Below are 144,179 nucleotides of genomic sequence, written 5' to 3'. Positions count from 1 at the left end.
ACGTGCCCCACAAAAACTCTGAAAGGCAGGTGCTTTTATCCCCTATTTATATATGAGACTAAGAGAAGCTAAGGAACTTACTCAAGGTCAACATCTAGTAAACAGGACCAGGATTTGAACCAAGAGCTAGTCTAACCCCAAAGCTTCTTTAGCAAGAATTAAGGCTTCAATATATTCCACATTTATCTAAGTCTGTGGCACTTTTAAAGAAACCACCCATCAGAGAGATGCAATGACCTCTACTGATCTGACTTACAGAAAACTGGTCACTAAATCAAAGCAGTCCAGAGTACCAGAAATGCAGTCTTGGGAACACTCAAGGAAGGATCTCAAAAGTTACTTTAATTTTCAGAATTAAAAAATAACCATTAAAGTCAACACGGGGAGGTTGGGGGATTTTGGCACGTGAGGAAGGAGTAGGATATGAGGGATAGGCAGGGTACCAAATCTCTCAGAAGTTTCCTCCCCTTCCTGCAGAGTTCTAACCACCAGGGCCAGATGTCCTCAAGATGAGGTTGTCTGCAAGTTCTCAGTGGGGCATTAGTTAAAAGCAGCTCCTTTTTACATTCATTTCTGACTTGAATCACCTTTGCACAGTGCCCACAATGGGCCAGGCCCCCTTCTAATCAACTGGGTCAAGCACCTTTTTCACTAGTCTTGAAAGCAACCCAGGCAAGTAAAGCAACGCGCCTGTGGTCACTCCATTAGTACAGACATCTCCCAGTTGTATTGCTAGCTCCAAAGGGCAATTTAGAGAGGGGGAGGGAAGACTATCAGATTCTTGGATAAGACTTGGAGGTGAGTGAGTTTATTCAGGAGTCTTATAACTGACAGGAGTTTTAGGGCATTCCAGGCTGGAGACATTTGTTAGATCCTTTTGTCTTGAAACAAACCCACTCACTCATTATGTACAAGTATGATTTTAGGGGACACCAAGACCAGCAAGGGAAGAGGAAAGGAGGAAATGGAGTGAGGTTACATGTTTCTGACTTATGATGATGGTGGTGGTGGTGGTGGTGGGTCGGGGAGATGGACCAGGACCTGGCACACAGGGAGTGTTAGGTAATTATTTGCTCTCTTACCTTTGAAGGTCTACTCTGTAGGATTCATCTGGAATTCCATACTTTCTCCAGAAATAAATCTCTGACAAGGGACTCACAAGAGGAGGCCACCTCTTTGGGGCAAAGCTGCTCTGCAGCATCATATATGCCCAGGTATTGGGGCTACACAGAGCCCTGGCCACTGGCACAGACCACCCAGGAGTCTCTCAGAGGGCCACAGCTGCCCCTCAGGAGGCCTGCCCCTCCGAGGGGACTCCCTCACCTTCAATAATGCCTCCCAATCAAATGTAGTTAAGGACATCCCTGAGAACTAGGTTATCAGATAGTGAAGATGACTTATTATGCTCAGAATTGACATCGATCCATCCTTTCATTCCATCCATCCATCCATCCATCCACCTATCCATTCATTCATTCAACAAGCAGGTACTCTGTGCCAACTATCACACAAATTGCAAGGGCCATATTAAGGGTTAGACAGTTTCCTTGAGGAACTCATGGTCTATCCACAAAGAAAAACATATGCAATGTGTCTTAATTCTCTACTCATGTTTCCAGGTCTGAGTTGAAAGAAAACATTTATTGCATATCTAGGCTTGGCCACAAAATCACACTCACCCAAACTAAACACTCCATGAAGGGAAAGACTATGCTTGACCTTTTTTTCTCTCAGGCTCTTCCTAGAAAGGTGATAATGGAAGATTTGGTCCCAACAGGGCCACAGAAAAGGGATTTGCATTTTAAAGTTTGACATATATTTATGGGCCTTTTGATCTCCTTTCTCCCCTCTACCCAGCCCCCCAGCCTTGCCTGGCTCCTCCTACACCGCCCCTTAATTCTCTACATTGTACCAGGTACAAACTTGAGAAATGATGGCTCCAGGTCCAGAGGTTTCTAGGATATGTGCCCTGGTGGGCTACTCTCAGTCTTATAGCTCCTATTTATTGAATACCATCTATATATCAAGTACTTTTCTGAATTCCCAACTCCCACAATCTCCCTGTGAGTTTCATTATTTACCCTTTTTTTGTTATGAGAGGAGGAAAATGAGGTCAGAGAGGTTAAATAACCTGCCCCAAATCACTGATAAGAAGTAATGGAGACAGAATCAAAACCCAGGTCTGCATGGGTTTTAATCCAAACTTAGGGCTCTTTCATTAAGCCAGACTGCTTCCAGTCGACAAGCATGCTTATTGTAGGCTACTTAGCTAAGATCCTTCTTGGAAAAGATTATCCTGCATTCCAGTTTTCTTGCTGGTGTTATTCTGGAAATAGCCCAATAAATGTCACAATTTGATTTACTCAGGACAAACTTGCAGCTGTCTCTTCCTTTGCAGCTCTTCTTGGGCTCTGAGTCTTTCTTTTCCTTCTCCTCTTCTTTCACACAGACCACCACGGCCCAACAGCTGCATGCCTGGCTTTGGAACTGTCATCTGCAGCCCCATAGGGTTTGCCGAACACAGCTTCTCTTCGACCTGAAGAAAGAAAGCTTCTCTACAACCCAAAGATAGCTATTCCCTGAGCTTAGAAACAAGACCATAACATGCTTGCAGCTGGAGGGGGTCCTAAAAACCATCTAGGAAACAGAGATTCAGAGAATGAGTTGTGCAAAGTAGCTGGCATCAGATTTATTAGAGTCCTCTATTTGCTATGTTAAAAGGGAAAGATGAAGGAAGCAAATCACACTAACACCTCCATGTGCAAGGTGCTTTGTTTTACTTAATCTTCATTATGCCCTAGTGAGATACATTCATTATTTTCCTCCTGTTACAGATGAGCCCTGGGTCAGAGGAATAATGGACTCAACGCTCCACAGTAGGTAACCAGTGGGGAGCAGCTTCTGAACTCACGCGACTGTAGATACCACAGACCCTTCCTTTCCCACAGCATGCAGTGGGGGGTGATGAAAAGCATGAACACTATCCTGACTGAGGTGACTGGCCTGTGAAATTTGTGCCTGTGCTGAAGAGCAAAGAGCCAACAGGAGGAAGAGATGAATGTGATCATTTTGTGGATTTATTGAGGTCAAATCTGCAATCTAAAATCATCTGGCGTTCACCAAAAGCCTGAGTAGTATTTTGACGAATAGGTCAAAAAAAATCTGACCTTCCCCGAAAAATGAGGACTACTGCCTATCTGTAGCCTCTCCTCAAACTTTCGGAGACTGTCTGTTACAAGTCAGAAGATTCTGAAAGTTCCCTTCCTCCTTGGCAAATCCATCCCCCACCCTCAGAGGGAGCCTTAGAAGTGCCAAATTGAGAGCCATAAGAAAGTCGTTGCTGGTGCTGCATCTTCCTGTTGAGGCTGAGAGATCAGGTTCAAAGCTCAAGCCGCAGCTTCCCCACCACCACTCCCCATCCCGTCTTCAGTCCAGAGAGGGAGTGCTGCTTCCCTCCCCCGCTATAGTTCCTTGTAAAAGCCTCTGATTGTGCTGAGCTGGGGATCAGATTGGGAGTTCGAGGCATCTTTTCTGCTCTCTCCTGGTAGACCCCAACCACACGGCAGAGGCTCTTGGGAAGGTTCCTCTCCAGGATGAATGGCTATGGAAGCAGAAATCTCCCCTCCTGAGCACCCAGGGTAGATTTTGGTGTGGATTGGGATGCTCCTAAGAAAGCTCTTTTCTGCATGATTCCCTCTCAACTATGCAGCTGTGTGTCCCCTGTTCAGAACAACAGGGGTGGGAGATGCTGCTGCTTCAATGACTTCAAATATTACCCAGAAAGCCCTGGCTCACCCCCAATTTTGCTTAAGGTACAAATCACAATGTGTTTCTACCAAGAGGTTTTTCTTGACCATCCATCCATACTAACCTCATTCTCCTCAGAAATACCCACATATAACTATTAGGAGAATAGACTGTTATTGGTGGCATTTGAGTTGAGCCTTGAGGGACACCTTTGATCTCGATACCTAAGCAAACTTTTCTGCATCTTGATATCACCCATCCTGGAGCAAATAGTTGATCTGCTAATGACAGTGTTATTAAATATCCTGACTTGGCACCATTTTGCTAGCTTGCCAGTGATGACATTTTCTCTTCTTAGAAAGCATTCATCATTGTTATCTATCCTTCCAGTAGCTCTTAGCCCTTCCTGAGTTATGCAAAACCTTTAAAATTTATGAAATTTGTAGGTCTCCTTATAGTAAAATATACAGGATTATTGTTGCATGCTGTACTTGACACCCCAAAACCCATTTTTGACCTTTATCACACTGTGGACCTCTGTTCTAGAGAATGAGCACCCTGGTACAGGGACCTCATCTGTTCCCTGTATGTCTCCAGAATGTAGTGGGGTTTCTGGTCCCAATAGATACAGTACTTGGGAAATGTGTTTTGCAAGTTAAATGAATTAACCAATCTGGAAGCGAGTTTGTGAGAACAAAACTGGCTTGGTGATATACCATGAAAGAGGTAGCTGCTCTTCTGGCCCAGTAAGAATGACATTGAGTGACACTGTACACAGCTCAAAGGGAGCCCCCAAAGCTGCACTCAGGCAGAAATGAGAAAGGTTAGGACAAATGAGGCTGACTAGCATTGACAAGGGAAACGCTTTAAGATGGCATGTACCAGATCAGGTGCCATGTAAGTAATCCTGGGGATGGCAAACTTCTAGACCCATCATTCTCAAATTCAGCCTTCTTAGGACTCATCTGAAGGATCTGTTATAAAAACAAGTTGTCGGACCCCACCCCTATAGATTCTGAGTTAGGTGGTCTTTGGGTCACACTTACACAAACACTGCTGGAGATCAAAGAGGGATCGGGGGGCTGGAGAAAGAAAAGAAGGAAAATGATGGCATTTTGGGGTGTACAGATCCATTTACTATAACCGTCAGAAAAACAAATCTCTCTCCCCTACCCACCTGTCTCCCTTATTCTTTCATTCTGTCTTCCTCCTTCTAAGCCACTGTGGCTATGAAGAACTTTTGAAAGTATAAAGAGCTTTTGTTCGCTGTCCGGAGTGATCAAATATTAGCCTGCAAAGATTGTTTTTTTCTTTTCTGGAATCACTACTCTGGTAGAGGTTGAGGCAGACAAGAGCTGCTGAACAAGTACCTTGGTACCTGAGATGAGGACTAGCTCACGGAGCCCTCCTGTTCTGCTCCCGCAGAGAGGAAACCGGCAGACCAGCCCAGGATGTGAGTTCTGTATTTCAGGTGCTTCTCCCCAAAGGACATGTAACAAGAACAGAAGATGCCTAGTCTGTCTCTAGCCGTGGATTATGGGAAGCCCTCTAAGGCTGGCCTCTCAGAGACACAAAGATGACCGTTTGCACTTGGCATTTCCAAAGGCTGTTTCCTGGACTGGGATCCATGAGCTGTGGGCAGACGGCCCATGCAGTTTTGTGAAACATGGATGTCTGGCCTCGCACACATGAATTCTGTCTTGGAAGGTTTGGGGTGAGCCCAGGAACCTACACTCTTTCAAAACCAGCAGGTAATTCTGATGGGCAATCAGATTTGGAAATCATAGGAAGCCTCTAGCACCTTAAAATCTGTAGTCCTCTAAGTGGCTGAATCAAAAATTCCCACCCTAGACCTGGGTGTGGATGCCTCCGGGCCTTTTCCCTGCAATCCTATTTCAAGACTCAGTTCTGATGTCACTTGTTTCATATCTTCCTGGGTTGTCCAACTGAAATTTATTTCTCCCTTCTCTCCTCCCGTGGTACGTTTTCAGTGTCTTTATAACATTTTATAGCACGATCCCTCTCCTCATATGACATTTATCCACCAGCACGGTGCAATGGAAATATAATACCAGTCAAATATATAATCTTTAATTTTCTAATAGTCACATTTTTTTAAATAATGGAAATAAACAGATTAAAATTAATTTTAATAATATATTTGATTTAACTCAATATATCCAAAATGTTCTCATTTTAACATGTAATCAATGTAAAAATCATCAGTGAGATATTTTACATTTTTAAATCAAACTAAGTGTTTGAAATCTGGTATGTATTTTACACTTACAGCACATCACAGCTTTGACTGGCTACATTTCAAGTGCTCGATAGCCACATGTGGCCAGTGGAGGCCATAATAGGTAGACAGTTCTGGTTCTTTGAGGGCAAGTCTGTGACTTTTGCCTTTGGAACTTCAGGCAGAGCCACTCCCTGGGCCCAGTATAAGTGCTTAGAAGGTATTTGAGTTAATTCAAATGCAAATTCCTCCCTGAGACTATCCTTTGGCATTTTTTTTTTTTTTTTTGCTGTATATTTTAAGGCAAATCTCCCTATCTGTTTAATCTGTGCATTAAACATATCACATAAGAAACTTGGTTAGGGACTGGCCCTACGGCCGAGTGGTTAAGTTCGTGAGCTCTGCTTCGGTGGGCTGGGTTTCAGTGGTTTGGATCCTGGGCACGGACATGGCATTGCTCATCAGGCCATGCTGAGGCAGCGTCACACATAGCAGAGCCAGAAGGACCTACAACTAGAATATACAACTATGTGCTGGGGGGCTTTGGGGAGAACAAGGAAAAAAAGAAACTGGGCTAGACTCAGATGAAGGAGGAGTGAATACGGGTGGGAGAAATATCAATCTAAGACATTCAGGTGACACCATCTTACTGGCAGAAAGCAGCAATGACATGAAATGACTTCAGACGAAAGTGAAAGAAGAAAGTGCCAAAGCAGGAAGAAAAATTCATGACTACAGAAGAACTACACAACTTTAACTAGACAATGAAGACAATGAAATTGTTAAAGATTTTGTTTGTCTTGGTCAGTTATCAATTTAAACAGAGACCACAGCCAGAAGACTGAGATTTGGCAGCAATGAAAGAATTAGGAAAGATCATCAAGTGTGAGGAAGTATCATTAGAGACCAAGGCCAAGATTATTCACACCCTTTTATTCCCAATTACTACGTACTGGTGTGAAAGCTGGAAAGGAAGAAGGCTGACGGGAAAGAAATTAATTCATTTGAAATATAGAGTTGGAGGAGAGCTCTATGGATGCCCTGGAATGCCAGAAAGACGAACAAGTGGGGCCCAGAGCAAATTAGGCCTGAACTATCGCTGGAGGCACAAATGATAACACTAAGGCTGTCCTAATTCGGGCACATCATGGGAAGTCAGGATTCTTTAGAAAAGAAGTAATGCTGGGAAAAGTAAAGGCAGCAGGAAAAGAGGAAGCCCAAATCTGAGATGGATTGGCTCCATAAAGGAAGCCATAGGCATGAGTCCACAGGAGCAGAGTAGGGCTGCTGAGGACAGGACGTTGTGGACATCACTCATTCATAGGGTCACCAGGAGTTGAAGTCGATTTGATGGCACGTAACACACATTTTAAGGCACGGTATCTTTGGAGATAAGAGTGGATAATGGGTACATCAGTTCTTTTAAAGAAGGGGGAAGCAATCCAGAACAGGTTTCATTTGAAAGAGGTTGAGGTTGGAAGAAACCCAGAGACACAGGGCATTCATTAAAGGGAGGAGAAAAGGCAGTGGAGCCCAAGGGGCGGATCCTAGAGAAACTTCTCCATCCTTCACTGTGGAATCGGACATAGTAGACACTAGGGAATGGTGGCTCTGAACTGTGCATTCAGCCTCCTTTGTGCAGCTACTTTGAACTGCCCAAAGAATGCAGCCTGACAAAGGATGTTATGGGGGAGGGGGGTAATGTGATCAGTTAAATCTCTAAAAAAGTGTGGCAGCAAGAATGTTCCCAGCAAAGATTTCTTCTGAAAACAGGTTGTTAGTTCACACCCTGGCCACAGGCTTCCCAAAAGAGTCCATTGGCTTACCTCATAATTTACCCATAGTTGGTTCAGTTAAGAAAAAGTTCTCACTCCTGTCAAAAAAGAATTGCCTCCAAGGCAGTGCCCACAGACATCTGATCATAGCTTTCCAGGAAATAGATATCTCCTGAGGAAATCAGAGATCAAGCCCTTTTCCCTAGGTCCTCTGAGGTCAAATAATCACAGTGTAGAGGTACAGGAACTGAAGTTTGGAATTCCCCAAGCTGGTTGTCACTAGCAGTGTGATAAGTTTCACCTAGGCACCTAAGAGGGACCAAACCCTAGGGTGGACCATATTGTCCCCAGATGAGGCTCAGGATATAGTGGCAAGCGCCCAGCCTTTGGAGAGGAATACTCCATTCTCCAAATGCCAGCCTACCCATTTATTTGGAACATTCATTATAGTAGAACTTCTAATCTGTACCCTTCCTAAAAGGGATTTTGGGTGGCTTATGCAAAGCATTGTAACAAATGGTTAAGACCTTGGACCACTAGCGTGTGACCTCGAGCAAGTTACTTTACCTCTTTTAGCCACAGGTTCTTCACTGTGAAATATGGGTAGTAATAGTCCCTACCTCCTAGGGTTGTATGAGATAAAGTACTAACCAAAAAGCACGGAAAGTGCTCCATAAAAGTTTATAATGATTTGAAAATTAAGTCCAACATAAAACAGGAAAGTAGAAAAATCAGTTTAAAAGAGTAGAGAAATAGATATTTTCGAACAAATGGGTGCTGAATATATATCATTGCACAGTAAGTGATGGGCAGCTAGGGGTAACTAGAGGAAAGGAAGTGTCTGCTCTTAGTCCCTAGCCTATAGCCTAGGTGAGTGGACTATACCAGCGGAGGAAAACCTTGTGTTAGACTGTGCGGCAGCACCCACTATAAGCGCCGTAGAGGCCACGAAGGGGCTGACTGGTAGTCAAGGTAGACCAGAAAGAACAATTAGGATTTGCATAGGCAGTGGGATGGTACCACTCACCCTGTGCAGAAAGCCTACACTAGGAAAGGCATAGCAATGGGATAAATGGCTTGTCTTCCAAGGAGAGTAAGAAGAGAAAGTCCAGACGGGAGGAAAGGGAAAGGTGGGGAAGGAATAAGAAACTTTAGTGACAAGTAAGATGGGTACTAAGAATATCCAAAGAGAAAACAGACCAAGGGCTCATGAGCAGGCACAGTGCCTACAGCATCAGAAAAAGATGCTAAGATCCATAAGACGGCAACAGCTTATATTTGGGGAGGGGAGGGGAAGGGTTAGCTCCAATCCCATTGTCTCTTCCTTAGCACAGACACTCCTAGGGCTCCCCAGCTCTGCCAAGAACACTCTTCTGCCATGCCTATCACAAATGCTGATGACTGAAAAAGTTGTGAAGCCCTCAAAGACTCTGCTTAAGAATGTCCCGGAAAAGCTGGTTTAAGACACTTACCTTATCTCTGCCTGGCTTTCTCTCTTGTACTTGCCAAACCTGGTCTTCCTATAAGGAATAAGGAGATTACCTCTTTAGAACGTTTTGAGCTACGAGAAGGGAGAGCATTGGGCACATACATACAGGCACAGTTATTTTCACAGGATTCCATTTCATCTGTTCTCTTTGAATTCATCTCCTGGTAACAGCTGTCTGGCTCCCTAAAGCCAGCAACAGCTGCAATAATGAGCCCACCATTTGAGCCTGTGAATGACACAGGCTCAGCCCCAAGATGCAGCTGTTCTTTAAAGCCTGATGTCTCGGCCCTCCCCCAGGTCTGGACAACAAAGAGAGCCACTCATTAAGCCGCTACATTTCAAGGTTTCATGTGGGGTTCCCCTATTCCTTTTACCGTGGTGCAGTCTTTTAATTCTGCCACTTATTGGTAGTTTCACCATAGGGAAGCATGGAAAGTCTCTCTAAGCTTTAGTTTCCTCAACTTCCCAAGGGAGATGATAACATTTCCCACCTCATAACATTGTGAAGCCCCAAAGATATAACAGATAGGAAAATCTTTCACAGACTATAAGGCAATATTCCTGTAGTAGTCATTATTAAGGTCCTTTTTCCTGAGTGTAACAAGTTAAAAAAAACCCAGAACGATCCAGGTCAGTACAATAAACTTCTGCATTGGGCTGTCCATATGAATGTTCACTGAAGAGAGGGGGAGGCACAGGGGGGTTTCTGGAGAAGACACTTGGCTGGGGCTTAGAAGGACTGGTAGGATCTGAGAGCTTCAGAGAAAAGGAGGGATGTTTGGGGGAGGGACACAGCCAGGCAAAAGCTGAGAAAAGAAATGCGGTCTAGGGACGGTGTAGAGCTACCCTGCAATGGGGCAGAGAATGTGCCTGAGGACCAGGGGGACATAAAGTTGGAAGGGTCAGGATGCGCCAGAACACAGATAGCCTTAAATGACAGGCAGAGAAATTATCAGGAGAGGTTTCAATAGCATGAAAAAAATCAAGGAGTTATAAAGGTCTATAAGTCATCCAGTCCTCCTCCCTGCGTGTTGTGGTTTATCTCTATTTAACATTCTAGAAAAGGGGCCAGCACTGGGTGTGCTCTTGGCTTCCTTGTGCCAGGCTCAGCAGCTCTTGGACCCCTGGAGGTTTTCTATGGTCCAAGTCAGCGGTTCCCAACTTCCCTGGGTATTAAAAAAAAGAGATTACCCAGCCCCAGCCTAGACTTACGAAATCAGAAGTTGCAAGACACGGGCCTATGATTCTTCCTTTTGAAAATAAGACTTCCTCTGGCCCCAGATGATTCCTATCATCGTGGAAGTGTGGGAATGTGTGCATGTGAACTACATGCCATGCATGCTAAATGCGGAGCTCCAACAAGACTCAGCAACCCTTGTCCACATATTTGTCAGTGTCCTATTATCTTTATAGGAGTGCTTCCCCCAATCCCCTTCCTTCCCTATCTCCTTCCTTTCTTCCTTCCCTCTCTCTGTCTATTCTTTCTTTATTTTTAAATAAATGTATTACTCACATGCTTTTATTCAACCTGAGGGCAACTATGATTCCTGAGTCTTTTTCCTTTATACGTGGACCCACTCAGGCCATCCTTGCCTAGTCACTGCTTTGAAAATTCGAACTTTAAAATTAATACCTTTTTAAAATTTATTAAATAGTGACAACTATAAAGAACAATAGCAGCTTCCAATGATTGCTTGCTTACCATGTCCAAGGCCAGGTTTCAGGAAATTTCTTTACATGTGTTAATTTTCACAACAATCCTGTGAAGTGGGTACTGTTGCTATCCCCATATTATAAATAGAGAAACTGAGACACAGAGAGATGAAGTTAGCTGCTTATGATCACATAGTTACCAAAGTAGAGGGGTCAATATTTGAACCTAGGAACACAGGCTGCAGAGTCTATGCTTCTAACCACGACACCAGACTACCCCTCAAGAAGAAAGTAAGACGAACAAAGAAAACTTACCCTCAATTCCTATTACCGGAAATAGCCACTCTTAAACCCTTAGTCATTTTTCTATGAAAAAAAATGTAATTGTATCAGAGTATGAATTTTATATATCCTGCTTAAAATTCTAATATTAGACTATCTTTCCTATATTATACGTTCTTCATAAATATGATCTTTATCCACTATATACTATTCCATCAGGTGCAGAGGACATAATTTGTATAATCACTCCTTTGTTGTTAGATATTGAGGTTGTTTCTAATTTTTTGTATCATAATACTGTGATAAATATTCTTGTTCATAAATATTTGACTGCAAATTTGTTTACTACTATCGAATAAAGTTTATGTGTCAAAGGCATTTTAAATCAGTGCATGTATCAAGTTTTAAATCTAAAATGCATTCTAGAGACGTTAATTCTTTAATCTGGCTGGTTTACCCTCCCACAAGCAGTGTGAGAGGCGCCCTTTCCTCACTCTCTTGCCAACTTTGCCAATTTGGGAGGTGAAAACTGGCCTCTCCTTGTCATTTCCATTTACATGCCTTTGATTACTAGTGAGGTGAACATTTTCTCCTCTGTGTATCAGCCACTTGTATTTCTTCTTTTGTGAGTTGTTTATTCATGCCCTTGTTCCCTTCCCCGATGGCAAGCTGGTGTTTTTCTTATTTGTATGAGTGCTTATAGCAATAACCTTTTGACTCTCATATTTGTGAGAAATATTTTCCCAAGTTTGTTCTTTGCCTCATATCTGCCTTGTAGGTGTCAATTAACTTGCAAATATGGACATCTGAATTAAAAATGGTCCAAAGTAGAGGCTAGAGTTTCTGAAAATAAGCAGGCTTATTATGCAGATATCCTACTAACAACATTTTTATTATACATTTTAATATCAGGAGTATTCACATCTTAATTACCGGCATTGGAGAGGAATAAAGAAGTAACTTCACACTTTTCTGAGCTTCAGGCTGGTAAAAACAGAGGAAAATCCTTAGGGAAGAGCCTCAGCGCAAATTGCTTTCAACTTTTTTGACATGGGTATTAAAATGCCACCCCAAATACCAGTGGTAATAAAGAATCCCACTTAAAAGGGGGAGTAGGTGTAAATGTGACACATGAGATTTTTTTGCATCTTGCCAGCCAGTTGCTGAAGAATCAGTCGTGAAGCAAATACAAGCTGCCTCTCCGCCCCAGTCTGTGGCGGGAACTGCGCTCTCTGGGCTAAATGTTGACATGAGAGTTTTGAAGCAAGACGAACTGCCCAGGCTCCCTTGCAGTCAGAATAATCAACACATCCTGCCCAGCTGCTCTCCAGGGAGAATTACAGTCCACTTCCTCTGTTTATTACCCTCCTCCCTGCTCTGATGTTTCTCCACCCCTCAGGCTGCTGCATTCCCCTCCCCGAGGCCCTCCACCTAATGGCCCTTTTTGTGCTGACATGATGACTGGATTTTTTATTCCCAAATGAGCATAGTCAGTCATATTCCCAAAAGAGGAGGAGGCTTATGTTCTGGTCAGAAACCATAGGGACCCCGCAAGGGTATGGCTGCTTGGGAATGGATTCTTCCTGGAGAAATTTGCACTACCTTGGCTCCCATCTACATTCATGCCGCAAAGATTGACATTCCCCTGGCTGTGGAGTGGGTTAATGAGTCAGGATCTTGAGCTCAGGTCGTCAAAGTGCTTGAGGAGGAAGGAAGCTGCGGGATGTTTGGGAGGGAGGATGCTGCTGCTCCTCCTCGTGACCTCGCTTAGCGAAGGGGATGGAGATAAGCATAATTTCAGGGCAGGGAACCCGCCCCAGGAATGGCTTGAGAAGTCCACAATGGTTTTCTCTTTCTGTTCTTAAGGATTTCTACAGTTTAGCATGTTTATCTTCTGTCTCTCGTCTCTCTTATGAAGTAAGCCAAATTACTTCGTTCCTATTTTTTTTCAGCTATTTTGTCCTGGCTAAATCCTCAGCCTGGGAAAATAATCTATCTGCATCTTGAACAATGCTTTACAATTTATTTTTAAGAGGATTAAAACTGAAATATTACTCTTTGGCTTTACAATGAGCCTCAAACTCCAATCAGGAGAGCTAGAAACTTTTATTATTTACTTAGTTTATAGTGGGAGCCAAGGCAGTGACGTGAAAGTCATGCTCAGAAGAACCACACACTGGCTTCGCTAAAACTCTCACAGGCTTAACAACACAGGAGCGCTATGTCAGCAAGCAAGTAGGACGATCCTACTTTTATTCCTCTCCCAGCTCAAGGACACCGGAAGATAGCACATCGCACTTAGGTATTTTATTTTAACACACACACACACACCATACTCCTTTTGCCCCACAATAATTATCCTTTTTTTTTTTGTTGAGTGTTAGTTGGGTACCAAGATTGTGTGATGACGTGAAATGGTCCAGGTTTTTAACTTAATCCCAACTATGTTCAAACACTGGCTCTATCCTTTGCCTAGCAGGAAGGCCAGGGTCTGGTCAGGTCAGGGACTAGGTTGGCCCTTGGGGTTCTGTGTGGCTGTGGCTGGGAAAAGGGACTGTGGAGTATTCAAAGGTCAGGGGAGTGTGTAGTCCCCAAAGGCCATAGGTAGCAAATGAAACCAGGGTACACTGAGTGACTGCATGAGAAGCACAGAACTGGAGGCAGTGAGGCCAAGAAGTGGCTGCATTACCGCAGCTGGCTCTGCATGTGTCCACCACAGAGGCATTGGGTGACGCTGTGGCCTTGCGAGGAGAAGCTGTGTGTGTTGACCTTGGGTGAGGTCCTTACTATCTGAGGTTTGCTTCCTGTCTTGCAAAATGAAGAAGATGCCTACTTGACTGGATTGTATTGAGGATTACATGAGATGATATATGCAAGGCTCTCATTTTTACCACCTAGCAAAGAGTCAGTGCTGTCAGTACTCAAAAAAAAGGAAAGTGTTATTACTGTTGTTATTGCTATTAATACATAAAAGTGTTTTATTTGGGAAAGAATAAGATATTCTTTCTGAAATTTTCAATTGTAGGAAAATATGCCTAAATATCAACCCTACTTGCTGTTTGATAAAGATAACTGTGTGGCCTAAGGGCAGGGAAAGTCCTAGAAAGTGGTAGGGAGAGACAGATGCCTTCCATTCTGGAACTGCAAACCCAAAGTCGTAAAACAGCTACCAACCTTACAACATGCAACCAGGGGCCCTTCCAAAACCCTCTCTCACCTCTTTTTTCCCCTCAAGATATAAAATCACCCCCTGGAGCCCGGTGCTCTGGAGTCCGACTGCCTGGGTTTAGATCGTGCCTCCTCCATTTTTTAATCTCGTGATTTTGGGCAACTTTTTCAACTTCTCTAAGCCTCAGTTCTTTCTTCTGTAAAGCGGGAACAAAAATAATACTTTCTTTAAAGGATTTTTGTAAGATTTAAATGGAACAGATCATACAAAGCATTTAGTGCTCAATAAGTTTATCATCATTGTTGTTATCATCACTGGAATAACTGTGGGTATGGCCAAGAAAGGAGGTGTCTTTTCTGGTCACACACAGACACACACACATGGTACTCCCTTTGGACTATACGAATTATGCCTGTCCACTAACTGGGGCAGAAAAGAGTTGCGTGGGTACTTATCTAGTCTAACCCTCTAATTTAGGAGTGAGGACAGAAAGTCTAAACCTACTACATCTTTTCAGTCCCTACAGTGCCTAGTACACTGGGCCAATCTCAGGGGCTCCATATACACTGACTACATGATTGAATAGTACCAATCAGTCAGTCTACCTTTATTTACTGAGTTGCAGTTCAAGCTTGAGCTCTGGCTTCAAGAACCTCCAGAGCCCATCACACTGATGCCTCCCACCGTTCTCAGTTGTTTTAGCCAGAAGTTAAAAGCCTGGACCCAAGGCAGCCTGCCTAGGTTGGAACCCTGGGGCTCCTAGTCATTAGGTGTGGGGTCTTGGGCAAGTTACTTCACCTCCATTTCTTATTGGTAGAACAGGATTGGTGATGATAATAGCGCCTGTTTTCTGGGGTTGTTGCGAGGATTAATGTGAGATAATCTATGTTAAGCACTAGAATAATATCTGATGCAGCCTTGGCCTCTAGGCCTGTTCCATCCAAACACATTCTCCACAAGCAGCTGGAGTGATGGCTCCAGTGCTCTGCTGGCAAATCCTGCCTCTGCTGAAACCTCATCATGATGACTAGAAGCTCCCTGTCATCTATAAGATAAAGCCCAAGTGCTTATCCTTATGGATAAGGCTCTCCTCTCCAGCTTCAGCCTCCTGTTGACCCCCTGGGAACATGGACCTGCTAGTAGTTTCTTGCACAATTCATGCTATATCTAACCTTCAAGTAATGCCTAGAAGGCTTGCCTCCAACCTTGTACTTTGTTAAAAAGCTCCACTTTTAAAGGAACATCCTTTTAAGAATGCATAGGAGTGTTACTTAAAAATCAAGGCTGCAGAAGTCATGTCTTTCAGAAAGCCCTCCAGATTCTTTATGTGCCCCTCATCTGTGTGTAAGTATTTATACGATTTGACCCGGGTTTAGTCTGCCTCGAATGGCTCTCCTCTTGATGCTAATATCACTTTCTATGCATCCACCAGTGTTTGGACAGCCACTGAAGTACCTAAAGTGCTAAGACTGCAATGGGGACACATTACAGAGGGCTCCCAGGGCTGTCACACACGGTGGTGCAGGTGTGCCCTATGGTTAAATTTATAATAGCACTTATACACTGTTTTGTAAGTATTTTTATTTCTCTATCTCTGCCCTCAATACTCTAAGCAACATGAAGACAAAAGCTTTTTAGTTTAACTTTCTGTCCTCAGCACCTAGCACAGTGCTTGGCACACAGCATGTACCAAATAAAAACCCATAACATAATCGATAATCAACTTCTTAGCTCCTTGTGCTGTGTAAAGCCCTAGCAAAATAATCACCCATACCTTCAAGGAACTTGAAACATAATTGGGGAAGTTAAGTCAGACTTACATGATTAGATAACTGGAATATCAGGCAGTAAATACTAGTGTCAAATGAATGAGGTCAAAGCTGTGGACTGCCAATCAGAGAAGGGAGAAATTCTGAGGGCTAAGGTAGTCAGGGAAAGCTTCTGGGAGGAGGTGGGATTTGAACCAAGCCTTGCATTCTGGAGATGTTCCCAGTGATTTCATCACACGGGTGACACTGCTTCCGGGAGGCAGTGTGTGTAGTGGAAGGAGCCTGGGACTTGGCATTCATGCAGACTTAGGCTGCATCCTGCTTTTGCTATCCTCTTCCTGTGTTTTCCGGGTCCTTTCTGAACACAGGTTTTCTCATCTTTAGAGTATGGATTATAACCTCTACCATATAGAGTTGCTATGAAAATTAAGATGAACTAATGAATCTAAAAGAGACAAGTTTGATTCTCTGCACATGGCAGGAATTCCACAGAGCAGCTCTCATTTTAATTAAACTCCAGGATTAGATTTTTCAGTTCACTGACCAGATTCTTATCTATCGAAGCCTTTTCTGCAGCATCATGAGAAGTTGAAATCCACTTGAGTCCTCCCTCTGCCTTGAGCAAACTGCCCACAGGAACTGCCTCATGTCGTACAGGGATCCAGGAGGTCACAAGAGAAATAGACTTTCCACTTGATGCTTCTCGAAGGTCTGGTGGTAGTGCTATTTCTCACGAGACAGGTTTTAAAAGAGCTATCTTCCATGCTGATTTACTTGGTGCTATGTAGCACGGCCATATTGCTAAGTTTGGAGTGAATGATTTCATCGGTGAAAGTAGTTATTTTTGTTAATCTTGGAAATATCATAACATGTTCCCACAGCCCTTTACACCTCTCAAAATCAAGGTTCAGTTTTAGATCTTTTTGGCTTCCCAGCAATGTGGTATGTAGGATGGTTCTAACTTTCACACAAGGAAACCAAGGTTGAATGACTCACTCAGTGTCCCATAGTATAGTAGGGTCAGAACTGGGACTAGGATTTGAGTGTTCTGGGTCACAGCTCCAAACTTCTGGGCTAAGTTTAAAGTTCTCTTTGGCAGTGGTTACCAAGGATGCGGTAGTGGTCTGGGTGGTCCACCCCAGTGAGGAGTAGTCATTTTATCATTGTCATTGTTGAGAATTGGCACTACATAGCGATAGTAAAACACAGACTAAGTTTTCATCAGCATTATCACTGTTTTTTTTTTTAAAGATTTTATTTTTTTCCTTTTTCTCCCCAAGCCCCCCAGTACATAGTTGTATGTTCTTCGTTGTGGGTCCTTCTAGTTGTGGCATGTGGGATGCTGCCTCAGCGTGGTTTGATGAGCAGTGCCATGTCCGCGCCCAGGATTCGAACCAACGAAACACTGGGCCGCCTGCAGCAGAGTGCATGAACTTAACCACTCAGTCACGGAGCCAGCCCCGTGTTATCACTATTTTTAAATTATCTATAGCAATGCATCCCTTTAGTGACTGCACTGGAGGCTGATGGCTCCCACCACCTGCCCTGGATTATCTACTCTTTGGTAAAGAACTCTATCTAAACTGGTTTCACTAAAAAAAACGTTTCATTTGAAGAAGGGAATTTTGATTTCTAAGCAGAGGTGACTTGAGGCCAAAGAAAATGAGAGGGATGTATTTGTGGCTACAGGTATTGCCACTCTAACTTTTCTTGACTCAAGGAATCAAGAATTTACTGTGTATGGTAGATACTTACAGCAACATTAGTTACCATACTTAAAGTTCACAATGTGTAGACCTTGTAAAAGTGTGTTCTCTATGAGCTGAGTATTAGTATTTGAATTGTACAGGCAAAGCTGAAGCTGAGAGAGAGTCATTAATACGTCCGAGATCACAATTACTCAGTAGCCAGTGTAAGATTCTTCTGATTCCAGTGGCTGCATTCTTGTCACTATCTGCCCATCAATGTCTGAACAGCCACTAAAGCACTAAAATTGCTAATATTGCAAAGGAGACACATCACAGAGGGCTCCCATGCCACCAGTTGTGGAGCTTGAGCCCTGTATAAATGTGCCTGGCCAAGGAGGTCAGTAGGAGCTGAAAGAAGCCCAAGCGAGGCTTTTTCTAATTTGCACAGAGGTGCCTTGTGGGCAGGCAGTGACATGGGACCACTGGTGGTTCCAGATTCTGGCGTTCAAGCAGCCTGTTTCCTGTTGATTCTCTGAGCACTACTTGTCAATTTCTTGAAAGTGGCTCTGCCTGAAGAAAGTTTCCTGGCCCTTAGGTCCATTGTTTACGATCACCTCTGGCTAGTGTGAAATGCCCAGCTGTCCATGCCTCTGTCATGACTCTTATCTGGGACGTGATAGGCATTCCCTCAGAAGCTCATCATTGTGAAAATTAGATACTGAATCACTCATTAATCTATGTGGCAAATCCTGGGTCCTCCTCAATGGGTACAGCTACAATGAAAAGATTACTATGAAGGCCTTGGGTTTGAGCCAAGACAATCTGTCCTTCTGTTACTCTTTGGAAAATAGGACCAGGAAATTTTGCGAAGCCGCTTGGGAGTATGCCAGGGTTGGGGACTTCCTTTCAATTTGTATCAATCATAGTCACAATATCTTATAAATGTCTGTTGAGTGAATGACGTTTAAACGTTTCAGGTTAAATGTAATGACGTTTATTAAAGTATTTATCCCAATAACTCAGTACCAAGGGAATTATGTAGCTTTACTAGTATGAAAGCTTATCTATTACTTAATCTCTGTTAGTTTCAAGAGAAGAAAAATGACAGATCTGGGAGCAGGCAACCTCGGCTTCTATATTCCCCTCTCTGCCAAGCCTATTGGTGGGACATTGAGCAAGTCATTGCCACCTCAAGAATGCAGATAAAAGGGATGGACTCAGTGGTCTCTAAGTCCCTGTATGCTGGGGTGGTGGCTGCTCGTTTGACCAAGCAAATTCACACAGAAACACATTTCATCACATTTTAGAGCTGGAAGGGGGTTTAATTATCCTTCAGATCATACTCCTTATTTTACTATACTCTTCATAAAGAAGATAGGATAGATATTATTATCCTCATTTTACAAATTAAGATACTAAGACCCTGAGGGGGTGAATTACTTGCTCTAAACTGCACTGCACACTGAACTAGGTTATTAGGTCCAGTCTAGCCTTATCCGGTTTTCGGCTGCGTTGTTCTCAATGGAGACAGAAGAATATTTAGCTAGTGTGTGCTCAACTACAGGCCTTCAAAATGCTAATGGTGGTATACCGTCCTGTCCTTCCATTTTCCACAGATTGAGCACAGAACACTTCATGGAGACAAGCAGGGTAAAGGCAAGTCTGGTTCTTAGTAGAGAGAAAGAGTGTGCATTGACAAACATGGAAACCAGGCAGTTCTGCTTGTTCTAAGAACAAGTTTTTGGAGCCATCCCTGATGGCCTAGTGGTTAAAGTTTGGTACACTCTGCTTTGGTGGCCCAGGTTCTGTTCCTGGGCACAGAACCATGCCACTTGTCTGTCAGTTGCCTTGCTGTGGCAGTGGCTCACCTAGAAGAACCAGAAGGACTTACAGCTGGAATATACAACTACGCATTGGGGATTTGGGGAGAAACAAAAAAAAGAGAGGAAGATTGTCAATAGATGTTAGCTCAGGGCAAATCTTTTCACAGAAAAAAAAAAGAACAGGTTTCTGGGAGCCAGGAGTGCTGAGTGCCTGGGGTCAGGGTAGTGGAGTCAGAGCACAGTAAGTCATACTGATACTGCTGAGTTTGACCACAAACAGACAGTAACAAGAAGAACAAAATGTACATTTATTAAGTGTCTACAATGCACCAAGGATTGGATAGATATTGTTTCACTTAGGAAATGAAATTTCTGAAAATATAAGCTTAATAAATTAGTAATTTCAGAAAGAAGCTATAGAAAGGAAAAAAAAGAGTTATGGAGTCCGAGAGTAGAAGTAATGTCACATGGAAAACTGTGAAGTTCAGATGATAAGGACTGAAAGCCTGCTATGACAGGGGCCACCACAGCCACCTTGGGGCTACTGAGAGTCTCCTCTTTGAGTCACATTCAGGTCACCTGACTCTACCACAACCAACTGAAATAGAGAAATAGTTTTTCTTTTTAATTAAAAGGTGGACTTTAGGGTCTTACAAGGGATCTTGGCTCAACCATTTCCAAGTGGCTCTGCCACTTCCTACCAGGGAAATCTTCACTGAGTCTCTTAACCTCTTAGAGGCTCAGTGTTTTCATTGTAAAATGAGTTTTTTAAAAAATAAAGGTTAGTTATAATACATGTAAATTTCCTTGAATCATAGCAGCAGATTCTAGGCTTCTCAACAAGAGCTGAAGGAAGAGAAAGAGAAGAGCGGAAAGGAGGAGAAATCATTTCTTATATTTATTATGTTTCATTAATGTTATTATTCTTCAAGATATGGCTTAGGGTCCTTTTGTAAATGGCAAAATTAAAAAGCATTCTTCCACAGATTAACTGCTTGAGCTTCTCATTCCCTGAGCCTAGCTAATTAAAAAACACCATAATGTTCTAATTAGACCATTGACATTTCTTTGCAATAATGGCAAAGGGACTCAATAACCATGTTAAAGGACGCTTTACTATTACTCTGAAACGTAACTCCCTGTGGTTCAGATGTTAACACTAATTTGTAGAATTAGTTACATGGAGAACATGTTACATTTATGGGACAAATGGGGAATCTGAGATCCCTTTTCCAAATCACAGGGTCTGTCTCTCTCCGAGCATGTGGGAAGTGAAGCAAAGTGGCAGGACCATCCGACTTAACACATTCGGGGCATTTGGAACAACTGTGGGGAAAACAGGCTCCCTGGTCAATTTCACACTTCCGCTATACATTTCAAAAAACGAGGTGTGACTCTGCCACTGGATTTTGAGAAGACCTCGAGAGGGCTAAATGCCAGGTATTCTGTGAACTCCCTGCCTTAAAGGAGCTTTCTGTTTCCTGATATGTTTGCTGTGGGGAATCCCAATCTGCTCAGTTAAAGCAAGGGCTTTAAACTTCTTGAAGGATATTCCCTGCTGACTAAGGCTCTGGGTTTACCGGAGCTGCTGGCCTTTGTCATTCTGAGGGTAGGCATACTGGAGGGGCTCTGCACTCTAGAAAACCCAGGGAAATTTGCTAGAGAAGAAGGAAACTGACATCCACTGGGCGCCTGTTGTGTGCCCTCCTTTGGAGAGCCCTATGAAGTAAGAGCCATCATTGTCTGCCTTTGACAGACAAGGGAATCCAAGCTCAGAGGGGTTACCTGGTCCCTAGGCCTTGCTGCTTCTCCAACAGTACACCCCATCTGCTCTGAAATATCTTGGAAGTCTTGGCAGGGGGGAGGAAGGCCCTCTGGGTCCCCTGCTACTCCCCGCAGGCCCCTCGGCCGCCACCTCCTTGCTCCAGATTCCCCAGGTTTGTTTTCTCTGGCTCTCTCATTAATGAGTTCCACAGGACAATGCTAAGTCTAGTTATGCAGCCTTAATTGGTTTAGTTACAACAAGATAATTCCTTTTTTCTTCTCTTGGAGGCCTTTCTGTTTAAAGACATTTTAGCTGGAAGATGCTAATTATCAATGAGGAGAAAGTGACACCTGAAGAGTTCATTTTCCATCTTGGTCCTTGGTTTCTCCTTTGAACTCCCTCTCCCCAGCCCTCTTTCCCACTTCATCACTTCTCCCCCACCATCATAAAAGAGAGCTCTGTCCTGGCTGGGCGGCAGAACTTTCTTTCTCACTTGCCAGGGAGTCATTCTCTCTGCAGCTGTCTCGCAGGCATGGACAACCTGCGTGAGACCTTCCTCAGCCTTGAAGATGGCTTGGGCTCCTCTGATAGTCCTGGGCTGCTCTCCTCATGGAACTGGAAAGACAGGGCAGGGCCCTTTGAGTTGAACCAGGCCTCTCCCACTCAGAGCCTCTCTCCGGCTCCCTCCCTGGAGTCCTATTCTTCTTCTCCCTGTCCAGCCGTGGTCAGACTGCCCTGTGGGCATGGAGATGCCAACAATGGGGGCAGTGATGTCTGCAGCAGCCTTGGCACTGGTGGCCTGGTGGAGGTGGACTACAATATGTTAGCTTTCCAGCCTGCCTATCTGCAGGGCTCTGGTGGCCCTAAGGCCCAGAAGGGCACCAAAGTCAGGATGTCTGTCCAGCGGAGGCGGAAAGCCAGCGAGAGGGAGAAGCTCCGGATGCGGACCTTGGCAGATGCCCTGCACACCCTCCGGAATTACCTCCCACCTGTCTACAGTCAGAGGGGCCAGCCGCTCACCAAGATCCAGACGCTGAAGTACACCATCAAGTACATCGGAGAACTCACAGACCTCCTCAACAGTGGGAGGGAGCCTCGCTCCCAGAGTGCTTAAGCTCTGCCCCAGGAACTTGACTGGGGCAGCCCTCCGGGTGGGGGCAAAGGAGCTTCAAAGACCTGGACTAGCCTATGGAACAACAGCACGTAGTGGTTTTTATACAGCAAGTGTGCTTACCTTGTTGTCTGAAAAGTTCTAAGGGAATTCCCATTGGACTTGTTGGAACTACCAGAACACTTAACTGCCAGGCAAGCAGGTACTTTTGCTTCCAGTTTTCCCAACATTTCTCAGGAGACTTGCCCTTTGCAAAGAGACAGATTACTCTACCTTTCTCTGTCTGTTCAAGGTACTTAAAAGGGCTAATGGTTTTAAATGCAGTTTTTCAATAATGTAAAATTGTTGTAATTAATCTTCTGTTGTCATTTTGGCATTGGGAGTTTTTTGTTGCTAACTAAACCTGTATTTTGTACAGGATCCAGTGTGACACCTGGATTCTTGTTTAGAAAGATTTTTGTCCAGGAAAGGGCTATAGAGCTCTTGTTTTATTTTGTCGGTATGCTTCGGGGTGTGTACATGTGTGTGTGACTGAAATCATGCCTTTACTTGTGCAGGGACAAAAATCACTTAAATGCAGAAAGAATGAGTGTCATGGTAAATAGAAAGTCGCAGACAGACAGGCTACATTAAGACACATTGAAGAGTCTAAAGGCCAGCGCCTCCTCTCTTAAGTCAACAAAAAGAAAGCTCTATCCACTAAGTGTAGGGAATAAGGGGATGGAAGGAGGAGGAAGAAGGGAGGCCCCAGCACCACGGGATGTGGCTGAGCAGGGCTGGGAAGGCAGGAGCTCCCTGTGCCCTGGCTGGTCTGAATATGGCCTCACTGGATTCCTTCACTTACTCATTTCTCAAGTGAAGAGATTGGTTCAAAAAGAATAGGAGACTATTTTAATTCTATAGACAAGTGAAAAGGGTCAGAATTAGAACTCAGGTCTATTTAACCCCTCCACATGTGTTTATTTCTTCACCCACAACATCTTCCCCTCCTACCACCCCCAAATCACCCTACATGCACCCATACACACACCCCCCTCCTCTTCACTGTGCCTCATCTTAGGGTGGGTGACTGACTGTAGCACCCTCAGCTTGGCTAATTTGATGGCACATGGCACCAAACAGGGGGCTTTGAATTAAGGAGGTTCTCAAAAGCTAGCAGGCTTTTTTTAAGGCTGAGTCTTTCTCCCTCTGATTATTAACCATTGGTGTTTGTTTTTCAATGAATTGTCTGCTCATGACTGCATCACTTTTTTTTTCTATTGGTGGTTTTTCTTCTTTTTGGGACAAATTATAAAGGCAGTAGATGTGTTCACAGTTTAATGTATAACTTCTCCACTTTTTTCCCTTGCTGATACCAACATATACAAATAAACATAAGCAAATATACATTTTTTAAGAATATCTTTAATTCTACAAATCGCTTGTTTTTTCTACTTAGCAATATATACTAAAAGTCCTTCCAAGGTAGCACAAATAAATCTGTGATGTAAGTACCATTAGTACTTGATTATATTGATGAGGAAATTGAAGCACAGACTTGCCCTGAGTCACACATGTGAAAATCGTAGTGGAAAGTGGAGGCTCAAACAGTGTTCCATAGCACAGGGTGCATAGTTTGTTTAATGAATCACCTTTTGAATGATATTTAGGTTGTTTTCAGTTTTTCATTCCAAAAAATACTATAATAAACATCACGGACAACTAGCTTTTTATCCACTGATATTGCCATTAGCCTGAAAATTTCCCCAAAATGGGATTCCTGGTTCAGAGTGTACTCACATTTTAAATTTAAATAAATATTGTTAGATGACTTTTATAAAAGTTTGTAGTTATTTGCACTCGCCCTAACATCCTGTGGCAGAACCAGCGGCCCCACATTGCCAGTGGATATTATCAATCTTATGAAATTTTTAATGGATAAAAAATGGTTATGTCACTGTTGTGTTAATTTTAATTTCCCTCTGTACCATTGGAGCTGGCGCAACTTTTTTATTTTACGTGACTACTATTCATGTTGGTTCTTCTTCTATAACTTGTCAGTTTATACTCTTCGCCATTCTTCTTTAGGTTATTTATTTTCCTGTTAATAATTTGGGAGAGTTCTTTGCACATTATGTGTGTTGAAAATATTTCCTCCCAATCTACCATTTTGTTATTATGTTTGTTTATAGTGCATTATATTTATGATTTTGATGATGGTATCTTTCGCTCTTTGAAGCTTCTCACTTTTATATGATCAAATCTCTCCTTTTTTATTTTATAGCTTATGTGTTTCTTCCCTTAATTTTCCCCAGTTTCATGGCTATCTGAATGTTCTGATTTTTTTCAAATATGTCTATAATTACTGATATATGAATCTTCAATGTACCTGCAATTTATTTTTGTCCATAGGGCATAGAAGGAATCTAACTTTATTTATGATTAGTGTTTTTATAACTGACAAAGAAGTATATCTTGTCATCAGGGGGTGGTAGGTGATGGTGGGGCACAGTTGCTAAAGTGTCATCCTATGTAGGCAAACCTTCATCAACTCCTCATATATTTGTTGGTGGTGTTTCAGAGAAGAAACTAGAAAATGTTGGACAATATCAAGATTTTCTCCAAGGGACTCTACCCTGTGCATGTATACGTGTTCTTATGAGAGTGTATGTGTATGCACATGTATATGTTTCTGTTCCTCTGTGTGTGTGTGTGTGTGTTGTGTTTCATGCATTGGAGAAGGATTAGAGAGGAAGGTATTGTGGGGAGGGAGCTGTATAGGCTTTGATCAGCTTTTAGATCAACTGTTATTTTCCTTGCCATTTTTAAAAGATTGGGACCCAAATGCTCTTAGCTTTTGATTTTTTGAACTCAAACATTAAGAAATATTTGGTAAATAGCTTGGGTAATTTTGGTTGCCCTGGGGACCAAATACTGTGGATGGGTCTTGTTCTCACTTTCAAAAAACCCTGGAAAGCTACAGACTCACCTCCTAGCTGGGCTTGCACTCAGGGCTCCTAAGGTTCCCATTGGAAGGGAGGCATCTGGAAAACCAGGAGAAGATGACAGCTTCCTGGGAGGAGGCCTCTGGCCCAAGGCCTTGTCTCACAGACACCGCAGAGCTCAGCACCGCTCAGTCCTCCCCAGATTGCTGTGGGCAGCCCCGGGCCCTGACCAGGAGAGGCGGCTGTACATCAACACTTAACTCCCACTGCAGTCCCCGATGAGGTTGCTTCCTCTAAAGACGCATTTCAAAGCAATTGCTTTGGCAAAGCTCAAGAATAGGAATAATTTTTTTCCGGCGCTTATATAAGAAACCACAATTTGTGTGTGTCTAGTGTGTTGGGATCAGAATCTTATTTTTTATTTCACATAATCCCTTAACGACGCCAGGCTGTGGGCATTATCCATCCCATTTTCAGGATAAGGAAACAAAGATTTAGGACAGCTAAGCACTGCCAAGCCATGTGATAGCTAGTGGCACATGGCTGACCAGTTAGCTAGTGAGTTCAGCTCTAACTGCAAAGCTCAGGTCCCTTCTTGACATCTCTTCCAGGTCCTCTGAAGACACTGCTTGCACTGGGCTGGGCTTTCCCTCACTCCTGGGCCTTCTAGACCTTTTCTCTGCTTCCCCATTTCTGGGACCCTGATTTCTTTGACCATCTGAAGCATTTCAGAAGAGGGCATTCATCTCGTCCTCTAAATTATTTCCCTTTGAACTTCTGCCTCCACCCCAAACGTTTCTAAAATTCCTTTCACTTCCTTGCTGGCGCCTAGACACAGAGGAAAGCTGATTTCTGCTCATTTGTGTTCAATAAAGTGTTCCACAATTCACACCGGGCTGAGGTTTCTTTGTTCTTTTTGTGGTTTCTGCCACATTAGCTAATTGGGAAAGAGGCCAGCGCAGGGGTGGAGACATCCTCTGCCAACTGACAAGGCGACAGAATTACCCTTACGTTAAGGTATTTTTAAAAACAACAGCAAAAGAAGGTGCATACGTAAATGAGTTTGGTGGTGTTACTTTTGAGGTCCTATTACAGTGGCTTAGTATGTTCTGTGCTTGCACTGAGGTGTCATCTGATGCCCAGATGGTTTCTGTACACGCTCCAGGCTGCGGGAAGCCTGGCAACTTGAGCTTGGCACGCTCCTCTCATCCTCCCCTTGGGAACCTGCGAGGGCCTTACTCCTGCAAGTGAAATATTAAAGCTGAAGCTGTGCCTTTTAGAGCACCCAGAAGGACTTGATCTTGACATGTTGGTTCCAGAAAGTCCCTTGAACTCTGAGGAGGAAGAAAACAAAAAACTCCCCAGTTGCCTGGGGGGAAAAGTCAATTATTTGTTTCTTGGGTTTGGAAACTAATGACCCTCCCTCTGTTAGCAGAGTCTCCCAGTAAGATCTTCATATGAACTGTATTGACTCCGTTTCTCTTCATTAAGTGGAGGATGGGGCAGGGCTGCAGGTCAGGGGACCTGTAGGAGACAGGAAAATTTAGAAAGCACAGCCAGGGGCTGCTCCCAGCCCAGTCAGCAACAGTTGGGATTCATCTCAGGTGTCAGGCTCAGGGCCACAGGCTCTGTATACTTTTTCTCCTTTAATCTTTTTTTCTAAATTTTTAATTAATTTTTATTGAGTTCATAATAGTTTACATCATTGTGAAATTTCAGTTGTACGTTATTTCTTGTCTGTTACCACATAAGTGCTCCCCTTCAACCCCTGTGCCCACCCTCCACTGCCTTCTCTCCTTCAATCTTGACGGCTAACAGGAGATAGCAATTATTAGCCCATTTTGCAAATAAAGAAACAGGCCCTGAGAGGCCAGGTAACCTTGCCCAAGGTCACATAATTGGCACAGAGCCCAGGATGCCACCCAGGTCTGCTTGACTCAAGCCTTTGACAACACTAAGCTCTACGTGCCAGCAATGTAGCGGCAAACAAAAGGAACAACAGAAAAGTGCCTTCACCCAAGCCTTGCCCGGGAGTCTGTGCTCCCAGTTGAGGAAGCTCTGCAATTGTGATTTCATTGTCCAAACAACTTATTAGGATTTATATAGATCAGGGCATAAGTGATACCCTTTCTACGCTCATCCCACGTGGTATGAAGCATGATCATTCTCTCTCATAGAATGGAGTTCGAGAAATGTGTGGGAGCTTTGTGACAACTCTGGGACATTTGTATGCCTCCAAAGCTTATCATAAACTGGATTTCAGAAATATTGGTTCTTGGGGACTGCAGCTTGCATTTCCTTGCCTTCAGTTTCTTTTAGGCACAAAATGACAAAGCTAAAAATGGCAATAATAAAAAAATAGAAACAACAGCAACTAATATTTATTGTGTGCTTACTCTGGGCAAGGTACTGTGCTAAGTGTTTTACATGAAATAACTGTTTTAGCCTCTACGTAGTAAGAAATATCTACATTAACAACCCTGTGAAGTAAGTAGTAAAGTTGTCCCCATTTCATAGAGGAGACAACTGAGGTAGAGAAAGGTGAAAACTTGTCCATGATTGTGCAGGCTGGCAGCAGCAGACCCAGGATTCAAACCCCAGCAGCTGTGGGCACACCGGGCTCTTCCTGTTACACCAGGGGTGTCTGTAGAGCGTTTTAGCTATTAGGAAGCTATTAGGATACATTATCCTAGTTACTTCTTACCTATCCCTCACTGTAAATGAGGCTGAACAGGGCCTGTTACGTCCATTTTACAGATAAGGAGATTAAGGCTCATAATGACAAAATATTATAACTTTTAATAAATGACAGAGCTGGCGCCAGAATCTAAATTTTTAAACTCTTAATCGGGTATTTTCTGGCTAAACTATGCTGCCTCCTGAGAAAATCCAGTCGTACCCTAAGCCCTGCCCCCAAAGTCATTCTCATAAAGACAGAACCACAAAATGTGCTCTCTGGTACGTTTCTTCAAGGTGGGTTTTGCGTGGAACTGTAACTCACTCGATGGGCTCATCTCTTGGTGAGTATGGAGCCAAAAAGCACAACTGAGGCAGAAGTAGGTGAAAAAAAGGTTTATCACTTGCACAAGCGATGGGGAACACCTGGGATATTTCCTGAAAGCAGTGTCTCTCTGAGCTCAGTGCTTGTGGGGCCTTCATACACCAGAGAACAGAGGATAACAGGTTTATTTGTCACAACTGTGCTTAATCAGGGTGCATGTGTAGCAGGCAAACATGCTATTACATAATGAGTTTAAGGTAACTTTTGGACACTTGGAGCTGGAGCACTTTGCAGGGGTCTTGCTGCAAGTGTGTAAGTTTTGCTGCAAGATGGCAGCATCTGCAAAACCGGGACATCAACTTCCGAAAAACAGAACATATAGTTTTTTCTGGTCTGGAAAACATTTGACAGACCATGTTAGTTATTAATCAGATCCTCAGTAACCCTTTCTTTGTCTGGTTCCCTGGTCACAGAACCTGTCTAATTTTAATCTCATCAATGTGCACACACAAAACAACATCCATGTATAGGTAGGGTGATGAAAACCTAAACCCTTGAACAGAATTTTATTCCCCTTTGTAATTCAAGAATTCATACCCAAGACACCCCTATCATTATTTTCACTGCATGTCTGATTACTTCTTAGAAGCAAAAGCAGATGACATCTTAGTAATTTAAGTTCCAGGATATGAACAAACACCAAAACCCTGATATATTCTGGGGCAGCTGAGTCAGGCACTGGGCTGAGGACTCCGCCACTCGAACAGAGAGGAGAGAGATGCAGTGATGGCTGGAGCTGCCAGACCGGCAAAGAAGGACAGCGAAGGAGATGGGAGTCAGATTTCAGCCTGGCCCTTCCACTGTGCTGGAGAAAGGGGATGCGGAGATGAGATGCACGCACTCTGGTGAGAGAGAAAGACAAGTAAAGAGATGAAACGAGCCAGCGCTCCTTGCAGGATTCAGGGACGGTGTTACACAGGAGGAGCCTCTTGAGGTTGTTCTCTAGGTACTTGAGGGAGGCAAGGACATCCTAAACAGAAGGAACAGCATGTGCAAAAGCATGGAGGTCTGAAAAAGTGTTAGGGTTTGGGGGATCAGAAGTGGGTTGGTTTGGCTGAAGCACAGAGTTTGGAGGAAAAGAGAAAGGAGAATGGAATGGCAAGGAGGAGTGGGAGGCTGAGGGCTTGCACATTCCTCAAGCTGCAGGGAAGCTGCTCGGCCTGAGAGAAGCCCTTCTTGCTCACAGGCTAACTCAGGTGGTTATTTATCAGGGCCCCGATCAAGGCACCTGGCATAGAAAGTAACACATGTGTAATGAGCAATTGACGTTGTGGTCCATGTGGTTCAATTACCAAAACTCAAGTGCTTCTTTTGCTTCTTACACTCTCCTTCTTTACACACCCGTGAAGGACAAATCCAGTCTTAAGCAATAATTCTTAAAATCTTCTTTCTCCTTACATCTGCTTTCTTTGGATCTCACAACTCCTCTCATATCTTTTTTCTTCAATCTTTGCAAAAAATTCCTCCCCGGTGCTATCTGCGTGACTCTTGTCCTCCACCCCTCCCTGTCTCCCCCACCCTTTGGCATTTGCCTCTCCCTCTGTTCTGCACTAGAGCTCTCGCAAGGAGGCTAGAGGGAGAAACCAAGCAGCCAAAGGCAGAATCTTCTTTCACGGCTAGCTACACTCACACAATGTTCATCCTGTGCCCCTGGTGAGCACAGCACTCCACGCTGCATTGGCTGGCACTTAAGGGCTCCTTTTGTTCTTTTAAACATTCATGCACTGCAGATGATCAACCATCTGTGTACCTAGCTAAGTACTAGGCCCTGGAGCAACAAAGGGTTGGAGGGTGACCAAGATGCCACGAATTTAAACACAAGTAACACTGTGTTCTTTTTTAACCTACACCATCTCGTTTAATCCTCATAATAACCTCGTGAGGGCAAAATGCAGTCTCCGTTCTCAAGAAGTTTAAATGGAGCTGGGGAAGACAGGCCTGGACCTAAATAAGCATAACACAGGCAAAAAAAAAAAAAAAAAAAAAAAAAAAGGGACAAAAATTTTTTTTAAAAGGGTCTAAAATCAATGGGAATAGGGAGGGAGAGAGGAGTTCTGTTTGATGGGGCCCTTGGCTTTGTAGGGGAGCTGGCACTGAACTTGAACCGACATGGGTAAGTGGGATCTTGATAGGGCAGAGGGGCATTTCAAGAAGAGAAGAGCAGCAGCCACAGTGCGCAGGCAGGAGTCAGTGAGAGGCACAGCTCGCAGGCACCAGGCTGAGACATGGGGGAGAAGAGTGAGTTTGGGCACAGATGGTAAAGGGCTTGAATGCCAAGCAAAGGGCTTGGACTTAGCAAACGCCTTTCTCTTTTGTTTGACTCACTCTGTAAGGATATGTGAGGATGACGAATTTATTCACCGAACAAGAATTTATGAGCTGATGGCATGTTTCTTAGCCTGTGCCTCATCCCTGGGAGAGAGAAAGGATCCCTGCCCTTTGGAATTTTATAGTCTAGTGGTGGAGGAATAAGATTCGATGATTGATTAGACAGGACTGTGGCTCAGACGGTGAGTCTGCTAGGAACACTGGGTTGGAGGGGAATTCTCTACGGATTGGAAGGCAGAGGTCGAGGGGTTACAAAATGTGAGAAGAGGCTGGCAGGGTGGGAAGTGAGCAGAGGGCGGAGCTTTCTGAGAGGACCTGGAAGGTAGAGCGATGAGAGGCCAGGAGGAGTGGTGAGAAAGGAAGGGTAGGCCTGGCTTTGGAAAGCTCTGGAAAAGCTGGTGTAAAAGACATCATTTCCAAATTCTGATCAGTCCCTGAACATTCTGCTGTTCCTAAATGTTCACTTCAGTGGGTAACAGTCAATAACAGACTGCCTACCCCATGCCTGCCACATCCTGACATGGCCAGCAAGGCCAAGAGGTAGATGCCATGACCCCCATTTTACAAAAGAGAAAATGGGGCTCAGAGAGGTGAAGGAAATTTCCTGGGGTTAGTAAAGGGCTATCTGGTTACAGAGCTACTCCCAGCCCCCTTGGCTTCAGCACCTTCATTCAGATAAAGAACCTGAAAGTGGAAACTATTGAGCGATGGTCATGTGAGGAACGACTGCTCAGGAGGCTTCTGAGCACCGGTACTGTGTGATTGACACGTAAAAATGATAAATGCCAGGAACGGGGAGGGCAGATTTATTTCTCCATTTCTAGCTCACTCAGAGAAATGCAAATGCCTCCTCATTTTGATTTTTCAGTTTCAAAACTCCCAGGGGCTTAAATATGTATATAAAAGCAATATGTATATGGAACAAAATAAAATACCCCAGTCGCTTCTCTGGGGTCCCCATCCCATGTGAAAGAGACCCTTTCAGTCTGTCCTACTCAGGTGTTACCCTGCCCACCCCTCACCACAGCAGATGAGCCGCCTTGGTGCTCCCAAGCCAGCTTTTAACCTTGTTAACAAGGCTGAAGGTGCCAAAGTGGGCCCCTGGGGGCCGGAGGGACCCGCAGGCTCCATCATAAAGGGCTCTATTTAAAAGCAGCATAAAGTGCCAGAGAAACGCTAGGGCCTTGTTTTTCGTTTGTTTGTTTGGGGGTGTGTATTCTAAACACCAGGCAGGAATAACTGAGTTTCCACTCCTGAGCCAGAGGCACAGCTAACAACGCTGAGGACCCCTTAGCGACAGAGCAGCGCGTTTTGGGGGGAAGCAGGAGCCCAAGCAGATGCTATTCTCCCACTTTTGGAATCCCCTGCCCAGCCTATTTGTGAACAGAGGCTTTTTTTCTGAAAAGCTGCGGGTGTGTCCGCACCTACCAGGCACCCAATCGCTGCTTCCAGACCCAGCCGCCCTCGGGTGTCCGAAATCAGCCGCCAGAGGCCAGCAACCGGCAGCCCGCGCTCAGCGCCGGCCGGGTTCACTGCGAAGGGCGTGGGTGCACATTGCTCTGGCAGAGAGGCCTGGGTACTGGAAAACAAGGAATCCTTTCAGAGATGATTTCCGGGCAAGCAGGCAACATTCGGCAGACCTAGTCCCTGAGGGCAGAGAGGGAGGAGCCGAGCTGATGGGGTTCGCCGCGGAAGCGCAAGCGCGCCTCGGTGGTCTGCGCTCCCTTCCTCTGCGCCAGGCTGTGAGCAGACCGGGTACCAAGGTGGAGGAACAGCTTTGTGCCTCCGATTTCATGGTCCGAGAAACCCAGACAGTGTGAGGCTGGGTGGTTTAGTGAAATGCGCTCCGTTTTGGACTTAGTGTCTCCAAAGTGACAAGGTTCATAAACTCCAGAAAAGAGACTTTGTCTGCGAAATAGGGGACAAAGCTTACTTCAAGGCCAGGTGTGAAGATTAAATGAGGCAATGGAACTGAGTTCCATGCATAGTGACTGATGGAGTGGATGCTAGTTTTCTTCCCCTCGAGTTAAGGAGCTTTGGTAAATTATCTGATATTTTTTTCCTCAAAAAGTTAAGTCTGCAAGCTTAGCAGAGGATAGTTAGCAGCACAAGGATTTCTTTCCTGCCGTGGGGAGACAGGGGTCAGACGGCATCATGACGTCAGAGACTGGACTCACTATAAATCATTCGTCCTGGAGGCAGAGACCCAAGCTCAAACACAGACGGAAGCCGTTGCCTTTAATTCAGTCCTGAGATCAAAGAATTATTAAAAACATGTTTCAATTAATTACAAAGCAAAATAAAATAAAATAATAAAAAGTTCAAACAGTACAGAGGAACTGAAAATGCAGAGTAAAATTAGCTTTCCTCCAGACCTAGACAACTACTATACTCTTTTTTCTAGAGGTTGCCTTATGATTTTAAATGATATATATGAAAGACAAAGAATTTGACATTTATGCTTTTTCAAACACTGCATCCCCTAACTATTCCTAATTATTTCTTTTTTACATTGGTAAGATTTATAACAATAAATTTTGTTCTCTAATTACAGTGGGTTGTTCTGTGCTTTATTTGCAGGTCAAATCTAAAAACTGAAAACTGATAAACAGCATTTATGAGATTATTCAGTAAATTTTATACTGTGAATTCTTAGTCATAGTAGAACTAAATAGTGTGTTTGGAGCCTTATGGAAGCAATAAATCCAGAAGTCTGCATGATGCATAGTTTAAGAGTTCAAATGCATACTTACCTGCATAGCCTGGGGACACCCAAGCACAGAAATGGAGATTCAGATTGGTTCTGGGCCCCTAATATCCCTTGGCTGCCTACCAGAAACAAACACACACCTGCTGGAGGGACAGGCCTCAACCCAGGTGTCATCGGAGTCTCACTACAAAGGTCTATAGAAGGGGAAAGTGACAAGCATATAAAAGAACAAACACATACCATGAGCCAACTCAGCAAACACAGTTGATGAAATTAGAGAACAGAATGAGAACTCCTCAAATTTCGATAACTGAACAACCTGTCCCATATGATAGAGTAAGTTTCAAAAAATAAAGACAAAGAAGAAACATAAATGACAATGAAAACAGAACAAATTTGAAAAACCTATTAGAAATTTTAGTGGTAAAAAATATAGACTTATCTTGAAGCCACTTTCCAGAAATTACTGGATACACGTTTTTGAGCACACACGGAACATTTACGAACGCTGACTCCACACGTGGCCATAAGCAAGTCTTAGAGTCATACCATTCTGTGACCACAATGCAATTAAGTAGAAAGGAATAGAAGGAAAAATTAAAAAACAAAAACAGAAAACAAAACATTTGGAAAACAAAATATACTTCTAAAGAATTCCTAGTTCAAGGATGAAAACAGAATGCAAGTTAAATACTTAACAAGGCAAATTCTATTTATGAAAACTTGTGAAATATAGCTAAAGCATTTAGCTTTAAACATATGCCTTCAAGCATATATCAGAAAAGAAGAAAACTGGACATTAATGAGCTAAGCATCCAACTTAAAAAGTTAGTAAAATGACAGCATCATAAACTCAAAGAAAGAAGGAAATAAACATGAGAACTGAAATTAATGAAATAGAGAAGATATATCCTCAACGATGCCAAAAGTTAGTTCTTTGAAAAGCCTAATGGATCAACCTCTGGTAAAACTGATAAAGGAAATGTAGACAAGGCAAAAATAAACTATATGAGGAATAAAAAATGGAATATTAAAAACTAAAATCTATCTGAAAACTTAGAGAAAATAGGCAATATGCAGCAAAAATATTACTTAACAAAAGTCATTCAAGAAAATATCCAACCCCCAAGTAGTTCCATAATTATTAAAGAAGTGGATTCAGCAATTAAAACTATCTACAGTGGGTGCTAGTGATTTTACATGCAAGTTCTTCCCAAGACATAGGAACATACAATTTCAAATTTCTATAAGCTCTCCCAGAGAATAGAAAAAGAGGCAACTTTCCATGAGGCTGAGAATTATTGTTGCCTGCCCAATGTTCACTCTCCCTTTTTTCTCTACTAACACAACCTCAATTTTATGGGCAGTGCCACTAAACAAAACCTGTCTCAGCTTCCCTTATAATGAGGCATGGTCATGTGACCTAGTTCTGGTCAATAACGTATAAGTAGAAATCTCTGGATGGGGCTTCCAAATTCATTTTACAATGATAGCATAATGTTAATACAAGTCTAATAGATATAGCACAAAAGGAAAAACCATAGCATAATTTCACTAACAGATGCACGAGTTTAAAATAAAATCTAGAACATCCCCAAAGCCTCCATCCCCTCTGTCTTGGAAGGAAGTGAGAGAGGCTCCTGGAGGAGGACTTTCACAGTGGTGGTCGCACTGAAGCATCTCCTCTATCCCCGCCCGACCTTAAGTTTCCCAATTTCCTTATCTATAAAGTAGGTCTCATAGCACCTAGCATTGTACTTACCACCATCATTGGGAAACACTGTTTGAAGCAGGTGGCAAATTCCATGTAAGGCTAAATGCTGGCAGAGATTCGTATACAGCAACTACCATAAAACAAAGTTGAAAAGGCCTTTAAGAGAATTTAAGAGACGACACTAGTGAGAAGCTAACTGTTAAAGTCGATACTGGATGCCCAGAGAGTCCCATCCTTGATTAGTAAGTCGTCCAGGTCATCCAGGAAGATGTTTCTGCTCCCATCTTCCAGGCTTTGTTTTGCTCCCCGCCCTGCCCGCCACCTTGCCTGTGATGTGCTGTGTGCACTCATGACACCTTTAGCTCCTGAAAGACTGTTCTAATTCACTGGGAAGGCTGTTGAGTCCCGGATCCTCTGTTGCCACCCCTACGCATGCTAGGACCAGAAACTTCATAAATATTCCTAGCACAGCAAAGCCAGAGAAAGCCCTAGTGCAGGTCTCTGGTGCTCATCTGAAAAATTTACTGTCCTATACTGTGGAGCCCACCTTCTTCATTTAAAACGTAAGAAAACATGGGCAAAAGTCACTTTCGCAATCTCTCTCTTTGCCAAATATAGAACAATAAAACTGAGGTTGTGTTAATAAGGAAGAAAGGGGAGTGAGTGTTGGGTAGATAACAATAATTCTCAGCCTCATGGAAAGCCGCCTCTTTTTCTTCTCTCTGGAATGGTGGTCTAGGAACAGAGGAATGACAACGTTTGGCCAATAGAAGTATTGAGAACGTCTTTTACCTATGTTTCCTCCTAGTTTAAATGGAGAAGCTGAGCACCTCAGTGTGGGACAGTTTGCTTTGCTGGGGTTGCTCTTTGGAAAGTGGAACAGATGTGTCTGGGTGAACCAAGTCCCTTGGGGAAGAGACTCAGAATCAGAAACATCAGTAATAGGCACTCTTCTGCCATATACTTTTCAATTTCTACTTCTGCTAGCACCACCTCTTACTGGCCCCAACTGAGCCTCTCTTGGTCAGTCTGTCTGTCAGAAGTCCCCAAATCAGCCAGGGCAATCTCCGGTCTTAGTTCAGATACCTCATGCCCCTGCTGGAAACTCTTCAGGGACATCTCACTGCAGGGTGGCTTTTTATTTAACTGCTACGGTCCTCATTCTCGTCTGAAGTGTTTTTTCCAGCTTCCTAAAATCAAGTTTATTTGCAGCTCAGGACCTCTTCCCCTATTGTTTCTGTCTGGAAACATTCTTTCTCTAGATCACCACTAGCACAGCTTAAGTGTCCTCTGCCGCCTTGCAACCATCCTTTTCAGCTCCACCATAACTAGTGTACCTAACATTTATCATGAACAGCATAGGCTGTCTGAAGTTAGCTTATTTACCTTAATCAGTGAATAACCAGTACATTATTTATTACTATATTCCAAATACTTGGCAAATCATAGGTGTTGTGATGGTTAATTTTGTGTATCATCTTGGCTGGGCCATGGTGCCCAGATATGCAGCCAGACATTATTCTGAACGTTTCTGTGAGGGTATTTTTAGGTGACATTAACATTTAAATTGGTAAACATTGAGTAAAGCAGATTGTTCTCCATAACGTGGGTGGGCCTCATCCAATCAATTGAAGGCCTGACTAGGAATTCTGCCAACAGATGGCTTTCAGACTTGAACTGAAGCGTTAGCTCTTTCCTGGGTCTCCAACCTCCTGGCCTACACTGCTGACTTTGGACTTGCCAGCCTCTGTAATTACAGGAGCCAATTCCTTAAAGTAAATCTCTATGCGTATCCTATTCGTTCTGTTCCTCCAGAGAACCCACCTAATACAGATGCTCAGTAACTTATCAAATGAAACTGTCCAAGCAGCAGTGATGGAAGTACCCGTAGCAGTAGTCTCTCCTCCACCCCCCAACACGAAGGGGCACGGTATGTCTGACCTCACCTCTGTCCTAGTCCAGGTTCGTCCTTGTCTTGGAAACACTATATATTTATTCTCCAACCACCCCTGGAAGCAGCAATGGGTCATATGACAGTTTGGTATTTTTGTCAAAACACAGTTTGACTGCTTTCTATCTGTCTTATTATATTCTTCTACTGCTATTGTTACACAGACATCCCACCCTCCACTCCTGGTTTGAGGGGCTCCAGGCCAGGACTCAGTTTATTTTCCTCAGTACCGGGTACTCAGTAAGTCTTCAGTGAAAGAATAATATTAGCTCAGATTCTGCACCTTTAGCAAGATCTGAATCTTTCTCAATTATATTTTGAAATAAGACTGAGTATGTGGATTAAGGCACATGGAAAGCAAGGAAGGCAGGAAGAAGTCGCACTTGAAGGCTCTTTCCATTGACCAGACAGAGCTTCATCATCCTGTTTAACGCTGGAAAGCTATAAATGTACGTACATGTACTTTAGAAGCTGTAAGTCTAGACATCTTCAGAATTCCATATCACAAATAGAAGTACAGTTTCGGAGAAATGTCATTGACACTTGGGTAAAGAGGTGCTCAGTTTTTATTTGAAGTGGCCGAGATGATAGCTCTGGGAGAGATATGTTCTCTCAGGTGGTGTAAGCCAGCACTTCTTCCTGTAGACAACCAGTGGGGGTGAAATATGTCTGTCATTCCAAGGAAATTCTTCTCCAACTATCCAAGTCTTTGGGTAAAGTTCTAGTGCCTGTTTAGAAAAAAATGTAACCCTTTGGAAAATCGATTCAAGTTTATGGACCTTAGCTTCTGGATTTTCTGTTTTCAGAAGAAATACTTTTCTTCTGTAAAAAGTGGTTCTATCTCTGCTCTTGTTCATATCTCTGAATTCTAGATTCTTATATGAAGCCAGATCCTTCCTTGAAACTAGCTTTTATGCCAGAAGAAGACAGGAGATGGTAGGGATATATGATGTCCTACCTTAGGCAATAATTATCTAATTTATTTTACACTTAGCATCTATTATATTTTCTTAGGGAAGAGAGACATCCACATTAGATCACTCAGATGGCCTGATAGGCCAACTACCTTTCCACACAGTGTGGAACCACATCTGGTTATAGTGAAATATTGCTGAACTGGCTTACCGAGTCTGTTTGCCAGGAATGCACTTGCTTGCACATCGCAGGTCTCATGTGGGCTCCTTTGCATCACATAACACCACACTGCAGTAGAAATAGAGCTGCAGGAATTAAAAGGCATTTGTTGGTGAGTTTGGCCAGGATCATAAGCACTACCCTGGCAGGCCGAGAATTCCAATGAAATTCATTCGGCCTTACCACGTTCAACTAGCACTGCTCTATAGTATGGACTCATTAATTTGGATGATATCGGCTAAATAGATCAAAGTCAAGAGGCTAAATTAAATCCCAAGAGATTAAAGAACTCAACCTTTAGGTCTAATGATTCTAAAATTTTGGAAGATGATGCTAAGAGTTTTATATAAAGGTAATATAGTTTAATATGCAAATATTTATAGGGGTATTCACACAATATAGGGTGTTATAGATAGAAGACTTCATGTCCTAGACATAGACTTGTCATGCAAGATTTGAAGTAAAGAAAGTTATAAGTTAAAACGACAGTTCAATGTCTATCTCATAGCTTGGAATGAAAACGGCTTTTTACACTGGGTCATTTGTTAAAGAAAGTGCTACAGCTGTTTTGAATTAAGGTTTACTGATTTATTCTGGTTTCCTTCTTGTCCAGTTATGTACAACTAGACAAATCCGGCTTTTAAATTAAATCGCATTCACTTGGTCTTCAATCTGTTCATTGGCATACTGGAGCAAGTCTATTTGAACAAGTGTGAAAACAGCCTACTCACCTCTTCCTTTTTTCTTTCCTGAAGGTAAACATTTTTCTTCAAATCTCTTCAGGTGAGAAGGAAACTTGACGGAGGTTATATCCGTGGAGTGGAAGACAGTTTCATGGGAATCCTCAGCATCTGCACAGCTTGTTAAAAAAAAAAAGATGAAAAACAAAGAGACCTTATTATAAGTTCCGTGTTAGAGGGCAACAGTTGATGTTTGTAGCCAAAGTCTAGTTTTCAATTCAAAGAGCATAGCCTGAAATGTTTCTCACTGTCTGAAATCCTCACAAAACAAACAAACCTCACTCTCCAGATATTGGATCATATGCATGCTAGAGGAACAGAATAATACCAACCTCAGTTTTTTTTGTGGAAATGGCCTTGAAGGTCAACTTTACTGTCTTTATGCTGAATTTAAAAATTTACTTATCATAAATATTGATGAGACAAATAAAAAGGCTATTGAAATAGTAATAGAGCAGTGAAAGCTATTGAGAGAAGGGGAGTAATTTAATCCCAGGTAGATAAAATGTTCACTTCTGAGGTTCCTAACAGCCAAGGCAGGAAAAGAAACAGTGTCATGGAATTTGTTGTCTGAAGACAAAACATACAAAAGAAAATGTTCATGGCATTTAGGTTAGAAAAAAGAACTGGTCTTACAAGGACCAGTCCATTTTTTTGCTCAATCTTCAAAAATAGTTTCCTAGAAGATGAGAGATGTGATGGTTTTACATTGATTCTCAACGTGAACCAAGGAAATGATATAATTTGCTCTCAGGGAGACCTGTACCAAAGGGAATGAGTTCAGTTGGCCAAATTTCTAACTTCTAGGCAGAAATATTTTTATTAATTAATTTCCTGGGTATGTTGAGATAGCACATTCTTTGTGATTAGCATTACTTTTCAGGTCTCTGCCCAAATGTCACCTCCTCAGGAAATGTAACTGTCCCATCCAACATGGGACTTACTAGTCACTGCAACCCTTTAACCAGCTTCATGTTCTTCAGAGTACAGATTATGTCTGTGTTTGTTTTCCCAAAATGAAAATAGGTTCTGTGGGCAGAAACTTGGTTTTGTTCACAGCTATATTCCTGGTACACAGGCAGTATTTGGTGCTCAGTTTGTACTCAGTGAGTTTGATTGACTGAATTCTTACCTCTAAGATACCTTACACTGAAAGTGAGTCTGTTAGGACCAGACTCAAAAAGGAATATCTCACATTTCCTGTTATTCACCACCTTCTAAGTCGAGGAAAAAAACCAAATATTTTAAATTGAATTTCTACAAGATCTGAGAGAAGAAAGGAAGGGTGAAATACAAAGAAGTAGCTTAAGTTAAGCAGAAAATGAATTAGGAACTTTTATACCCTAAGCACACTTACCTGTAACAACACATCATAACTAACACCTGTTAACAATTTGAAGTCACTTACCTGTTAATAATGACGTTTCACCAAGGGATGCTCTTGGGATCTGGGCCAACCGTAGGCCAGCAATCCTCCAAAAATGACTCTAGCTGTGAATCTTCAGAATACAGAAGCTCAATTTCAAAGAAAACTGCTTCTCTTAAGTATTTCATGACTGGATAATCTGCATCCTTGTAGAATTCTGAATACAATGAATCTATAAGAATTAGGTTGCAAGTTAATTATTTTGGTCATAGATTTAAAAGAAAGTTTTAGGTTGAAAAATAGTTTTAACAGTTTAGCAAGTGTAATATAATGAAAATTAGGTTAGAAAATTTAGGTCTGAGGACTCCTTCTAAAATCCTAGACACCCATCCAGAGAACATTGTGTTTCTAGATTTTTCTGTTATTTTGTCTACAATTTCACTTTATACCATCATTATCTTCCTACTGCTTTCCCACCTTGACTAATGACTCATTAAGACATTAGAGTTAATATAATAGCTAAGACTTTATCCTTTGGATGTACCATGACTTCTTTTTTCTTTGAGGTTTAGGCTTTTTAAAAAAAGTCAATCGATCAATAAATCTCTGGAATATTATCTCTGTCTCTGGAATATCATTTATCTATATCACTGTAGAATATTATCTATTCCAAATATATATGTGTGTGTATATATATATATTTATATTTATAGATATTGAGATGACTGCTTTTGTATGTGACTCAATAAATTTTATTTCCTCACCACAAATTCCTAGGAATAGGAATATAAACTATTAATGCTCTTGAGGCATATTGTCATTGCATTCTGGAAAGATGATACCAAATTTTATCACCAGCAGAAATATGACAGCACCTGTTTTTTAAATTTTTTTATTTTATTGAGGGCATATTGACTTATAACATTTTGTAAACTTCAGGTGTACATTATTACATTTCAGTTTCTGTATAGACTGCATCGTGTTCACCAGCAATAATCTAGTTTTTATCCATCATCATACATATGTGCCCCTTTACCCCTGTTGCCCACTCCCCACCCCTTTCCCCTCTGGTAACCACTAATCTGTTCTCCTTATCTATGTGTTTGCTTATCTTCCACATATGAGTGAAATCATACTGTGTTTGCCTTTCTCTGTCTGACTTATTTCACTTAGCGTAATGCCCTCAAGATCCATCCATGTCGTCACAAAAGGCATGATTTGGTCTTTTTCGTGGCTGAGTAGTATTTCATTGTATGTGTATATATATCCCACATCTTCTTTACCCATTCATCTGTCGATGGGGGTCTTGGGTTGCCTCCACATCTTGGCTATTGTGAATAGCACTGCAATGAGCATAGGGATGCATAAATCTCTTTGAATTGTTGATTTTATGTTCTCTGGATAAATATCCATGACAGCAACTGTTTTACCACACCTCTGTCAATATAGAATCAACTTTGCCAAGTATTTTAATTTAATAGCGAAGAAATTATAACTTACTTTTAATCTGTATTTACAATTTCTAGTGACAAACATTTTTATACGTAGGATGTTTGTATCTTTGGTAAATTATATGTGTTCTTTGTCCACTTTTCTCTTTGACATTAGCAAGGCATTCAACTTATAAGATCTGTTCATTTTAAGGATATTTCTCTGTTGTAGTCTGTTGTAATATTCAGCTCTACTCTTGTTAGAACTAAGCCCCAGTTTCCTAATAGGTGAAACTGGAGTAATTCTTTCCTGCCCCTCAAGGTAGCTGCAGGAAAAATGAGAAAACAGACATAAGTAAGAGTGACAGGAAGTGTTATATAAGGCACAGCCTAGTTATTTTTATGTTATTGTTGCCATCAGATGAATTGTCTTCCCATACTACCACGAAGAACTTACCTTTGGACAACTTCATGATCAGGGTAAGATGACCAAGTCCTGGTTCAAAAATGCGTGTGGGTTCTTCTTTGGTCAGTAATGAAATGTGACTGTATCATTGAGAGGATACTGGCAGGCACATCTCAGTCTAAGGAAAATATAACACTATTCCCTCAGAAGGGATGCAGCAATCCTTGAGTCATTAGGCATCACCAACTACAAAGCTTATGATGGAGTTTCCCCACCCCCGTCCCCTCTTCCACTGATTTCCGCAAAACTCCAGATGGGGAGAAAAAGTAGGTGGAATATCTAATTCTCTTACTAACATAGAAGCAGAATCCTAAATTAAAGCTTTCTGAAACAATCTCTTTTCTGCCTTGGTCCCCCCTTCCTTGCACACCATCTTACTGGCACAAAGGAACAGCTGCTCCAGGTCTGAAGTAAAGGATAGGGTTCTCATAAGTCAGGATGTGATTGCAAACTAGATCTGGGAAGACAATTGTGAATGTAGTATCATCCTCACTGAAAATAAATAAGACACAGGGATGTGGTAAAAAAAATCTTACTTTTTTGCTGGTTCTACAAGTGCCACACTGAACACAAATGTTGCACTTATTTTGGTACCAAGTCAGCTCAGTAACATTTGCCTTGTAAAGTGAGTTCTGATGGATCCAGGCCTGGCATTCCTTCCAGCTTCACTGCAGTAACTGCCATAGAACCATTGGACTTGGAGTCTGGCAGACACTTAAATAGGTGAAAAGATTACTTTCCAGAAATATTGTGAACCAGAGAAATGTGAAAATCCTACCACTGAGTGAATGACCGCTATAAAAGCTGATAGGATATAATAAATATACTAAGGAGCATCACTGAGCTTGAAGAGACCATAAAGGAAACCCTTGAGAACATAAGATAAGAGGTAAGCAAAACTTGGAGCAATAAATGATGATCTGACACTGCAGCTGCTATAGAATGGGCATAGGAGTTAGAGACGGTGGTGTTAGTTCCAACAACCAAGGACTTATACTCAACACCTGCATAGTGACAGGAGAATCTCAGGCCTGTAGAAGGCTTGGATTTAAAATGAGACCCTTGCAGGAAGTCTGGACCCCATAAGGGATTATATTCTCACTGAAAGGGTAAGCTAGAAAAATTTTGTTTCTACAGAGTAGTAAGGAAATATAATAAGGAAGTTTCTCCATCTGTGATTGAGCTCTTAGGGGTGAAAAGTAAAGGAGAGAAGTCTCCCCTGGGGATTTATAACTCTAAGCCTGTTCTCACAATTTGATTTTCGGTTTTAGGTTTTCTAATCTATTTGATGTAGAAAACCAAAGTGAGTACTTTATAAAAAGTTCTTTATATAAACTTTATGAAAAGAATTTTATATAAACTTTTATAAAAAGAATTTTCTCCAGCTGAGAATAACCCTGGGATATCTTGCAGAAGCAAACTCAGAAATTCCACGGAGAAATGCGTTTTCAAACTAGGCTGCATAGGTTCCTACAACCGAAATCCTACTCAAGGTGAGTTGATGATACAAAGTAAAACACACAAAGAAATCTTTCAGTGTGAGTCAATAAAGAAACAGTAGGATTAGAAGTTCAGATAACAGACCTTTAAAATGTAATTTACAAAGTCAATTTTAGAAGCTGTGTGAATAGTATTAAACATAAGTCCAAGGTATTATCAAATAAGAGGCATAAAAGAATCAAATAGTTCTATAAATGAAAACTCATTCTTGAAATTTAAAACATTAGGTATAACTGAAGAGAGAGAAATAGAAGGGTAAATCTAAAGGATTTACTCAGAATGTAACAAAGACACAGATAAAAATTGTGAAAGAAATGAGACCTTTATGGAAAAATAAAGGTGCAAGACATGTCCAATAGGTGTTCCAAAAGAGCAGAATACATAAAGTAATATTTGAAGATGTGATGGCTGAGAGTATCCTGGAACTGATAAAAGGCATGCATCCTCAGAGTCAAAAAATATTCATAACCCTGAGTATAACTCTCTATTTGGGTATATCATGCTAAGTCAAAAACATTCTTGCCTTTAGTAATTATTCCTGCTTATGAATCTGTGACAGTCTCAGGTTAAACTAAAGCATTCTTTACTCTTCCAAATTGGCCACCCAAAGCAAAGTTAGTGGGTGAGAGAAATTAGGCAAAGAATGAAACAGATGGAATAACATAGTATGCTTAATAATCAGCTTTCTTCCATAGATTTCTTTGGTTGTGAATTCCTTGTTTAAGAGCTTTCTTTTAATTCATAGGACAATATATCTCATGTGCCAAGCATGAAGTTTTAAGTTATGAGTATAAAAATCTTAACTATTAATTCTTCAGAAGAGAAGAGACAAGTAATAGAAAAATCTTTCATATCGGCAAGGGTTTGGTTGTTCTGCAAGTGTAATATTAGCATAGCAGAGATTCTGAGGGACTTATGTCCTTAGGAGAGTACAAATTATATTTGGAAAAGATTTCAAAAGTGGTTTCAATCAAAGTAATGAAGAAGGGGGTTAAAATGTCACTTTCTATTTTGTTGCTACTTTGTGTCCCATTCCTGCCGCTTACACAGTTTCTCAGGTCTTCCTGGTCACTATCTATTGGCCTCAAGGGAAGGTATAGACATGTGGGTAAATAAGAGCCAGTAGGCTTTGTGGTCAGTTCTGACACCAAACAAAAATATATATACAAGAGGATTCGCAGTCTAGACCAAATGTATATATAAACAAATTTGCTATCGAGTTTAGGTGTTAGAGCTCATATGAGCCTAGATGGTGTCTCAATATTATGTACCTCACTCCTAGCTTTCTTTTTAGTAATTCAATGAAAGCCTTTGAATAAACTATTGACTATAAATTATTTCAAATATAGACGATGTGGCCAAGTCTGATTGAGAAGAAAGAAGTTTCCATTAATGACTGAATCATCATAGGAAATCAAAAAATTAACAGCGAATCACCAATTCTCAGCCTTTATCTCATAGGTCACACGCACTGAGAAGCGAGGAACCTGAAGAGGTAGATGTGTTCCATTGTCCTGGAACCAGTAGCAATGCTTTTGTGCAGATTCAGGTGTCAGGTGCAGGGAAGAGAGGACTGGGACCCAGTCCTCGTCAACGTTGCCTCTAGTGATGAGGGAGAGATGGTCAGCATTGCAGTGTCTTCCCGCCTCAGGCAACAGTAGAGTCAGAGCCGCATTGGTTACTTCTAGAAGCCCTGCCTCCCCTGTGTTCTCTGATGTCAGCACAGCTATGGTTGTTTTCCAAAGAGCTCGCTTACCTGCTTCTCTAACAGGAGAGACTGTAACTACTGGAAGAGTGAACACATGCGGGTCTCCTCTGAAGTTCAGGTAGTACTCGGGGTATGCAACCTGATGCCTTCACCTGCGTACTGAAGATAAGACTGTATTAGGGATTTTGAAGTTCTACAATAAGTCGAGACAGACTGAGCTTTAATACATACCTCTGCTTCTATACCTGGAGCAGTGAAACCCACTTCAATGATACAGGGGTTGCTTCCATCAGCAAGCATTTTCTTGTTTGTGCCATAGTCAGATGCCTCAGGCATTGGCACAGGGAAGACGTTGTCCTTCACAGTGAAGTTTACTAACTTCACAACTGGGGGAAGAAATAATCCTACTATAACACTAAAGAGTCAAGGCTGGTGATGGTGTATAAGGATGAAAGAGGTGACTGCTGAGTGTTCTGAATAGTTATCGCCACTTAACTAAAAGGAGATTAGACCAAAGCAGCCTGCTAGCCAGGAAGCCTTACTGTTGATATTACGGGTTCTTGGAAGCGTAGAGGAGTTGTTACAGCTTTGATCGTGGTGTGCTTGGTTACTCCCCAGTTGTCATCCTCTGACTGGTGTTCCAGAAGCAAGTTAATACTGTAGGTTATCCCATGATGCCCATTTTCACATAAGTCTAAAAGAGAAGTTGAGACAACATAGACTGAAATGATAAGGCATGGTTCTTTATGAGAAGTTCAATTTTCTACCACACAAGGCGGTAACTTTTTAATTAGTTATGAACTTGTCAACAACGTAGAAGATGGACACTAGTCTTGACTGCCACTAAGTTATCCACTTTGTACAAATTGTAAGTTCCCTTTCCATCCTTAACTTGTATAATAATGCAAGAAAGTATCTAAAATTTTCCTCTCTGGAGTTGGAAATACCTAATTCTTTTAAGAAAGCTGTGGACAGCAATATTTTGGTAATTAGAACCTCATAAATCCTATAACTCAGGATCAATGTTGTAATGAAGTCTCATGCTTCTAATAATCATACTTCCTTTGATAAGTGGTCCAAGAAAGGTAGATATTCTACTATTTGTGCTTTGGCTGGCCATGTTAGAATGAGGTACCAGTGTATTAGATTCCATCTATATTTCACCTGTATTTATCTTGGTGTTTCTATAAGTGGGTTGATGTCTAATCTTTAAGCTGTGATTAAGTCATCGATCTTCTAATAACTACCTTCGTATGAACAGGAACCTTGATAACAATTGTGTTATCACTCCTCAATTCACAGTCCTGGAAACAATGTCTGCCATGGACAGTTTGTGAAAATTCACTCCCATCTCTACAGAGAGGACCTTGAAGCGGCTAGCCCTGAGAAGAGGGCTGACATTCTTGGGGATGGTCCAAGTAAGGATGTCCTTGGAGTAATCAATGTAATCTTAGAGACATTGAACTTTATTTTTTCTGTACACAAATATTATAAAGTATTAGAGTTTAGTTGTCATGGAGAGAAGAATGTCTATGTCCAGCAATGGAAATGGGCATTGGGATGGGAGGCTATGCCTGTTTCACAAGGGGATTGTTTGAGAGAGACTAAAACAATTAGAATAATGAGGTCCTAACTCACGTGGTTTGGTTATGACACAATAAGAAAGTTATAGTCAGAACTGTTTCCTAGAATAAGTAGGGACACTAACCAGACCTCGAAGGATAAATTTAGGATAATAAACTACTGAAATAGAGTCTTTTAGGTTGGGTTAGATATAGGAAGAAAGGGGTAGAAACTGTGACAGTTAGAAATAAGTGCAGCAGAGGCAAAATGACAGAACAGCCTGCATGGGAGACACATGGAAGGGAATAATGGGAGGAAGAAGTGGTAGCCCTAGATTTTGGAAGGCTTTGGAATTTAGATTTTTCACACTAATCATCACTTAGGTATCTGAGTGAACATCTGCTTACCATTTCTACTAGCTCTCTCTCTCAAGAATCGACACTTCCTTTGCTACATTTACTTGGATATCACATGACTATTGCCCCTGCTGTGGGAGTTTGGAGGGTAGACAGTGGGGGTGGCTATTTGACCTTAGCACCCCCAATTAATACACATCCCCTTGGACAAAATGGCAGTTTCAGGGATGTTAAGTAATAGAGCTTTGGCTAGTCAGGCACTCTTATGGGACTTTTGTTTGAACTCTTGGGACTGAGGCTTTTCCTTTAGAGATAAAAAGAGAAGACCTCAAGCTGTTCTAGTCTTATCTTTGCCACAACAGAGAAGGTCTTTCCGAGAATGAAGAAGATGCAGAAAGGGCCACTATAGCCATGCCTCAGGCCAACTCTAACCTTGGCGTTTTCAATTTCCCGAATGAAGAACTTTCATTGACCTGTTCAGAAGGGGATCTGTTGATTGCAACCAAGAGCCCTAAGGTAGGATAGTTCCTGCATTATAAGCAGGCTAAAAAGCCAGATATTCTCAAATAAATGCTACCAAAACTCGACTTCCTTTCTCTTGCCCACAGGGCAAGCCACAGCTGTGTTCACCATCACAATCGTCCAGCTCTGCTTGTGGAAAGTGCTTGATCTGACAGCAGAAAAGTAATGCCTTCAATTTGCCAAGAAGCACGAGTTGTTAGAATCCTGACAAGTTGTTTTAAAGTTCCTGTAATAGCAAAGCTATTCTACTGAGTGGTTGTAAAATAACTACATTTGCATTTTCTACACAAAATTTCTATCTTAGAATTTTATGTGAAATAAAAGCCTGCTTCTTATTTGCAGATAGCATTCCTCAGTGTATAATTTAAAACCACTTTGACTAAATAGTATTTTAATGACTATTTAACGATGAAGAGACACCAAATTTAAATAGTCTTCTACTTGAATTTGAGATTTCTAACTCATAATGATGTCATAATATTTAATATACATATTTTCTATATTCAATGTGTACGTATCCTTTAAAGGGTGTCACTAGGACGAGAAATATAAATTTCAAGACAAATTCAAACTGCTTTCTAATTAGTGTTCCTATCATCAAAAACAAAGTCTTTGTTAGCTTTGTGAGAGAGAAACCCCCCTTGCAAGTTTTCCTTCATAATTCATTATTTTATTTTATTTTTTTTGAGGAAAATTAGCCCTGAGCTAACATCTGCCACCAATCCCCCTCTTTTTGCTGAAGAAGACTGGCCCTGAGCTAACATCCATGCCCATCTTCCTCTATTTTATATGTGGGATGCCTGCCACAGCATGGCTTGATAAGTGGTGCCATGTCCACACTCAGGATCCAAACCTGCGAACCCCAGGCTGCTGAAGCGGCACGTGTGAACTTAACCGCTGTGCCACTGGGCCAGCCCCTTCATTAATTATTTTTATTAGAAGAAACAAAAATTATTCTTGGATTTAGAAATTCACTCACCTTTAATTGCTGGGCCTCAAGGGCTGTGAACGCAGCTTGCAACAGGACCCTGGTGTCAGCCATGTTGATTCCATAGCCAGCCCGTGGGCATCCCTTACCAGTATCACATGCCACATGCTTGGAGTGTGAAAGATGATCTGCCAGATGGAGGCTGCCCGTGGAGTCGCCTGAGTCGAGATCATAGGTGTGAGGACACATGGAACTTCTTCACAGTGGGAACCCCCAAACCCCATCTGACCATACTCTTTTCTGGGACCTCAATCTCCTATCCTGGCTAGAGGCGAGATTCAGAAGTTCAGTGGAAGAATCTCATGAGTTTTCGTTCCACACACTTACTTCAGGGAAGGCTGCTGCCCAGTCCTCTGGCTCATCCTGGAGGAGACCCACTGAAATTTGCAGAACTTCTTTCTTAACAAAGACCTTTGAGAAGAAGGTTTGTTTAATGCTGTTAGTTTGTGAACAATTTAGGCCCCTTAATCTTGGTAGATAAGCTCTCCTCTTGGCCTCAACCAATACCATTCTTATCCCATTAGTATACACGCTCAAGAACTTAGAGCTGTCATCTAGTTCTAATAGGTAACTGAGCTTCTATATTTTGAACATCATAACTCCTACAAAAGAGGCCAAGGGTAATTCCAGAGTACTTTGTCTAAGAGGAGAGACTACATAAGACTCCTAGCAGAGAGCTGCCTTGCAGTGCACGTCAAGTAAGATGTAGTTAACCATTATTAATACAGTGTAAGCACGGGTCAAGCCAAGCTAATAAGGGTAGGAATAATTGACTCAGTCAGAGAGAACTGCCATATTGCATTCTCTACATAGCTTTACAGTGCTTATATTAACCCAGGAATAGCCTCTGCTTGGTAAATGATTTAACAAATTTTCAGCTAGTATTGTGCAGGATTGAGCGAAAGCATGAAACTACAGTGCTTTCCTTTCAACTTTGTGGATTGTGGGCTGACTTCTTGTTTCCAGAAAGTTTTTTTTCTTGGCCAAATATAACAGTAATTCTCACTTGTGAGAATTGAAGCTCGCAACATGTCCATGCCTTTCTCTGGCACCTGCAGAAGAGTAGGCTTAAAGATAAGGGCCTGTTAGCTCTGGAAGCTATTGCTTTGAATCCTGGTTCTATTGCTTTCTAAATAAGATTTATTTACTTAGCTTTTAAGCTCAGTTCCCTCATTTGCACAATGGGGATAACAGCTCATAGGGCTGTTGAGAGATTAAGTGAGCTAACTCAAGTGATGTTCTTCTAGCACTGGACATGTGTCAAAGGCTCAATAAATGGTAGCTCTTATTGATCTTATTGATCACCTCTAATTGTTGGGACCGAGTCATATGGCAGCCACATGAGAGAGAACACTATGGAATTCCAATGGGGAACGAAGAGCTCAAGGGCACAGATAGGTCCATTGCTGAACTGTATCTAGAAAAACTGCTAAAGACTAGAAAAAAATCCAGGTAAATACACACCTGAAGTTCTCCCACTAGACCGAGCTCCTTGAACACATTTGAAATTGGAATTGACCTTCACAGCCTCCTTCAACACTTCCTACTGGGTCTGACACGTCATCTATTTGTAGGAACATTTAAAAGTCCTCTATTACTGAAACGAACTAGTGGCAGAGTAACTGGAAAGTTATATGGACATTGATATGGCAACATAACTAGTTTGTGGATCTGTAAAACTAGGAGACTACTTAGGATAGTGAAAGGAGGTGGGTAGAAACAGCTAGAGCTATGGTGAGCTTGAAACACTTCCCACCACAGAGAAAAATGGTACCTGCTTGCTTGGCCAGGAGATGGTGCTTCCTCTCACTCCATGTAGTTTGTCTCATACATCATCTCTCTGGAGCACCATGAGGCACAGGGGAAGCTCACACTGCTCTGATCAGGAGCAACATCAGCTCTGGTGGGATCGGTGGCAACACTAAGTTGCATTGTTACGGTGAAGTTGACGTCTCTCTGCGAGGAGAGAGCACTGGCCTTAGCAGAGCTGCATACTTGTTTTTCACGTGAGGACCTATGGCTAATGTCGGAAGTTTTCACTGAACCAAAGTTGATCAGCTTTCTGTTACACGCCCTCATTGGATAGCACATTTCCCTCCTGTCCCCACAAGAGCAGAAGCCTGCGAAGATAGGCTATTCACTACCATATCCCAGCTCCAAAGAGAGCACCTCGTGCATAATAGGCACAATTCAAATGCGTGGAACAAAAGAACCTAAACATGTGGCCTCAACCTGCTTCCATATAAGCGTCAAACACCACCATCTTTCCAGGTACCCTCGTGAACACACACTTGGGTGCTCTTAATGCAATTTGTCTTCAAGGTCTTAAAACTCTGAGTGGGTCTTTGGAACTGTGGGAGGGGGCTGAAAGTCTCAGAAAAACAAGTGCAACTAAACTTGACAACTCTTGGGTAGATGCCAAATACCAGTTTCACTACAGTCAAGCTAATTTCATTTAATCAAACTAAGCCAAACCTCCAGCATCTCCCACATAGCCCACTTCTCCATGAACTCTCTTAGGAAGGGGACCCCCTCCCCAGGAATAAGTTGATTTGCCAAGTGGGTGTGATTATAAGTGACACATCACTGAGATGCGTACAAGAGCCCTCAACGGCACTGCTTTTGCGGCATGGGTTTGAGTTGTTGAAGGGAATCCTTTGGATGGGGGTCCGACTCCAGCACTGATTGGTGCTTTTGTGTCTGACTCAGCTGATGTCCTTTCCCCCAAGAAAGGGCTTGGGGAAGCCAAGGGTAGGATTCCCAATATATCAATAACTCAGGGAAGACCCCAAACTCCAAGCCCAGAGCTGCTCCTGAGGCCAACTGTGCACCATCCAAACAAGTGACCCCCAGAGGCCCTGGGACGCTCACCTGTATACAAGTGTAGCAGCTGAGGAGAGATGCCTGCAGGTCCACGTTCCCCTAGTGGTTTGAGAGGATGGTGTAGCCATACCAGGCAGCCAGGGCCTCAGCTATCTTTCTTCCTGAGCCAAACTAGTCTGAACAGAGCCCCAGACAGCTTCTCACCAAATGCCCTTCTCCCTACTCAGCTAAGGGTCAACCCACCAGCCCTCACTTGATAGATGAGAAAAATCTTGCCTAAGATCACCCAGCTGATACGAGCTGGAGCCAGGGTTCAAATGCAGGCAATTGACCCAGGGCCTGCACTCTCAGACATTTTTCTTTTTAAACAAAAGTAGAAATTTCGGTAGGCTGCCTCATTGACCCATCTCCCTCAGCCTCCAGCAAGTGCCTGGTACACTGTAGGTGCCTAATGATGCCAGTTAAGGAATAATGTGGCAGGGGCTATGCTGGACACTTGACAACAATTATCATTTCATCCATTCATCCCACTGTCCTCTGCAAAACACAGGGCACTGTCCCCAACTTATGGGGAAACTGAGGGTCAAAAGTTAAGTACCCTTCAAAGTCACATAGCTAGTGAAGAATGGAAGCGGAGTTAAATTCCAATCTAAGCCCTCTCCATAATCTGTTGTGGTTTCTATAAGATACACAGCTCCTTTTTGAAGTGTTGGCCACCCTACAACAGTTGTTTCTTATTGATAGTAATCACCTGTTTACATACATACATACACTCAAATGTGAAATCTACCAATCATGCCTGGGGCCAGAGGTCTAGGTCCCAGTGAAATGATACTCTACAGACAGCAAGAGGGGCTGTGTTAATGCTAAGAGAGCCAGATGGTACCAAGGATTTATGGGAAACTGGAGGCCTTTTTGAGCTCTACTTGCAAAATATGCAATCTTCTGCCAAGAGTAAAACCAAGGAGAGGTTGTACAACCCACTATACCTTGTGAGAATTGAAAGCAGTCAAGGCTGTGCTCCCAAATTACACGGCACTCACCACCTGCATAAAGTTGAGATACTTGTCGTGTGCGGCCTCTAGAGTTGATCACATGAGGCTCCCTATATACTCTAGGGTCATGAAGTCCATATCTGCATGCATAGAAGCAAAGAGAAGGGGGGCAACGAGCCTCTGAATACCACTTTTAGCCCCTCTCTGCCCAGGGGGACAGGAAAAACCTTATCACCTGCCTGTAGGGGCTCCATGTCTGGAAACCAAAGCTTCTAGAAGAATTAATCTGCGATGGAAAGAAAATGCACACTCTATCATTAAGTCTATACACGAATGCCTTTCCCCCTTCCTGCTCTGAGAAGTAGTGAGAGAAGTTTACCAAACACTCTGAGGAAGGGGAGTTGGGATGGGAGACACGTACACAAACACACACACAAACACAGATACACACACATGAGACACTCTCACACACATAGACACTCACACGGAGACACAGAAAGAGAGAGAGAGAGGACAGGAGAGAGTGAGGACAGAGACCAATCCTCTGAACCCTATTGTCTAAAAGACTGGAACCCTGAGGTCCTGTGGCCTGTCTCAGTTGCAGACCTACAGTAAGAGCCAGGGAGACTTGCTCAGCTCACAGCAAGATGCAGAGGCACGGCACAGCAAGAAGCCCAGCCTGGCTTCTCCACCTTTCTCTGCAGACAACCTCTACTTTCTGCTTGGCCATCAGCATGGAACTGCCTCAGTGGGGCCAGTAGTCACCAGGCGAATCCATTACAGCTGCCCTTCCTCCTTTCCTAGCAATGAGGCAGGATCCAGAACAGCTACCTTGCAAGGAGGCCCCACCATCTGCTGATTCCTTCCTCAGGCTTCCCTTTCCAGCTCACTCAGAATGTTCCACAAACACTCCAGTGGAGGCCCCAAAGTAGGGGTGCCAGACAAAATACAGGATGTCATGTTACATTTGAATTTCAAAAAATATTTGGGATATTGCAATATTTGGAACATACAGTAAAAAATTATCCACTGTTTAGCTGAGATTCAAATTTAACGGGGCATCCTGTATTTTCATTTGCTAAACTCGGCATTCCTACTGCAAAGCTTTTGGTTTTGCTGAGCAGAAAAAGAAAATATTAGGATGAGCAAGAATATATATACTTTTCCAAGCAAAAAATTTTTTTCTGCCACTTTTGGTCAGATGTGCAAGTGAAATGGGCAAGCAGGAAAGGCCTGGGAAATGTTCGGGCAAACTCAGTAAACCAGTCAGGGAGTCAGAAACCCTGAATATGTTTGTGCACCTCGAAAGCGTCTCCTACTTATTGGAATGGGAACTTCTCCATGGCAGGAACACGTCACGGATTAAAACCCTTTTAATGAGGGCCTACTATTTACCAGGGATTGTGCTGGAAACCAGGGATGTGGGAGTGAATAAACAGTTTAATCTCTTGCTTACACGGTTAGTGTCTCACTCTCCTGATAACCTAGCCCCCAGGCTGTTGGTTTGCAACCACAGGAATTTCCTGGTGAAATCTGAAACTGGCCCCTGAGCACAGAGGGCAAGGGGAGATGGAAGAGAGAGGCAGACCACTCCCTATTAGGAGGTGGCAGGTTCAATCAGCAAGGAACTGACCTATGAGGCTTGTCTTGGGCAGCCACAAGATCAGTAGATATCCACACCTGCCTGTGAGAATCTTACAAGTATATATAGAGGCCTGAACTGGATTCAGTTACATGTACTGTCCAGATGGTCTCAACAGCACACTGTTCTCTCAAGGCTGTGTCCCTGAAGCCAGCTCCTACTGTGGGAACAGTGGGCAGAACGTACATTCCAAGGACAAGGGAAGGGGTGAGGAGCATCCAACTGCCGGGGTCTAGCTTGTGGGTAAACCAGTGGTCAGTTCCTCTCAAGGACCTCTCCAACACAGGCGTGGCTCCCGGGACACACTCAGGAAGCATGTGCTGATCTGCACTCTTTGTTAACTTATTAACACTCAGCTGCTAACCCGGATTGGGCACCCAGGGCTCGGAGAAGCTCACTAAGTGGTTCCTGGCTGATGGTCCCTTACTACAGCCTGCCCTGTGATCAACCTCTTACAGGCTCTGGTTTTTCATTTGCTGTCAGCGATGGGCTTAGACCTGGGAGGGTGTGGCTGCCAGTGGAACAGGGCTCAGTGACTACTGGGGGAATTCAGAGATTTATTCACTCAGTTTGGGACTTCCTGGCTGGTCACATCTGCTGGAGCAGATGCTAAAGCATGACCATGGGGAGAATTCCTAGGGTCTGAAACATCCCTTAACCAACTAAGGAGCATTTACTGGGAACAGGAGAAAGCAGACCCAGGAATGACTCCTGCAGGGCAATGTGAGTGCCCATTTGAGGAGGAACAGTGGGAGAGCTGGGGCCATCCTGGTTGAATATGTAAAACTGACCAAAAAAACTTTGGAAATTGTCCCAGGTGATGTCATCTGATGACACCATTTCAAGGGGTGGGAAGATGCTCTAGTTTGGCAGGGCCAGTATCTCAGAGCTAACAGGGCTTTGGGGTCATAGAAGAGTGTGCTGCATTCCTGGTCTCGACACTCACCAGGTGTGTGACCTTGGGAAACTTATTCAACTCTTTCGAACTGAGGTTCCTTGTCAGTAAAATAGGAACTTTCTGTGTCACAGGGTCTCATGTAAAAAGCACCTGGCAAATTTGGGTACCCATTCAGGAAAGCACGTAAGAAACTCCCTTCTCCCCTCCCTCCCCAACTCCTACCTGGAAGAATAAAGATCCCGAAAAATGTGTGTATGTGTGTGTGTGTGTGTGAGAGAGAGAGAGAGAGCGAACTACTGAGTGTAAAATAAGTGATTGTTCCTCAGTATTTCAGCAATTACTTTACAGTTTTGTGCAATAATTTTTCTACATTAAAAAATGCCCAAGAGTTGAAAAATTAAGTAGTCTTGGGCAGTTAAGTGACAAAAGGGTATAGATCTGTATACTTAAGCGCTCATGGAAAGCCAACTGGAAGTAAATACAACAGAATGGTAATGTGATGATTTCCGCCTCTAAGATAATATATTATTCAAAGTTTTGGAGGCGGCAATCTGGCTCAGATGCAATGGCAGGAGCCGGCCACGTGGAGGAGCCTGTGCTCCTCGAATGATTTTTAGGACGGGCCACGGAGAAGCTGGGGCAGAAATTGAGCGCAGAGTGCGCCTTGGGTAGTCCTAGTCCCTGAAAAGGTCCCCCACTGAAATAAAGCCTGAGCTAGCTCAACTCTCCTTTATTACATTAGCTGGCCCCATTTGGCGGGGGGGTGGGAGGGTGGGGGTGGGGGTGGGGGGCCGTCAAAGTGCTTCCATGAGGCTGAGATTGACATTCTTAGGTCTGGAGGGTGTGGACCAGGGTCAGGAGACCAGGCCTCCCAATGCCTCACTGGGCTGAGAGAGGCTTTCCCTCTGCTCCCTATGGATCACTAGGAACCAAAGTGAACAGGCACAATCCCGCCGCGGAGGCGAGTGCCCACCGCAAGCTCAGAGGCAGGAGGCTCCAGGAGATTCAGGCAAGAGATTACTGGAAGGGGAGACTGGGCACCTGCCTGAGCAGAGCCCCTGCAGACCTGCTCCCGGCCACCCTAAGCAAACAGGGAGAGAAGTGGAGGGCCGGCCGGGAGGGAAGACGGCTCTATTTCTACCCTTTGGCGGGAGAAGATGGCGAGTTTTCCGTGGGCTGGCTTGATCCCACCCTGGGCCCTGAGGCAGCCAGGTTCGCCCCCTCGGAGAGCTGTCCGGTGAGGGGCCCTAATCGCAAAAGAAAGTGGGAGAGGAGGACAGAAGAGGCGCAATTGGGGCTGGAACCTCCGAGGTAGTGGACCCTGTCAGGTCCTCTGATGTGTGCGCACTCCTCATCCCCACCAACCAAGGAACTCACGTCGGACACCCAAGAACATCAACGCCAGTGATGGGGACCAGAGGAGCCAGGACCACTAACAGAGAACCACAGCGGTAGCCAATTCAGTAAAAACAAAGAAAAAAGTCCCAAATAACCACACACACACACCACAAAATACTTGTTTTCCCCCCTCTTTCCCTCCTCCCTGCCCCAATATGCTGAAGGTCCTGATCCTAGAGAAGGAACCTGGGCCACTGGGAAAGAGCAAGTCACCTCTCTCCACTCCACGGAGCCTCTGACTCCAGGTCCCTTCAGCCGCAGACCAACCAGGAACTGGGGGAAGTGGAAGCTGTGAATTGGCTGTCGGACTATTGGCTGTCGGACTATTGGCTGTATGAAATTATACTTCAAACTATCCTAGGTTTTTAACAAGCAAAACTACCTGACAGGTTGTGGCATCTGCCCAGGGTGTCACTAAGGGCAAAAAAGAGCCATTGGAGAGGACATGGTTAAAATCTGTGATTGGAAAAAATTCCTTTTCATGTTTATTCTCAAATTGAAGCTGATCAGCGAGCCTCTTGTCTTCAATTTTCTCTTCTTTAGCAAGTGAGCAGCGCTGATCCGTGCTCTTCCCACCCTGCCCAGCCCTGAGCAGGCCCAAGGGGTAGAGCCCTGAGGTAAAATGCATGAGGAAGTGTAAGGTGGTCAGCCCTTCTCTCAATATCCCTGCTCCTCCTCCCCCCTCCCAGGGTCTGACCACTTTCAGCCAAAGCACCTGAGCAGCATCTCTCCGGGCTTCGTGGGATCCAAAGAGGTGGCTCTTTTTAAAATTTTTATTTATTTTTATCTATTTTTAAGATTGGCACCTGAGCTGACAACGTTGGCCAATCTGTCTTTTTTCTTTTTCTCCCCAAATCTCCCCTGTACACAGTTGTATATTTTAGTTATGGATCCTTCTAGTTGTGGCATGTGGGATGCAGCCTCAACGTGGCCCAAAGAGTGGTGCCGTGTCCGTGCCCAGGATCCGAACCAGCGAAACCCTGGGCCGCCCAAGTGGAGCCCACGAACTTAACCACTCGGCTGGCAGTAAGAGGTGGTTCTTTAGTTAACTCGAGAAGAAAAGGGATTGCAAATCACAGGAGAAGAAGGCTTCCACGGGCTGGGGCAGGGTCGGAAAACTTTTCCTGTAAAAGTCGGATGGGAAATATTTTAGGCTTTGGTAGGCCACGCAGTCTTTATTCCAAATATTCAACTCTGCCTTTGTAGTTTGAAAGTAGACAGAGATAATACACAAAGAGTGTGATGGGTTCCAATGTGAGCTTAATTTATGGACACTATTTGAATTTCATATTATTTTCATGTGCTATGAAATATCGTTCTTCTTTTGATTTCTCAACCATTCTTAGCTTGCAGCTGTAGTTTATAGACCCCTGGCCTAGATTGTTCCCTTTAAGATTCTTTTGATCAATAAATATAGCCCTGGGTGTTCCCTGCAAACAGTTTCTCTTAAAAACCACACAAGTGGGAAAGCAGAATGCAGAGGACGTTATAGCTCCCCGCAGACTCTTCTTTCAAGCCCCTGAGCTCCCAGAGCGAGGAGAAGCCTGCTGCTCATTCCACCCCTCAACCCCCCTGGCATTTTTTTTTTTTTTTGAGGAAGATTAGCCCTAAGCTAACATCTGTGGCCAATCCTCCTCTTTTTGCTGAGGAAGACTGGCCCTGAGCTAACATCCTTGCCCATCTTCCTCTGCTTTATATGTGGGATGCCTGCCACAGCATGGCTTGCTGAGTGGTGCTATGTCTGTACCCAGGGGATCTGAACCGGCGAACCCTGGGCCGCTGTAGCCGAACGTGCGAACTTAACTGCTGGGCCACTAGGCCAGCCGCCCCCTGCCCTCCCCCTCCACCCCTGGCATTTTGGCTCAGCTTCAGTCCTTGTCTCATCTCCTCTCTTCGGATGTGAAATTCTCGGAGGATAGTGACTGCCAGCCTCAGTGATGACTAACTGGGAGCCCTGCAGAGTGCATGCAAGAGCATGCGGAATTCATGGAGGAATTTACTCCTTTGCGGGGGAGAACACTGTAGCCCCAAGAGGGAAGTGGCTAACCCAGCACTACACAGCAGCTCAGCACCCAGGTGGGGACTAGCAAATGGTTACATGACCTGCGTGCTTTTGAGAGCCATCTGTGGCTCAGTGCCTTGCTAGCTGCAGTGGGAAAACGGACAGAACAGGTTTTCTGAGGACCCTCTATTCACTGGGCATAAATACAAAATAGTGCTATTTCTTACAGTCACTGTCCCCAATTGGAATATAGCCGACTCCCCCTGCCCTCGTCTTGGGCAGATCTCACAGGTTATTGTCCCTTATTAAAACTAGTCCAGCCCAGTTTATGATTCCAACGTCACATGTGATTCAAATTTGTTCTCCTCACCCCTTTTAGGAGATTGCCACACTCAGAGGGCTTGCAGTGGAGAGTGGGAGAGTGGGGCACGCTCTCCTTCTCCTCTCCTCCTGCTTCTCTTCTGTCTGCCTCTCCTGCCTAGTCTGGTCTTTAATCCAGCGCAGTGTCAGGGCAAGGAGGCGGAAAGGGGGCAGCCGTGTGGTGGTAAATGTTTAACAACCAGCTCTTTGGAAAAGATGCCCCGATTTGTAGTGTTTCTGGATTTCTGTAGGGTAAATGTCCCACCGCAGCTGATTTCAAGCTACAATGTGCTGTCACTGGATGTGGAGTTGGGAAGAGATGTGCAGTGGCACACTCTCCAGAGCTGATGTGAGCTGGTATGAGCTGGTGTAAGGCAGCGTGAGCTGGAGTGAGCACTCTCTTGGATGAAGGATAAAGAGCCAGTCTCTACCTGGGCGGGCACAGATACAGTCCTCCTCTGCTGACTGCCACTGTTGCTCTGGCTGACACCGATGGGTGCCAATGTCCTCTGTGGGCTAGGTTTCTGGTGGGTCCCCAGGAGCCCCACTTCTCAGTCCCTGCACATGGGAGACCTAACTCTTCCACTCTTCCTCAGCTCTGGCCACCAGCGGGCAGTCCAGGGTCTCTAGCTGATGGAGTCCCTGGACCAGGTGGGCAGCCTTCCCATGTTGGGTAGCTGCAAGATGATCCAAGCTGAGCCACGTTCCTTAGTGTCTGCTTGACCTATGGGGAAACCGCATATCCTGACACAACATGTGACAGGAATGCAGGTAGTTTATCCCTTATCTCCCCACCCCCAGCTCTTCCTATGAACTATTTTTCACTCTCACAACGCTTCTGACACCAAAAGTGTGGGATTTCCACTCCAAGCAATTCTCCAGTTCTCTGTGGACACCAACTGGGTGTCCTACAAGTCAATTCAGTTCTGACGCTAAGTACCTGGCTTCCTTCCACCTTGTGAGGACACGGTGAGAAGACGGCCATCTATGAACCAGGAAGCCAGTGCTCACCAGACGCCAAATCTACCAGCACATTGGTCTTAGACCTTCCAGCCTCCAGAATCATGAGAAATAAATTTCTGACCTATGCAGAGAATTTTATAAATGAATGTCATTCAACTTGGGTTTTTTAGAGAAAGTTGGATTCCCTCAGGAGAAAGGAGAGTTTTTCAGCAATACAGCAGAGTTGGCAGGAGGATGTGAGCAGCCACTGGGATCAGTGGTGGTCACATAGGGAGCCTGGACTGGTTCCAGGCTGCAGTGTTGGAGGCTACCAGTTCCCCAAGGCTACTGATTTATGTGCATATGTTGGGGGTGGAGGTGGGGCAGGGCATACAGGGAATGCACTGGTAGGAGATGGTGCCAGAGTTAGCAAAGAAAAAAAAGTTTACACACGCACACACACACACATATATGTGTATATACAGGCCAGGAAGAAGGTTCCCACCAGGAACCAAATCTCCTGGCACCTTGATCTTGGACTTTTCAGCCTCCAGAACTGTGAGAAATAAATGTCTGCTGTTTAAGCCGATGAGTCTATGATATTTTGTTATAGCAGCTAAGCTGGCTAGGATATTATATAGTCCAGTTAAGATTTTTTAGTATAAATACATCCCGTACAATCTTTGGAGAATCTTCTAAAAGAGCCATTCTGTCAGAGAGCAACGATTTATGGAATTATAATAAATCAATGACATTATATGTGTCTTAAAATGAATATGTATCCCCACTCATATTAGAACACACAAAAAATCTGAAAAAATTAAAATATGTGTGAATTATTGGACACTAAATAAATGGATTAAAAAAATGTTCCCAGGTTTGGAATGCCTTAGTCTGTCCAGCCTTTGATTTTAGATGGGAGTATTACTAGACAAAGTCCTGGTTGAGGAAGCAAAGGAAGCAATAGCCTTAGTTTCTTTTCTGGGGGATGATGATGATGATACTCTTTCCTTTTGGTCTTCTCCAGAGTGCTCACCCTATTCTCGCAGCTAGTCAAGAGAATTCTTGGGAATGTGAACTGTTTGGTGGAGCTTGCATATTTTATTTTATAGAGAGGAGTGGGAGGGCTATTAGTAATGGTTCTCTGAGTGCTAGCCTGTCCCAACGAGACAGCAAGGGCACTTCCTGACATGTGTGAATTCTCCAGCATCTTTGAGAAATAAGTGGCAGACAGTGTTCCAGTTGAGTGAGCTCTGTTTGGGAAAGGTTTCTTCCAATACCAAGTGAACTGGCCTCACTGACCGAGAGAACTCAATAAATTGGCAGTGGTGGTCAGAGGATAGTCTGGAGTTTGAAAAGAGTAAACCGGGATTACAGCTTTCTAACTGGCAGTCTAACGGACTGCCTGGGTCCTGCGGGGCTGAGCTGGACAGATGGGAACATGGGCCTCTGCACTTGCTCAGGAGAGAGATGGGCTGAGGCCTGTGAGAAGAGATCTGAACTCTGAAGGAGTGGCTAGACAAGGATTTGCACTGAGTTTCACTGATCTTCATGAGCCTTTTATTTTATACACTGATACCAGCTTCAAAGGCTTGGGGTGGTCCTCTATCAGGAGAAAGATCAGGAAAAGCATCTGTGGTATTTGCAAAATTGGTGGAGCTCACCTAAAGGCAACGTCCAACACCCTGTTCATAATGTAGGACTTTCTATAAAGTTAAACTTTTAAGTAGGTCATTATGTCCGTTTCAAGGCTAAGTTGAGTGCTGTGGGGCAGCCCTGGTGCCAGCTCTAGTAAACATTAGTGTTAGCATTTGTCATCAGTCAGGTGGAGGCACAGGGACTTAGGTCTCCTGTCCTGTCTCACCCTCAGACCATTGGCATCACTTCCAATGAGAGACCATGGGCCATCTGAAATGGTGAAGAGACTGATCTCCTGAAGAAGGTGGCATGGCTGACAGCCCGGGAATATCACTGGGACAGGAGACTAGGTGTACATTGGTCACAAATTATGTCACTCAGATCTACCGAAGAAATTGCTCAAAGATCCAGAGATGCAGACAGCAGCCAGGGAAAAGAAACAAGCCTTTCTGGTGGTGAATTTGATAGAGTCCTGGCTGCCAGTGACCAAGAAATGACTGACAAATTTAATCGAAGGGTAATTTCCTGGGAGCTCATAGACTTCACAAGAGAACGGAAGATCATGGTTGGGAATGGACAAGAATCAAGGGCCCTCTGGACTGTCAAGAAGCAAAAAGCAGAAACAGAGACTATATCAAACTGCGGCCACATCCATGGCCACCACCACTCTGACAAACCAGCTCCACCTCTTGCTCATGTTTGCGTCACATGCTTACCACACAGCCAGGGGAGAGAGAGGCTGACTGACCAATCGTATATCTCCATATGGAGTTCTTCTTATGGAGTTAAGTTGCTTCTTTTTCTTAAATGGAATCTGAGTTGTTTTGTTTTTTTTAAGAATGATTGGCCCTGAGCTAACATCTGTTGCCAATATTCCTCGTTTTTTTTTCTCCTCAAAGCCCCCAAGTACATAGTTGTATATCCTAGTTGTGGATCCTTCTGCTTCTTCTACGTGGGACGCCACCTCAGCATGGCTCGATGAGTGGTGCTAGATCTGTACCCAGGATCCAAACCGGCCAAACCTGGGCCACCAAAGTACAGTGCATGAACTTAACCACTTGGCCATGGGGCCAGCCCTGCTCCCTTTTCTTGAGGAAAGCTAATCACCCCAGCGTTCTCCAAGACCCACCCATCTTTTGCTCTGACCAACCTTGTAAATTCAGTGAATATGGGAAGTAACTACTTCCTTTACATAGTGCCTGGACTCACAAAGGACTAAGGACTTAAGAAAAGGCTAGAATAGGAAAAAAATACTCCTATTGGCAAATGAAGCTGACAAGAAAGCTTGTCCATTACAGTCTGGATTCTGAGTGGAGTAATTTTTTCTACTCTTGCAATCAGGCATGGGATTTGTATTTACACTATCTTATGGTCCGTAGAACCACGAAACCAACACATTAACCTAAACATGGTGTCCAGATGATAATATATCCAAGAAAATAAAAGCCTTTTGGTACAACATAGCCTGAAAGCAGACCTTGTAGATATCTTGGATGAGTGGGTTGATGTGTTAATTTGGATGGGTGTGAGGTTCTCTTATGCTGTTGGAAGGAACCAGAATGGGAAGGCAAGAGCATCAGATAAGAGGCTGAGAGCCTCTATCTGTCCTCTTATCTCAGCCCCACAAATGTTGGGGACAAAGCTGAATCTATGGGTTACTTTACAAACCAGTTTTTGCTAATCACAGCCAGTCTTTGGAGTTTATATTAGATCCAGTCAATTGGCCTAACTTGCCAATTGTGAAAATTTTCCATTGACTGTGAGCTTTTCAATGGCTGGGACCATGTGTGGTTAATATGTACGGAGGTAATATTTTAAAATATTAATCAGAGTGTTTCCCCCTTCCACATATTTTGTATGCAGTCTTTCCCCTATTTACTCAGAGGCTAGGATTAGGATTGTTATTATAGGAATGCAAAGAGGAAGAAATGTCAGAGTTTCACTTTTGACTAGCAAAATAGACTCTTGAAGCCCATAACAATGACATTAAGAGACAGAAATTAATTATAGAAGCTCAAGAGCCAAGGTTCCAGCATAAACAATAGATGGGAAAGGGAATAAATGAAGAACCAGTTTTCTAACACAAAGTTGATCGAGCAAGCTCTGAGGTGGCGGGAGGAACTTTGGATCTTAGATCTGAGAGAGTTGGTGGAGGCCCTGAGAAGGAGAGGAAGATGAAAAGGATCCCAGAGCAAAGGATATCACTGTTCATTTTTGCAAACCATATAGAGATATCTGCTCCCAACATGGCATTCGAGCCAAAGAGTAGTGGCTGCTGAGTGTGCTGTCTGGGAATGTGGGCCTAAGGGTACCTTACGGGTGCCTCACACCCCATGCAGTGCAGGGAAAGGGGCTGAAAGTTTCTAAACCCTGCAGAGGTACTGCAGAAGTTCTGTAAGTGGGGTGATGGCCCAAATGCACCAGGGTCAGGTCCACGAGGGAACAGGGTGAATTCAACAAGCAACTGAGGGCCCAGGGAAAACGTGGATGTCAGTGATGAGTGTTGGTGTAGGGTCAGTGGGCAGCCCATCCCAGCAGAGGCCCATTGTGGAGACTTCACTCCACTTACCCACACTGTTAGGGTGATACACAGCCCTCCACAGATCGTATGTACTGCAGAGGTTAAGGGAAGGAAAGGGGCAGGGGAGGAGCCTGAATTTATAGAATTTAACTCCAGAAATCACCAGATTTACCAAGATAGTTTTCTGTTGCCTCGCAGAATTGAGTTCTTAAGAACTAAGTCAGTGATAGAGAAATAAAGAAAATAAAAAATTTGCACCTCTGAATCTCAGTCTTTGAAATTCACATTCAAAAATTCCAGTCCGTTGCACTGAGCCTGGTATAATATTAATGTTCAGAAAACACTTGTTGACCAGGGGAAAGGATGAAGGAAAATGTAGCCCTTCTGAGGATTAGGGAGGGCATATTTGGAAGCCACGCTGCCAACCCTCTAGCTAAGGGATCCTGCCTGTCATCATTTGGCAGGACTTGCAGGCTCTGCCCTGGGATGGTTGACACATAATGGGAATGCAGAATGGAAGGGTGTGCTTCAAAGTCTATGTGGGTTTTATATTGATGCTTCTCACTATCCAAGTAGGAATTTATTTTGTTTATGAGAAATTCCTCTTTGTATATAGAAAAGGAGCCTGAGTACCAAGGGCAAGGAAGGAAAGTGGAAGATAATTCACATTTAGTACTCCCTCTTGTGCTTGGTGGGGCACCAAAACCTCAAGATAAACTCTTAAGTTAGTATTATTATCCCCATTTTATGATGGTTAAGTTGTATCTGTAGTTAGTACACTTTCTACTCAATAGAGCTTTAAACATTGGTTGAAGGAATTAACGAATGAAATTTGAGTCACATGCTCAGGGTTACGCAGGTGGTAAGTGGTGGAGCCTGGAAAAACCCCTGAAACCTATATACTTCCACTATGCTATGACATGCATTCTAAGATTGTAATTAGTTCCTTGGTGATCATTTATTAAAAACTTCATTCTCAAGTCTTGAATCTCTTGGTTGTCATTAATTTTTCTCTCCAAAGTACTTGGGTATAAGAATTCTTCCTCAAAGCAGGGGGAACAGCGAAGATGCTGAAGCATCAGAGAAACTTCACGGTGGACAAGATGGAAATTGAGGGACCACAGCTCCTGTGTCCTCTCTCTTTTCAGTAAGTAGGTGGCCAGATTTCCTGCTAAGGATGAGACCGGGGATTGGGTTGGGATGGAGACATTCCAGGGCTTAGAGTGGAAAAGATTTGGATGAGATTTTATGGGAAATGTTGAAAAAATCAAGTTGATAAAAGTTTTGTTGAGCATCAGAGGGTATCCCTAAATAATTTGTGAGGGGAGTTACTCAGCTCACAATTCTCTGAGGACAGAAGTTATTGTTTCTAAGTCGTGGATGATAAAACCGAGAATTTCCCAAGGTTCTACAGTACTATATGGCATTTTAGATCTGTGTCAGCTCCTGTAAGTATCCATACATTCTCACGGAATTGGCTGTCAATATTAATTTCTCAATTGATTATCTGATAGAGTGCTCACTTCTTGAGAGCAGGGGCTAAGTTTCTTCATCTTTGTGTTTTCCGAAGTCTTTAGCTCAATGTGCAGTCCTGAGCAGGCTCTCAAAAGACTGAGATCCAAGTCAGTGGCTGAGCTCCGGGAGGCATCAAAATATAGAAGCAGGGATTGAATCAACTGATAAACTCGTTTAGAGGAGCAGCCCTGGAGGGAGAAGAACAGAGGCTCAGGTGGGAGCTTAATTCACACTCTCATGGAGTGTCCTCCACGAAGGTGAAGCTTCATGATGTCCTGATTGCCCCTGGCTCACCAGGGTTCTCCTTCTGACCCTGAACCGGTGTGTGTGAGAGGGGCTCCTCCTTTTCTGTCTTCTCCCTTAGGGCTCCTCCTTGGTCAAGGATTGACTACGGAGCTTCCTTGCTTTTGGTCTTTAGAACTCAGAACCTACTTCCAGCCAGGATAACGGGTTATTGAAAATAATAATTCACAGTAGCTTAGTGCTCTGGTGAAGGGGAAATCCTTCACAGTCATGGGACCCTTGGAGCCTGCCATCAGTTACAGATGCCAGGGTGTACCTGTGTGTGTGTGTGTGTGTGTGTGTGTGTGTGTGTGTGTGATGCATATGTGTAGCTTTCTGGGAGTATGTGCACACCCATGCAAGTGTGTGCATTTGAGTGTTTATGCATGTGAAAGAGGGTGCATTTGGGCCCAAGCCCTGTACAGCAGATTTACTCTCCTAGAAGTCTGCCCTGTTAGTTCAGAAGAAGGTAGCATTTTCTAGACTTTTCAGTCATAAAACGACCTGAGCCCAAACATTGATTTGAATCTCCTAAATGTAGTTGTGAAAATGCCTGCAATGCAATGCTGCACCACCATAAAACTTGACATTTCAGAAGCTAAAAGAAATTCTTGAAGTCTTCTCTTTTAAAAAATCTCATCAGGTCTTTAAGAGCTAAGCATGAATAAAATTTATCAATATTAAATATTGTATCAGTTGAGATTAGGATCATTGCACTAATATACACACAGACACACAAATACATTGTTTATTTTTCTCTCAGGTAAAAGACACTCAGTGACTGGCAGTAGCAAGCATTGATCGAATAGATCAGAGAAGCAGTGAGGGCCCCAGATTTCACTGAGCTCACCCTCCACCATCCCTAGGGTCTATCTCTTGTTCTCATGGTCCAAAAAGGCTGCCAGAGCTTCAGTCATCTTATCCGCATTTTAGGCCAGACTTGCAGAAAGGAAGGAAAAAGGCATACCTTCTCTTTTTAAAGAGACTCTCTGAGAACACTTGGGCTTACATGTGACTGTTAAAAGTTGCTATGGCCACACTAATTGCAAGAGAGGCTGGGAAATGCAGCATGTTTAGTTGGGCACATGACTGCTCTGTAAACACTGGAGTTCTGCTCCTAACATAGAAGGGAAGGATGGAAATTCAGTGACAAGTGGCAGTCTCTGTCACATTCTATAGGGCTCTTATCTCTCAGCTATACCATCCTGCTCTGTTATCTTCACCCCCTGCTTGGTGGATAAGGCAGGTGCTATTATCCCAGTGAATTGTGAGCTCTTTCAGGGAGGAGCACTGTTATCAGTATTTTCAATCCTGTCTCTTGAGGTCCCTTCTTTTGCTTGGTATCTGGCGTATTATTAGTTCAAAATCCTCATTTTACAGGTGAGAAAACTGAGCCAAAGGTAGGTGAGGTGACTTACAATGCCATTTCAATTATGAAGGACATTTCTTGTTACACTAAGAAAAAGAGAAATAATTTTTCTTTGTGGTTTCCCCCTTTGGCAAGGATGACATGGAGTCAGTGAGCATGAGGTAGGGCTTCCAACAGCATTTAAGAAAGCCCTTGGTTCAGTCCCACCCAGGTTCTGGCAGTGCCTCACCCTCTGGCTCTCACAACATCCTGCCGTGACTAAGCTCTCTTTTTTCTTTTTGCGGGAATAAACTTTTACCAGACCAGGCACGATGCTGAGTGCTTTATAGCTATCATTCACTTTGATTTTACGACTCTTTGAGTAGGTGTCTGTTCTGATCACCTCCTATTCACCCTGCTAGTGAAGGATGGATGCTCTGCCCTAAATAGTATGAAGTGGCTGCATACATGACCCCTGACACTGGACAGATGAGACTGATGTTGGTTTGTTGGTCACACACATGCACAGCTCTGGGGAGGAGGATGCCACATGCCATGCAGGGCCACATGGGGCTGCACTCAGGAGCAGAGTCAACCAGCAGGGGATGCAGGATGCAGGCTTTGTAGTGACAAGCAGCAGGTTCTTGCAGCAGGATGTGATTGGCTAGTTTGAATAGTTTTGTGGACTGGCAGGGAGGTGAAAGCCATTAGGTCGAGGATCTGGTGGGTGCAACTGATCCAGCTGAGAGAGGAACTAGCCGGGAAGGGAGCCATTCCATTGGATGGGGGGCATATCTGGCCAGAGCAGGGGAACTCATGGCTAAGCCTCTGGGACCCTGTGAGGCTCAAAGATGTCAAGGCAGCTTATGGAGTCTCATAATAATTGGGGGATATCATAAAGTATAATTATCCCCATTTTACAAAGGAAGAACTGAGGCCTTGGGACGGCCAAGGTGACACAGCCAGTATGATGCTGAATCTGACACCAAAAGGCTTTTTCTTTCCTTGATATTGTTCTGCATCACAGCATTATCGTATTTGAACCCCACTCCCACTATGTGAGAGAGCATCTTGCCAACGAGGAGACTGAGGGTCAGAGAGAGATGCGAAATGCTCCAAGTCACACAGCAGACAGAGGGCGGGCAGAGCTAAGTTAAAACTCAGGGTGCTCATTCCAGGGCTTTCACCTGCTGGCACAGCTGCCTGTGGGGTTGGCTCTGATATGAGGAGAGTGGTCACAGCCTACCAGCTCCCATATCTCTGCTTAGCATTGGGTAGGACATGCCCTTGGTGAAGCAGATAGGAACATCAGCAAGGTTTCTGCAGCTCTGAGAATTTCTTAAAGATAGCACAAGAGACTGGACTAAACTATTTAGGTAATTTTTTTTGGTTTCTCTGTGGAGAAATAAGGACTGGGACCATCAAATTAAGCATATACATATCCAGGGGTGATATTCAAATATTTAATAACTGCTGGAAAGACAGTCAGTTCTAACTGGACCAGGCATTAACTATGTAGTTGGTGGATGGTGGAAAGTTCTGGGGGGTCCTGAAGAAGGGGTTGGGGCAACAGGAAGGATACTTGGGGATCTTGGGGGCAGGGCTATTTGCCAACCAGCACAGAAGCATTTCAGTATTCTATTTCAGTATTTCTCTCTCTCTTTCTTTTTTTCTGAGGAAGAGTAGCCCTGAGCTAACATCTGCCACCAATCCTCCTCTTTTTTTTTTGCTGAGGAAGATTGGCCCTGAGCCAACATCTGTGCCCATCTTCCCCTACTTTATATGTTGGGACGCCTGCCACAGCATGGCTTGATAAGCTGCGCATAGGTCCGTACCAGGGATCTGGACCGGTGAACCCCAGGCCACCAAAGCGGAGTGTGCGAACTTAACTGCTGCACCACTGGGCTGGCCCCATATTTCAGTATTTCTATATCAGTTCTGGCCTTACCCTATGGCCAGCAATCCTGCTGCTGGATATATATACCCTCTGAAATTCTTCCCAGGTCCATAAGGTGACATGTGCGAAGATGTCCATCCCAGTGTTGTTTGTGGTGGTGGGGCATTGGGGGCATTCTGGACACCATCAATGGGGAGTGGATGATGTAACAGTAATAAAGAGGAGCAGACCAGACAAGCAGAGAGCAACAGGGACAGAGCTAAAAGCCACCACACTGTGTGGAATGATACACACGAGAAGATTGAGATAAAAGACGAATGACTATTTGTATAAATTTTAAATGTATGCATTTGAAACAACCCTACACATTCCACAAGGACACCTGGAAATGGAAGGCTATCAATAAGCATATTAGAATGGCTGCCTATGGAGGGCGGGATGGCAATGCAAGTGTGGAATGGGGGAAAAAAGCATAAAAAACAGGAGAGGGGCCTTGTGTGTGCTAATGACGATAATACATCACAATTGAGAAGTATGAGAAATTTAACCTTCTGCAACCAAGGGGAAAAAAAGAAAAAAGAAAGAAAGAAGAAGTCAGTGCCGCTGACCTGTGCTTATGGGTATTTGCAGCTGCATTTCAAGAGGAAGAGTGGGTGCATTCGAGAGAGCGACCTGCCAGTTACTGTGAGTCAAGATCAGCACTTGCTTTCCACCCTGCTCCCCCAGAAAGCTCTTTTGGTTCCTTCGCATAACCATATCTCGATATGGTAGAATTTCCTCATTATTGCAGTAGTGCAGCAAGAAGTTGGGATTTTTTTCAAAAGAAATTTTAATAGAAAATTTCTTCTGTCCCAAAGACTGGATGGACCACTTTCACTGACATCCCATGGGAAAGAATTCAGTTGCAAGCTCTCCCCTAGTGGCGTGGGGGCTGGTACAGGTGGACTTTATCCTGGGCAGCAATGTACCTACCAGGATGACCAACTGTTCTGGTTTGTCTTGGGCTGAGGAGGTTCCTGGGACACTGGACTTTCAGTTTTAAAACTGAGACAATTCCAGGCAGACTGGGAAGAGTTGGGCACCCTAGTACCCAGGTAACCACTGGGGAAACTATTACTGGGGAAGCAGAAGAGAAAAGATCATGGGGTTGTACCTAGCAGTCTCTGCCACTTTTCACTCTTCTAGTTGGAAGTGAAGGCTAGATCCTAAGTTCTATCATACAAATGAAGGATTATTAAGATAGGTAGGTGCAGAACTCCCCCAGAGGAAAAACCATGAGTTGACACATCTGGTCTTTGGTGCCTCTAGGTTTGCCTTTGTGCATCCTTCCTGAAGTCTGAAGGCTTTAGTTCATCCATTCATCCATCCATCGATCCACCCATCCTTTTATTCTTAAAGCAGTCACTGAGCATCTATAATGGGCAAGGCTCTGAAGATACTGAGATGAATAATATCACATAGGGCCAGCCCTCAAGGAGTTCACAGTTTAATGCAGGAGACTCAATCCAAAGCAGGTGACAATACTACAGGGGTATAACTGTATATGAGTATAACTGGAAGTTTGTACAAAGCATAACAGGGCCCAGTAGAAGGAATAGCTAAATATGATTTGGGTTAGGGGAAGTTTCAGAGAAGGGGTGATGGTAGTGGAGGCTAAACTGGTGTTTGCCTGATAGAGAAGGGGATTATAGAAGCAGGCTCCAGGCAGCGCCAAGGCTCAGAGAGCACACAGTGAGCACAGTGGAAAGATGGAGCTCATGTGTGGGCTGCAATCTAAGAGTGGAGAGTGTGTGTGTTGGGGTTGGAGTGTGTGTTGGGATGTACAGGCATGAGTAAGACAGAGAGAAAGGTGCGAAGAGTTCGAAATGTGGCTGAAAAGCTAAGTTTTGGCCAGATTATGAGTCATCTGGAAGTCCATCCCTTGGAGCATTTTTATGACCTGACTTCTCAGACAAAGCCTTTACTATGATAAAGGGTGTTATGAGTATCAACAAGTGGAATGTAATACACACTTGCCCAAAGGCTTTGGACCATGGCACAGGTGTTCTATGGAACTCACCTTGGGAAATGCTCAAGGATTCTCAGACGACACCTCCAAGTACCTGAGGAGAGTGTTTCTTTGACCTGGAGACTTAGGCCATTAGTCTGTCACAGGGTTTTCTGTCTTTAATAATTGATAAACTGTGTCCTTTTATCTGTAGAACTGTAAAGCTTTTAGAGCTGGCAAGGCCCTTGGAGACCATCTCATCCAGACCCAAATAGAGAGCCAGTGAGAGATATCACTGAGCTGATCAGGGGAAGAGGCAGATTGGAATTCAAGCCTTTGGACTTTAAGACCATAAATATTTAAGATACTTTCAATATAAAAATAATATAACAGGGCATTTAAAGTAAGCATAAAATAATTTTGTGAAAGAAGAGTGATCATTGTAGCAATAATCTGGAATAAAAGTCTGCTAACTAATTAACTAGATTCAGTCCTGAGCTGCCTGACATCCAAGCAAAGAGACGGATGTGATGGTTTATGTGTTTTCTTTTTACCTGATAGAAGGTAAGATAAAAATAAAGAATGCCAGTTGCCCTCAGGAGCAGATGGAACCGAGCAGCCCTGTGACAGAGCCTTTAGTAATTCACTTTACAAATGTGCAGAGCTTATAAAACGTCCTGGAAATTCAGTCTTTAAGGAGGTTGAAGATAAACAACTAAAATCCAGTATGGTATGTGCTGTGAAAGAGGGAAGCAGAGGGCACCGAGGGAGGGTGGAGAAGAGATACATAATCCAGGATAGCAGGGGCCTTTCCAGTGGGTGGCGTTTATCGCTTGAGGGAAAGCGAGTTGGTTGAGCAAAGAAGGGCATGGTAGTTGGGAAGCCTATTCCAAGCAGAGGGAGCACTACTGTGAATGCAGGGAGACATGAAAAAGCCTGGTGAGTTTGGGAAATTTGCAAGTGTTTCAAGTGCTCAGATGGGCTGGGGTGACATTCAGCCTGCTGGCTAAAGGGTAATGAGTAAGAGGCGCCAACTGAATAAATGTTAACTATTCATTCCTAATAGCCCTCACTCTCCACCTTCATCCCAGAGATGAGAGCATCTTCATTTTCACAGGTAGACCTGTCCCAATTTAAAAAGAAAATTAGTACTTAACTTCCCTCCAGGAGTGACAGCCAGCTGGTTTTCTGTCATTTGACTTTTAGTGAGAATGAAAGGTCAAGGACAAGTTCGGGTGGGGAGAGGAAAGGGAGTACACGGACGTGTGGGTAAGTGGGTAAGAGAGAGAGACTTCAAAAAGGGGAAAGCATCAGAGCAAGGAGACTCTGGAGGCCTGCCAGACAGACTGCACGCACCCCACGTGTGCTTGAGGCATCTCCAATGACTCTGGGTGTCCTTTCTGAAGCCGTGGAGGAGTGAGTGCCATTGTCATCTGATGGTTAGCCCCTTACGGGTTAGTGCATGGCTTGTCTAGATGCTTTCCTATGGGCATGGTTAATGAAGAGGGGATAGGATGTCATAGCATGTGGCACAAAGATGTTTTGATGGGGCAGGAAGTGGGCGTGTGGGAGGAAAGAGGCAGTTGGACGGGTCAGAGCATGCACTGTGGCGATGGAGACTGAGGCCAGAGAAAGGGCCTATGGACACAGGGAGTGAGAGCAGTGTGTGTGTGTGCATGTGCACATGCATGCACGTGTGCCTGTGTGTGTAGGAGTGCATTCATCACTTTGCCTGGCTCAACCTGGGTAAACTTTCAGGGAACAGGCATGCTTTTTATGGTCCATAGAGCACTTTCCTGTTTATTATTTCATTTGCTTCGCATGATCACCCTCGAGGGAGGAACTTTTCTTACAGATGAAGAAACCAGGGCTGAAGGGCTAAGTGATGTGCTCCCGGGGCTCCCCACAGGGTACAGCAGGCTGACAACCCCAGTCTGTATGACTCTCAAATCTGCACCCTTTCTACATCCACCCCCTCGTATGCCCACAGTGGAGGCCTGTCCTTCCTGTCCTCAGTCTTCACAGATGCCAGGTGGGGGCCCTTTCTGGTGCCTTCCCTCCAGTGCACATGCGCCATCCAGACCTGGTGAGAAGGACCTCACTCCCTGACTCTTCTGCACTGCAGACGCCTTCTGCAGTGCTTAGAGATTCTGAATATATTTCATTCTCGGGTAAACAATGCTGGACTTTTTAGATAAATTTAGTGGTTTAAAAATGATTAAATAGCTAACTGCTGGGAGAGATCTGGGAGCATTCTTCTCAGGTGCTGATAAAATGTAAACATATTTTGAGAATAATCTTAGATCTTATGCTAAAGATGATGAATTGTGTATGAAAATTACCTTCTTCAGCTGCTTGCAAACAGCAGTGTAGACAAATGCTTTGGATCCTCTTTCACAAGAGAGGGGGTAGGCTCAGGGGAGCCAAAGAACCATGGGATTAGGGACAGAGGGCCCCCAACACCTGTTCCCCAGCCACCTGCATCTCCACCTTGCCTTCCACGAGCTGGACCACCATGATGGAGTCTGAGAGAAGACTGGCTTTTGCTTTTGCTTCTCCTCTGCCGTTTCTACTTGCTACTACCCTCTCCTCTGCCAAACCTCCCCGTAAGGTGCAGGTTTCACCTCCTCTTAGAAGCCTACCAGACAGTGTAAACATGGCTCCTTTTGTCTCACTCCCACTGTGGGTTTTGGTCAAATAAAAATGATGAGGAAACCCAGACACCATCCGGTACTTCGATGAGGTCAGAGAAAGTGTCTTTCACCTTTTCCATACATCCCTTTGCCACATGCCCTCCCCTATGCCTGGCTCAGTGCCTGGAGCGGAACTACATGTGGTCTTTCTAGGTGGTTCTCTGAGGCGAGTGGTCAGCGGGTGCCGGGTTGGGGGCAGCTGGCAGATCGCGGGATGTGGGTCGGGAACCCAGAGAACACTGGGTGCCTACAGCTTGGAGCAGCTGGCTCTGAAGAATTATTGCAAGTCTGCACAACTTAAAAATCTGCAGTTTGGGGGCGGGAGGGGGAGCGCGGGGGTGGGTCCCCGAGCGTCCCATTTCTCCTCCGGGCGGTTCACTGAACGTTCTCGCTCACTGCAGAGGGGTCAGAGATGCCTTCTGGACCACACGCTGAGGTCCTGGTTTGTTCCTCAACCTCAGCCTAAGGCATCTCCATCTGACGTCCTCTTCCACGCTTTGGCAAGGGGACCCGACTCGTCCCCCCTTCCGTTCAGTGCATATGTCTGCTACCTCTTCTGAAATGGTAAGTCGAGGAATCGAGCGCGTAAAACAATTTCCTTCTGCACTGTGCCTGAGTCTTCAGGCAGCTGGGCTGGTGGTAAATAGGAAGGACCGGAGGCTGTTTCCTCCTTCGCACTTTGTTTTAAAACAACTTGGGGCCTCGAGACCTCCTAGGAAAATCCCAGCAAATTTGCAGAGTGTAGCCTGGGCGGCGACTTTCCAGAGGCAGTTGCCGGAGCCGCCGGGGCCACCGGGTCGTGATGCTCCCAGCCCTGGAGGGCGCGCAGGTGGGAAGCGCGGGGCACGCTCCTGCTGCCACCCGGACAGGGTACGCCGCTCCAGGGGTGACTCTGCACTTGAGTCTGGGCGGGGGCGCGCGTCCCGCAAGGCCGCCTCTCTGTCCATCCATCGGTCTGCCTGTCGCGCGGCCTGACGCCCGCAGGCAGCAACCGCCGGAGGCTGAGCGCCGCGCCCTCGGCTAGGGGAGCACAGGCTGCTGGCCCGATACAAGGCGGCGGGCGGAGCTGGGACTAATGGGGCGGTGGCTGAACGTCTGGCCCCGCCCCGCCCCGCCCGTGGCTCCGGGGCGCCGCGCTCCTGCCAGGCGGGACCGACCGACGGACCAACGCCGGCCACCCGGCTCTCCTTGCCGCCGCCGCGGCAGGCGCGGGACCGCGCGGCGAGGCCTGATCCCTGCAGCGCGGACGGGCGGCGTCGCAGAACGGAGCCAGCCAGAAGCGCCCGGACTCCTGCAGGTACCCGCTGGTGTACCCACCTCCGAGCGCGCTCCGGAGACTTCACCGTGCCACCCCTCAACTTTCCCCACCTTTTGCTGCCTCACTCCCTCCCGTGGTTATGGGTGCACGACCTCGAAGGTCTATGCCCGCAGGGGACTTTGCGTCCTGCTGGGTGCCTGTCTCGCGGCGCTCCCCATCCTCCGGTCCCTAGAGCCCGGAGTCGTCGCTGGAGCCTTAAGGATCCGCCTGTTGCGCGAACTGCGGGCAGTCGGGATGGTGTCTGAGTCCCTCGGAAAGCTGCTCTTGGGGGTAGGGTGGTTGGGGTGGAGTGGAGGACGGGCTGGAGGCGGGAGAATCGCTGAGGCAGGCAAAGGCGGCACTTCGCGGAGGGGCATCCCTGGGGCGTTTCCTTAGCTGGGAAGCCGTTCCTTCCCTTCCTCAAGAGGAGGCGCTTTCCCGACGAATGTAAGTGCTCTCCAGGCCGCCTGCTCCGCCTTCTTCCCTGTCATTCCTCCCCTCCCCTTTGCCCTGCAGCGGTGCAAGGAGCCCCGCGACAGTTGCAGGGAAGAGCGCACCAGGGCCCTTGTCCTGGCGCAGTGCTGCGCCCAGGAACTGCGGGCGCGCTCGGGGTGGGAGCAGCTTGGGGTTTGCAGGGCCCATATCGAGTCGCCTGCAGCCTCCCCACGTTTGGATCAGTGGTGGTGGTGGGAGTGGGTGGTCCGGAGTCGGAAACTTCCCTTTCTTTCTGGAGGTGAATGGGCTGGCGAGCGAGTGAGACCTGCCGGCAGGGGCCGCGGCAAGCCAGGCTGGGCGCCTTTCGCATTGCAGGGCTCATTCTGAGCAACACCACGCCCCCACCCCCCCGGCCCCCCCCCAGCTTTGTGTCTCCTCGTCTCTTTTGGGAAAGGAGCACCTTTTGCGTCCTTGGTGTCTCCACCATCTCGGCTGGGGAGACTGAGCTGGAGTCTAACTCAGGCAGCTTTCGGCAGGAGGGGAGGACAGCAAAGAACTGCCTTCACCCGCCGGAATAACCCGGGGACCCTGATTTGATGCCCGAGTGAGGGGCGGGGGGCGGGGGTGTTCCTTGTCCTCATAGAAGGTAGACTTTTGGTTCGCCCCACTCTTGGTTCTTGTACTTCATCTTACCATCTGAAGAGTGGGGCAGGTGGGGAAAACCAGATCAGAAACCTTCCCCTTTTCATGTATTTGCTTAAGCGATTTGCATGACCATTCGCTTAGAACTGTGTAAGTTACCCCTAGCTGCCCCCCTTTTTGGACTACTTGCAAATACCTGCCCAAGTAAACAGGAAGGAAGCATTTTCCTGCGCACCTGCCCCCTTGCTAAAGGCGGATGCTCCAGTGTCTGTCCTCCCCACGTATCTCAGGCTGAAAGAGGGTGGCATTGATTCTGTGGTTGCACTTGGTGTGATGTATAGGTCTCTCTCCTTCCCTGGGTTCTGAACTCCTTGAGGACGTTGATTGATTCAGTCTGTGTTTGCAACCAGCCCAGGGTGGGTGGGCCAGGCCATGGGCTCTGCTCACTAGCATACACTGTAGGGGATGAAGTTTCTGCTCCAGTCTAGTTCAGTTCTTCCTTTTTTTCTCACCAGATTCCTTCCTTTGCCTTTTCTAATATTAAATTTGTCATTTCAGAACTAGGAATTGTCAATATTGGGATAGGGAGGAGAAAGTGATGCTGAAGTGCTTAAGAACTCTGAATCAATAGCTTGCTGTGCATATTCTAAGGAGATTTGTGGGATCTGTTTTAATTCAGTCTCGCGTCTGAACCATTATTACCTGGAAAAGCAGCCCAGATAAAGCCATTAATGAGCTCTTGCTGGTCAAGTGTATGAGAGCAAATGGGGAGGTTGGAAGCAGACTTTGTTCTGTTCAGAAGTATTAAAATTTTAAAAATCCAATGCTCTGACGCTTGGGTTTGCCAGCAAAGCACCAGCTAAGCTTTTTCTTCTTTTTTTATTATTGTTTTTTTAATAAAGAGGAGGAAGAATGGGGACTCCAGCCACCCCCTCTGTCTTCAGTGAATTTTGCCCTTCCCTGTAATCCTTCACAGACTCTGCATCCCTCTGTTCTACCAGAGATCTCAGTCTGCGCTGTGTCTGGCATTTGGGATGGGAATGTGTGTCAGCTTTGAGAGAGCAGGCACCACAGGGTTTTCCTCCTCCTCCTCTTTTTCTTAATAGATAACATTTGTTGGCTGGGTACCGTATGCCAGCTACTCTGCTCGGCACTTTTCCAGGCATTATGTCATTTAATCCTCAGAACGGTCCCATTAGGAATTGAGACTTTCCTTCTTCATCGAAGTATTTCCGTGGGAGCCAGCAGTAGCTGGAACCCCTCTAGGTGCATTCTGATTGCATGGGGCTGGGCCGGAGGTGTCACTGGCAGGAGAGGACAGCTATTCAGGGTAGGTTGAGGCAGAGGAGAAGGTGGGTGTGTTTTTTGCCCCACTTATAAGGTGTCAGGAAGTACCTCCAGAGTACCACTGGGTGAAACACCCACAAGGAGAGGTCACAGAGAACACACTAAGGCTGGGGACCTAGGGTCCAGCCCTGATGTCTACCTGCGTATGGCTCCTTGACTTGACATAAGTATCTAGGCTTCTCTGAGTCTCAATCTGTTTAGCTACAAGGATCCAGATGTTTAATATTTGTCTTTACCGTGTAATAGGACTGCACTGAGAGCTCTCAATGTGTTAACTCATTTCATCCTGATGAAAACCTTAGGAGAGGCTCTATTATTACCCTATTTTAGATGAGAAAAGAGACAAACTGAGTAACTGGTGCAAAGTCACACAACTGGGACAATGTGAAGCCAGGATTCTATCCTGGCTGTTTGGCTGCAGAGCCGTTGTGAGATTCTGTTCTCCTTGTTTATTCCTACAGCCTCAACACTGTGCCTTGTGCTTAGTAGGACTAAGACTGGGTTCATTGAATGGTGACAGGTAGAGGTGGCTTGCCATTACCAAGTGGCTTTTTGGCCCCCTGCCCCCCATCTCATCCTTAAAAGAAACCTTGAAAACTGTGCTAGAAAAATGTTCTATTTGCTTTCGCCAAAGTAGTTGTCTTTCCAATGGAATTCTGCCCAGCTGGTTGGGAAAAAGGAAGACAGACCATACAGATCATGGGCTAGGTAAACATTATGGCTATTTCCAGAAAATATTATCAATGAAAAACCCAGAAATGTCCCAGCACACTGCACTCTGAGTCAAATCCATCAAAAAAGCAAACCGGTAACCAATAGTCCTTCCACAAAAATTTATCGTGTGGGTGCCATGTGCTCAGTACTGCAGGCACCAAGGGCAGGCAGAATCTGAGACATGTCCTCCAAGCTTGAACTTACAGTGGACCTGAGACTCACACATGTGTCGGCACATGAGTATGGTGATGGATGGTAATCAGTCTTTGGGTGGTGAACGTGATATAGTCTACACAGAAATCGAAATATAATAATGTACACCTGAAATTTATATAATGTTATAAACCAGTGTTACCTCAATTAAAAAAAGCAAATACCTATAAAATATAAATAGGATAACACTTTGTTATTTGCATTATAATTTAAATTTCGTTATTTTTTAACTTGTGTTTTATCATAGAGGTGACCGACAGAAAAAAGATTAACAAGCACAAGACAGGACAATACTAGGTGGTAAATATGAGTCCTGGTAAAGATCACCATGCCTGTCCCATTTGTATAGCCTATTGGAGTTTGTAGAAACTTTCACCGAGTTATCTCATTTCAGTTCTCGTAGTAACTGAGTGTGATAAGCGACAGGCAGGGTGGAGGTTAGGAAGCCCATATTGCAGATGAAGAAAATAAGGCAAAGTGAGGCGTGGACTTGGCCATAGCCAGGGGTCTTCTGAGTCCAAGTCTGTCATCTTTCTGCTTCACAATGAGGGCAGTGGAGGGTCCTTGGAGGTGGCGGAGTTTGAATTTCATCTTGAATCTGGCTTTTGGTTACTGCTCTTGGCTTGCCAGCGTACTTAGTAGGGGCTGGAGAGGAGGAGGAAGTACTTTTTGCTGTTTTATTTTTGCATTCAGGGACCCTGTATGTGAAGAATGGAGAGAAATTGCAATTCTGATGAACACAATAACAATTTTTAGAATGTGCAATCAAATATGGAAGCTGACTTAGAAGAATTTCCATCCTTGTGTTCCTTTATCATTTCTCTGGAGCACCTTTTGCAACTTTGCAACACATGCACACCTCCCCCTTATAAAAACAAACTCTTTTTTCTAAGCTGTAGTTAGTAGATTAGGTTGTAGTATATTTCTTTGTGGGCAAGAGGGGCTCGCTCTCTTTGCAATCCTGCAGAGCCTTGCACCATTTGTTTTCTCTGAGTAGACACCCTGTAAAATTGTCTTTAATTGCACAAGCATTGAATGATAAAGGCCCAATATCTGCTTTTAGTCAATCGTTTTATAGATAAGCAGTTATGTTGACAGCAGCTGGCTTCAGTTTGCTTGTTGAAGTCCCCAGTGAATGAAGCATCCTGCTGATCATCCAGAGCAGATCACCTGAGTTCAACTGAACACCCCGCAGATGATTACCAATGTTGACTTAATAATTATCTTATGTAGTCATAAATATCCTCTTTACAAATACAAATATCTACAAGCGTTCGTTCAACATGTATGGGAGTACTTACCCAGTGTTACATACTATACTAGGGTCTGGGTACCCCCAGGGTAAAGGAAACAGTTACGGGGGGTGGGAGGTTGGCAAGTAGACAGACCTTACACCAACAAATGCAAACATTTAAGTAGTGGCAAATGCTCTAGAGAACTTCATAGGGAAGAATAACAAGGGTAGGGAGGGCCCTAGTTCAGCTGGGGCAGCTGGGGAGACCTTTCTGAGGAAAAGACTTCATTCTGAGGGATAGGTAGGAGTTTATCAAGTGAAAAGTGGGAGAAAGGGAATCCCTGGCTGTGGAAGTGGTGTGAGGATTCTAAGGCAGGAATGAGCATGGAGTGTCGGAGGAACTCCAGGAAAAGAGGTGGTTGGGAGGAGGTTGGGGAGAAGAGCAGAGACCAGATCATGCTGCACCCTTTGGGCCAGCTTCAGGATCTTTGAGTTTATCCCAAGGGCTGTGGGAAGGAATTCATGGATTTGTAGCAGGGGAGTGTCAAGAGCCAATTTATATTTCTAGGAGATCACCTGTGAAGCCTAGATTAGAGAAGAAAAGATTAGAGAGGTTCAAGTGTGGCAGATGGGAGCCTACTTAAGAGGTGTGTGTGAGAGGTGGGACCTAAAGCCAGACTGGACTGAGTGAAAAATGAATGGGAGGTGAAGAAGTGAAGACCATACATGTATAGGTTGGTTATGAAAGGGAACAGAGAGACAGGGTGGGTGTGGGGGAGGGTTTGCGTACATGCATGTCTACAGAGAAGGCGACCTTGGCTGAGGTTAGGGAGCTGAGTCCAACTCTTCAATAAATCAACGCATGCACATCTCTGTGTGTAGATTTATATGGTGCCAGCACTTCTAGAAGATTAGAAGTGTGAGTCCTATCTCTGGCCTTGTCTTCAATTGCTGAGTAAGTTTGAGTATGTCCCCTCTTGAAGACTTCTTTCAGGAAGGCTGAATTATACCCTGGCAAATAATTAGTGTGTTGAAATAAGAGAATGCTGGCAGACTAAAATTTTGCGCTTGAACATACTTACACGTTTTCACTTTCATTCTTCTCTGGACTGGTTTGGCTTTCCTAAGTCCTGATTGACATGCCAAGGTGAGCCTGAAAGCATTTCCTATGATTTACTTAAGGTAAGGCATTTGATTGGCCAAAGAGATGGGAGAACTCCGTGGTTAAAGACTGTGGTTTGTAGATTTGGATTGAGAAGAGATACCTGGGTTCTGGAAAGGATATTTCAGTAGTTTTGTCTTTGAGGTCAGTAAATCATACCTTCTGGGGAGTGTTTTTCTTTTGGGTTTTTAAGATCCCAATTTTCGAAGTGTGGTACCCTCATGAGGTCACTGACATGAGACCTCTGTCCACCTACCTCCCTTTGGTGATGATTTACCTGGCCAAGATTTATATCCCAGTCTGTTTCAGGGTCGAGCCTTCCTGGTGAAGCTTGTCTCCTCTGGGCTAAAAGTGTAAATGAGAAGTGTCATTATGTGGCAGTGTCCTTGTATCTATCAATCAATCAATCTATCTATCATCTATCATTATCTTTGCTGAAGTGTCAAAGGTATTGATATCTCCATACCTTCTCATCATCTCCTTAAGTCACAAATCCTGCAGTGTAGGATCTCTAGATATGCAAAAATAGGAATCTCATGAAAGTTCATATGTTGCCTGAGAACTTCGCCTTTTAAGCAGTTTCCCCAGACTTCTTGATCTAATTAGAAATCAAATCTCAGCATGATGCATCTTTTTGATGATGAGCACTGTGTTTTCTTCTCCCAGCTCCTCCAGACTTAAAATGTGGAAGGTGCATCATACTTACCTTTTTATCTCGTGTCTTTTGTATGGGGCTTTGAAGTAAAGGGTACAGGATGCACAGTTATGTAATGTGGCCCTAAACTCTAATGGGTTTGCTTTTAGTTGTTTTGTTTTGTTTTTTTACCTGTCACTCCTATTGCCCACATCAGTAGTTAAGAACACACAAGCAAGTCCTGTTTTACAACCCTTCATCTGTCAGTTAGTGTCAGCAACTCGGAAATCATTCCCACTTAAGCATTATTAGACATTGGGGTTAGGTTTCAGAATGCCCCACAAATGCATTACATTAGATGGTTTTGAGTCGTGGAACTGCAGGGCTGTGTGGTGTGGAAGGAAGAGAGGGAGTTCTCTCTCCTGGGAACAGGGCCCTGCTCCACACACCCATACGCACAGACACGCACCCTAGAGACTTAGTGCTCATTAGTGTGGGCTGCTTAGCTGATTGGATAGAAGTAAACAAACCACAGAAAAGGCCATATTGGGTATAGAGTTTCAGTTTTACAAGATTAAAAGCTTTCTGGAAATGGTGGTGAAGGCCGCATAACATCATGAATGCATATAATACCCTTGACTGTACATTTAAAAATGATTAAGATGGTAAATTTTATGTCATGTTTAATTTAGCACAATAAAAAATTGGAAAAAAAATTGAGATTCTAACGCTATGAAACAGTATTCTCAGGTGTTTTGGTCTCAGGACCTTTATATGCTTAAAAGTTGTTGAGAATCCCTGAAAAGCTTTTGTTAATGTGGGTTATATCTGTCAATATTTATGTTAGAAATTAAAAACTATATATTTTAAAATATTTACTTACTAATTTATATAAAATAACAATAATACTCTCATTGCATGCTAACATAAATGGCATATTTTTATGAAAAATGTCTTTTTCAAAACAAAAAAATTTTCAGCGGTACTGTTTTACATTTTTACAAATTTATTTATTGTCCGATTTACTAGAAGACAGTGGGATTCTTAGATTTGCTTCTCCATCTAGTCTATTATGTTTTCACACATCATATGCCCTCTGGAAGACTCCATTGGATACTTGTGAGAGAGTAAGAGTGAAACAGGAAAATAACATCTTAGTTCATTGTGAAAATAATTTTGACCACATGGACCCTTTAAAGGGTCTTAGGAACCCCAAGGGTTCCCTGACCACACTTTGAGAACTACTACTATAGAATAAATTCACCGCCAAGTTAATTTTTTTCTTATGTTGTATGTTTTAGCCTCTTTTCCTCTAATATTTTCTGAATTTGAACTTTAGCAGTTCAATATATTGCTTATCTATGATTTCAAATAAAAGAACTAGGTGACTTCTTAAAAAAAATGTACCATCTTATTTTTTTCTGAGTTTATGTGACAAACAACAACAATGCCCCCCAAACCCTGTTTGTACCATTCTATTGTGAATCTCTTCAGAAGCTAACAATTAGTCAAGTGCAGAATTAGTTTGAATTTTTCTTGCTAAACCAACTTGAGTAGAAAACTCTTAGACATGGAAACTTTGAGTGTGAAAACAGGTAAAGCTAGCCATGTTTTACTCCAGAGTCCACAAGCTTGTTGTTTTTTCCGACTGCGTTCCTCTGTCCTGTGCAGTAAGGACTTTCTTTCTGCATCTCAAGGGGAAAGCCTGTGCTTGTACTGAGACCGTGCCTACAGCTGTCTCCGGGGCTTGGTCCTGAGCTGTCAGCTGTCACCGCCGTGCTCGCTGGAGGGCGTGGGTGCTCCTCAGAGGATCTCCTCTTCTTCCTTCCTGCTCTGTCCCACCTTGTTTTTCTTTCTATGGAGAACTTGGAAACTTAGAGGGGGCGGCGCACTTAGGAAACAGATTGGAGAAAGGAGAGGAGTGCGAATTAATTTTAAGAAGTCAAACTGAAAACTCTTTTGACTTACATTGCTGTGGCATCTCATTATTTCATAATTTTTTTCATCTTGATGAAATGTGGAATTACTCATAGCAGATAGTTCTGGGCAAAGCATTAAAAAAAACATCCTCCCAGGATGGCTTCCAGGAGCTGGATGTGGATGTTTCTGAAGCATAAAAACGTTCTTTTTTCTACCTTCCAAATAATGGATAAGATGCTGTATTAAACCATCCCATTTATTTCACTATAACTTTTAAAAACTTAAGTGAAACTTTTTTTTGTCGTGCCATGAAATAGATAGTCACTGTGGCAACTTTCTACAGCAATAGACGCTTGGCGCTCTGAGAGTTTTGTTGTTAAATATGCTGAGGATTTATGATTTGGCAAAAGCGCTCTGTTACTTCTAGCAGCAATAAATGCCTTTCTACAATCCTTTAGAAATTCCAGAACATGTCAGGTGCTCAGACTGGGTAGAGAGAAACAATAGCTTGGTCAGACATTCTCTTCCCACCGTCCTGGCGCCTCGAGGAAGGGCTATGTGATGGAAAGGGACCTCCCAAACAGCCTTCTTCACTCTATTTTGAGCAGGAAAATCCTTGTCTTTTACCCTGAAGCAGAAAAATCATTTAGCCATCCATACACCAGACATCTCCCACTTAGCTGCTGTGTAGCAGACACTGATATCACTATGTATCAATGTGCTAAGAAGTAGGATTCTGCAAACACAAGGGGGAGGTGCCTATTTAGCATTACAAGTGTGTGTGTGTGTGTGTGCGCGCGTGTGTGTGTGTATTCACATGTGCATGTGTGGTACATCAAAGGAAAGTGTCCCGGCAGACGTGACATTTTGCGCTGATTTCTTGAAGACAAAACTGGAATTAACTGAAAAAGAAAGGAACAGAGGGAACAGCTTCAGTGAGGTTTGGAAATGAGAGCGCACCATAAGGTTGAGGATGGTAAATAATTTGACAGCGCTGAGGCAGAGGAGTTTGAAGTAGATTGGTGGGCGCTGAGACCAGAGAGAAAGGCAGGGATGTTTTTGCTTGACATTAGAGGAGGAGTTTGGACTCTATCCTGAAGATGCTGTGGGACCACTGAAGGTTTGTGTAGAGTACAGACACATACGTTCTAACTTGTAGTTTAGACAAGTCCCTCTGGCGGGCTGTGGAGGGGAAAGGGGCATTAATGAGAAGTGGGGGCAAGATAATGTCACTGACGTGTCTTCTAGTGTGATTTGGGGACACTGGATAAGGGCTTCTGTCACCCAGGTAGTTAATTTGGCCTGTTCCTCGAAGTCTGACCTTCCTTAAACTTCTATATTCTCTGCATAAATTTACATTTATATTTTAAGTTCAAGAATGGAGAACTCTCTGGGAAGATTGAATGGAATTTTTGGCCACACATCTGTTTCTTCTTCCTGAAGCCTCCTAATTTCCTTTGGGTAATTATCTCTCCCTGTTGAATGTTGTCTTGGTGGGATGCTACACGATAAGGACATCCTCCGAGGTTCCTCCTTCCCCAGTCCAGCCATTGGGTAGGCAGGTGGCATAAGTCCAGCCTATCAGACACTTTGTCAATGGAGTTACTCTAGGATGGAAGAGACCACTGAATGTGTTCCTTCCTGTGGCGGCTCCCTGACCAAACCTCTTCTTCCATGAGTTGTTTCTGCCTTCAAGTCCTTCTGAAGTGAACAGACAGGAGCCAGGTGTGCTTCTTCAAACTTCTGTTTGACCCTGAGAGCTTCATGTAGACTTCTGAAGTAAGCTGAATTTGTTTAGTGGGCTAACACCAGTTGCTCTTGCTTGTGTCCAAAGAACCCTAATAGAAATGGGAAATGCTTGGAGGCATTCACATCAGAGCCTAAAGACTAATCTCTTAGGGGAACAGGGAGCAAACACCAGGATCGTGTTTGCTGAAAGGGAGCAAGGGATGTACTGACAGGACATAAGAAACTAAGGCCCTGCAGACGAGCTTTGCTGGATTCCCAGTGATGCTGCCGTGGTCCTGCTACTGGTGTGTCTACCTGGAGGGGTCAAAATAGCATCAAATAGAGGGGGAAATTTCTGTGTGCTTAGAATCCAGTTCTCACTCAGATGCCACTCAGAGCTCTGGCAACACTCAATGATAAAAGTAATAATAATAAATATTTATATAGCACTTGTGTGCTGGGCACTGTTATAAATGTGATATAAATACTAACTCATTTAATTCTCATAACAATATCTTTTATTAAATGGTTATATTACTTCTTCTATCTATTTATCTATCTATCTCTCAATCAACAGATGAGGAAACATCAAGGAGAGATTTTAATAATTTACCCAAATCATAAACTAGAAAGTGGCAGAACTGGGGTTCAAATCAAGGTACAGAGTCTGTGCTCTCACCTATGAATTTGAATCTTAGCTCCACCACTACTGTCTGGGAAAGTTATTTAACCTCTCTGGCCTCAGTTTCTCCATCTGCCCAGTGGGGATAATGATAGCATCTGCCTGAAGGTAGATAAAATAAGGTGTTTGAATCAGTGCCTAGTACAGAGTAAGCACTATCAAAAAGTTATTTTGTAACAGACACTATAAAAACAATTGAGTGTATATTCTTTATAGAGGTTAGCACAGAAAAAATCGTGAGTTTTCTCATGATCACCTGTGTTCTATACAATGACCTTTGTAGCTCTTCATACAAAGAGCATGAAATGATAAAAAGTCATTTTTGTTCTTCCCACACTCATTTCGGGAGACAAGACAAAAGTAAATTTTGTTTTAGGGACATGAGCCTGGGGCGTAAGGACAGACAGCAAACCACCGCCCTCAGGAGCAGAGTGTGACCAGCTTCCCCAGCACGGGCCTCACTGGGAGAGCCGGACATGGGCTCTGGGCTGCCACCTCCCTTCCGTAATTAACCATTCTGAACCTCAATTTCCTCATCCATAAACGGTGGGTGCCTCTTTGGGGTGACCTGGGGATTAAAGGAGATCATTCATTCATTCAGTATTTTTGCTGGGCATTAAGGGTGCAAAGATTAAGGAAAAACAGGCCCTGCCTTTGCGGAGCCCACAGTGCCGTGGTAGAGGCTTTGAGGAAATTGTTCTACTGCACTTCAGCAAGTTAAATACTCGGATGGAGAGAGGCACTGGTGGATGGGGTCGGGGGGGCCAGGTTTTGGGGTAGGGAGAGGTCTGGGGTCAGGGCTTGGTTCTGGAGAATGTAATAGACCTGAATCTTGAAGGCCATTTTGAGCAGACAAGTGAGAAGTCGAGGCACTTTTGGAGAATTTCAAGTAATTCTTTATAGTTCTTGAGTTTGAGTTGGGTTGTGGCAGGCGAGGATAAGGGATGAACAGTACTGATGACAATACCAAGCACCGAAGACTTTATTTTTTTATCTCATTTTCAATCCTCCTAACTGCTTTATGTGATAGGAGGTATTTAGTATCCATATTTTACAAATGAGGAAGCAGAGACTCAGAGAACTTAAATGACTTGCCCAAGGTCACACAGCTGGTGAGTGGTGAAGCTGGGATTCAAGCAGTCTGGACCCAGAATTTATCCTGAAGGCCAAGAGGACTTTAAGCCTGTGCATTTTAGAATGAATTTGAGGCCAGGGAATAGGGATAAGTCTAAGGCAGGGGAGCAATTAGAAGTCTACTGTAGTAAACCATGGAAAATGACTGAGTGTCTGAATTAAAGCAGAGGCAGGAGGGAGAGAGAAAGGAAAGGGATTTGAGAGACGTCTTGAATGTCCCAATGGGTCACTCAAATGGACATGTCCAGCAGGCAGTTATATGAGTTCGAAATGAAGGAGTCAGATCTGGGTTGGAGATGCACATCTGGGCTCCTAGTTAGATGAAATTCCTGGGGTGAAGAGCAGAGGGTCGGGGGAACTCATGGAGGGGTGCAGTGGGGTGGGGAGAGGACACAAATTTGAGGCCTGCAGATTGTATCCAGGCTACAGATCTGTTTGATTTGGCTTACAGTATTAAAATAGTAAAAACGAAAGTTGCCAACATTTAAAAAATTGAGAAATTTCCCGTAAAAATAAGATTTGTGGGTGTTCTTGACAATGTGTGCAATCCGACCAGGTGATGCCGACAGATAAGGGCTAGCAGTCCCCTTTTTGCAGTGCCGGTGCTCTCTAGCTTGTCACAGTGGCCAGGTGTCCTCTTCTTTTTCATTCTGGACACCTGCCCTGCCCCTGCAGGTATTTTATTGTATGACCTCAGATTTAAAGTTTGGGAAGAGGAAGCAGAGTTTCCCAGGAAACCAAGAATGAGTAGTCAGACAAGTGGTGTCAGTGACCTGCAGGGCTGAGAGGTTGGCAGTGACAATGCCTGGCACAAATCAGTCACATGCAGATGAGTAGTGTCTTTGAGGTTTGGTCACCTGGAGCTGCCTTTAGCCTAAACACTTAGTGGAGCGTTGGGGCAAGATTTGTAGGAGCAGATGGAAGGATGCATGTTAAAAAATGATTTCAAGAAGCTTTGTTGCAAAGAGGAATTTGCGGTTGGGAGATTTTATTTTGTTACTTTTTAATATGTGAGCGACTTGTGCATATCCGTATAAGGACACCTGTGATATGATAACACTTTCTTTATTTGTCCTTGACTTACAGTTTATAACTACAAGGAGTCCAGTCTTAGCCTTGGTAGTTCTTAAAACAGGGTATAGAATGGAGTGAAGTGCTTTACGTCTGAAGACAGCCCTGCCAACTTCAGATCTTACCAGTGTTAAATGCATATTTGCTCTTTTAATACGTAAGCAGCGGTGCCTTAAGGTGGGTAGGTCTGCGTTGGAACAACAGCAGGTTAAGTCAAGCAGTGCCCACGTGGTGATTCATCCCCTGTGTTGACTCATGTGTCTGTACGCTTCCATTTTCTTTTATCATTTCCAGGTGGAATCTGCGTGAAGCTCTTAATCAGCATCACTTCTATTGCAATCTGGCGTAGGGTGTTTTTATTGCTTTTATGCCATATGCCAATTTTTCCATTTACTTTTTTGTGTTTGTTTTATGATCTAACTTGATCCAAAATCTTATCTTCTGAGTGTGTTAGAACTTATCTATCTTGTCTTTGATGAACACTCTTTTTATTAAGGAAAAAAATATATCGCCCTTCTTCAGCGGCTAATAAATAAACTGCTTTGCTTCTGTGGTGACCACTATTTCAAAAGCACATTTGCTGTGATTTTTCTTTTCTCCCAGTAATGCAATGGGCAAGAGAGACTTTAAAGTTCGACGTGGAATGGAAGCAGGCAGTAGCCAAGCCATGTGACAAATGTCAACCAACTAATTGATTCATCAATTAATTCAACAAATAATTTTTGAGAACCTACTGTGTGTCAGGTGAGGTTCTGGGTACTTGGGACATGGTGGTGTAAATGATAGACACAAATTCCTGCCTCCATGGAGCTCATATCTGAGTGGGGAAACAAACGATAAATAAGATAAAGAAATAAAATATATGTCCCTAAGTGTATTTTAGGGCATGATAAATGCTAAAGAGAAAATATAAAGCAAGGAGGGCAAACAGGAATTTTGTTGGGGGCTATTTTAGATAGGGTAACCAAGGAAAGTCTCATTTGGAAGATATCATTTGAGTTAAGATCTGAAAGAAGTGAGGAAACAAGCCATGCAATCCCCTGGGGATAAAGCATTCCAGGCATAGAGATCAGCCCGTGCAAAGGCCCTGAGGCAGGAATGCGCCTCACTTGGCATGATTAAGGAATAGCAGGGAGACCAGTAAGCTGCATGGTAATGAAAGAGAGTGACAGGAGTCCCAGATGAAGTCAGATGAGTACAGTGGGGGAGCGAAGGGAGTTTTACTTTGAGTAACATGGAAACCACTGAAGGGTTAAACATAGGAGTGACACGATGTGACATATTCTAACAAGATCTCTAGTTAAGGGATTCTTAACCCTTTTTGTGCCAGGGATCCCTTTGGTAGTCTGGGGGAGCCTAGGGACCACTTGTCAGAACAGCGTTTTTAAATGCAAAAATAAAAGCCATAGGATATAAGGGAATCCAATTGTATGGAAATACCATTATCAAAATATTTAAACCAATTTGTGATTTAGCAATATACGTGCTTCTTTATTAACTCCTTAAAGTAAATCTAGCAGTAGGTCTGTAACTACTGTGATTCCAAAGAAATCATGAATGTACGTGATATTTTGAGAGACCTGCAACAACTCTGATATGATATGAAATTATCTGGGATTTCTGTCGGGGTGAAGTCACAGGTACAGCCAATACTGCCCTTGCCCACTGCCTGCATTTTTAATGGAGGAATTGCTAAATTTCAGTTCAAGATTAGTGAAAATCAAGATTTTTTTTTCCCATCTAATTTCAAGGACCTTCTGAATTCTCTGTGCAGACCCTTGCTCTGTTAGGTGGGAAATAGATTAAATGGGATACAAAACAGCATGGGGTGATCTAATGAAATGTTGCGATGTTTCTGCTTGTGTCGCTCTCTGCATTTCGGAAGGAATTGCTGGAATTCACTGCTTGCCATTTCAGGTCACTGCACTTCCTGGTGGACTGTGGAACCCAGTGACAACCTCCAAATTATGAGACATTCTAGGAACAGTGATAGCTCCAAGAGGTTTTTTATCTTTCTCTGACTGGTTCCTTGTGGCTAAATAGTTCGGAGACCTGGGATATGGTCCCTTAGTTTCAGCAGATTCTCTGTATGGCACGTGAGATCCATTCTCCTTTCCTAGTGACATCTTGCACCTCGGTTAATTCCTAGCTCACACAGGTGTGGATGGTAAGGGCAGAGTTCTTTATATTCTAAGAAGAAATAATCTATATAAATATCTCTGGGTCATGTGGCTACATATTGGCCAAACTCATGTATTTTCTGCTCCCTGTACATACCACAGCTTTCTAGCCCTCACATCTCTACACGTATTCTTGCCTTTCCTTGGAGAGTGGCCTTACTCTTACTTGTCTCCTTTACTTGTTCATATCTGACCCGACCTCAGGGCTCAGCTCAAATGCCACCTGTTCATGTGGTTGTCCCTACTTCCCGGAGGGACCTGTTACCTCCTCTGAACTTTTGTGGCACCTTCTTGGTTCCTCTCCTCGTGATACCTGACATACGCTGCCTTGTAGTGCAGCTATTTATTTACCTCTTTACCCTCCTACAACCTCTTCTAAGCTCCTTAAGCTCTGAGGGCAAGAGTGATGTTGTCTTTTGTCTTCGTAGTTCCCAGGACCATGCCTGCCAGAAAGCAGACGTGAATGAACAGCAGAAGCAGAAGCTGCAGATGACACAGGAGGACATCCGCGGAGCATTCGATCTCACCCAAATCCGTAAGTTCACGTCATGTCCATCCCACCCCCCTCCCCCCTCCCCCAATACCGACCAGGGCTGCTTAGGACTTCCTATTTCCCAAGTAGAATAACTATTTTCATAAGAGTTTTATAATACTTGTAAAGAAATTCATACACTGTTGAGAGGTACAGAATAGAAAGCAAAAATCACCCCAAATTTCATCATCCAGACAGAATGTATTTAACATTTTGGTGTATATTCTTACAGATTTTTTTTTCACTTTATAAAGTCATACATATTTTATAAAGATCAGATCAAGCCATATATTGTATTATACTTATTTTTATTTTCACTTAGCATATTGTGACTGTCTTTTCATGAGTCTCCAGGCAGTGGAGCATAGTGGTTAAGAGAATGGCTTTAGATCATTATTGTTTGAATTTAAACTTGAAGCTATCACTTAATAAGCTATTGACCCTGTAGATAGTTTTCTCCATTTACCAGTTTCTCCATCTGTAAAATGAATCCACTATAAATACTACTTGTACGAGTGTTGTGAGGATTAAATGTGTTCTGACCCATAGAACTCAGGGCCTGACTCAGTACGTGGGAGCTCTTACTGTCATTATTTCAGCATTAGTAATGGCCACAGAGTCTTCCACGGCATGGCCACCTCTGAATCTATTGAACCATTCCTTTGTTGACGGGGGTTTAGGTTGCCTTTGACTTTTCACTCTTGTGAATAATTCATGATGCAGTGAATATCCTTGTACTTACATCCTTGCACACTTGTCTGCTTTATTTCCTCAGGATATATTCCAAAATGTGAGACTGTGGGATTTTGTGATACACGTTGCTACGCTGTCCTCCCGGAGGTTTCCTTTAACTGATTTACACCACTATTAACGTTGTGTAATATTTTTTTTCCCTACTCCCTCCAAAACTGCTTGCTTTTGTTGCTCATTTTATCCCTGTGTTAGTGCAGATGTTTGATGCATCAGCCACTGAAAATATGGGGACAGATGAGGCCGAGGGTACACTCAAAAGCCCCCAGGTGGGCTGATTTGCTGCAGCCTAAGCCCCTGCTTTTGGTCAGCCACGCTGCAGGGGGACTCCTGCAAGGTGGAGGGTCCAGGGCAATTCCTTCCTGGGGCCACTGGAATGGCGGCAGTCATGTGGGCCACTCAGGGTGGACCCAGAGCCCTGTCAACACGTGGGGATGACTATGTTGGGGTCAGTGGCTGTGCAGTCCTGTGCTCTTATGAGATGCACATCCTTCCATGGGGCTTTTCCTGGCTTTCCTTTTGTAGATTGTCTTTGGAGGTACTCAGCAGCAGTCCGCTGCCTCCCTCTGCTCCCCGGGGAGGTTGTCTAGGAACACAGATCCCAAGGAGAGGGGAGTGGGGTTTACTTACCCTTAGGGATTTCTGGAGATGGCATTGCATTTATTCACTCTGGATGGCCAAGAGAAATGTAATTTATATTAACCTTTCAAATATGATTTGGAGTCTTTGCTTTGGAAAGCACTTACTGGTTTTTTCTCTGAAGACCAGAACTTCTATAAATTTATTTTTAATCCCCAAATATATTAGATCCTGAGAAGTTTTTATTATCTTCTTGAGATAGAGAAAAACAGAGAAAAAAAATCATTGTTAATTCAAGGATTTCTCATATTAACTTAAGATACTTCTTGAAATTTGATAATTTGGAAAAAGTAAGTAGTTTGGAGATATTCTTAGTAATCTAGGGTCTGAATCCACTGGAAGGAGTTGTATTATTCTGATTGCTTTGGATTATAGAATTTAAATATAAGTATAACACTTCTGGCACACAAATCCAATTATGGTAGTCTGATTGTGATAGTTTCATTTTATTTAAGCAAAACCTTGGACCACAATTCTCTTTAGTTAAGTAAGATAGAGGTAGGGTCGAATTTCACCTTTTGTTACTTTTCTTATTGTTTCATTACTCTCAGATTTTATTGAAAACTGGTCTGTGATTGATGAATAGTGGCAAGACTACAAAACTGACACGTAATTGCGTTTTTCCTGGGGTATCCATGAGTTTCCACAAGATTGGAGCTTTGGTCAGGAGTGGGTCTGGTCAGGAGGAATAGCAGTGCCTGTAGAAAGCTGTAGTAAGCCATGTCTTTGAAACTGTATTAGTGCACGTGCACTGTGTGTCATTCCAGCACCAACAGTGTTGTCAAGTGTAAGACAGACACTCAGAGAAAATCACTAACCTTTACTCTGGACTCAAATTGCGTGAAACATGCTTTGAATTTCAACAAAAGGTTAACTTTGCTTTTATCTTTCCTCATTTGCAAAGTTTTGCTTGTCTGACACTGGAAATGCCACCGGAATTCACTGGAAATGAATTCTAGAAGAACAAGTATTCGGGAGAATATCCCCAGCCCCTGTCAGCGGATGAAGTATTAGTACAATCTGTCATTCTGAGCTTTCTGAACTTACAGCTCCCAAACAGATGTTTGAGGTCTTTCTTTTCTCCTTGTAGAGCAGTGGTTCACAACTGGGGAGTGTTTTGCTCTCCAGGAGACATTTGGCAATATCTGGAGATGTTTTGGTGTTACCAACCCTGGGGGCCAGAAGGAGGTGTGCTGCTGGCATCTAGTGGGTAGAGGCCAGGGATGCTGCTAAACATCCTACGGTACACAGGACGGCCTCCACAAAAGGAATGATCTGGCCTTAAAATGTCAATGCTGCCGAGGCTGAGAAATCCTGCTGTGTAGAAGGTAGGAGGGTCAGGATGTCTCCAGGGAAACTGGCTGGCTGCCAGGAGCGTGCTTAAAGGTGCAGTTCACCTGCTACCCTTATCACAGTTTAGGGTCAGGCTCTTTCTCAGCCTTGCAACTTCAGATCCTAACTTTCAGGTGTCCCAGAGCTAATCAGACTCTGGGAGGTTGACTCGCATGGAGACTCACAGGAAATTGAGTAACTTACCTCTTCCTGCCTTATTAAGTTTCACCAGTACCTAGAACTAGAGGACAGAGTGATGCTTGTGCTGGTCGCAGAGCTCATTGGTTCCCTGTTGGCCAGGTGCTTGGGAGCTCAAGTTGCCAGGAAGTGCCTTGGGGAGCTTGGAAGCAGAACAAGAGGAGATTTTTGGCTGCCTAATGATACCTGAACCTCTGAGGTCTGGACACTTAAAACTCCACTCAAGGTGCATCACATCGGGTTGGAGATGCTGTGTCTTCAGGATAAACTCTTCTCCTTTAGAAAGAACTGGGATGGATCTTGGCAACTAACTTTGATCTTTTACACTTTCCTCCTCTGCTTCCATTGCTGATCAACTGCCTTCCATTATCCATATTGACTCTTTTAATTAATGCACTCTTTAGTCTTATTGGCTTAGGGGAGAGGAATTGGTTCAATAAAAATGTGTCAAGCACCATTGTGTAACGGGGATAATTAATATGAAGATTGATGTTAGGACACTGTCCCTAATTGGAGGCTTCTCAGTCTAGTGGGTGGCACTGAGGTCACAACATTTCAGAAAAATGTGAGCAGGGCAGTGACAAGTACACTCAGGATTCTTTGCAAGTACAGGGGACACAGACTTATGTTGCAATGTCACTTGGACTGTCTGCTTTGATCTCTCAGGCACTGATTTTGTGGTGTAATTTTTGGAGGGCAACCTTATTCCTGTGATTCTGAGTCCCGGGAGAAGGGCATAGGCAGTCATGATCACTCCTGTGTACTGTGTGCTTGTCCATTTAATTTTCCTCGTTCTATTCCAAGATTGGATACCCGCTCTCTGGATGATGGAAGAGTCCAATATGCCACTTAAATCTTCACCTTTTCCCTCTCAGTAATGGAGGCCGTCATTTTGTATATGTTTGAATGTTGTAGTCAACCCGCAAGGAAATAGAGCCTGGCTGGAGGGAAGTCCAAGGATGCTGCAGAGGGTCTCCCTTTTCGTTGTGAAGAGAGGAGTTCTGCAGAGGCCAGCAATACTTGAGTGAGCTTGTCAGGTTTTGCCAGGATCCTGCTGAATCACTCAGCAAAGTCAGAAACCTACTTAAGCGCAGAATCACAAGCAATACTCTCTTCTTAGTTAAACATTGATAGGGATCTTAGGAACATAGAGAAATGGAAACATTTAGTGGTTTTGTTAAGCAGGAATGGGAGAATGTGTTGGATGTACACATTTTTCTTCCCCATAGCCTGCTAGTTTGGGCCACGTTCTTTCCACCTCTCCTAATCCTTCCCTAACCTCCCCCAACTAGTAAAAGTAGATCTTGATTTTCTACACTAATTGAAATCAGACAGACCTACCTGACTTTGAATCTGGGCTCTGGCACTCACTGGGTCTGGGACTTTGGGCAAATAGCTCCTCTGAGCCTCACTGTCCCACCCATAAGATGGGAATGACCACATAGAGGGGTTGAGGATAGGGGAAATGTGTATGAAACTCCTGAGAAGGTTCTTGGCATGTTGTAGGGACTCAGAAAATGCTAGTTATCATTTTTTATCATTTTGTGTGGAGAGGTCACACTTAGAATGTGAATGCCCTGAGACGGGTGTGAATTGGCATAGCATCACACTGAGAGGTATTGACTGATGTATGTCTTCCAAACATCCGGTTATTTTGGACAGGAGTCATGGTGATGGAAAATGGAGCAAGGCACAAGAATTCTGAATTTTGGGGGGAAGGAGAGAGAAAGGACCTGCCTGGGATGTTATCATTCATCAGACATTGATGGAAGGGCTACTGGGCACCAGTTTCTGTAAAAAAAGATATACTTGGCGAACCTCACGGTCTGTCACTGGGCCAGCCCTGTCCTTCTGTGATGAGCCGGTGCCCACAGTGCTTGGGGTTTCTTGGAAGTGCTGATTAGCCTAAGTACTTTGTTAATTTTTTCTTCAGTAATTGATATAGTCATATCAAAGCTATTTGCAGTTAAATATGTCCCAATCAGATTAATCTTACCTTCCCTTAAAATGTGCTACATTTGGAATGGTGCCTGATAGGGAAAAGAGGACTATACACGTGTGCTATATCCTTTAAAAAAGACACAGCAGCATTTTTGCGTTGCAGTGGAACGCAGATATTTGAGGCTGACCTAATAGTGTGCTGCTGGGAGGCTGTGGAAGAGAAAAAGGAGGAAGAGGAGAAGGAGGAGGAGGAGGAGGAAAGGGAGGACTTTAGCTCCTGAATTGATTTTCTTTACCCCTGTTGAGATTTCTCTACCTCTTCTGCCAAGAGTCCTGTCTCAGAAGTTCATTTTTGGTAGAGCTACATTTTTTTCTGGATCTTTCCTTTCTATCATCTCCATTAGAGGTGGAAATTCACTGAAGGATTGCTCTGGCCCTTGTTGGAACCTCTGTTCCTGCTTTGCTCCCCCTCCGTTGCCCCCTTGATGTTGGTAGGACAGCATGACTTGTTATTGTTTGGTTTGGGCCTGTGAGCTCCTGGAGGGGAGGCAGGGGCAGGCACTGTGTCTTGTTTGTAGTCTCAGTGCCTAGGATTCCAAGCAGATCTCAGACTAGAATGAATGTTTGTTTAATGACTGACAGAGCCGGAGGCACGTCTTTCACTTCCTTTCTGAAGCTCAGAATCAGTCTTTTCTTCTCCCCCTTCAACCTCTCTTTTGGACCTAGCGTTGATTGCAAAACCTGAAAATCAATGGCTGGATGCTTAGATACCAGTATAAATCTATGGGAATGCATCAACATGAGGCAAGGCTTACCTCATTGGGATTTGGAATTTTTTTTTTTCTTTCTTTAACTTATTCAGAGAGAGCAATTGCAATTTGTCCTTTTGTTTTGATACAAACTTAACTCTCCCCTCATACACACCACACACACACAGGCACACACACTCATGCACACACACGCACGTGCCTTAACCGGAGGGCTCTGATGTAGCATGGGTATCATTTCTGATCTGTGAAATACAGCAATGGACTAATAAAGCAAAATTGAATTTGGCCAGCCTTTAAAACCTATTGATTTCGAATTAGAGCAGCAGTGTTAATTCTATTAGGGCAGTCACACTCAGAACTTGGTATCTGGAATGGATTAAAAGGTACTCATTTGGAAGTTTATAAATATATCCTTGATGAATTAGCTAGGAGAATAACACTCCTGTAAGAAGCTGTGTGGGAGGCGAGTGACTGCGGCCTAATGCTTGTGCCTTGTTTTATCTTTGGATGTTTTGTTGGCCTCAGGGTCAGTGGGGATGTCCCAAGTGTCCACTGTGGTCAAGGTCTGAGACCCCTTAAGCCAGCTGCTGTTATGAATCAGGTCCTGGGGCTTCGTAATGTCTTTCTATCCACATGTCCAGTGGGAGTGATGGTTGCGTGGGAGGAAAAGACCGCCCCCTCCCTGAGAGTTAGATGGGGCTCTAAGATATGGGTCTAATCAGGCAAGGGCCCAGAGCACCGAGTCTGAGATAGAATGTCTTGGATGTGTTTCTTCCTTGGAACTACAGCCTGACTGGTGGTTTCTTCTGCAGGTGAGAGTGATTTCCCAGCCATTGATTTGGCCAGGACAACCAGAAAACAGGATTCTTATCTTCTTTTTGGCCGCTAAATGCCTATGTGCACCACACATTCCAGTGAAGGAAGAAGAGCAGAACTTATTGGATGACGATGGATATTCTACTGGGCAGGATGAGGGCAGAGTGTGTGACATCAACACCACAAGGGTAAGAGCTGCCTCTCTGGATTTTTCTCTTGCACCATTGTTTATCAAAGGAAGGGGAGAGTGAACCTTACAGTGTAGTGACAAAATGAAGGTCAGACACCAGGAAGACTATTCTTACTGTAAAATCCACTGAGCAGTTGGGGTAGATGACTAAAGGAGAAGGGACAGTGCCAGCCTGGAAGAATTAGGTTGGGTTGTACTGGTGGATTCAGCAGGCCAACTATGGAAGATTCCATATTCTACATTGCCCCTATTCCCTTTTGACATTTAGAGTTCAGTCTTGAAAGAGTAACACTACTGTTATTGTGACAAGATTTCATTTGTGTCCATTTGAGTCAGTCTGGCTTAAAATGGGAACTGTGGAGCTGGGGTTGGTGAGAGTCTGGCTCCGGTCCCAGATTGGAGGCTTAGCAAGAGCACCTGGCACAGAGACACACTTTTGTTTGAGCCACATAATGTTGAAAACATGTTGGATCAATTCTAATTAAAGTTGAGCTATGCCACATAAAAATCAGGATTTCCAGGTTCTCTGGAGCACTATAAGATACACCTTTACTGGCCCTCTGGTCTTACGAAGCACTCTGGCGCTGAGTAGCCTCTGCCTCTGGATGGTTCACCACAGTCCCCAACCAGCCCGCTTCATTTGTTCAGCTTACCTGCTTGGCCACTGGAGGCATTTCATTTTGCCTTGCCTGGTCTAGATCATTTTGCTAGCTCTTCGACAAAAATAGTGATAGCTTTTGTTAATTCTTCCAGATAGAAGTGAGTATCTTTCACTAGACTATGGGCAGCAATTAGCAGAAGGGGCTGTGCTATGGAGATGACAATACGTGATTCCTTCCATGGAAGAGCTTAGAGTCTAGTGATAGCAATGGTCAGACTTGGGGGGGGGGTAAGGAGAACTGTAAAGAAATTACAATATCTTGTGTGGGTGCCAAGATAAAAGTGCACCTGAAGAGCAGTGGGGGAAGGTGAGTAGAGTGGGGCAGTTGGGGGGAGAACTATTCATTTGGCCTAGGCTCATTCAAATTCTCCAAAACTCCTGCCCCTGGATGGCATGTCTTCACTGTTCCAGCCATTTATGTGGGCTCCTCTATGTAACATGACTCAGTTGGAGACTTGGTGGGTACCTACTGCAGTTAAGGCTCCACTCTTGTGGTAAAGTCCACATTTTTCCTATTTCTGGTTGAAAATCTTTTGTCTGTGATTCTTTGCTTTTTACAAATAGGACAGATTGCTACGTATTTGGCTCACTTAATCACTCAGTCCTTTGAGCAGCCCTCTGCTTGGAGATGAGCTGTGTGAATTACAGGGAGGGCTGGAGTTTCCAGAGGGGAGCAGCCACAGTAAATAGAGGTCTGGAGGGAGTGAAGACCACTCTAATGTGACTGTCTCACATGGAGGGAGCAAGAGAGTGAAAGGAGTTGGGGTAGGGGATAGTGGGGAAAAGGTACGGTTAGCTTAATCTCCTATTTTGGAATAAGGTTTTACATGTATCGTGTGCTTTGTGTTTTCAAAATATTTTTGCATTTATTAATTTACCATCAAGGTGCGTTTATCATCTTTTATAGATCAAGAATCTATCCACACAAGGTCATGTAGCTGGGAAGTGGCAGCTTAAACACAAGTTTTTGGAGTCCTTGATTTTCTCTCTTTTCTTTAGTTGGTTCTGAAAACTCAGCATGGATAAAGGAACCTGGTGGGTTTGTTTCGTTCAGCTCAACATTTAAAAGTTGGGTTCAGGTTATGAATGTTCTGAAGTAGGGCAACCTGGGACCCCAATGACTACTTGGACCTGGGCCATTGATGTATGGTCAGCTGTGCCCTGTGCTGTCAGAACATTTCAGACCTGGAGCAGACCTAGTGGGGAGTTTCCTTGCTGTCTACTTGCCCAATGGGACTCACATGTTATGCCCTGGCTTCCTCACTGGCTGGGCTGAACCATTGGGAAGGCTACTGGAGGGAATGGCTCCATGGAGGAGCCTCAGGATGCCCAGGGAATTCTGATCCCTGGAAACAAAGACTCAGATTCAGAAGGCTTTTTGAAGTTCCATGTGTTCTGCACTCTGGCTCTGCACATGTCCTTCTAGATGTCTCATAAACAGCTGCTTGTTTCTCAGAATTGCACTATTTTAGCTGCTGCAAAAAACACTCTGATTCACAAAGGGCTGGACCGACGACCACCAGAATCTCCATTTTCAAATCCACATAATGGATAATTCAATGCCATTGACATGTCGTCATACTCTCTGCTCTTCTCTGGCCTTCATTGATTTCCGATTTTCTTTTTACTTGTTGCTCACACCAGTTCACAGGGAGCTTGCTGTAAGAGAAGATGATCACCGAGGAAGGTGCCTGGTGGGAGGGTGCTCAATCCGTGGGTGTGGATTGAGTTTAGATTTTCAATTCTGTTTACGTTTGTTTGGTTCTATTTGGAATATTCTTACATGGAATGGCCAGAAATAGAATTTAGCATCATCTACCCATTTTAAATGCATAAATGATTTTTTCTTTTAAATTTAGTAGAATGAAGTATAGCTCTTAGAAGAATGCTCCAAAAAGATGGCAATATTAGTGCTAAAAAATGCCATATTTTTTTCTTTGATGAAAGGACCAATGTAGATTGTGGGCAAATGGGAAGGAAAAAAGAATCTAGGTTTTTGTTTACTTTTGTGGAATTGATTTTAAAAAGTGGCTCTGCCCAATAAAATACTGACTTCTATTTGTTATACTTCTGAGCAAAGCAAGCCACTCATGCACAGTGCATGTATACGTGCCAGCCTTGAAAAGACACAGTTTTCAAAGTATTTTCTAAGTGAGTCTGAGAGCATAAAGCAGAGAGAGGGAAGTGGACTAGGAAGAGGTGAGTAAGAGGTTAATAGCTTTGAAATGGCTTCACAGGTGCCACTTGGAGAGAAGTGGTTCAATGTGGTTTTTCATGTAAGCTTCCAGTGAATATCTTGGACTTTTGACATCTTTTTCTTTCTTTTCAATCTTACAAACATCAAGAAGCTCAAGGTGGCCAAATACAGTATATAGTGTTCTCACCACGAGTGATTTGGGTTGATAGTAGGTAGAGAGATTGATACAGTGAGCCTAAGCTCTTTTTGAGGAAGAGAATGAAAATAACAATTGATTTTTCTACCATGTGGCCAAATGCCTTTTGTACCCACATGTGTGTCTGATTGGAGACCCCATGAGCTCTCAGCGTGCTAGTACCAAACCCCTACCAAAGAGTATGGCATTCTTTAACAAGCATGACTGATAAAACATGTCAATTCGAAGATCAGCCAGTCCCTCTTCCCTCCCACTTAAAAAAAAAAATTTAAATACTCATATGTGAGGTATAGTGTGAGCAGTCTGCCCCATCAAAGCTGAATAATGTTGGCCAAACGCTGAGCCTCATGTTTTTCTATTGGCAACATGGGGACATAAGATCTACCACTTAGGATTATTGGATAGTTAAAGGAAGTGATTCATTCATTCAGTGACATTACTCATTGTCTACTAGTGTCCAGGTACTGACTGAGCTGCTGGGAATTAAAGAATGGACAAGAGTGTATATGAAAGCACTTACTACAATGAACAGCCAAAAAAGGTGCTTAGTAAATTTTTCTTAAAACATTTTCGATAGAGAACTTTAACATATATAAAAATAGAATAATACATTTAAGTCCTCTGTACTCATCATTCAGCTGCAACAATTATCAATTTATGGCCCGAGCAATGTCTTGTATGATCAATGTCAAACCTCCTCCCCCACATCCTCCGGTGCCCTCGGTGGATTATTTTGAAATGAATCTCAAATGTGGTACAATTTTATGCATAAAATTTTAGAATATATATTACAAAAGATAAGATTCTTTTTAAGAGCATAATTACAATACCTTTAGCACATTGAAAAATTAACCGTAATTCTTTTATATTATCAAGTGTTTAGTTGGTGTGCAATTGTCCCTGATTTTCATATATTTTTTAAGCATTTGGCAAGTTAGGATCCGTACAAAGCCCACGTATTGGATCTATTTGATATGTCCCTTGTTTGATCTGGGTCATTTGTCCTGTACGAGTTTCCACAGTGTGAATTTTGTTGATTGTGTCCCTACAGTGTCATTGAACATGCCCCTCTGAAATCTCTATTTGATTTAAACTGGTAAGTCTAGAGTCTCCATAAAATTTTGCCCTGATTTTTTGGGGGGGTTGTAATACTATAAAATTGTGTATATATATTTCTATCAGGAGGCACGTTATATCCAATTGTCTCTTTTTTGTTATGCTAAGCTTGATCATTGCTCTCAGGTGTTGTTACTCTGATCTACCTCTTATGAAGTTCCCCATCAGTTTTTTATCTGCATTTTAGCAGCCATTTGTAATCATTGCTGGATCTGTTATTTCACTATGAGTTGCAAAATAGTGAGATTTTAATTCTATCATTCCTTCATTAGTTGGAATACCTTTTTAAATAATAGTTTTATTGTGATATATTTCACTTAAAATAAAATTTTCCTTTTTAAAATGTATAATTCAGTGGCTCTTAGTATATTCGTAAGGTTGTGCAACCATCTAATTCCAGACATTTTTATCACCCATAAAAGAAACACATAACCATTAGCAGTCGCATTCCGTTCTCCTTTCCTCCCAACCCCTAGCAACTTCTAATCTACTTTCTGTCTCTATGGTTTACTTATTCTGGATATTTCATATAAATGGAATCATACAATATGTGGCCTTTTTTGGTCTGCCTTCTTTCATTAGCACAAGGTTTTCAAAGTTCATCCATGTTGTAGCATGAATCAGTATTTTGTTCCTTCTTATGGCCAATTAGTATTCTATTGCATGGATATATCATTTTGTTTAACTATTCATCAATTGATGGACATTTGGGTTGTTTCCCCTTTTTGTCTATTATGAATAATGCTACTATGAACGTTAATGTAAATATTTTTGATTGAACATATGTTTTCAGTTCTTTGGGGAATATACCTAGGAGTGGAATTGCTGGATCCTATCGTAACTCTGTATTTAACTTTTTGAAAAATGGGCCTAAATTGTTTTCCAAAATGTCAGCACCATTTTAAATTACCATCAGCAATGCATGAAGGTTCCAATTTCTCCACATCCTCACTAACACTTGTATTATAATACAACACTTGTATTATTATTACTTTTTGGTTATAGCCATCCTAGCGGTGTGAAGTGATATCTCATTGTGATTTTGATTTGCATTTCCCTAATGACTAATGATGTTGAGCATCTTTTCATGCACTTTTTGGGCATTTGTATATCTTCAGAGAAATGTCTACTAAAATCCTTTGCTCATTTTTAAGTAGATTCTTTGTCTTTTTATTGTTGAGTTTAAGGGTTCCTTATCTATGCTGGATAGTAAACCCGTATCAGATATATGATTTGCAAACACTTTCTGCCATTTTGTGGATTGTCTTTTCACTTTTTTAATACTTGTCCTCTGACTTGATAAAGTCCTTTGAAGCACAAAATTTTTAATTTTGATGAAGTCGATCTATTTAATTTATCTTTTATTTTATTGTCATTTTGGTGTCTTATCTAAGAAGTCGTTGCCTAATCCAAGGTCACAAAACTTTATGCCTGTATTTTCTTGTAAGAATTTTATAGTTTTAGTACCTATCCTTAGGTCTTTCATCCACTTTAAGTTAATTTTTGCATATGGTGTGAGGTAGGCATCCGTTTCATTCTTTTGCATGTGGCTATCCAGTTGTCCTAATATCATGTATTGAAAAGACTATTTTTCCCCCATTGGATTGCTTGACACTCTTGTAGAAAATCAGTTGGCCATAGATAGGGCTTATTTTTGGATTCTCAGTTCTATTCCCTTGATCAACCTGTGTATCCTATGTCAGTACCACCTTGTCTTGGTTACTGTAGCTTTGTGGCAAGTTTTGAAACCATGAAATATGAGTCTTCCAACTTTGTTCTTTTTCAAGATTGTTTGTCCATTCTGGGTCTCTTACATTTGCATATGAATTTTAGAATTAGCTGGTCAATTTCTGAAAAAAAGGCAGCAAAATATTTTGATAAGAGTTGTGTTGAACCTATAGATTAGTTTGAGGGATTATTGCTGTTTTAACAATAGTAAATCTTTTAATCCATGAATTTGGGATGTCTTTCTATTTATTTATGTCTAAAATTTCTTTCAATAGTATTTGTAGGTTTCATTGTACAAGTTTGCACCATTTTTGTTAAATTTATTCCTACATAATATCTTTTTGATGATTTTGTAAATGGAATTTTCTTAATTTCATATTTGTGTTTTCTCATTGCTCATGTATAGAAATACAATTGATCTTTGGATATTGATTTTGTATTCTGCAACATTGCTGAATTTATTTATTTGTTCTAATAACTATTTTTGGTGTGTGTATCCCATAGGATTTTCTAGATACATGACCACGTCATCTGCAAATAGTATTTTTGGGCTTTGTTGCTAGGTACATCTGTATTTATAATTCTTATGCTTTCTTGATGAATTGACCCTTTTATTATTATAAAATGCTATTTGTCTCTAGTAACAGTTTTTATCTTAAATTTTGTTTTGTAGATAGTTGTATAACCACTTCTGTTCTCTTTCAGGTACTGTTTGCATCCTTTTACTTTCAACCTGTTTATATTTTTAAATCTAGATAAATATTTTCAGGAGTACCATTTTACTTGTTTCTGTTACTATTGTTTTTGAATTATTGGAATATTTTTATAAGGAAAAATTTTCCTCATTGCCTACTATATGTTTCTTCTAAGGTGCAATTCATGCAGGAAGGCAGGATAAATGTTTGATTTTTCTCTTTATTTCTTGCATTACAGAATAATGGGTTGGTACTCAAGCACCTTCCAAACATGATCAATGTATTTCTTTCATTTTTAAAAATATCACTAACTCAGGAATTTTAGCATGCTTGATGTGTTTCAGTCCATTGGATATTTTTTTTGTTTTTGATGCACAAATTTCCCTTCTTTGACCAGTAGGAATCTCCTTTTGGCTCTTGCCCTGTCCTTGTTGATAGCTTCCTTGCCTTCTGGTATAACAAGATATTCCAGGTTTATCTTGTCCAGTTACTGCCCCAGACCTTGGATTAGCTATGTCTTCAAGGAGCTCTTGTTCTTTTAGTGAGAAATTGTATTTTGATGCTTCATTTGCATGAACTCAAGATGTTCAATGCTCCTGAATTGGTGTCTTCAGTTGGGTTCTTCAGGAAATAGACTGAGACAGAGATTTATGTGCAGGAAGTCTGCTGGGAGGTGCGCTTGGGATCAGCATCTGTGGGAAATGAAGGAAGGAGGATTGCACAGAGGAAGGAGTTGAACTGAGATAAAGTTGCAACAGAAACCTCGGCTGATCCTATGGAGAGCTCTGGAGCTGGGTTGCCTACCTTGAGAAAAGGATGCTGGGTCTTTATAGCCCCTCATAGATAAGTTATTGGATGTGAGCTGGCCTGAGGAGGGTGTGTGACCTTGGGCAAGGCCACTCTCCTTGGCTAAGAGTGATTCCCAAAGCAGGACTTAGCTGAGAGCCTCTAGCTATTAACACTCCCAGCAGGTGTGAGAGCCTCAGTTCCTAAGGGGAGATGGGGTGATGCTTTACAGCATCTGCTAGAGTTAGTCATTTTGCTCTAGGCCTGTTCAATGGAAATAAGATTTTCTTTTAATAAAAAATAGATCATGAGTTATACTGATATTTCCAATTCAAATTTAGGATTGTTGGATTTACTTAATTTCTTTGATTTTTATATTTGTGTTTCTTTTATTTTGCACCCAAATCTTGAGGGTTCCTAATGGCATTAACATAATCATTTATTTGCTTTACCCTTTGTGTGTGTGTATATAAAAGTTTCAGAAGAATTATACAAATATGAATACTAAAAACATTTTAAGATTTTACAGTTTATTTGTCCTGGGGTGTATAGCACTAGGGATGTACAGTCAGATTATGATGTTTTAAAAAAACCTCTAAATAATTCAGCTCTCTGAGGTTAATGACCAACTTGCTACACAGTAAGGTTAAATTTTTAGGGATTCTATTTTTCATTTTTATTTAATTTTGTGTTGTAATTATGTAAAACATTTACATGGTTCTCCAGTCCACCTTCCAACACTGTCTGCTATGCCCACTTGCTCTCTTCCCATATCTGGAAGAATTTTATTCATTTTTGGTTTATCCTTCCACTGTTTCTTTTTCTTTACATAAGCATGTGTGTGTGTGTCTGTGTGTGTATGTATATATGTGTGTATACATGTGTATATGTGTGTATATATGTATATATAGTCGTAACTTTCCCTTTGTAGATAAATTATAGCATGCTACATACATTTTTCTCTAACTAGCTTTCCCCCCTACTTAAATAATATATTCTAAAAATCACTCTATTGCGTATATAGAGAGAGGGATAGGCCAAACTTATTCACCGAATCATCTATTGATGGATATTTGGATTGTTTCCAGTTATCCAAGTGTTTTCAATCTTTGCCTGTTTCTCTTTGGGAGAAATTTCTACAAGAAAGATTGCTGGGTCAAAGGGTAAATGTGTGTGCAGTTTGGCTAGATCTTAGCAAATTCCCCTCCATAATGGTTCTCCTTTCTTTTGCATCTCCACCTGCAATGTGTGAGTGTCTGCTTCCTCACAGACTCATTCACAGAGTATGCGGTCCAAGTTTTGGACTTTTTTCCAGTTAGATAGATTAGATATGATGCTTCAGCATAGTTTTAATGTGAATTTATCTTATTATGAGCAAGGTAGAACATTCTTTTTCCTTTTTTAAGGCACATTTAATTTTTTTCTGTTAACTGTCTGTTCCTATCCCTTGTCTGTTTTCCCATTGTTGTTATTGTTTCTATCGTCCATTTTTATCATTGTTGCTCTTATTCTTTTTATCCAAAGGTCTTTATATGTTAGGTATATTAACCTCTTGTCTCTCATATAAGTGGCAAATATTTTTTCCCATATTCTCTTTTTAATGTTGCTTATGGCATGTTTTTTCACACAAAAAATTTTGCTTTTATATAATAAAATTTATTTCTTTTGTTATTTTTTCTATATTTTGAGTCAGCATTAGGAAAGTTTATCCCGCTTATAGAGAAATTGACTCATATTTTTATTTAGTATGTGTGTGGTTGACTTTATACACACACATGTATATACCTTTATATATATATATATATATATATATATATATATATATATATATACATCTTATACAAATGTAAATTTATAATTTATAAATATATAAATTATGAATATACATAAGTACGTATACAGATAACTTTGATCTAGTAAATATTTTCTGAATAAGAGTAAAAGAATGGCTGTTAAATAAATGTTGACCTGAATATAGGAATCTTGGAAATAATGATGTTCTGAATCTGCTTTTCTTTATGTCACCTTGAATGTGAGCACCATCATGCTGTAGAGTCGTGAGCTCTGGGGTTGGCATAGGGGCCCTGGGTTGGGCCTCTGTTCTAACCCTTAATAGCTGCATAATGCCCACTCATCTCTTCTGATCCTGCTTCCTCGTCTGCAAAATCCCAGGGTAGCAGTGAGGAGCACATGATGTAAGGAGTGTTTGTAATCGACGAGGGACTGTCTGCATCAGAGGGGACCTTCCAACCGTGTATAAAGGCAGGAGCTCCTTCTTCCCTGCCCCTGTCAGCTGCCGTGGACACACAGGGAAGGCAGCACTGTATTCTTGCCACCGTGACTTGGAAAATCTCAGCTTGCCTCTGAGCCTGAAGGATGTGATCTGATCCAGAGATGCTTTCCCTTTTCTCTCTTCTGAAAGCCCCACAGCAAGAAACTCCTGGTTTTATGACATGTGTTGCTTGGTGATTAGACTTTGTGGAATGACTGGACCTCATAATGGGCTCTTTCACTGGCATGGAATGAATAAAAAGCAAGGAGGACAGAGCAAAAAGACTGATATCATGGGTGATAGCAGTGTTCTGTAGAGAAGCGACTGCAGAATGATTGGGAAACAGATACATCCCCTCTGCTTACCAGACTGATTTATGCAGATAGTATCATGAAGACTGATGCTGGCTTTCTATCATGTGGCTTTCCAGGCTAGCCAAGGAGATTAAAAATAAGGCACCAGAAGATAGCGTCCATGAAAACTTAATGCCAGCTTAGCTAAATGTAGCTCCTTGGAACATTTTACTACTACCCTTGCCGTGAGCATTAGCCTGCTTTTGGAGCTCTGAAGTTCCATAACTATTTGGACCAAGCCATGAGCTCTGATTTAGGCCCTTCAAAGAAGATATCTAACTAAAAATAGAAAGCAGAGGCGGAAAAAAATCAAGTCTTTTGAAGAGATCAGCAAATCTATTAAATGCTGTGTCAAGCCATAATGTGGTCTCTAGTTTCGTGGGAGCATATTCAGTGTTGATGTCTCGAGAGCAGATGCCCATGCCTTCTTTGTGACCATCGGGTTCCTCCTGGGGTGGATGGCAGAGGGCCGTACTTGAAGGCTGTGTCCTCTAGTGTGTCCTTTTCACAGGAGGAATCTCTTGTCTCACTGACAGCCTTGGCTTTCCATAAGCATAAGGAGAAAGAAATTCCTTTCTGACATTTCTGCCTCCTCTAATGGTGTCGCCATCCACCCACTTATGCAAAGTAGGAAACATATCCTCCTTCAGCCTTTCTGCTTCCTTGTCCCTTCTTTCCATCAATCACCAAGTACTGTCAATTCCACTTTATCAACTGCCCTTGAATTTGTCACTTCCTCTTCTATACACCACCGCTGTATGAGGTCAGGTCCTCTCACCTTCTCTCACTTGCTCTATTGCAGCCCTATCTACTTGGCCCCAGCCTTTCTCTCAAGCAGTCTTGACCCTGCTGTCAGTGGTCTTTCTAAGTCATAGTTACAACCATGTCCACTCACTGATTAAGATCTTGCTTACAAGATAAAGTCTAGACCCTTTAGACTAATATACAAGATCCTTCACAATCTGGCTTCTGCACATCCTTTGGTGCCTGCTGTAGGGAAGGCCCTTTTCCCTTGTTTTGAGCTCTGCTTGAACCTTTAACATTTGAGATGATGGTAACCTCTACTATGAAGCTTCTCCAGACAGAAGTCATTGTTCTTTTCTCAATAATCCCAAAGATGCTTGAGTCACTTCTATTATAGTGCTTCCCATATTGGATTATTGGATTGTAATAAGGAAGAAAATGGAGGGTATATAGCATGGGCTTTGGAGTTAATCCAAGCTGGGTTTAAATCCTGGCTCTACCATTTATCTATCCTGTGATCTTAGACTCAGCCTCTCTGAGTATCCATTTTCCTATACACCTAGATCATAGCGTTGGAAGGATTAAATGAAATAATAAGTACAAAGCATCTAATATTACCCAGTAGGAACTCAGTATTTGATAGTCTCCTACCCTTCTTTTATCTACATTATCTGCTCTAAGGAAGCATCATTCTATTGGATAATGGTCAAAATTTATTATTTTCTCTCTGAGAAGTGGGTCTGGTACATCCTAGTTAGTATCAGGACTGAGAACAAGCTATATGTGCTCGGCAAGCATAGACTTGGGTGTCATAGGTTGGAAGTGTGTGAGAGACCATCTGTGATGCGAGGGAGGAGATGGGGGAGGAGAGAGTATGTGTCAGGAAACTGATAGTGCAATTAGCTTAAAAAGGTTTCTCCAAGTCAGTTTCTTCCATTGTGGATGTACCTGAAATCCCATCCCATAAAGTGTAACTATACCTTGAAGATATATGGTACTTAACGACAGGGAGATAATTATATTCTCTGATTGTCCACAACAAACATAGGGAATAGGACTTTCTCTTGAAGGAGTGGAACACTGGAGCATAAGGAGAAACCCACATCTTTTGTAAGAGCTGAGCTGATACCCCAGAGATGTGTGGGTTGGGGGTGAGGTGCAAAGCAGAGGAGAGCGCTCTTTCTGAGGGTGCATGACCGAGCCCTGGGAACAGGGAGAGATGAGCTGTGAGCCAGCCAGCAACTAACCTATCATGTCTGAGTGGAGCATTCCCAAATGCCGGAGCCTTATGGGTGAGACTGGAGATGCTTGTATTGTGTAAGTGACCCTTGCTTTTTTTGGGAGGTGGGAGGTGAATTTTGGATGCTTGATAAATAGAGTAATAGAAATTAGTGTTCATAAAAGTTATATGGCAGTCTTTTCTTTTTCCTAAAAAATGGCCCTATCAACCCTAGTTTTTGAAAAAAACCCCTCTGTTTTGTGTTGATTTTCTTTTAGTCAAAATGTGCAATACTGTATTCCTTTTTATTGTATTTTCTGCTTTGCTTTTAATATAGTCTATCATCCTGGAAAGGGCAGATAAAAATAAGCTTGGCAAGGCACGATGGGACAGTGCTAATGCCATCTTGTGCTCCTTCCAGGTGCAGCGTGAATTTCCTCGTCTCCCTCCCCAGCCAGCTCTCTGCCCTCTGTATCCACCATGGTGTTTGGTGAGTTTTTCCATCGCCCGGGACAAGACGAGGAACTTGTCAACTTGAATGTGGGGGGCTTTAAGCAGTCTGTTGACCAAAGCACCCTCCTGCGGTTTCCTCACACCAGACTTGGGAAGCTGCTCACCTGCCACTCAGAAGAGGCCATTCTGGAGCTGTGCGATGACTACAGTGTGGCCGATAAGGAGTACTATTTTGATCGGAACCCCTCCTTGTTCAGATATGTTTTGAATTTTTATTACACGGGGAAGCTGCATGTCATGGAGGAGCTGTGCGTGTTCTCGTTCTGCCAGGAGATTGAGTACTGGGGCATCAATGAGCTCTTCATCGATTCCTGCTGCAGTAATCGCTACCAGGAACGCAAGGAGGAAAACCACGAGAAGGACTGGGACCAGAAAAGCAATGATGTGAGTACTGACTCCTCTTTCGAAGAGTCGTCTCTGTTTGAAAAGGAGCTGGAGAAGTTTGACAAGCTGCGATTTGGTCAGCTCCGCAAGAAGATCTGGATTCGAATGGAAAACCCAGCCTACTGCCTGTCTGCCAAGCTCATCGCCATTTCTTCCTTGAGTGTGGTACTGGCCTCCATTGTGGCCATGTGTGTTCACAGCATGTCAGAGTTCCAGAATGAGGATGGAGAGGTGGATGACCGTGTGCTGGAAGGTGTGGAGATTGCGTGCATTGCTTGGTTCACTGGAGAGCTTGTCATCCGGCTGGTTGCTGCTCCATGTCAAAAGAAATTCTGGAAAAACCCTCTGAACATAATTGACTTTGTCTCCATTATTCCCTTCTATGCCACGTTGGCTGTAGACACCAAGGAGGAAGAGAGTGAGGACATTGAGAACATGGGCAAAGTGGTCCAGATCCTCAGGCTGATGAGGATTTTCCGAATTCTCAAGCTTGCCCGGCACTCGGTAGGACTTCGCTCTCTAGGTGCCACACTGAGACACAGCTATCATGAAGTTGGGCTGCTGCTTCTCTTCCTATCTGTGGGCATTTCCATCTTTTCTGTGCTTATCTACTCTGTGGAGAAAGATGAGCACACATCCAGCCTCACCAGCATCCCCATCTGCTGGTGGTGGGCCACCATCAGTATGACGACTGTGGGCTATGGAGACACCCACCCAGTCACCTTGGCTGGGAAGCTTATTGCCAGCACCTGCATCATCTGTGGCATCTTGGTTGTGGCCCTTCCTATCACTATCATCTTCAACAAGTTTTCCAAGTACTACCAGAAACAAAAGGACATTGATGTGGACCAGTGCAGCGAGGACCCACCAGAGAAGTGTCATGAGCTACCTTACTTCAACATTAGGGACATTTATGCACAGCGGATGCACGCCTTCATTACCAGTCTATCTTCTGTGGGAATTGTGGTGAGCGATCCCGATTCCACAGACGCTTCAAGCATTGAAGACAACGAGGATGTTTATAACATGGCATCCTTGGAGAATTGCACAGCAAAATGAGCAGGGATGTTTGTGCCTGTGTCTTGTGTCCCTTCCCGATGTTAGGTTAACACAGCTTTATAAACCTCAATGGATTCGTTAAAATCATTTAATTCTCAGGGTGTATCTTTCAGCCATAGTTGGACAGTCATTGCTCTGAAATGATAGAATCGTCTTTATTTTTTGTGTGAAGTGAATTAAATGCCTTGTTCTGAAATTTATTTTTTTATAAGAGAGAGTTGTATACGATTTTGGAAAAAACGGTAAATGGTATTGGGTGGGATTTGTTGATATGGCTAATATATCATTCCGTGTTTGTCATTTACTCACATTGAGCTAGCTGTAAATTACTGACAAGTAGAGTCAAAGGCCCAGCTGACCGAAGACTGCATGCATGTAAGAGCCACAAAGTGAGACAACGCATGTAAACCCATGTTCACGTTCTAGACATGCAAATTAGGAGCCTAATAAACTGCCTACTTCAGTATGGAGAATGTCTTAGTTGTATGTTTTATGTCATGTAAGTACATTTCAGTATAGTCAAAGTTGGCTTGGTAGGGAAGTGTTCTTTTTGGAGAACAGAGAGTCCTTTCCTTGTGTTCTTGAATTTTGGACATATACCAACAATGAGCTAGTTCTTTTGTGCAGTGGACGTGGTGGTGGTCGGCAGGTGGAAGGATCATGTCCATGATTAAACCATACTCTCCATTGTACACTGATCAAACATGTACGTGTTTAGGATGTACTCAAATTGACATATATGAATGAAACATGTGCCCTTACAGATATGTTTCAGGGTATGTTTTGTATTTTACAATTTGTTCTGCTAAGATGAAACCTCATCACCTGAAAATTATGCAGAGCAGAGTAAACCCACACACTCATAGGCGCAGGTATGTTCAGTGAATGGAGGAAGGAAAAATGTACAAACAGACAGCTGTGATTCATTATAGCCAGAGGAGTGAAACTTAAATCACTGAAAAAAGCTGTGCCAGCAGCTATAAAATGAGCCAATATTTTAAAATTGCCTTAGAGACAGTAATGTCTGCATCTTATGTAGATACCCCTCACAATGAAAGAAAATATCCATATTCGTTCCCAGAGCAGTGACAGAGCAATTCTATCCCATGCAGAGAGAATTTAGCTAAAGTCTTTTTTTTTAGGTATGCCTTTTTTTTGGTGAAGAAGATTGGCCCTGAGCTAACATTGCCAGTCTTTCCCCCCCTTTTTTTTTCTCCCCAGAGCCCCAGTACATAGTTGTATATCCTAGTTGTAAGTCCTTCTAGTTCTTCTATGTGGGAGGCCACCACAGCATGGCCTGATGGGTGGTGTGTAGGTCTGCGCCCAGGATCTGAACAGGTGAACCCTGGGCCACCAAAGTGGAGCGTGTGAACTTAACCACTATGCAACCAGTCTGGCCCCATAGCTGAAATCTTAATTTTGGAGAAGTTCAGCAACTCTAACTCTTGCTGTCAGGTTGCATTCTTTCCCTGAGATCTTTTGAATGGAAGAGCCACATGGATTTATTATCCAACTTTTTGTGTTTGTAGATTGTGCATTTCCTTGAAAGAAAGATATTGTCTGTAGGTTATCTGATCAAGGTAACTCTTCAAGACATCACTCCTCTTTATATTTCCATGACTTCTGAGATGCCTGTAACTAAACAGGGTTTATAGTTGCTTTTAAATCTGGAGGTTTATTACATGTGTGTGTCATCACCTGCCCATTTAAAACAATTTCTTTTCCCCAAAGTGCTTTTGAGGTTGCCATAAATATAGCTTTGAGGCATAACAACAGAATTTGGGATCTGGTTTTATTAAAGATTTCCCAATCAGTATTGAAGTAACTGAAGACTGCTTATGTACTAACACTAATGGTATGGGTAATAGTGAGAGTAACGATAAGGGTGGTAGTAATAGCAACAACAACAACAATAATAATAAGCTACTATGTAAGTGCTTTACCTATATAATCTCATTTATTCCTTACAACATGCCTAGCAGCAAGAGCTTTTTACTGTCTCCATTTTAAGATGAGGAAACTGAAGCTCACAGGAAAAGTGTCTTGCTTAGGTTCACACAGCGAGTAATGGAATTGGGCTTAGAACCCTGGGAGCTGGATTCCAGAGCCTGTGCTTTGAGCCCTGCATCCCACTGCCTCCCGCTCCTCTGTGTTCAGGAGTGAACTTAAGGATACATCAGGATACAGTTAATTTGAAGAGACAAAGAACAACGCACTCTGTCAGACTTTGATTTTTCCAGTACGTGAGGTGAAAGGGGAAAATGCTGGTTTATGTACCTTTCCTCTTCTGACCCACAAAGCAGGCATATTTGTTTACAGAGCAGAGTCTTCTAGAATGCCCTTGAAGCCACAGCAGGCTCTAGGGTCCTTCCTTGACCCTGAGTGACAGACGCAGTGGGAAAGCTGTGGCTCTACAAGAATTCGGCTGAGGAATATGGGTACTGAAGGGGAGCTTCCACACCTAGATCCTTTTCCCGTGAGCGTTTATGATCCAAGGCATATGGGAGTTGTATTTCTGTCTGCATCTTTTGTGTGTTAATTCCCAGAGGCAGCTTGCCAGGGCGCTCAGCAGTGGGTGGAGTGGGTGGCAGTGGCGGCCTCCCTCTGGGCTCGGCAGGCTGGACATCTCTCTCCCTAACCTTCACCAGTCCCTGCCGAGATCATCAGTCAGATTCCCTGCTGCATCATTAGGCCTCTAGGGACACAAAGCTGCAGTGCCTGCTGGTGTTTATGCCGCTCTCAGCTTTCCTGCTATCCATGCACGTCAGCTGTTGTTCATCCTCACATGAGGAGATGGCGGGTTTCTTCTTGCGGAAGGGGTTGAGTCCATGGCTTAACGCCCCCTGCAAGGGGACGCTCATGGTGGAGTGGGGCACTGAGGGGCCGAGTAGGCAGCGGGCACCTCGACATCACCATGGCACTGCTTGTTTCTTTGTTGATCAGTCCTGGGCATTGGGGTTCATTCAAGTGGGACCAGGCCACTTTGGGGGATGTTGTCTTTTAATTCTTTCAAATTCCTTGTCCTTACCCTGTGACCTCTTCTTCCATTTCCTCTCCAGCAGCAGTTCTTTATGGTGTTTTGGAAGGCCATCAAATCACCCAGGGACCCGTCCCACCAGGCCTGATTTCCTCCTTCCCAGTCCTTCTCTGCGGAGATTGCTTTAGCTTGCCGGTGTTTCCACCCAGCATGTCCCGAAGGCTTAATGCGGTGTGTGCTCAGTGCAGGCGCTGGGAATAAAAGAATAAGACACGGTCCTTGTCCTCAGGGAGCCTTTAGGCTAATGGGAGATAGATAAGTCAACTGACTTACCTGAGTGTGTGTGTATGAGTGTGAGTGTGGGAAGGCTTCCTGGAGGAGGTGACACCTGAGCTGTGTCCCTGGGACATTAGTTTTTGAGATCTTGGTGAGTTCAATTCAGTTTTCAGGATAAAACCTTCATTGACACTGGACAGGTCCCAGCCACAGGCACTGCTAATCTCTGCCTTTTGGGCTTCTCTTTTCTCCCACTCTTTTTTACTAAAGGATCTTCCACCTTTAGATGTGCTGATTCTTGTGGAGGTTTAACTATGCCCATAGAGCTAGACTTTGTGACTTTGCTTGTTCTTCCTGTTTTTTTGGTTTTTTTTTTTGCTGGAAATATTTTGTTGCAGTTGCTTTTGTACATGCCTGAGCTCAACCCCATGTGTTGACTTTATATTTAACTCAGAATTAAATATAACTTAGAGTTTTGGGGGCACTTGATCTTGTACCCATCTAGAGGGTTATGGGAGGGCTGTTGCTTTGGGACTTCTGGCTGAGACCCCTGTTCTATTTTGTAGAGGTTGATTAACATTATTGGGGAAGCTTTTTCTAACATTCAGAAGAGGATGATTTGCATCATATGAAATTGTCATTATTCTATCATTTTTGACCTAGAGTAACAGCAGTCTCAGTGTGGTTTCGTTTAGTGTTAAGGTTTTGCCTGTGTTAGCAGAAAGGCATTTCTCATGTCTTAGACAAACTCGGGACTGATCCTGTCTATACGTCTAGTTTAAGGAAGAGCTGGGCCTTGGGAAGCCTGGGGACTTGGTCTGAGCACCAAGGCTCACTAGCTGTGTGGTCAGGAGGCCAGGCAGCCCCTCTCTGATTTTCTCAGATTGGAGGTGAGTGTAATAACCTCCAGAATCCTTTCTATCTCCGACACTTACGTAATCTACTTCCTTTCTGCAAATTGGCGAGTTCCCCTCTAACTTTGTTCACGTTATAAATTTGGATACCAAAAACCGATTTTAACCTGCCAACTAATTTTTCTTATATTCTCTATTAGTAGAGTCCTAACCAATGAAGTTTTATTTCTTGTTGTTGGGGACACGGGGAATTGGTTTACCTTAAAACTTAGGCTATTAAAAACATTTGCAAGGACTTCTTTATGTCCCTTTGTCTGGCGGTGAGGCATGAAGGCCCTCAAATGCGGGAGGGTGATGTGGGGGCAAGGGCTCTTGAACATCAATAGATGCATGATTGTGATTGGCTTGAAAATCACTCAGTGGCTTCCCTTTGCTCATTTTCAGCATCTGCTACTTTGTCCTTCCCAGGAAGAATGCCAAAGCCTTTAGGAACACTGGAGAGAGGAGGGGTGAGATGAGAAAGAGGGCATGCAGGATGGCTAGGGCGCTACCTAAAGCCATGAGATAGGACAGCTCAGAGGGCCTGAGAGGTTATCCGGCCCACCTCCTCAGTTTGCAGATGAGGAAAAGGAGCCACTCAGGCAAGGCCGCGCAGCTCCGTAGAGACCAAATCTTGGCAGCACCACAACCACAGTGCCTTCATTCCTCCCTCCCTCTGGCCCTCACTTCTTTCCTTCCTGCTTTTTATTATGAGAAGTTTCAAACATATACAAAAGTTGCGAGAATACTATGAGGTACCTCCATGGGTCTATCACCCGGCTTCAGTAATTATTAACTCATAAGAAACTTATTTCATCTCTTCCCTGGCTCACTTCCTCTCCTCCCCAGTTTATTTTGAAGCAAGTCTGAGTCATATCATTTAATCCATAAGTATTTCAGTAAGTATCTTTCAAAGTGTAATCTTTTTATAAACATAATTGCAATGCCATTGATAGAACTAAAAATAAACAATAATTTCTTGATACTATCACATATCCAGTCTTAGAAGGTGTTGCATAGCCATCAATTTCCAGTTACTTGGCATTTCGGAACACCCGGTCAGGTAAGAATTTCTATAAATCATGTGTTAAAGAGTCACGGGAAAACAGGGAGCCTCAAAAGATAATTGAAATGATTTCTGCATAGACCCTCAAATTATCTGAGACAGATAACTGTTTTCTCAGTTTTTAAAGCTCTCCAGAGGCTGAGAGAACACACCTCACAGCTTACATTTAACCTCAACGCTGCCAACAGCAGTTGAAAGTTCATTTGTCTTTGTTTCCCACTCACTGAAGTGAAACCACTACAACCGCCCCTGTGTCTCCAAGCCATTCGGTTTCCATTCTGAGCTCTCTTCTCCTGCTACAAAGAATCTCAGTTTTGAAACCTTTACCCAATCTTTCTTTTCTGGAAGGTAAGAGAAGAAGAGCCAATATTTATTGGGTGTGACCCAATTTGACCAACATCCAAATGAGGTATGTGTTTTAGTAGAGAGCTTAAACAACTTTTCCAAGACTGTTAGTTTCCTATGGCTGCTATGACAAGTTATCACAAACTTGGTGGCTTCAAACAACAGAAATTGGTTCTCTCACAGGACTGGAGGCCACAAGTTCAAGCTGAGTCCTAGGGGCTAAATTAAGGTGTCAGCAGGGCTGGTTCCTTCTGGAGGCTCCAGGAGGAGAATCAGTTCCATGCCTCTTCCAGTTTCTGATGGCTGCTGGCATTCCTTAGCTTGTGGACACATTGTTCCAATCTCTGCTTCCGTGGTTGCATTGCCTTCTCCTCTTCTGTGTCACACTTTATGATTACATTTAGGGTCCACTTGGTTAATCCAGGGTAATCTCTCGATGTCAAGATCCTCAGTTTAATCATATCTTCAAAGTCCCTTCACCATATAAGGCAACATTCACAGGTTCCGGGATTAGGACCTGGGTGTCTGAGGGCTGATATTCAGCCTACTACGCCAAAGTTACACAGCGACTAAGAGCCTTAATTTTACTGGTGTACTAATAGAATGCATCTTATTGATTGGGAAAAAGGAACAGTGGATCAGAGCATGGTTTTTGGTGTCAGACAGACTTAAGTCCTATTACTAGCTTTGTGTGTGATCATAGACAAGGTCTTTAACCTCTCTGAGTCTCAGTCTTCTCATCCGTAGATGGGGTTGACACCAACCTTCTTAGAGGGACAGTGTAGGGATTAAATTGGCTAGTCAATATAAAGTACTGGGTGCAGGGCTTGGTGTATAGTATGCACTCCATAAATAGCCCTCCATATTATTTTAATGCAAGACTTCTTTTGGCTCATCCCAAGTGATACCTGCGTAGGACAGGGTACTTTCTGTCTGACTGTAGTACATTGATGAACCCAAACACAGTTTGACTGTAAAACATTTACAGGTATCAGTAGAAAGGTTATTTTTGAAGTATTATTGTGTGAAAAGACACAAGCTAATTTAAAGTTAAGAAATATAAATCTAAAGTAGAAGAATCACATTTAATGTTGAACAACTTTTAAGTGGATTGTAAGGCTTTTTGGAAGACAGGAAAAGTCACTGAGATGCAATGGATTTGAAGATGGAAAAGAGAACTGGACGGAGTCAGAATATCTTTTGTTTGCCTCCTGGTCTGTTTGTTTCTCTCTGAATGGGCTTGGGGAAGCCACTTCACTTCTCAGTGTCTTAATGTATGAAAAGGGAACAACAAGATCCTGGCTGTGAGGATGTAAAAATGCTTCACGTATGTTCTACAAACATTTCATAGTAAGAAGCTATCAGGAGGCCTCTTTCCCTGATAAGAAAGACAGAGAAGAAGCAACTGCATGTGTGTCTATGATGGGCTTTGTTGCATCATTAAAAAAAAAAATCAATGAACAGAACATTTGATTCCTGAAGCATTGTAGCTTTATTTGAACAGAGTTTTCTTTCCAAATGAGTCCTGCCAGCTACCAAAGTGAGTATACATTTTGTGGGAAAGTTCCATGGTGCTGTAAGGCCAGATGTATGAAGCACGCACAGAGCTCTTTTCTAGGAGCAATTATCTGATGAAATTGTGCCTTGTCTGCAGCAGGCAAACCGGATATATTCCCATTGGAGTAGGGAGCACGTGCCATGGTATTTATAAACTCTAAAAGATGTTTGTCAGCAGGCACAGCACATGCTTTCATCCCTGAGCACTGGCGAGAAATAGCCTCATTGTTTCTGAAGAGCTAATGATGGATTCATAAATTCTGTCAGCAAATCTATTGCTGCAAGGGTTTCTCTCCCTAGATGATGATGACTCCAGCATGTGCGGTTCTAGCTGTGGACTGAATAAAGTGTAAGGCCCAAGATCGGACACATGGCCCATCCTTCCCTGGGCTGAACCCTCAAAGGTTCCAGAAGCAAGGGAAGAGTCATGGGGTACAGTCCCTGGTGTTATAGAGAAGATGAATCGTTGGAGGTCAGCACATAGTCCTCATCTTCATCTCTCCCACTACCTGGCAGGAGAAAGCTTTCAGAGCCATCTCAGACACATCTCACCCCTACTACTGGGGCTTCTGTATAGGCCAGGACTTTTGAATCCTTTCCAAGCTCTCAAAGGGATTGGCTTTGTTAGGGTTGGGGGCAAGATTGGTTCATGTTTGTTACACCCTTTGCGTCTGGGCCAACCTGACTGTCTAGCCCGTGGAAGTGAGCTGCAAGCTGCAGCAATAGATCCAGGCTCTCTTCACTGGTCCTTTCCAGCTTCTGATGGGTCAGGGTGTGATGTGGCTCCTGACTCTCAGCTTTGACTTTTGTTTACCATCTGCCCTTGTATCTTGGCAAATGATTTCTCTGTTCCTCACTTCAGTTTGCCACATACCCTCAGTCTATTTCTCTCCTCATTTCAGACCATTTTCAATGTGAGCTTACCCCAGCCAGCCTCTCAGGAAAACCCCAAGCCCCAACCAGCCAGGGTTCAGCCCAATCTGCTGAAAGCCCTGCAGGGAGAGACCGGGACATTTCAGCCTGTTGGTATCCATGAGCTCAGCTGACTGATATAGGCCTGGTCAGACTCCACTCTAGATTTCATGGTAAGAGTTATCAACTAACACTGGGAGACTAGGGTCAAAGCTAAGATATTGTGTGATGTCTAATAGGATTGTAAATGGACCACTCTTCCCTTGCGTATTCCCAGGACCTCCAATAGAATTGTCCCTTCTAACTAACCAGCCCCAGTGGCTCTCGATGGTTGTCTATACGGGACTTTGTGGCAGATTTCCAGGGTGAGAGGAAAGGACCTAAGAACTCTTATTCTGGGTGATTGCCTTCAAGGACCCAGATTATTTATTATGATTTTTCCTGATATCCAATTTCATTTGTTTAATAAACACTTATTAAAGGCTACTCTATGTTATGTTCCATTTTATAAATATATATATGTTCTGACATTGATATACTGGTGAAAAGGACACAGTTCCTGCTTATAAGAAGCTCACGGTGTGATAGAATGGGCATCTACGGCTGTGTTGCCTGAGGCAGAGCAGGAAAAGAGCACAGACCTTAGAGTGCAGACTTTGGTTCAGGGTCTGGCTTCACCACTTATTTCTTTGTGATCATGGTCAGGTTACTTAACCTCTCTGAAGCTTATTCAACTGTTCGACAGGGGCTAATATAGCCCATCTCACAAGGTTGAGATAATGCACATTAAGGACACATAGTAGGTCCTCAATAAACATTACTTTCCTCCTCCTTTTGTTAACTAATATCACACTCTTGGCTAAGCATTTGTAAGGTGAACTGTAGACTTGACATGTATTTAGTGAATCTGAAGTGTGTGGCCAGTAAACCAGGTGATTCAGACTTACAATCTCTTTGCTCTCCACCTCATCCTTTGCCTGATAAACTCGTGTTGATTCATCAGTGTGATATTAAATGCTGGTGCTGCTCTGAGGTCGAGAGCAGGCTCCTCTGCTCTGACTGATTGCTGTACAGACCTTTCTCTCGTCCCTGATGAGCATATGCATCATAAGGCAGGAGACCCCGAGCCCAGGCAGCTTCCTTGAGCAGCTACAGCCTTGCCGACATTTGTGAATCCAATATTGCCTTGTCAAACAATGAGGGATTCTGAAAACAATGTGGGCCCAAAATAACTGCCTTGTGAACACGGTATTTGAGTGCTGACAATCATCACTGTGGTTCATAAACGTTTTGGCAAGTGTTTCCATCTCTCCCTGAGCACTAGACTTCTACAACATTGCTGCACGGGTTTGTCCTAGGACAAGCATCCTTCATTTCTGATGGTTAAATGTTTCAATCCATCTCAGGAAATCGTCTGCAATCAGCAGATCTAATAAAGCTGGAGTTGTTAAAGTAGTTTTGGTGCCACTGAAATGTGCTGCTGCATTTGGAATGCCAGCCATACAATAATAATATTACATGTGTGCTTGGCATCATTTAAATATTTTATATAAATTAACTTATTTAATCTTTGCAATAACTCCATGAAGTAAGGTACTGCTATTATCCTCATTTTACCATTAAGAAAATGGAAGAACAGATGGGTCATAACATTTGCTGAAAGTCATGCAGCTAATAATTAGGGAGCTGGGATTTGAACCCAGGCACCTGGTTTGACCTCAGAATTCATACTCTCAACCGCTACAATATACTCTGCCAATACTAATTTAAGTCATATGACTAATGGTATTTAGAATCTGAGTTGAAAAGATTTTTGCTATCTCAAGAGGCTGAGTTTTGAACATTTACTGATAGTCTGACTTCCAAATGTGAATGCTGAGCATTGATTGCTCATTATTCTTGTCATTTCTGTTATTGTTGAGGTCCTACAATGTAACAAAGACTTTCTTGGTTATCGGGGAGAAGACTGGAGGATTGTTAGACATGATCCTGTCGAGAAGTGTGAAGAGTCTGGAATTTTACCCTGCTTATATGGTAACAAGTTAGTCTGCCACAGATTGATGGATGCTGGCAGTGGACACACAGTTCCTGGTTCAGAGACAAAGGGCAGTTCGTTAGTCACAGCAATGGCACTAACCAGGGTATCAGCGTCTATGTCTGTTCCCTGAGACTGTTTCCATAGAGCGATGCAAAGTGGGTCAGAAGAGGTCACTTGAGCTGAGGGAACTCAAATCTTTTATAATGGGAAGTAAGCATGTCTGTCCTTTGCCCTAGAGGTAACATTACCTTCATTGTACTGGACAGGAAGCAAACTTGCCCTTTGTTCTGGAGGGTACTATCTGGAGACTCTCTGTCTATCTTCCAAGGCTGTTTGTTCTACAAATATTCTTGAAAAAGTAGATCAGAGCATAGGCAGTTCATGGGTCTCTTGTGTTTCTTCCCATCTTGTGAGCAGGAATTATCTCTCAATAGGTCCTTCTACTCCCAAGAATCTAGAATGTCAATGTGTGGCTAGGAATAACAGACACAAAACACTATAAGACTAATCCACGGGGATTGCATCACTTGTACTACAAATATAAAGGGCTTCTTGGAGGGAAAAGTCGGTGTGAACTAGGGTAGGTGTAGAAGTCTTCTTGGATGAGGAGAGATTCCACTAAGTCAGAAGAAACTGAAGAGTGGAAAGAAGGTGAATATTTTATGTTGCGTCATAGCTGAGGCTAGGTGCTCAATTTGAGTCGGGATCAGACTTGTGTTCCAATCATGGCTCAGTTGTTTATTAGTTATGTGCCTTAGGCAACCTCTCTGAACCTTCTGGTTGTTGTTTATTGAATCTTTCTTTCTTTTTCTGCAGTATATGAATATTTATTACCTGCAGATGTAGAGATCAGAATTTTGGTCAATATCATACTGAAAAATGGCAAGAGCTTCGCTTATCTACACCCTTAACAGAGAGTTGAGAAAATGAGTTGGATTTTCCTTTTATTGAGGGAAATTGTTGATATGACCACAGCTTACCCAGATTCTTTGAATAATTGTTGATTCTGCTATCTTTACCACCAAGACCCAGGCACATGACCTCCCTTCTCCAGGAAGTTTTCTTTACTCTCCCTAGCCTGCTCTGGCTTTTGTCTGTCTGATCATGTCATTATTGCTCTCAATCCACCAATTGTACCCCTTGTCCAAGGGTGAAGTTCTGACTCCATTTCTCTGTTCACATGGCCTCTCTGAACGAGCTCAGAACTGCCGCTTCTGTTTCACCTCCCCTCCCTGCCCGTTATGCTCTACTAACCAGCCAAACTGAAAGTGGTGGTGTTGGCACGCACACACACACACACACACACACACACATACACACACACACATATACATACATACACTACTGATGTTTCATGCCTTGCTGATACTGCTCCCTCTCTCTGGAAAACTTTCTCTCCTATCCTCTCACGAGCTCACTCCTATTCATCCTTTATAGAGCAGCTCAAGAATTACCTCCTCCTCCCTTATATATAAAACAGCTAACTTAATGCTCCTAAATTAATTTTCCCCCTCTCTCCTTGCCTCGCGCCCTTCCTCCCATCCATTCATCCATGCATCCATCCATCATCTATCTATATCTTGCTGAATTTACTTCCATTGTACTATAAAATTTGTATACGAGTGTCTCTTTCTTCATTGGACTGTGGGTTTTTAAATAGTGGATATTAGGTCCTCAGTGGATATTTGTCCAATGAGTGAGTAAAAACAATGGAATGATTTTGTGAATAAACATGAATGCTTTGGATCTCTAAGTCAAGACTCTCCTGGTGAGAGCACAATAAATCTTGGCCTTGTAGCCTTCACTGCAAGTGGGCTTGAATAGGAAGGCAGAGGGCAGGGCTGGCTCTGGGCATAGCCTGTCTTCCTCTCCAGCTCTTTCTCACTTTCTTACCCCTTATATTTCCATTCTTACTTCTTATCCCTCTCTCATAGGAGATTATTCAAAGCTAAAAATGAGGGTTAGAAGAAATTTGGGGGAACTAATCCCCATTTAGTCCAACCTTCCCTCCTTCCAAGGGCATTTTGGTTTACAGAAAAGCCTCATAAAGATCCAAGAGTCTTTAGACTTCCTCCCCTGAAAGAAGCCTGGAGGAACTGGCCTTGTGGTTGAGTGGTTAAGCTCATGTGCTCTGCTTCGGTAGCCCAGAGTATCACCAGTTCGGATCCTGGGTGTGAACCTAGTACCACTCATCAAGCCATGCTGAGGTGGCGTCCCACATAGTAGACCTAGAAGAACCTGGCACTGGAATATACAACTAAATAATGGGGGGCTTTGCAGAGAAGAAGAAGACGAAGAAAAAAAAAGATTGGCAACAGATGTTAGCTCAGGTGCTAATCTTTAAAACAAAAAAGAATCCTGAATGGTGGAATTCCAGGCAGTGGGCCAGAAAAGAACATAGTCCCCTCAAATTTCAGCTCCATCCCCCTTTAGTCTGTCCACAGGAGTGAAAGTTGGGCTCTGCTCTCTATTACTCCCACCCAGCTTTCAGGGCCCCAGTGAAGGAAATATCCATATGTGCAAGCCTTGAGCCAATTTTGAGAAAACAAGCATCCCCAGAGAAGGCTACAGACAAGTTCATTTTCCTTTGGCTTCTCAGTGGCAGTCTGGGGTCCAGCTTCCACAGATCTGAAGACAGAGAGAACTTGAGATGTGACCACCACTCCTTTCTGAGGCATGAAGTGTGCATGAGGGCGTAATTTATCGCTGGTGTCTGTGAATTCTCAAGAGACAAACAATTCAGTGCATTGGTGGGTCTGAGTTGGGGAATGGCCTTGAGATGGACCACAGAGGAGCAGAAAGCCATTTCTCCATGTCTGAGTTCCAGGAGGGAGAGTTTGACCTTGGGAATGTCCCTGGAGAAGTAAGGGTGATTGGTTGCCTTCAGTAGCACATTCCAGCCCTTTCCACTATTTGGTGTTCTGTGGGGTGTCTTTGTGTGCCCATGTGCACATTTTCATATGTGTGTGCATGTTAGGGGAAAGAGCCAGAACTCAGGGGTCTGGTAATCTTGGATTCAGGTCTCTTAGTAGCTGAGTGACCCATGCAGCTACTTCCATCTTCAGTTTCCCTATCGGTAAAGTGGGTAAATCTACATAATTTAGTTATCATGAGGGTTATGTGAAATAACATATGGAAAGCACTTGTTATAGTACTTAGAAAATTGCAAGTACTCAGTAATTGTTATCAATTGTTATGATAGAAACAGGCTGTATTTATTTGTTTACTTACTCACTAACACTCCACCTCATTATAAAAAAAAAAAAGGGAGTAGCTTATAGACAGTTAAAAGGAATTAGTTCTCTAAACATACTCCAAGCCCAGCTACCAACTCTGATCAGGACTCTGTGGAATGGAGAGAAGAGAAACAAGAAGAATGAATTAGATGAGAAAAAGGTTGCCAACATAAAATAAATTGGAAAGTATGCATACAATACACTTAAAAAATATGTATTATTTAATTATCTGTAATCTGACTTGTTGGAGGGGGTTTTAAACTAGTTTACAAATATATGCCCCTCCAACATGATAGAATGAAAATAACTACAATATATGCCTTCCTGCAGTGATGGTTTTCCCAAAGGACTTTAACTTATAAATTTAAAACAAACAAATGCCAGGAAATTACTAATAATAAAAAAGAACAAAAATGAGTTAGCCGAAGAAAAATTGAATAGAGTTGCGATGCTAAGCATGTGGTTTCTGTGCACGGTGAATGGGCCCCGGTATCCATCCTGACCCTTTATCTCACACACATGAACACTAACGAGGGCAAACTTGAGACCTTGAGCATGGCTTTCTGCAATCATCCAGCTTCCCCTGATTTGCTTCCAATCAGCTTCTCTTCTGCCTCTTTACTGACTCTTGAGTTGACTCTTCTTTATAGTTCTGCTCCTGCCTTCTGGCTTATGCACCAAACCCTCTCCTCCCCTCTAGACCTCAGCAAAATGTTTCTCATGACTTTGGCTCAGGATGCCTCCGGCACTCTGTTCCTAGCTGCCCCATCTGGGATTTGTGGAATCCAGATCCCCATATAGGGACGAATGCTGTCTGGGAGAATGGGACACGCTGCACCAGCTGTCTGCCCCACATCCATGCTGATTGACTAGCCTGTCTGGTTGTTTCATTTGCATAAGTGTCTGTTTCACCTGCTCAGCTGCCTTTCGTGTGGAGCCTGGACATAGGGCCTTTCACCTCTCCTGACTGTGTATCAGGCCTTGGTCTACTTTGGGCACAGTTGGTGGTTTCCATAAGTCGCTGACTTGCTTGTCACTTTGCTGATGGGACACTTGGCAAGCATACTCAGAGCAATCATTTATAAAAGGATTCTCAGGTTTCTGCTGAATAAAATATTTAGATGCAGGAAGGCTTGCTTCTCAACTGCAAGACAACAGCAACGTCAACAACACAAGCAACAATGACAAGAATATCATCTTCAATTTCTGAGCACTTCTTTGCTAGGCACTTTAGACTCTTTACACTCATTTACAAAAAACCCCATGAGTAAAGAATAATTTTTAGCACCATTCTACAGAGAGCAAACTCAGGTACAGAGAGGTTAGAGGATTTTCCTAAGGTCAAACAAGTACTAAGTTTTAAACAGGATCAAAAACTGTGTCTTCCTGACTCCAAAGGCCAGCTTTTCTCATGCCACCGCACCTTCTGGTTCACTCAGTAGCATCTATTGCAGCCAAGGGACAGCTGCCTGGAAAAACTGGGGCTGGGGGTCTCACTTGAGGTCCCTGGGTGACAAGTGCCTCAACCTCTCGACACTCTTCTGCGGCACCAGTTGAGGTGCAGCAATAGTTACTGAGGTAGGTGTTTATTCAAAATGAAAGCGTTTGCTGCAATGCTAGTTATAATCCATGGTAATTTATTTATATCTGCACGCATTCTGCCTTCTTTCCACTCTACGGAAGTCAGTCTGTCTCAAAACCAACCTCTCCACCTCTGGCATTTGTATGTTTGTATATTCATTTGTATATTTGTTCATCATTCCTTCATTCACTTAATATTAATTGATCATCCACTGGGTGCCAGACAGGGTACCAGGCATTGGGAATAGCAGTTGTTTGTCCTTTGATGGTAGTCCTTCTACCTTCATTCAGGATTTCCATCCAACTGTCGTCCCCTTTCTGTTCTTAGTGCCCCCTCTTTATCCTGCTGATTCGTTCCAACTCAACCTATAAAAATGCCTAAATCTTCTCCAACCTCTTCCAACACCTTTTTTCACCTTAGTTCTCCTTTCTGAGCCTAGATTCTAAAGAATTGCTTCGATTCCAGCCTTCTCTTCCTTTCTGCACATTTACTTCCAACCCTTGTGGTCTAGCTACCCCTGTCTCCCACCCCCATCACTCTCCTGGAACTGTCCTTACCAAAGTCTGTCCACTGCACACCTCTGAGCTCACACCTTACTGGGCTTCTCAGCCACACTGGACAGCTTTGGTCCCTTCCTCATTCTGGAAACTACCCTTGGTGTCTTGGACCCTACTCTCTGGATTTGGGTAATATTCTGAATGTTCTTTCTCTGTCTTCTTTAGAGATTGTTCACTCTCTGCCTAGTACTTAAAGGTGGGTTCTGTGTGAGCTTCCCTTTCGCCCACTGCTCTCCTTCCCCTGCATGTTCTGTATGATCCCATCCACTCAGGAGGCTAAGGCAGACATTTACATTTCAGTACTTGCTCATTCCCCTCAGCTTTTGATAGACAAAGAAGCCTCTTGTGGAGTACCACCATTGGGATATCCCATGGCAAGTCCCAAACTGAACTCAGCATCTTCCCAAGATGATGATCTTTCTGTCCTGTCTGTTTCAGGAAATGGTAGCAACATCCACCCAGTCAACCCATCCAGAGGCCTGGAAGTCACCTCCCAGAGCTACCCAAGTCAGGTCCTTCCTCACTTCCTTCCTCCTTTCCTTTCTCCCTCCCTTCCTTCCTCCCTTCTTTCCCTCTTTTCCTTTCTTCCTTCTTTCTTTCCTTCCTCCCTCCCTTTCTTCCTAATTTCCACATTCCCCATGTCCTGTGCTAGTGCGAAAACAAAAGTAAACAAAAAAACCAAAGTCCCAGCCTCTGCTTTCAGAAACTTCTACCCTAGTGGGAAAGATTGACTTTCATCAAAGAACTGTAAAAATAAATGGAAGGTTGAATTTGGGATAAATGTTGGTGTGAGAACATAAAATAAGAATCTTTCCCATAGGAAATGAGATTTAAATTGATATTGAAGGAAGAATATGTACTAGCTAGTTAAAGGGTAGAGGACAGGAGTGTTCTTAGCAGAGGGAACAGCATATGAAAAGGCCCTGGTGAGAGGAAGCTGGTGCACTGAAGGAACTGAGACAGTCTGGAGTGGCTGCCACAAGAGACAGCAGGACATGAGTGAGGCTGGGAGGTGGCAGAATTGAGCACACAGGGCCTGGTGGGTCAGCCAGGTGTTCTGGTCTTCTACAAGTACATGGGAAGTTGTTTAAGGATTTCAAGCATAAGAATGAGATGATCATTCAAAAATTTTATCTTAAAGTGTGGAGAATGGAGACGAGAAGAGAAAGTGTGGATGTGGAGATGCTGGTTAAGAGACGCAAGATGATAGTGGCTTGTTAGTATAACCGATAACTGCTAAGAACAGAGAGCTATAGGTCGATTTTACAAAAAGTCTATCAATTTGGCTTGAAATAACTTGGCTCACCTCTCTGTGGGTAGTAACCTGACTGTTCAATTATGTGAGCCCCATTTCTCCCTCAGATCAAGGGACTTTATGAAATGATTTAACTTGAATCCTCCCCAGGAAGCTGCTTTGCTGCCAGGTAAGGCTGTTTCCCAGCGATTCTTCCCTGGGTGCTGAACCCTATCTGTCAGACTGCATGAGCCAGGAGGCTGAAGTCACTCATCAGCGGCCCCCTCAGATCCCTGTCCAGAGGAGATCAGCTGTGCCTGCCTGTTGAGGCCAAGGACGGCCAAATAGTGCCAGCACCAGGGGGAGTAGTGGCCATCTCCTCCCTCTTTGGCCTTGGCGGAACTCTGCTTGAGGCAGCTGTCCTGTTTGCACTGAGGCTGTGACGCCAGGTGCCCAGCTGGGGGTCATGTGCTCCCTGGGTTACATGAGGCCACTTTTAACTGCTAACGGGACTAGGGTCTTTAATTTTTAATCATTAAACTTTAGACATGAAATGTGGAATGGAACTGGAATCTGAGTGTGAAATGCATCTCGCGCTTTCCCCATGGCACCCCTTCTTCCCAGTTAAATGGACGTGGGAGGAACTCAGTAAATATTTGTCGAATGGAGGTGCAATCGATTTGCACAAATTCTAGGAAGCCTCATCTTGCAAGAACCTCAGAACAGCAAATAGATGACAAAAGGATGTAGGGCATGTCGAGGAAAATCCTAATCATATGTGAGGCATCGGAGGGACCACTGGGGTGCATGGGCGAGGGGGTGTCACACGGAAGGGAAGAGACTGAGGAGCATTTGGTAGTGAGGGTGCTGCAAAAGATTTTAAAGAAATGCTGCTGTGTGTTTTACTGGAGTAACTCCTCTAAGTTCCTTCAAAAACCTTCACTAGAGTTCAGTGTTATTCTTGAAGGTCTTTGTAGTTAGAATGTCTTATTACATGGGTCAAGAGGCAGAGGCGTGCCTCAAGGAAATCCAGACATTCTGGTTCACAGATAAACAAATGGATATGTCTGGACTGCTTCACTGCGCCGTGTTTCTGGCAGGATCCTGGGGTTGGTACTAAGCTTTGCCAGCATCGCAGGCTGTTGGTGGAACAATCAGTACGGGGAGTTTAAACAGATATGTCCATTGGCTCGTTCTGGGCTCTCAAAAAATTCACAGGCTGTCAGAATTGAAAGGCATTTTACAGACCATTTACCATTTTACAGACAGGGAAATTGAGGCTCATGGAGGGATATCACAAAAAATCACATAACTTCTTACGGAAAAGCAAGAACTTGAACTTGGCATTCTTGGCACAAGAGCTTGTTTGTGTCTCGCTCCTTTTCCCCAGTTCTTCCGACTTCCTTAGGTTCAGCAGCCCTGGTCGACTTGAATTAGAAATTCCCTGTGTCTACTAAGACTCTTTTGGTTGCAAACAACTGAAACCGTTTCTAACTAACTTAAGCAAAAGGGCGGGTTCCTTAGAAAACACTAGAGCAACTCACAGATCTGAATGCAGATCAGAACACCACGCCTTGGAGGGACAGGGCACCTGGCTAAGGACTCGCTGACTGAGCCCAGATGCTGGGTTTTAGGACTCAGATTAATTACATGCTTTTTTCAAAATGTTTTTTTCCTCTTCTTTTACAATCTCAACTGGAAGTATTTTAAAGAATCAAGCTTGTTACAATGATTCTTGTCTGTTTGAAATGATCAGAACTTTTTTTCATGACAAAGATAATTCTTGCCAGTTTGTAGACTAATTTTGCTGAATACTGTTATGGCCTGAAGGTTTGTGTTCCCCCCAAATTCATATTTTGAAACCCTAACCCCCAATAAGGGGATGGTATTTGGAGGTGGGGCCTTTGGGAGGTAGTTAGGTTTACATGAGGTCATGAGGGTGGGGCCCCCACGATAGGATTAGTGCCCTCATAAGAAGAGACCAGACAGTTTGCTCTCACTCTTTCTGTCATGTGAGGACACAGCAAGAAGATGGCTATCTGCAGGGTGGGAAGAGAGCTCTCACTAGGAACCAAATCTGTTGGTATTTTGATCTTGGACTTCTAGCCTCCAGAACCGTGAGAAAAAAATGTATGTTATTTACACTACCTAGTCTATGGTATTTGTTACAGCAGCTCAAGCTGACTGAAACAAGGACCGTCTGTGTACAAATGACAGCACACCTAGTCATGGCTAATATGAAGGTGCTAGCTTGCTCAAGGCTCCACCAGCAGAAAACATTTTAGGGGAATTCTTGTAAATAGAGAATTTCAAGAAAATGTAGATAAAACTAGGATTTTGCTTCTAAAACTCAAAGTTGTCTATAAATTGCACATACCTTAATTTTTCATATTTTTAATTTTTTTATATCAACTTTTAATATAATTTTTTAACTTTATGGGGCACACAAATTTCCCATGCTAACAAATTATATTCCAGCAACGGAACTGCAAATAATTGTGTGACCTTGGGGCAAGTTACTTTACATTTTAAATCCTTAGTTTCATCTAAATGAGAGTATGGAGACCAAATGAGGGTATGAACATGATGAAGACTTCTGGTATACTTACTATATTTTGCCAACTATTTAGTTATAGCTTCCCTTACTAAATTTTAAGCTTCTTGAGGAAATTACCCTGCGAGCATCATTAGCCAACCTTCAATTGCTACCCAGGCTCTTAGGTGAGAAGAGAACAAATTAATACGTTCAGGGAGGATGGGCCGGGCTCCCTCAGTGGAGGTGGGCTCTTCAGCTCATTGCTGGAAGGCAATAGGCATGATTGGGAAACATGCTGTTTTGCTGTTTTTAGTCTGGATGTCTATCTCCTTATATCCCAGATCACTCCACAAAGTATTTGAGATACGGCGTATGTCAATTGCTTTTGCTAAACTTTTGCTCATTTTCTATGGACGGCATGTGCAAGTCTGGATGAGGGTGAGAAAGGGGTGCATGTAGGAGCCCCCCAGTTCTCAGCCTTGCCACCTCAAGCTCTCTCAGAGCAGAGCTGGTATGCTTTGTGTGTTAGATGGATCACTTTGGAAAGCAGATGCACTTTTGTGACCTGATCAAATGCCCTTAGGCACAAAGAATCCAACCACCAAAGCCAAGTTTTCCTAAATCACCAGTGGGAAATTCTGACATGCAGGCAGAGTGGGCTGTTTTAGTCAGAATCGTGTAAAGGAGAGGACTGAGCAAGGCAAAAATATTCAGTCCTACTGTTCCCTGTCATATCCTCTCCTTATATTTATTTCATTAACTCGTTCATTCATTCAAAAAACATACTGAGCACTCCTGTGTGTCAGTCCAATTCTTTGGTGAGTGCTCTGGCCAGGATAGGTACCAGGAACTATGGGAGCAATTGGAGGAGCTCAACCCAGCTTGGGTGGGAGGGGGCCAGGGGCAGCTTCCCAGTGGGGGCTGCACTTATGCTAAAAGGACAGATGTCTAATAGATCATTGGGTGAGGATGGGTATCGGGGAGGATGGGAGAGTGTTCCAGGCTCAGAAAACTTTGGTCAAAGGCAACTGTGGAGTAAAGGGAGTATGTTGGGTTGAGATGAGAATTGAGGGAAGAAGGAAGCAGGGCTGGGCCACCAAGAGTTTTGTGACCTGGACTGAAGAGTTTGGGTTTTATCCTGTATCCAAGGGGGAGTGTTTGAGGGAGCATTAAGCAGGGAATAACCTTCTGTGGTTTGTGTTCTAGAAAGCTGTCTATGGAAACCGTGTAAAGAATGAGTGGAGCAACATAGTGAGGGCGGTAAGAATAGAGGGAAGAAGGAAGTGAGGACATATCAACAATCTTTTTCAACAGCTGTGCAATAGTAAAATTTAGGGACAAACAGAATATGCTGGGTCTCTGGTCACATGGCTGGATAGATCTCAACTCCAGTGATGTCAAAAGAATTGAGGAGCTGCAACACTTGGGCCCTTGTCCGCATGGCTGAGGGACTTGCAGCTTCTGAGACGTGTGTTACAGTCACGTGCTGCCTTGCTCTCTCAGCAGGGCGACAGTTAGGGAGGGACTGCATTGATTTTCTGCTTTGGCTCTGATCAGCAGGGCCAGCGTGTGTGACCCAGAGTGTGGTGTGTCCAAGCCTGCCATATCCCCACTTGGGAAGAGCGGGGGTGGGGGAGGAAGCAGTGTGGTGCTGATCCCTCTGCCATCCTGGGGACTGCACCCCTGCTTCTCCTCCTCTGCTCTTTCACATCAGTTTCATGCTTTGGCCACCTCAACCTTCTCCTCCTCGAATGCATATTGCTTGTACTGTCATGTTCTTTCGATCCTCCCCACCGTGACTTTTTGTTTTTAATTAAAGATTTTTAAAAATTGTGGTAAAATACACATAACAAAAGTTTACTATCTTAACCATTGCTAAGTGTACAGTTCGGTAGTGTTAAATATTTTCACATTGCAGTGCAACCGATCTCCAGAACTCTTTTCATCTTGCGAAACTGAAATTCTGCACCCATTAAACAACAACGCCCAATTTCCCCCTCTCTCCATCCCCTGGCAACCACCATTTTGCTTCCTGTTTCTATGAATTTGGCTACGCCAGGCATCTCTATCAATGGAATCATACGGTATTTTTCCTGTCCTGACTGGTTAATTTCACTTGGCATAACATCTTCAAGGTTCGTGTGTGTTGCAGCATGTAACAGGATTTCCTTCCTTTATAAAGCTGAATAACATTCCATAGTATGGATATACCACATTTTGTTTATCCATTCACCCAGTGATGGACACTTGGGTTGCTCCCACTTATGTGAATAATGCTGCTATGAACATGGGTGTACAAACCAACCATGTCCTTTTCTGAATAGTCTCTTCTCCTGAGGCTGTCCCTGCCTTTCTCCCATTTAAAGAGCAATAACATGCTCGCTTTTAAAGACCTGCATTTTTCTTTAATGCATCTAAGATCTGATTTACGTTTCCTCTGAATGTGACTCTGTGCAGAGGCTGGGCCGTGTGGGCCTCCCTAGGATTTATTAAAGTCGAATGTTGATTCTATGGCTCCTGCCTTTGGTCTTTGTTCAGCACTTCCTTAGTCTGAGTTTTCCTGTTTTTTCCCCCTGTTTTTACTCTTAGATTTAGAGTGAAGGTAGTTTGTGATTTTATATCTAATCTATCATCTTTCTCTAGGACCTAAGAAAAGTGAAAAAGGATCTTTAGAAAAACTCAACTAAGAGGAAGGCAATTCTGTTCTTTATATAGAAATCCAAGCCTTCAAAGGGAAAAAGCATTATTCCTTGAGCAATGCTTTCCTGAGATAACTTGAAATGTGATTTCACCCATTTTTTCCTATATTACACTTCATTGGCACATTAATAATTCTTCTAATTATAAAATATAATATTTCCCATATTACATTTTTATAAGCAGTTAGCTGGAGGAAGATTTCCTTATTTTTGGTCTGGTATTTGAGTCCTCATTGGCAGAGATGCCGCAGAAGACTTAGAAGGATTTAGGAGGCAGACCAGGGATGAACCAGAGAGTTCCTGAATTTCGCTGTGCACCTGCCTGCGGCCCTCCGCACCACACTTTCTCTCTGTGTGCAATGCTCTAGTCACAGGAGAGGAGGTGTCTGTGGATCAGACGTTAGTGTTCACTTCGCTGGATTCTGCTGTGAATTCCAAGTAACATTTCCTTCGAGATCTAAGATGCTCCCTTCAGTAGCTTCCTGGCCCTCATTTTTAGCCATTATTTTAAGCTATTTGTTTAATTTCAGGGCTGGCTGGTCACCGGAAATGATGTTTCCACTAAAGCAAGTAATTTCAAGCTTGCAACATTTAATAATTATCGAATTCTTCCATTCAGAAAAATCTCCCTAGGACACAACTATTATATTGGGAGAAGGCAGCTTTAGCAAAGCTGACGTTTATCAAGCTATGTGTTTGTGGGAGAGATGCCATCTTATGGAGGACTTTAGACAGGGATGGGAAAGCTTTCTCACTTGGCGTTTTAAGTCTGACTTCAGTCCCCTCCTTCTGTGTGACAGTGATAATGTTTCATTTAGTGGCCTTGGTGGAACCCTGAGATCACTGTGTTTTCTATTAGTGCCTAATAATTCATGGGGATTTTTCCCATGTGGGTTTCATCCTCATATCAGGTAGACTGATAAAGGATGGTGAACTTTACTCTCATTATTTCATTATTCTCCCCAGGCTTGTACTAGTACTAACTGCTTTATTTAGACAATTGTAGGCCACTCGCCAGGCATCTGTCGTATCCCTGCTTCGATTTCTTCCTTCTGCTGTTCTTGCAGCGCTAACAGAGAGAACCTCTTTTGGTCTTAGAGGTTTGACTGATGAACAAACTTTTATTGAGCGATATAGTCACTGTAGTTTTTGTTACTCTATATGTACTTTCCTTCCTCCAATTCCTTTGGTGGCAAAGATCATCTTTCTTCTGGGAAACCCATTTCTGTGCTCTCTGATGGGGCTAATGCTTCCACTAGTCAGCCACAGGAGTGGGCAGCACCTGAGCCCTTCAAGAATCCTCCCTGAACATTTTGCAGAAACAAGTGGGAAAGAGGCGGAGCTCCTTCCCTTCATAGGTTCATTAGTTGTAAGAATGGTGGGAACTGAAACTGCTGGTTGCCATCATTGCCACCACGTGGGGAGAGCTTGCCTGAGAATGAAGCCAAAATAGACAAAAGCAAAGCTGAGAGTTGGAGAAAAAGAGATGTTCTTAATGACATCGTCAGAGCCCTTTATCTTGAGACACCTATGTCAGCTCTGTCCCTTACACTTCCAACTACATGGGGAGATACCGTCCATCTTTTGTGCATGCTATATTGAACTGGGTTTCTGTCATCGGCAACCAAAGTATTCTAAGTGATACAACCGTCAGGATTTTATCCATGGAAGTTTCTCTTTATTTGGTTTCATTGCCTACTTCATTTACTTCTTCAGCATCCTCAGGCACCTGTTAGTCCAGTGATCTGCACAGAGTGGACAATGAAGGGACATCCCCCTTTCATGTAGGTAGTAGGCAGGTGATTTTCAAAGAGATTAGAAGGTCTCCTACTAGCGATGCCAGATAAAATACAGGAGGACCAGGTAAATTTACATTTCAGATAACTAGTTTTTTTTCAGTGTAAGTATGTCCCATGCAATATTTGAATTTCAAATCAACAACAAATAATTTTTTGTGTTAGTATGTCTCCTGCAATATGTAGGAACTAGTCATACCAAGAAATCATTGTTTATCTCAAATTCAAATTTAAGTGTCCTGTATTTTACCTGGCAACCCTAGTCTTACCAAATAATCTTATTTTAAGAATGTGCTTAAAATAATATGAAGTCTCTAAATTTAGGAGAGCATCCTATATGAATATCTTTCATACCTAGGATGGGAAATCCAGATTTAACTGGGCATCCTGTATTTTTATTTGCTGAATCTGGCAATTCTCTCCCGTACCTACCTTAATTATCTTCCTGATCTGATGATACAGCACCTAAATTCTAGTATCCAAGAGCCATCTCGTTTTCCTGCTCCACGGTCAAAGGAGCAATGTCTGGTTTCAAGCCTCTTCAAAGGGCACCCATGTCTCTTAGGTGTCTGAAGGCAAGGGGGCATTACGGTTAATGGAGAGGTGTCCATGGCCTATGTGGGAGAGGAAGGAAATTCAGAAGAACCAACATTTACTAAGGGTCTTTCCCTGTCAGGCACTGGGGAGAAGGTGTGTATCCACTGACTCATTTAATCTTTTGACAGCCTTGTGAAATAGATAGATTTCCTCTATTCCCATTTTAAAAATAAGGAAACTGAGACCAAGATAAGTGAAGAATTTGCTCAAAAACACAGGGCTTGGAAGTAGTATGAGGCTCAACCGACCCTGAGCCCCTGATTTTCCTATGGGTTCAATTTCTTGGGGAGAGGACAGCTCCTGGTATCTGTTAGCAGAGTGGGACATTCCTAGGGCACTGAGATGGAAAGCCAGCAGAGGGACAATGTCTGCCTCTGTCCGTAGCCTTTGGACCAGAGCATCTGTGACCTTTACTATCTGCCCACACCCGGCTGGGCTGGGTGGGTACTTTAACCAAGTTTGTCTCCCATGTGTTTCCTTGGGATAGTGATGAAAGCAAAGCAGATTGCCATGAAACATATGAAAAATGGTCAAACTTACTCATAATTAGAGAAACCAAAGTTAAAACATCACAAGATACCATTTCTCATCCATCAGATTTGCAAAGATTAAAAAGCTTAACACATCCTGATGGCAAATCTGTGGGGAAACAGGTACTATTATATATTGCTGGTGGGAATGCAAACCGGTGCAACTCACCTGGAGAGGAATTTGGCAACACTTGACGGAGCTACATATGCACTTACCTTTCGCCCTGCAATCTGACTTCAAGGAATTACCTTGAAGGTCTCTCTCACCGATATGAAGGTATGTATGCACCAGTTTGTTTGCTGCAGCATGGTCTGTAATCGCAAAATATCAGTCTGTGGTTTAGTTCATAGTATTGTACTAATGTGAATTTCCTGGATTTATGATTTTACTATGGTTATGTAAGATGTTAACATTAGGGCAAGCTGGGTGGAGGGTACTATTCTGTACTCTTTCTACAACCTTTCTGTAAGTCTAAAATTACATCAAAATAAAAAATTAAAACAACAACAGAAAAACAGATTTCTCATCACCTTATGTGGGGCATGTGTTCAGGGCTGGACCAGCAGTGAAGGGCCACAGCTGCCTAACTGCCTCCTCCTCAGATCCAGTGCATCCTGGTCAGTCTAGGGCTGACCTTGTAGGAGGATGGTCAGCGGTCTCATCCATGGGAACGGAGAGTGGAGAGAGAGGGTGGACCGTCATCAGCCACATCCTTGCTGAGACTCTGAGAACCAGTACACTCCTGTAGGAAGAGAAGTGAGGACAGCCCACCTGCCCAGACTACTGCTGTCTAATGTTCAAATTAAGTCTGTGAAGGATGTCCTTGAAAACAGTTCCATTATTTTAAAGTCTCATCTCATATGTGTGAGAGATTTACTGTCCTTTCCCAGTCACTGGTTGTTTGTATTGTATATTCAAATGCCTTGAACTATGAAGACAATATGCAACCCTCTCTTTCTGTGGCGTTTTCAGTCCTACAAATAGAAAAGCTACGAAATGCGTAAGATGGGGAATCAGTTCTCTCTCCTGGACAACTTGCTCACAAATGTGGTCCTCTTTTAAAAGATTGTAAAGTTGACAAATGAATCAGAGTCCTTAAGATGACTTGGGTGTCTCCTAACATTTTTATCATTTCTAATTTATGTTTTCTAGTAAAATAGGGATTAGCTGCTTTTTATTTGCTATTCTGAATCATTTTGCCAGAGCTTGGCTTTGAGCTTCAGCGATATCTCACTAAAATAGTAAATCCTTGATCCTGTGGAGAGGGGGTGAATTAATGGGTGTGTGGGGAATGTTTTGATCATGCGACTTCCCTAAATTTGTGTTCACTCTGCTGCCGGCTTCCTGGCGTCAATGCAGGGGCAGCGTGGGCCCAACGCAGTCACGGTGTCCCTCCTTTCATGGTGGGTGCATTGGCATGGGGCCTCCTTCTCTGAGTACCCACATGAGCTCGATACCATGTTGAGGCTGATGTGTCATTTGATCACCCCAGTAAGCCTGTTAAGGCTCAGAGAGGTTACGTGCTTTTCTGAAGGTCCCAAGTGTAATAAATAGTGGAGCTGGGGGTTTGAATCTGTCTGACCCCAAGTCTTGAGCTCTTTTTCAAAGCACACTACCCAGCTGAGGGAGACCAGCTTGGCCAACTCTGCCACCTTGGTGAGGCCTGGCTCTGCCCATGCTTATGGGTAAAAATGACGGGGTGCCCTTCCATCAGTGCAGGCACTTTATCTCTGTTCTAGAAATCAGAGCATCCTTTCATTGTTCCCACTTAAGCTCTATAATGTCTTCCTGTGCACAGAAGTCATTTCAAAAGAAGCCTCATTCGCCAGTTCTTACAAGATTGGTCTATGCAGGAAGCCTCAGAACAAACCCAGCTTCCTCTCTTTCTGAAACTTTAGGACTCGTATCCCTGGCACCAGGTGGGGAATCCCCTCCTATCTTTATGAGAGAAGCTTCTATTTGTGTTTTGAAAAGAGCAGAGGCTTGGAGTCACACCGGTGTATGAATTCCGTCTCAGCTCTGTGTTTCCTTGAATAAATGAATTCATCTCTCCATACCCAGCCTTCTTTTGCATGGATGGCAATACTTTTCACAGAATTATTGTCCACATTCAATGACGTAACAGAAAAAGCACCTAGTACATGGCAGACATTGAGCAAATGATTGTTATTGTTTTGACAAGCACTACTAATTCTCAACATAGCATTTCCCCTGTATATTCCCTCCACAGTACTCAGGCTGTTTCCAATAAAGAAGGATAAAGTTGCAAAGCATGCCACCTCTCAGAATTACTTTTATTTCTACAGGGCAGAAACTCTGCCAAGGAGGAAAATGGAAGTCATCCCAGGCTTTTGTGCAGGTTTTATTTGTATGCCAAAGCGAGCAAGTCTTCTTTGTTCTGAAGATGAATTTTATTTTAATAGTGCCAATGAATCTTTTAAAATTTCATAATTACCATTCCTAGCATGCTCCAAACAGAGAGATAAAAGAATTAGGTGGCCAGTTCAGATTGCATTTGGAGATGGATGTGCATTTGAAAATGCTTCAGCTGCGCCCTGAGTCGTCATCCCAGGCCATGAGCCCTGCAGCTGAACAGACTGTGGAGTCAGCAACACCAGCCCAGGCTCACCCCGCCAGTGGCACTGGGTGGACGCTTGATGGTGCAAGTCAGGCCCCAGGGGCACGGAGCGGGAGTGCCTGGTCCACCTAACCTAGCCCCGCCCTTTGTTAGTCACACATGCAAATGTGTAGAGCACTTTATAACTTGCAAAGTACTTTTTACATTTTATTGTCTCATGTAATTCTCTCAAAAATCCTTGAGAATAGATAACATCAAGATTATTATTCCATTTTATGCATAAGGAAGCTAAGGTTCAGAGAGGTTGTGGCTTGCCCAAAATGCACAGTTAAATGGCAGAACCTGGACTTGAACTGACATCACTTAACTCTAAAACTAATAATCTTCCCACTATATTTGTCTGCCTTTTATTGTACGGTATAATTATCCAAGTTTGAATTAATGATATTCTTTTTTTAAAGTCAATTGTGTAATTCTGTACAAATCACCAAAACATGAATTTTTGTGCCCTGGGGATTTGGCGCGCTGATGACAACTGTCTTATTCTGAGGGATTAGCCTCTTCCATCACAGACTGCGGAAGGCTGCCTCCTCCTCCTCCTTAGCCTCTTCCTCCTTCTTTTTCTCCTTTTTCCATGTGGACCCACACTGAGACAACACCATCTCAGTTTTCTTAGACCACAGCATGGAGTGTAAGCTGGGACATAAGAAGAAAAGATGATCCAGAGGCTACGGGGGGAAGCTGAGTGGGAGAGCGAGGCGTGTGTCTTTTAAGGAAGTCTTTAGTTCTTGAACAATCCACAGACAACTTTTCAATATCCAAAGCAGACTGGAGCAGAGTTTCTCAAATAGAACAGTATACAGACCCCTTTTAAAGGACAAACATTCTCAAGGACCCCAGTTAAATTTTTATTTTAAAGTTATTTGAATACCTAAAAGCATCAAAATTGACATAAATTCCTTGTGCTTATAGCTCTTATACAACGATAAATGAGATTTAAAGTTTATGTTTAATTTCTGATCATCTAAAAAGTTAACATAAGAATATTTTGGGCTATCTGCCCCCCAAAATTTCAGTGTCCTCTTGTGAGGCAGAGTTTATGAGTATATGCAAACAAAGATCTAGGAATGTTTTGGCACAGCATTCAAACAGAAATATGGTGGGAGAAGTTAGTTATCACATGGCACCAGGTGGTAATTGCTTCCTATGGACTTCAAGGCATGTATGTTCTAGAATTACAGAGAGAACGTTTGATTGGTGATGGAGATGAAATTATCAATCTACAAATACCTGCTTTTATTGCATAGAATGATAGATTGATCTGCTCCACCTTCTGGCTAACTCCTATTCATCCTTCAAAACACAGCTCATGTGTCAAAAATTCCAGGGAATTTTTCCTAGCCACTCCCTGCCCCTTAGCCTGTATTAGGTATGCTTCTTCTGTGTTTCTATTTCACTCCATGAGACCTCTGTCATGGCTCTGATCTCACTATTCAACGATTCGTGGTTCCTTGGGTGACCTAAACTCTTGAATCACTTCTCTCTGGTGCGTTTGGAAATAGTGTCTGTTCCTGAGCTGTTATTTTCACCTGCTTCTTAGTGGTCACAATGTTCTGCAGCCATTTTCTGCTTCTCCTCTTGGACCCCTTGGATCTCTTTTCTCCCTCACTACCTTGCTGCCACCTGGATGCTGGCCCCACTGTGTAAGATGCTCTTTTCTTTATTACTCTGTCTTTTTATTTCCCACAACAACATCAATGTCAAGCTATAATGTAACAGATTTTACAAACATTTGGGATAACGAGAACATAGTGAGAAATATTAAAGCTGGATGTTAAATATCACTGTGTCCATCACCCAACAGGAGAAGAAAAATGTTAATTCCTTCACAGAGCTCCCATCATGAGGCACCCCACGCTTTGTTTCACTGTTCTTGTCTCGTTTCCTTTTTCACAGAGAATGCCCTTCAACCTTTTCCAGTATAAATCTCTCCCTGCTTTAAGAAAACCACCATTCCTTGCTCACAGAAGTTGACTTTGTCCAAGCATCTGTTCTATAGATCTCTTTCTTGGGCAATTTGGGTTGCTACAACAAAATACCCTAGACTTGGTGCCTTAAACATCAGACGTTTATTTCTCATCATTCTGGTGGCCAGAGAGTCCAAGGTCAAGGTGCCAGCAGACCCAGTGTCTGGGGAGAGCTCTTTTCCTGGTTCGCTGGCAGCCATTTTCTTCTTGTGTCTTCACATGGCAAAGAGAGCAGACTCTAGTCTCTCTTTTTATAAAGACACTGATCCCATAATGGAGGCTCCACCCTCATGATATCATCTAAACCTAATTAGCTCCCAAAGCCCCACTTCCTAACATCATCCCACTGGGGGTTAGGGCCTCATTATATGAATTTCCGGGGAACGCAAACTTGCAGTCCCTAACATCCTCTTACACAGCCCATCCATGGGGCAATATGATTCATAATGATACATTTCCCAAATTTGGTTGTGTGAGGGAGAGAAGGTCTTGGCAAACCAGGTTGGCTTTGAGGTCTCTACTAACGTGAGATGAAGATACGGGTTTGCTCTTCCTGTGGCCTTCTAGCCACCTGAGGAGGACAGCTCAAATCTACAAATCCACTAATCCGTGTTTGGATGCACACCAACCTCTCTCCCAAGAACATACAAACTTGCTTGCAGGCAGTTCAAACTAATTCCAGGTTTAGGATGAGAACTGTTTTCCTAAGAATGCTATAATTTGCAATCCTTTCCCTGGCCCATGGGGCAGGCAGTTCTCTACCTTTCTCTTTCCATCTTCTTGCCTTCAGGGTCATGTACGGGAACCCTTCTGAACACGAGAACTGGAAGTCCATTATAGTACCTTTCTGATCAGCAGAGCCATCTCCCTCTTATTCCACCTCTGGCTACAAAACAAATCAAAATAACAGACACTTTCAGTTAGAGTTTGATCTTCAGTTTGCTAAAGTGAGACTGCTTTTCTCTGAAGTCTCCCCCCGTCCACAGTTAAACCTGTGGGCTCCGTGTGTGTAAGTATTTGTATATTTCTTTTTTTTTTTTAAACTAGCCTGTTACCCTCTAAATTATATGAGATCTCTGGAAGCAGGCCCCTTCTTTTACTCAACTTTATATTTTCATTACCTGGTGTATACCTGACACACAAAAGTTTGTTTGCAGATTGGCTGACTGATTGAAAGAACTATAAAATATGAGTGTTCCTACAACTAAGGGAAATTTGGAGAAATGGTGGATACCATACATTTATATTTAAGCAAGAGTAAGAACAATATAGTTCCCCAAAGTCTCTTAGCCCCTGTCAGGCAAAGATCATGTATTGATTTCTATGTTTACTAAGTCACCTAATATTGCTTTATATAAATAAATGTGTTGCAATTTCTCTTTAAAGTTTTTTTTCCCCAAAGATTCGCCCTGAGTTAACATTTGTTGCCAATCTTTTTTTTTTTCCTTCGTCTTCTCCCCAAGGCCCCCGAGTACATAGCTGTATATTCTAGTTTTGGGTTCTTCTGGTTGTGCTGTGTGGGACACTGCCTCAGCTTGGCTTGATGAGCAGTGCTAGATCCGGGCCCAGGATCCAAACTGGCGAAATCCCAGGCCACTGAAGCGGGGTGCACAAACTTAACCACTCAGCCATGAGGGGAGCACCTCATTGCAATTTCTGTAGTCTTTGTGGTAATTAGCATAATACTCTTCATAAAGAAATGACTGTTTTTCGAATAAACAAATTTTGGGTCAACGTGTCATTTTTTATGTTGGTTTTTAAAGTCAGTTATCTAGAAAACTCTATTGCATCAAAACATTCTCTGATGATGATAGACTAATCAATTACTACTGGAAATACTCTTTAATTATTAGAACACATCTTTGTAATTCTTCTTCTCAACTGAAAGCGAAAATTTGGCAATCACTTTTCGTTGTAACTTCCAAGTGGAATTTTCACACATATTGTGTAGTGTCTTCTGATAAAAGAAATTGAAATATGGTGGGCAAATTCTTAACAATTCAGTGGAAAGACTGGAAGGTTAACTTAAGGAAATATCCTGGGAAATAAAACAAAAGGTTGGAAAATAAGAGAGAAAAGAGAAGATGATTAGGAAACTAGTCTAGAGTCTCTGACACCTAAAGTACAGACGTTCTTTTTAGAATGTATAGAAGGGAAAATGTAGGAGAGGAAATTGTCAAAGAAAAAATTTCAAGAAAATTGATTTTGAATCCCGCCCCTTGGATGAGTGGTTGGGTTCACGCGCTCCACTTCAGCGGCCCAGGGTTTTGCCAATTCAGATCCTGGGTGCAGACACGGCACCGCTCGTTGGGCCATGCTGAGGTGGCATCCCACATAGCACAACTAGAAGGACCTACAATTAGAATATACAACTATGTACTGGGGGGTTTTGGGGAGAAGAAAAAAAAGAAGAGTGGCAACAGATGTTAGCTCAGGTGCCAATCTATATATAAAAAAATAGAGCAAAGGAAAGATAATTTTAAACATGAAAGGCCTTATACTTTTGTTTCCTATGCACCCTTTAGTAGGAAGTTACATAAAGATATGCCTCATAAAAATGAGAGAGTGAACCATGAGTCAGAAATATAGATGATCCAGAAAACAGGATTCTACAGTAATAGAGGTGAAGGGTGTTTCTGGAATGTTGATATAGGGAAATTCCAGGATGCACATCAGGCAGCAGGTGGGACAGCAGCCAGCCCAGAAAGGAGCAGGAGCTAGGTATTCCTGTCTCCAGAGGGATGTCTCCAAAGGGTGTTTGCGTGGGAAAGGAAGCTGATGGATTACCTGATGCATTTGACATTGAGAGGATTTCACCTCATGCTTGGAGCACTTGGGGAAAATTGTATGATAGGTACACAAAAAGCTAAGACAATAAAAAACTGAGGCATTTATTTTTTTCCAGGAAAAACGTTCTGTGAGAAAGGAAATAAGTTCACAATGTACTGTATGTCTTAGCTGTGAATAATATTTCCATAGTCATAATAACGTCAATATTGAATATCAGTTTAACTGAAGATGTGATAAAAAAAATATTAGGAGCATGGAAAGAGGATGTGTGTGTGTGCACCTGGTGCTAGTTTAAGATAGAGTAAACTTTTCATTCTCCATGGTGATAAGTCAGTAGATAATGTCTAAAATTGACAAATAATCAGGAAGCAGCTGTATAAGCATGCTGTTCAGTAAAGTATGGTATCAAATACATGAGGCAGCTAAGAATGGCAAGTGGCTGCCTCTGAGCAGTGGAACTGGGTGGGAGAACGGGGGAAGGGGGATGCGCTAGTCCCTCACTCTGCTTTCTTTCTCTCTATTGCACTTTCAACATCCTAAAGCAGCCAGATGAAAT

The 144,179-nt window shown here is 43.3% G+C and overlaps 2 protein-coding genes and 2 long non-coding RNA genes across 12 annotated transcripts; 3 read left to right on the top strand and 1 right to left on the bottom strand.

The window, feature by feature from the left end:
* Window positions 1-21,931: 21,931 nt before the first annotated feature.
* On the top strand, window positions 21,932-22,513 carry MSGN1 (mesogenin 1). Its single transcript, XM_070235930.1, has one exon. The coding sequence runs from the start codon at window positions 21,932-21,934 to the stop codon at window positions 22,511-22,513; it is 582 nt and encodes a 193-aa protein (XP_070092031.1).
* A 3,316-nt stretch (window positions 22,514-25,829) lies between these two features.
* Window positions 25,830-33,067, bottom strand: LOC138917904 (uncharacterized). 2 transcript variants are annotated; one of them, XR_011426559.1, is made up of 2 exons: window positions 32,252-33,067; window positions 25,830-30,439 (listed from the first exon to the last, which is right to left on the bottom strand). It is a non-coding gene; the product is annotated as an uncharacterized lncRNA (long non-coding RNA). The 2 variants fall into 2 exon arrangements; XR_011426558.1 differs by having other exon boundaries at window positions 25,830-26,958.
* Window positions 33,068-45,568: 12,501 nt separating this feature from the next.
* LOC138917903 (uncharacterized) lies at window positions 45,569-48,324 on the top strand. The gene is made up of 4 exons (XR_011426557.1): window positions 45,569-45,660; window positions 46,845-46,960; window positions 47,824-47,977; window positions 48,070-48,324. It is a non-coding gene; the product is annotated as an uncharacterized lncRNA (long non-coding RNA).
* A 25,897-nt stretch (window positions 48,325-74,221) lies between these two features.
* Window positions 74,222-111,869, top strand: KCNS3 (potassium voltage-gated channel modifier subfamily S member 3). Of its 8 annotated transcripts, none has more exons than XM_070236623.1 (6): window positions 74,303-74,476; window positions 90,734-90,840; window positions 97,280-97,471; window positions 100,982-101,068; window positions 101,579-101,623; window positions 109,862-111,869. In XM_070236623.1, exon 6 carries the CDS (start codon window positions 109,921-109,923, stop codon window positions 111,394-111,396), a length of 1,476 nt encoding a protein of 491 aa, XP_070092724.1. In that variant the 5' UTR covers window positions 74,303-74,476; window positions 90,734-90,840; window positions 97,280-97,471; window positions 100,982-101,068; window positions 101,579-101,623; window positions 109,862-109,920; the 3' UTR covers window positions 111,397-111,869. The 8 variants fall into 8 exon arrangements, with proteins under 8 accessions (XP_014586782.2, XP_070092723.1, XP_070092724.1 ...); XM_070236621.1 differs by lacking the exon at window positions 74,303-74,476 and adding an exon at window positions 75,070-75,209; XM_070236622.1 differs by lacking the exon at window positions 100,982-101,068 and having other exon boundaries at window positions 74,253-74,476.
* The last annotated feature ends 32,310 nt before the right edge of the window (window positions 111,870-144,179 follow it).

This window comes from Equus caballus, chromosome 15 (genome assembly GCF_041296265.1).
Source record: "Equus caballus isolate H_3958 breed thoroughbred chromosome 15, TB-T2T, whole genome shotgun sequence".
In the NCBI taxonomy this organism is placed as follows: Eukaryota; Metazoa; Chordata; class Mammalia; order Perissodactyla; family Equidae; genus Equus; species Equus caballus.
The sequence above is the reverse complement of the archived record's forward strand: the minus strand, read 5'-3'. Positions and strand labels throughout refer to the sequence as shown.

What these genes read in the sequence shown, in the direction of transcription:
- KCNS3 (XM_014731296.3), top strand. Translation starts at nt 109,921, where the DNA reads ATGGTGTTTGGTGAGTTTTTCCATCGCCCGGGACAAGACGAGGAACTT.
- MSGN1 (XM_070235930.1), top strand. Translation starts at nt 21,932, where the DNA reads ATGGACAACCTGCGTGAGACCTTCCTCAGCCTTGAAGATGGCTTGGGC.